At 38.0% G+C, this 144,179-nt stretch overlaps 1 non-coding gene across 1 annotated transcript; it reads right to left on the reverse strand.

Moving 5' to 3' along the window:
- Window positions 1–104,796: 104,796 nt before the first annotated feature.
- Window positions 104,797–104,899, reverse strand: LOC120364751 (U6 spliceosomal RNA). Its single transcript, XR_005579898.1, has one exon. It is a non-coding gene; the product is annotated as a U6 spliceosomal RNA (small nuclear RNA).
- Between the last annotated feature and the right edge of the window lie 39,280 nt (window positions 104,900–144,179).

Genomic DNA, 144,179 nt, shown 5'->3' on the forward strand with positions numbered 1-144,179 from the left:
ATTTCAATGCCCCAGATGCAATTGCTTCAGGACCTACTGAATGAATGAAAATGAATTTGCAAAAGTGGAATTCATCTGCTCCTCAGTGAAGACCAAAGAATATCAAAGTGTTCTGAAGAAATGATGGGCTCTCATAATTTCCATAAAAAGATGCACTGAGGGGACAGAGTCATTGCCTAGCAATGAGAGCAGAGGCAGACTCAACACAAAAGTAAGTGCATGACCAGGTGCGGTGGCTCACGCCTTTAATACCAGCACTTTGGGAGGCCAAAGTGGGAGGATCACCTGAGGTATTGAGTTCGAGACCAGACTGGTTAAGATAGTGAAACATCTTCTCTACTAAAAATACAAAAAACTAGCTGGGTGTGATGGTGGGCACCTGTAATCTCAACTACTTGGGAGGCTGAGGCAGGAGAATCGCTTGAACCCGAGTTGGAGGGAGGAGGTGGAGGTTGCAGTGAGCCAAGATCATGCCATTGCACTCCAGCCCAGGCAACAAGAGTAGAACTCTGTCTCAAAAAATAATAATAATAAATTAAGTGGATAACAACCCTGGGATAACAATATGTACATCTGGAGTATTGGAGAGATTACCTTTTTATCAAACTTTCATAGGTCACTTTTTAATGGTGATAATTACAATATTAAGTTTTTAGTTTTGTTTGTATTTGAATTGCAAATTAGGTTTGCTCTACTGCATAAGGAGTTTATGCCTAGCTTTATGGTTACATATGTTTAAGAAACATTAAAATTTTAAAAACTGAAGTCAACAGAGGGCTTCTAATTGTTTGTCTCTAAAAAGACATCTATATACTATTCAAGTTGAAGAAATACTGCTTTATATGATTATGTATGTTTTTCTGGGGCAACTATACCCAATTTACCCCTCCAAGGGCTAGCTGTCCAAAAAAGTCACCATTTTCTAATTTTAGTAACTTGTGGGGCCAAAGTAGAGTTGACCATAATTGAGAAGAAGAAAACTAGATGCTCTTTCATGTTCACTTTTCTTTGGAGGATGTTCTGACCATATCACTCAAGTGACATTTTCTACGGACCTCTCTGAGAAACTGTCCACAAATTTTGTGGTCTAAGAAAAACACACCAATTGCATAAGCTCTTCCTAGATACTTCCTCCTGTCCTTCAATGAAAGGAAGGGGCTCTGTATTTGTGGCCATGGATTTTAATAATAATCTGCCTCATAGAAGGTGTTCAGAAAGTTGAATAAAAGGATAAACTCAGATTAATTACACTTGAGATAGTTATGTATTATCAACCAGTTGGTTGATTAAAGAACTATAGAGAAGGATGGAAGACATCCTCCAGAGAAGTCTTTGGAAAGCTCTCGGATTCATAGACTTTAAATGGGGTTCTCAGGGGCCTGGTATATATTAAGCTCCCTCCTTCATTTTAGCAGAGCAGGAGAAATATAGTCCACTAGTCTCGTAGACAAATGCTTAACTGTTCTCTGATAGGAATCCCCTGACATGTCAGAGTAGATAGGTTTAGAGCAAGTGAGCCTTCTGGGGATTTATCTAGGCACTTGGAATGAAGTAATGAGCAGGAAGGTGCTTGAGAGAGTTGTTGAGAAAGAATCATGGCTGCAACTCAGAGGAGGGGAGGAAGAAGCAGATGGGGTAGGCCAGAGTCTGGGAAGGGTTGTGTTAACTCACCCCAATTGTATGCTCTGTCTTGGATCTCAGAGATAAGATAAAAAGAATTGGCTGGGCTTTGGTGGTTCAAACCTGTAATCTCAGCACTTTGGGAGGCCAAGGCAGGTGGATCATGAAGTCAGGAGTTCGAAACTAGCCTGGCCAACATAGTGAAACCCTGTCTTAACTAAAAATACGAAAAAATTAGCTGGATGTAGTGGTGAGTGCCTTTAATCCCAGCTACTTGGGAGGCTGAGGCAGGAAAATCCCTTGAACCCAAGAGGGAGAGGTTGCAGTGAGCCAAGATTGCACCACTAGCACTACCGCTGGGTGACAAAGTGAGAATTTGTCTCAAAAAAAAAAAAAAAAAAGAATTGGTTGCAACCATGATGCCAGGGATAGGCACACTCATCCGGGTTCTTCCTTGCTATCAAAAGTGACATGGTGTGAAGGATAACTCTCTTATTTTATTTTAAATAAGTGTCTTTGCTTCTACTGAATACTCGTCTCCAGGTGGGAGAGGACATCCACCCAGTGAGTCATAGCCAGTGGGTGGGTGCTGGGGGCACCTGAATGAAGAGGTTGCACTTGAGTTGCACTCAGATCTGACAGGAAGCAGATAGAGCGGTGTCTCTAACTTAAAAAATATCTTTGGACAACTCATTTTTCTTTTTAATGCCTCAATTTTTTAACCTGTAAAATAAAGGCAGAGATACTTCTTACTTTTGGAACTATTGTTGGGATATGTCTGTCCTCAAATTGCTTTCAGTTTATAAAAGAAAAGAACCCACGCAGTTCTCTCTTCACTAACCAGTTATGAACTATCTACATCCTGTTCTCTTTGGCTATTCCCCATCACATCATCTGCCTTTGGGAATAATATGAAACAAGTTTTCTTTTCTGTTATTTCACTGATACACTCAGAAATTTTCTTACTTCAAAGAACAATGGAATTGATGTTTAAAGAAGTGGAAAGTTAACTTCCTTTGTATCCCACACATCATAAGACTTTAGATTTATTACTTACTTTCATTGAGCTTCTATTTCACATCTATAAATTGGGACACTCTAAAGACCCTTACAGGGCTGTTGAGAGTAATAGGTGTAAATGCAGTGTGTGAACTGTAAATGTAAAGGGCCATTCAAATGCCAGGAACCAACATCTAGTAGTTAATTGAGCAAAGTATTACTCAAAACCATCAAATCAGGAAGCATTTGTATTATTAGGGTCTTTACGACATCATCTTTGCTGTTCCTTGCTTCTGTGTTTTCCATTAGATGGTGGACTTTTTGAAGAAGCCACATCCTACATGTCTTTGTATGAAATCTTGTCAGGAACGTAAAAATTGCTTAATAAATACTTGTTGAATAAAGAAACAGATTTATTCTCTGGTTTAGCAGAAGGAAGAACTAAGATTCACGAGTGGAGTGATTAGTGTGAAGAGCTAAGAGGCGGAACAGCTCAACTGTGGAGTGGGTGGTTTAACAAGGTGGGAAGCTCCCCAGTCATTGGAAGTGTTCAAGTAGAAATCGACTGCTAGAGTTGATGCAGGTGAGATTCCTAAATGGGCTAGGAGACTCTGAAGTTCTTTTTCATGAATCTGATTCTCTGGAAGTAGAAAAGAACACTGCTAAACACCTAGGTGACTATCCAGGTATGATTCCTTCCAATAACACCCAGATAATAGTCAAATCCTACAAAGCCTATCTTTCACAGGCTGTGAAAGTGCTAGGGCAGGGGGACGTTCTGAATCACTTACTGGTGTGTGGCTTTTGATTCATCCTTGTATGTATTATTTGAGCAAAGCTATTCTCATCAGGTCCAGTGTTTCAAAACAAAGGCAAAATAAATGTTAATGTATGAGTGCTGGATGGCATGGCCTTAATGTGGCAATGGTAATATCTGCGTGTAATGGAATCTTCCAACCCATGAACTTGGGTAAGTAGATGGGTTGAATATTTCCAAGGAGCATACAGAACTCACTGGGCATTTGAACAAGCTTTCTTGTTTATCGCTTCTATAAGTTGGCTGGGTACTCCTGTTCTACATTCTTCTGTGGAGTCAGCCTCAAATGTTGGTAAAATAGATGAGTGCCTATAGGATCAGACTTGAAAAGTAGAAATGGTTCATCTTGCCTTTATATACAGTCATATATTATGTAACAATGGGGATATATTCTGAGAAATTCATCTTTAGGTGATTTTTTCAGTGTGAACATCAGAGTATTCTTAAGCAAACCTAGATTATACAGCAGACTACACACCTGAACTATATGGTATAGACTATTGTGCTCCTAAGCCACAAACATGTACAGCATGTTTTTGTAGTGCGTATTGCAGGCAATTGTAACACAATGGTATTTGTGTCTCTGAGCATATCAAAATATGGAAAAGGTAAATTAAAAATAAGATATTGTTATCTTATGAGATCACCATCATATAGACTTTTGTTCACCATTGTTGAATGAAAGGTCATTATGTAGCATATGCTGTGTCTCCTTTGCCAGTTTTCTAGGAGCATCTATGAGAGATGATCTCTTACAAAATAGATTATCTGTATTATAATGCATTTGTTCAGTTCTTTTCTGTTTACTACATTCTCTCACATGCACTATCTGTGCTACCCAAGCCATCCTTGGCTGTTTTCATTTCCATGAATGCCCACGCTTTTGGTAACCACAGAGGCTTATGTGTTCTTTTCCTTGTTGGCGAATGCACCCTTCCAAGCATTGATATTTCTCCTGCATAGCAATCGTTATACTTGTTGATTATCTGTTCTTCCTGTAGGCTTTAAGTTCCAAGTTGGCTTTGTTATCTGCTGTGCTGTGAAGCCTGATACAGTTTCTGGCACAAAATAGGCACTGCCTAAAGGTTTGTTAAATAAATATATGAGTATTGATGGTCTTTCTTCAACCTTATTGATATTTTACAGGTAAGTTCAGAAAAATTAAGTAGTTTACCCAAAAGTTTACAAATTAGACACTCAAAATACAGTTTCCCAACCGCAGATTATTAGCTTCCCCCTCTGTATCCTCTCTGTATCACAGCTATTTCTACTGGTAGCATATGCCTGTGTTCCTTGGGACATTAATAATCTTGATGCTGATGCTCTGAATATGCTTGTCTCCTTTGTAACTTAGGATGGAGATGGATTTGAAAGAAGAGAAACATTTCTAGATGACAAAAAAAAGAAAATATTGTCATTTGGCCTGTGCACACTGCAAAATTCATTTTTCTGGAAATGCTATGAGGCAGAATGGGATGGCTTCCTGTGGGGTTTTGACACAGACCTACTTGTAGTCAAGGCTAATGCAAAGTTTGTTCCATAAGCTTACAGGAATGAGTGGTGTAGGCATTGCTGCTCTAGAGGATTGCATCTGAGATCTGCATACATGTCTTCTACATAATTAAGCCAATTGACAATTAGACCCTTGGAATATAAGATTGTATATGTAGGTATAGGGATTCAGGACAAGGAGGAGAGTAGGAAGGAGGATAGAGAAGGTGCCACCACTCATGGGCAAAAGAGTATGACAATCTGCCTGGGCCATGTGGCTGACAACCCTCCTGACGCTTGTTTTGACTTTTCCCTAACTGCACAACCGGTATATGCAGATGACTTTACATCTCATAGCAAAATGTGCGACAGCAACGTGCTAAGCAAATGCAAACAAAAATATGCTTCCCCCACTCCAAACAAATCTCTCACACATCGCAACTCTGCCATGGCATGGCGAGAGACAGGCGTCAGAGACCACCAGGAACCAGATCTGCTCATTGTTTAAACCACTCTCCAGGATCTATATATATGCACTGGAAGATCACCTTCAGTTGCATTGGATTGCTTGCTATGATTTAGACATAACATGTACTATGATTTCACTCATCCATGCAAGCTTGAAAGCATTATCCATTCAATTCATTCAACATTTATTGCACACCTACTGTCATCCAGGAATACATAAGCACTAAAGAAGGTACCATAAGGATACAGAGCTAAGCCATATGAGAAGGCCATCTTCTAGTTCATTGTTTCTCTGCATTTGCTCATGCCTGTCTTTCATCTCTGGATGCTACTTCACCCTACTTTCTGCCTGTGGAAATCCTTCCTACAGCTTAAGGGCCAGCCCAACAGCATTTCTTTTTCCTTCTTTACCACTCCTCCCCATGGTAAGAATTAATTGTTCTTTTGTCCCGTGCTTCAACAGCACAATGTCTCTACTCCAAAGTTGCACAGTTGGTACTTGATAAAAGGGCCTGCTGCTACCTTATTGCTCCTGCTTTTTTTCCCCCTACCTTCCCAAAGCTTGTAGGGTAAGTTCTTCTTGAGTTCCGTGAAAATTCTAACAGGTGTAGGAAGTGTATTAGTGGCCTAAACCTCAAAAAAGGAGGGCTTATAATTAAGTTTATAATTTTTGCATTAAGAGTCTTGTGGCCGAAACATAGCTGCAGGGCTCCAATTTGCCTCCTCAAAACTCCTTACGAAACTAGAATAATGATAAGAAATTATGCTGTGTTCTTCTCCAGGATAGCATAGCATGGTGGCAAAACAGGGTGAAATTTGAAGTCTAGATTTGGCTGGGTTCAAATCCTGACTCTGCCATGTACTGAATATGTCCCTTTTGAGAAGTGACTTAACATATTTGTGTCTAGGTTTTCCCATCTTTACAATGAGGATAATAATAGAACATGTTTTATAGGATTGATATAAGGATAAGGTAATACTTGCACTTACTTGGAATACTATATGGCACTTAATACATGTTCAAGAGATGCTAGTTATCAATATTAGTTATTATTCTCCAAATGAATTAATTCATAGCTAGAGTTGACTATGGTGGCATACTATTGATGGTTCTTTATAATTAGAGTTAGATTCAAAATATTTTGAGGCTCAGTTTTGAAAAGGAAATAGATTCTTCAAATTCTCATACTATTTATGAAGAGTAAGTCATTTAGAATGAAACCTTGGAACTTGAATTTCAATATTTTTACCACTATTAGGTGGTGTCTTACCTGAGAGAACTTACACAACCTCCCTAATCTTCTAGTTTCTCAACTTAAAAAGGAGAGGCAATCTGCCACTCCCCACATCAGGGTTCTGTGATGATTGAACGAATGTTGTGAGAATGAATTAAGTAAATAACACGTGGAAGTGTCTCGCATCATGCATGACAGTCTTAATAAATGTTTGCTTCATTCTTTAATTTAAAAAAGATAAAGAAGCTCTTCATGGCCACTGAATCTGGAATCTGGTACACCTGAGATGACCCTGGGCATTTTGATAGTGTCAAACAACAGTAACTTACAGAGTGGCTTCCAGTGTTCCGGGCAGGATCCGCTGCCCCCATCTCCCTGCCACCACCCAGATCTAGATCTAGCTATCATATCATTCAGTCCTTGCAACAGCCCTGTGGGATAGTACTATTATGATTCTTTCCAAGGTGAGGAAGCAGATGAGGACTGCTTCTTAGGCAGGGCTATGGTTTGGGGCCTGTTCCTCAGTCTTTCTATGCACCTATTCTGGCAGCAGTTCCATTTTCCCCAAGGATCTGCTCTTGCCCCAAAGCCCAGCAGAAACAGGGCTCAGCTGCTTGTCTTACTCCCCACAGCATTCCTTTCTCTGGGGTAGTTGAAGTGTGTTGAACATTTGTGTTGAACAGACTGAGCTCATGGCCCCATCCTTTGTCCTCTCTTTTTTTTTTCAAATTTCCACTGGGTTGTCTCTGAGTGCTAAGAATTGCTTTGTAGGAGGAGAAATGTGTGATATCTTTCCTTACCCATCATAGGGGTCACAACCAACATTTTTATAATGGAAAATAAGTTAACAAGAGAAAATATAACAATTTTCTGAAATTTTATGAAATGAAGACCCAAGACCTGGGGAAACTATTTTTATGCTTAGGCTTAGTGAAGAATGAATGACCGTGTAGAAATGTGACCCCCTTCAAAAAAAAAAACCACCAACAACAACAACTGTGTTCTAATGGTAAAAGACTGATTGGGGAAAGCCAGCAAGACCTGTCTGTTCAGATTCTTCTTGGTCTTTCTGTGTAGCATTCTTACCTCCTGGATATCTGGCAGGACACCTCTGGAATGAGGGTCTTCAAAGGAGAAGGGAGAGAATGACCTTCACAGATTTTATGGCTTGCTTTGGGGAGGAGAAGTTCTAATTATTATGACCTGCGTTGAGGAAGAGGAATTCTGGTTTGTAGGACTTGCTTTGGTGGAGAAAGAGGGGCAAGAGACAGGAGGGCAGGAGAAGATCGGAGAGTTTGCTTCTGAGATCTTCCAGCCTCCTTTAGTTTGAAGTATTCAGTGTGTCAAAGCACCAGACTTTGGGGTATTGTTTTCTGAGCCCCAACAGCTTGAATCATGCCCTTTGTACTGCCTGGGGCAGTCTGGCTACCTTCAGTAGAGTCTGCCTCCACTGTCAGGTTGGTTCCCCATCTTGTTTCCTGTTTCCTGCTCCAAAATACATGCTTTTCTCCCAGACTGGACCTTCCCAGCCTTTGAGACTCATGTTGCTTGCTTAGATCTCAGCATGTTGCAAGCCATGTGGGATCACTGATTAAACGTCTGCATTATCTCTTTCAGGCTCTAGGAGAATTAAGTGACCAAAATCATCTGAAAGTCCTTAATGAATAAAACTACACTCAAGAGGAAATTATCATGTAAAGGAGAGGTGCATTATGTTTGGGGAACAAATGCCCATGGAAATACTGAGTACAGGAAGTTATTGAGCTTTGCATCTGGGTTGTCTAGTAGGGTTTGCAAATGGGCTTGCCCTACAGATGGAGAATATGGGAGCATCATGCTGTGATGCCACCTCTTGGCTAATGCGTGTGGATTGTCAGGCGACAGAGGGAACTCTGATCAACCAACATTGACTTTTGGTACAGAATCCTCATGGAAATCACCCAAGGGAAAGCAGATGACTAGTGTGCCTTATGGGGAAGCATTTTCTATATTTAGTGACCAAACTTTCATTGCCTTTGGAGAATGAAATCCATGCTTCTTTTTTAGAGTGGTTGTTTTGAGTGATAGTCAACATGGGGAAGAGATGGTGTTACTTTCTAAACAGAGTAAAAGATGAGCAAGATAAGCAACTTTCACCACATGGCAGCAGGTATGAAGGCAAGAGGTGCCTGTTTCCAGCAATCAGCGAAACAGCCTTTTGCCAAGAACCTCACCTTTGGCCTGTGTAGAGCCCCTTTCACTGGGTCAGAGCGGAGGTCAACACCCAGACCCAATGACCCCATGGCATCTTGGCCAACCAAGGAGTGCTAATTAGGTTCAATTGTGATGAAGACAGAGGGAAGATTTCCCCATTCCACTGAGCCCTGGAGTGATTTCCTTGTCTTAGAGACCACAAGGATGGGGTAATATTCTTCACCTCATCTATCCATGGCCAGCTGGGTATGTAGCTATTGATTCAGTTCTTAGCCTCATATCCTTCAGTCCTCCACATCTAAGGGATTGACACTTCCCTTGTGCCTCCTCTAAATATAGGAAATTTCTCAATTTATAATTCAGAATGTAGATGCTTCAGGGTAGGGGAAGAAAACAAAAGTATAAATACCAGCTATTGGTCCAATGTCCTCTGTGTTTTGGAAGCCACATTGATATTGGCAAAGTGTGGCAATGTTAGCCCCACTGCCCACCACCCACCTACCTTTTCTCTTATGGATACAATGCCTTAATTCATAAGAGACATTTCAGATAAATGCTGAATTCTACTTTGTCAGGGTTCTTCCAGGGCTTCCAGCTATAATAGTTTTAAATCCAACAAATTTGCTACATGCAAAGGCCCCCAGACTACCCTAAGACATATTCCCAAATTTCCAGAGCTTAAAAATCAATGTGCTTTAAAAAAATAAAAATAAAAACAGAAAATGCCAGCTGCCTTTGCAAACAAGGACGTTGGGAAACAAATATAATTGCATTCTCTCCTTCTATGTCCGGGAACTTCAACTGCTACTGTGCTACATCAGGTATGCAGTGAAAGACAAACAACCAGGACTCCAAACAGAAGAGGGGAGCTTGAGTAACTGTAGTTTTTATGTTAGGGAGCGCCTGCGAGAGAAAGGAGCATTGTATCTCGGATTAACAGAACTGCAGGATTTCATTAATGACAGCCCAGCTTTTTAGCAAAAGGAAGATAGTTAGGGCCGTAAAAGAGAACATGACTAGAATGTGCTCTGCTAATTGGAAATGTATATTATCTTCAGGCGATGTGTGTGTGGAGGAGAGGGGGTTGGGGAGGATGAGAAGAGACACACACTGAGAGAGGCCTGCAGGAGAAAACTGGACCCAGGACTCAGATTTGGCCACACCAGCAGGGCAGTTAAAGGGTCTTTTCTTGCTGGTATGAACATCTAGTGCCCGGACCCCACCTTCCCCCACTCCCTTTTAATTCAATGGCTACGTAGGGGCTTCTTTGATGGAGGCTTTGAAGTCGGTGGCTTTGAGATTACTCTTCCTCTGTGACCTTGACCACCAGCCATGAGGTTAGGGGGGAAGGGGAGGGGAGGAGGAAGGCGCTGGAGTTGGAAAAAGGAAAGGAAGGAGAGGGGAGGGGAAGGAAGGCCGCCCTAAGACATTTCTGCAGCATTCCATGACTTTTCTGATCACTCTGCAAAGTTGAAATATGATTGCAGCCTTTGCACCGGGAAGGAAAGAAACCATTTAAATGAAAAATTAGCTGCCTTAGCAGGTCAAGCACATAGTTACATTAATGTCGTGTAGAACAATAAATCAACTTCGATCTCCAATTGAAAAAATGCTAATTTAGCTCAGCGATTCACTGATTGTACTTTCCTCTGATAGAAATCTTTTCTTTTATTTAATGCGGAGCGGTGATTTGACAGCCTCCTCTAATGGTGCTTGCAGACTCTCAGCATTTCAGTGGAATTCTGATCATGGTTTTAATATTCCGTGCAGCTCTGCCCCCTCTGATTTCACGCTCACACATTAACGAGAGCTGACACTGGAGATTAGACGCAGACAGCTGGAATGCCAGGTCTTTGTTGCAGCATGGACATGAGCCAACGTCGTTCAACCACAGCCAAGAGGGACCTGGGAAAGTCTTCTTAAGAAGGAGGGGAAGGCGGGGTGCGGGGCTTGAGGGAGGGTGGGAGCGGGAGATGAGAGCAGAAAGAAAGGCAAGGTAGTTTCTGAAGGGCATATGAAAATAGATGTTTTCAGAAAGCCCTTTCGTCTCTGAAATTCACGTTGGAATCAATTCTGGTTTATTTAGAGGAAGTGGTTCATTATAGGGAAATCCCAAATTGGTGGCAGTATTTTTCTGTAAACTCTGAAAATACAAGTGTGATGCACGAAAATGGAATGGCTCCCTGCTTCAGCTGCTCACTAGTTCGTCTGAGAAACAATGGTGATTACGAGCTGGAGGAAGAGTGCTTACATAAGGAAATGTGTTCTCCCCTTTGCCTTAAAAAAATCACTTAGTTCCAGGTGAATAGATGGGGAAATAAAACTAGATTTATGAGCCAGGGCTGCCTGTGCGACTAGCAACTACCTCGGCAAGAAAGGAAGTCGCGTAGCCTAACTGCCTTGATCCTAATAAATTGTTTCCTGATACCAGAAATCAAATAAAGATCCATAGTTTCATCTAAACCATGAAGCAACTTGGGCTCAGCTAGTGCCCATATTGCAAAGGGGAAGGCAGGGTGCTGCCTGAGACACTGGCTCAACTTTGTCCAAAAGAAAATGACAGATGATCAAAGTTGCAAAGACGGCACATTAATACTACGTCAAAAAAAAATTGTTTCTGCTCCCGGGGGAAACCAATTGAGTAGAAATAACAAATGTCCTTCTTGCTAACTGTATCATTAATAATAATCGTACTTTGCATTTTTATGGGATACCAGGATTCCAGAGCCCTTTATAAATATTCATGGGAGAAGGCTGGGGAAGGGAGGTGAATGTACCCATTCCTGATGCCTGGTCGGAGTGACTGAGACTCGGGGCCCTGCAGGGGCTTACCCGGAGCGAAATAGCAAGCAAATCACAAAGTGGGCCTCTGATGCCCACTGCTCTCTCCCATGAACAGGGAACATGGCTTTAGTTTGGGAATTAGATGAGCTGAACCATCTTGTATCACTTTTGCTAGTTATTCTTATTTGCCTTGATTGGACCACTGTCACTGACATAAGTGTATCCATTCTACTAGCATTTAATGAACACTGAATTAGGCAGTTTTGATTAAAAAGAAGTATAAGTCAGGATATATAAATATATTTAATAAAAATCTAACAGTCACATCACAGTAGTTAAGAGCCTAGCTTACCACAAGCATAAATCAGAGTAATTATGAGGAAGTCAGATACATTTGCATACAAATCTTAGTTCCCCTCTTACTGGCTTTGTGATCTTAGCAAAGTGCTTTGCTTTTCTCTAAACCTCAGGGTTTTTTTGTCTGTAAAATGGGGTTAAAACGAAATAATCCTCAACACAGTGCCTGACCCATCATTGGCACTTAGTAAATGCCAAAAACAACTATTGTTGTTGTTGTTTTCATATAATTGTTGGGAGGGTTCAGTGAGAATACAAACACACAAACATTGCCTGATAGAGTTGGTTCATGGTAAACAGTTAATAAGTGCTGGTTATTGTTACGTAGCACATCAGAATGTCTAATGTCTAAAGCAGCACTATCGCCTGCCAAGTAGTCCTCTCAGTAGATTTTTGCTGATTCCCAAGATGCTGAGAAATTGCTCAAAGCATTTTTGGAACTCTTCTGGAAAGTTATGCATGGACACTGTTGGTACTTTCTTAAATATCTTGAAATGCGGTACATCTTCATCCTTGGATAACTGATTTGCTGGAAGCTATTATTAAAAGTTGCCCCAAAGCTATGACCAATGAAATATGATGGGCGATCAAGTTGGGGAACATTGCTTTGGAAATACACTTGCCTATAAGGAAATTAGATTGTTTTAATTGTGTGGGTATATAAACTGAACCTGATCACAATTCCAAAAAAAGCTTATTAAGCAAACAAAGCCATTTCAGAATACATGCACTGCCTCTCAAGGAGATTCTGATACATTTGTCGGGGGCAGGGGGATGAAGCTTATTGTTTCATGGTCACTGCTTGTAATAACCTTCCCTGAATAGCTTACAGTCCCAGCTAGAAGAAAAGGACATGCCCATGAATGCTTCAGATTATGCACAATCTGAGGTCCACTTCCCTTGAGTTTGCCCTCTTGGCTTATGTGCAGCTTTAGTGCAGGGTCAGTTTGCTCATTTTTTCAGAACTGTGCAAACTGACCCTGCACTTACTGGGTTTCTGATAGTTACTAAGGATTAAAACTGACTAAGTCATGATCTCTGCCCTCAAAGGCCTCACAGTCTAATAGGGAAGACAAACAAATAGTTGCAATACAGAGAGGTAAGTGCTGTAGGAGAGGGGCCCATTAGGAGTAGGGCAGATCCCAGAGGCCCTATATGTACATTCTGCTCAAGTGTGTGGACTTTTTCTTAGAGTTAGATAGGAAGCCATTGGCCTTTACAGCGGAGATCAAACATACTCCAATTTGACTTGCCCTTTCATTCTATCTATCCCTATTCCTGGCTTCCATGTCTTGACCAAATCCTATACTCCCTGCATTATTATCCCTGAGCACAGCTGAAGTGCAAGTTGTCTTTTTTTTTTTTTTCACTCCCTTATTAAGGAGCTCTTTGGCAGAGAAAGAAAACAAGAAGAGACTTTTCCCAAGTCTTCTCCAGGAAAATTCAAGAGGTGGGATTTATTATAATTTTAATAATTATAATAAATATAAATATAAAACTCTTTAAGCCAAACCCAAACCTTTTATAATTATAATAAATTACAATATTTATTACAATATTTAAATTACAATAAATATTGTAATTTATTATAATTACAAAAGGTTTGGGTTTGGGTTTGGCTTAAAGAGTTTTCACTTACAATGTCTGAGTCTGTTCCAAGGGCTGTAAACCATGGCGGGTTTCCAGTGGCCCCAGGTAGCATCCCCATAGTCACATTACTTACAATTGATAATAAATGGCTTTGACCAGAGGGGAGAGTAGATTAGCTGAATAGAATGCTTAAGTGCCTAAACGCATGGGAGACTGCTTCTAGTGGTTAGATAGAATTGATCCTATCAGTGGCAATATGGCACATACACAATGCTATGCCTCTGTGACCTGCAGGTAGGAGTGCCATTTCTGCTAACACACTGTCATTGAAATAGATTCATTTGTTCATAAGCATGCAGAGAAAATGTGTCCTGACTTTGTGCATTCACTCTAGGTGGAGCACCTAGAAAAACATCTAAGATGTTGAAGATTGTGATTGTCTACTTGGATTTGAATGCCCAGTGGCTTCAGAGTGCTTTAACTATTCTGAATGGTCATGATAAAAGCATATCTTAGAACAGGGGTCCCCAACCTTTTTGACACCAGAGACCTGTTTTGTGGAGCACAGCTTTTCCATGAACGGTGAGGGGTGTGGGGATGGTTTCAGGATGAAAGGGATGAAACTGTTCCACCTCAGATCATCACACATTAGATTCTCACGAGGAGCGTGCACCCTAGATCCCTCGCATGTGCAGTTCACAATAGGGTTGACGCTCCTATGAGATTCTAATGCTGCTGCTGATCTGAGAAGAGGCTGAGTTCAAGCAGTAATGCTCACCTGCTCACTGGCTGGTCACCTCCTGCTGTGCGGCCCTATTCCTAATAGGCCACCAACCATTACCAATCCACAGCCTGGGGGCTGGGGATCCCTGTCGTAGAAGAGTGATTCTCAACCTCAATATTGTACCACACACAAGTTCCAAGTATGTTATAAGCATAATATTGGTGTATGATTTGTTAAAGTTCGTAGATAATTGAAATGGGGGAAAAAATGGGATGATTACCTCTATAATGTCACCCTTCCAATAGGCTTTCTAGAGTAGGAGAGAAAGAAATGCCTATCTGGAATTAGAGAAATCTCTGAATAGCCTTCAGGGAGTGTGCCATGAAAGTACAAAAAGGGAATTTCAATATGAATTTTCAATGGAAAAAAAGTTGAGAACTCCTATGCTGAAAATGCCATTTGATGGAAACATGGCCATATTATGTATGCAACTCCAACGGAGTTTAGTTATTGTGAGATGAGAAAAGACTACATAATGATGTAGTATTTATCTAACTGAGTTTTAAGGTATATTCCTTGAGACTAGTGTCTGCAGTTAAATCCCAACATGGTAGTCTATTTATTTGTCACATTTTTGTGCCATTATTGTTTAATCCTAGTTACTCTTCAGTAGTGGGTTTTCCCATTGCTCCAGTTCATCTCTGAGCACTTCCTGGGACTATTAGGAACTGTAGTGGAGGTCATGAGGATCATGGATGTAGGGAATTATCATTTGTCGAATACTTATTGTGTGCTGATAGCATGCCTAGCACATGTATATATAATATGTATATGATTATATAGAATTTAATGTATTATATATTTCACACCATTGTAAGTATATAAACTATAATTAATATACATATATAATTTGGCCCTTACAATATGCCTATGAAGGTCTTTCCCATTTTACAAATTAGGATTTTGAGACAAAAAGAAATCTAAATAATTGGCCTCCTGAGGTCAAACACCTAGTTAATAATAGAGGGCTAATTTGAAAACAGATTTTTTTTTTTGGAATACCCAAACCTTATTTCTTTCCTGAGTGTGTGCCTGTGAAGGGATACTAGACAGGGTAAGAGTATATGTGTTCTCAGTGTTGCCCCAGTGGTATATAAGGGTGGGAACTGAACACAGTCTAAAATTCAAAGTCTTGGGACCAATGTAAAGAATCAGAGCCAAGAAGAGATCACCCATGACAGCATCTAATGAAATGTATGGGTCAAACCATGTAAAATTGTCAACAGTTGATCATTTTCTATCTCTAAAAATAGAAATTTCATATGGTTCAACCTAACTAAAATAGGATAATCAGTGCCAAGGCACACTTAATAGGTTTTTCTTACACACAGATTGAAATCTTGCCTTTAAAATGGAAATAGGATAGAGTCATTTACTTCACCTCCCAATATTTCACACATCCTATGGCTCCAAGAAAACTGAATGGGAAAGTATAGCTCAAGACTTGCAGCATCTGTAAATCAAGCACTTTATGGTGAGAAAGAAGGGGGGGCAAGGTAACTTCCAGCCCTCTGATTCTCCCACCAGCTATGGAATGTGAGGCACAGGCTCTCTGCAACTAAAATCATTCTTTGTCTCAGCCCTATGACCCTGTAAGCTCCAAAGAAGCCCAGTTACCCGTTATGAATTGAATTGTGTTCCCCAAAAGATATGTTGAAGTCTTAAACCCTAATACATCAGAATGTGACCCTATTCAGAAATAGGATTGTTGCAGATGTAATTAGTTGAGATGGGGTTATACTGGAGTAGGTCAGTTTCTTTAATCAGTGATTGGTGTCCATGAAAAAGAGGAGAGACACAGAGACAAAGACAGGGAGAAGACGGCCGTGTGATGACAAAGGAAGAGGTTAGAGTCAGGCACTGTATTTGTCCATTCTCATATTGCCATAGAGAAATACTTGAGATTCAGTGATTTATAAAGAAAAGAGGTGTAATTGGCTAACAGTTCTGCAAATGGTACACAAAGCATGGTGCTGGCATGTGCTCAGCTTCTGGGGAAGCCTCAGGTAACTTACAACCATAGCAGAAGGCAAAGTAAGAGAGAGGTGTCTAATATAGTGGGAATAGGAGCAAGAGAGAGGTGGGGGGAAGTGCTACATGCTTTGCTTTTTTTTTGCAACCAAATCTCATGAGACTCATGATAGCAGGGACAGCACTAAAAGGTGGAGGGGGGCTCTAAACCATTCATGAGGGACCACCCCCATGATCCAATCACCTCCCACCAGGCCCCACCTCCAACAATGGGTATTATAATTCAGCATGAGATTTGGGCAGGGACACAGATCCAAACAATATAAGGCATCTGTAAGGCAAGGCTTGCCAGCCATCACAAAAGGTAGCAAGAGGCAAGAAAGGATTACCCCTATGGGCCTCAGAGAGAGCAGGGTCCTGGTGACACCTCGATCTCTGACTTCCGGGCCTCCAGAACCATGAGACCAGAAATCTCTGTTGTTTTAAGCCATCCAATTTATAGTACTTTATTACGGCAGCACTAGGAAACTGATGTACCTACTTTTCAGGTTCCATGTCTATTTTTTTCTCTTGCACTCAGTCAAGATAAAAAAGAAAATAAAACTGTCATGTAAAAAGACAAATCCTACATTTCAGGAAACATGACTTACTAGACTGATTCACTTCCAAGATGTTCTGAAGAGTTTCTTTTTTTTTTTTTTTCTGAACTTTAAATTTGGGGACTACATATGCAGACTGGTCTCCCTTAAGTAGGAGATTTTCATTTGATTTATGATGGTCAACCTCCTTGTTCGATTTACCCTGAGCCTAAGTTACAGTCTAATGAATTTTGAACAAATGGGCTGCCTTCCAGTGAACATCAAGGTAAGGAATGACAATGAGGTCCTCCCTTGTGGCCGTGACTGGTCTTCATGCCATTAGCAATGAATTCGAATTATGTTAAATTGTGAATGTTACTGGAGAGGCACAATATTTTACATTATTATTATCATTGGTGACTGATCCAGGATTTATTTATCAGGTTAGCCAATCATTAGTAGAAGCCAGATGTAAGTTGGCCACAAATAGATTCACCCAGTATTTATGAGTGTCTGACATACAGTCACACACGGGTCCCAAGTCTTTGCATGATCTCACTGACTCTGCCCTATGAGTCTAACACATAGTTATCTCCACTTAGAAATGACAAAAGTGAGACTAGAAAAGGTTAAGTAACCTGCTAAGAGTCATGCCGCTAGTAAGAGGGTGAATGTGAGCTCTGGAGCCAGCTTTTTTTTTTTTTTTTTTTTTTTTTTTTTTTTTGACGCTAAAATCACGGACGAGAAGGACAAAGGGAAGTTTCCAATAAGGTGCCACACTGGGAGGGTTTGCGAAAAAGAAGGATCACTGACAGTACTGGGTCCTGGGAAGTGGTATTCAAACACAGTTGGGCATGAAGGAAGACTTCCAGGGTAGAGCCTACATAGTTGTGGTCATCAGAGGTCTGAACGTGGGGTCAGAAGAGTCACTGTTCGGCTCTATCATCTACTGACCTGTATCCATGGGCTAGAAACTGAACCTTCTGAGCCTCATCCTCCTAAACTGCAAGACAGACATAACTATACCTTCCTCCTTGAGCTGTTCTGCGGCTTGCCCACGATAATGAATGTACTAGCATCTAACATTGGCAGATGTTAGATAAGCAGTACATTCTAGCTTTCTGTCTTTTTACCCGATATATTTTGGGCTGGCCCTGAGTTAAAGCCATATCCTTCTGAGTAACCCCACCACTGTGAAGATTATGTGATGTGTCATCACAAACTTAATTTTTAAAAACAGTCATTTAATTTTTTTAAAATGATGAATAAAACATTTTCACGATTGCAGTGATTCATCCATTTAGTCATCAGATATTAAGATTCTACCTATACCAATCATGGTTGAATCAGTCCCAAAGAATTAGAAGACACTGCCTGCTCTTGAGAAACACTTAGTTTTTGTCACTTCATTGAATTCCTATAAGGATTTATACCTTTTAGTAGTCTTTTCTGATATATATATATGTGTGTGTGTGTGTGTGTATATATATATATAAAATACACACCAATGCATATATAATCAAAGAAAACATACATTTTGTGCCTTAATTTTTGATCATTTATTAAATACTTTTATATAATATAAATATATATCAGTAATATATAAATATATTATATATATTTTGTAAACATATATATATACCTATGCATACATAATCATAAGAAATATACATTTTGTGTCTTAATTTTTTTCATTATTTTGTAAACACTTTTTCTTAACCTGTGTGGTGGAAAATCACGTTTCAGCCCCAGGGCCTTTGCAATATCGCTTCCCTCATGGTTTTGTTTGTGGCTTTACTGAAGTCTCTAATCAAATGTCAGCTCATCAGAGAGGCTGTCCTGACCACCTTATCTGAAATAGCCCCTGTCCTCACATCACTCCTTGTCTTTCTCTTTTGTTACTATGCAAATTGACTTTGATCATTACCTAATGTCATGTCATAGGCTTATTTACTTGTGTTTCATCAGCTTTCGCCATATCCACTCTCCCCAACACCCCTCTCTGGCCAGGAGAATGTAGGCAGCATGAAGATCAAAAGATTGTTTTGTTCTCGGACACATCCCTAAGACCTAGAACAGTGCCTGGCATAGGTGATCAGCAAATGTTCATTTCTGATGGAATGGTTCCATGTTGAACATTTCAATCAACTGTATAATAAATCATGTAGCTTTCCTATGTTTCCAGAGCCACTTTTGCTAATGAAGCTCATCAAACTTTACTCCTTTCACATTCCTCACGGTCTTCAGCCAACATCTGGGCAAATTCTACATATTTTGGGCAGGATTTCTCTGTCTTTCCTCCCTTCCCTCACCTCTCCAAGCATGCCTTCTTTATATGCGGGGTATTCATTCCATGGCATCTCCTTGAGGATAGACATTATTTCTCCCACCTAAACCTCCAGTTCCCAGGTGCATCCGCAGAGAACCTAAAGTCTGTTTCACTGGCGCTTGTGTTTGCAATGCTTCTGCGTTCTTCACTAATGACTATAAATGTGCCAAAGAAGGAAATGCAAAAAGTTCAATATGCAATGAATCCAAATTGAGCTGGTCTACGCTGGTATCCTTCCCTGCCATGCACCTGAGACCTCCTCACCTTACCATCATTATCTCTCATTAGAAGTGACTTGGAAGCATCAGGTAAGCAGTTCCAGGATGCTGACTAGATTTGCAGGGCTATGTTGTTAACAAGCCACATCCCTCTCGTTCTGTCTGCCTCTCTCTCTCTAACTGGCTGTGTAGCAGAACCTTTCAGGAGAAATTTTCAGAGGTTAGCAAGAAAGTAATTAGGGCCAGAATTGCACATCAGCAACACTCCTCTAGCCATTTTCAAATGGCTAGCACTGTGGATTTTTAAATTCAAAACTTGGTGCTAAATTCTATCAGATTTCTTCACTTCTTTGTTTTAGGCTTTTTGTTTGTTTCTCTTTTTTTATTGCATGATTTTTATTTATTTTTTTATTTTCCCATACTACTACGGTGCCATAATGCTGCTGGAGGCAATCACTATTACTATTTTTATCTGCCTCTTTCCAGGAATATTCTATGTATAAAAAAGCATATATGTGCACTATTTCTTTTGCTCTACAAATGGTATCATCCACATTATTCCTCATATTGCTTTTTGCTCTACAATTTATCCTGAAGATCGTTCTTCAGGGTATACAGAGAGGTGACCCACTTTAAGACCATACTTCATATTCAATTCAGTGAATGTGCCATATTTTACTTTACCAAGCCCCTATGAAGTAATATTTAATTTGTTTCAACTTTTTGCAGTTATAAACAGTATAATAAATCATTTCACACGTGCAAATATATCACCAGGAAAGATTCCTAGGGATGGAATTTCTAGGTCAAAGGATGCTGGCTATTTACATCTTCATAGATCGTTAGAGATTCCCCACTGTAGACAATTGCACAGCATACATTCCCATACAGTTTGACAACAAAACACAAGAGTGGCTGCTTCCTTGCACCCTGGCCACCATTTACAACTTTGACAATCTAATTCGCAAATCTATTACTTCATGGTTTCTACTGGTATTTCTCTTATATATTTAAATGCTATTTATATTTCTGAAAATTGTCAGTTCATGACTTTAGACTGTAGTTTTTCTGAGTTATTGTTCATAACATTCTGTATGTATAAAAAACATTAACTTTTTGGAACATGGGAATACCTTCCCCAGTTTTTATTAATGTTTCCATTTTATTGATATTTTACTTATTATGAAAAAAATGTAGTTCAATTAATCACTTCTCCATTCAGAGATTATTTTAATTTCTTAGCTTAGATATTTTCCTTTTTGCAATTTAATTTACTTTTTTTTTTTTTTTTTTTTTTAGACAATCTTGCTCTGTTGCCCAGGCTGGAGTGCAGTGGTGTGATCTCAGCTCACTGCAACCAACACCTCCAGGGTTCAAGTGAACCTTGTGCCTCAGCCTCTCAGTAGCTGGGATTAAAGGTGTGTACCACCACTAAGCTACTTTTTGTATTTTTAGTAGAGATGGGGTGTCACCACATTGTCCAGGCTGGTCATCAACTCGTGGTCTTAAGTGATCTGCCCACCTCACCTCAACCTCCCAAAGTGTTGGGATTAACAGGTGTGAGCCACTGTACCCGGCCTCCCTGTTGCAATTTTAAATAGGATATTTTCTTGAATTACATTTTCTTCTAAAAGCTCCATTGTGAAATGACTTTTAAAAGACCTAAGGAATAACAAAACAAACGTCCATGTGCCCACCACTTGACTTTCTTCAAAACATCAGTGATAAAGTTGAAATCCCCATCTATCTCTTCTTATCACATTCTTCTCATTCACTTCTAGAAATAATCATTATCCACATTCAGTGTGTATTATTCCTACACATTTCTGAAAGTACTTCGATGACATGGGTATGCATTCTTAAGTAGCATGTGGAATTGTTTTCAGTGTTTTTAAACTTCACGGAAATGTGCTCTTCTTCAGCTTGCTTTTGCTGCTCAATATATTTGTGAGAATTTACCCATACTTACATATATGTTCCCAGTTTATTCATTCTGTTGAGGGAGCACTTCTCAATTTATTTACCCATGATCCTGGAAACAGACATTTAGGGTATCTCTTTTCTCTTTTTCCTATTAGAAACAATGATGGCCAGAATGTTCTTGTTCATATCTCCTGATACAGGAGAGAGAGTTTCTCTGAGAGTAGAATTAAAGGATTGTGAAAAAATCCACCATCCAACTTACAAAATAGTATCAAATTGTTTTGAAGGTAAAATACTCCCTCCAGCTATGCCTACGAATTTCCTGTCTCTCGTCCTGACTTTCACCTGTACTGTGAAATTTTACTGTTTTTTTCATTCCGAGGGTGTGTAAAAGATTATCTCATTTAATTTAAATATTCCTAATTATTAATGAGTTTGGGTATCTTTCATATATTTATTAACCATCTAAGTTTCCTTTTTTTTTGTTTTGTTTTGTTTTGTTCAAGCAATTCTCCTGCCTCAGCTTCCTGAGTAGCTGGGATTACAGGTGCCCGCCATGATGCCCAGCTAATTTTTTTTTTTAGTAGAGATGGGTTTCACCATGTTGGTTAGGCTGGTCTTGAACTCCTGACCTCAGGTGATCTGCCCACCTCGACCTCCCAAAGTGCTGGGATTACAGGCACTAGGTCACCTTTCTTTAAAAAAAAAAGAACAGTTTGTTGGTGTCTTTTATGCATTTTTATTATTTATTTTTCTTTTTAATCTCGTATTTTAAGTACCTTGTATAAGAATGCTATTATATTAATTTTGTCTATGAATTATGTTTCATATACCATGTTGGTATATGATATGGTACCAGGATGGTATTACATTCTTTAATACTTTTCATTTCAACAGGTGGAGCTGAATTCCCCTTCCCTCTGGTGTGGGCTCGCCTTAGAATCTGAATGCTAAAACAAGAGTGATGTGTGCCACTTCATAAATGAGGTCATAAAAGGCATTTTGGCTTCCTGCTTATTTGTACTTTCTCTTGAATCACTTGTTTGTGAGTAAGCTGGCTGCTATGTCGTGAGGACACTCAGGCAGCCCTGTGGAAAAGCCCATGTGGCAAAGAACTGAGGCCAACAGTCAGGGAGAAACTGAGGCCTCCTGCCAATAGTCATGTGAGTGCGCCATCTTGGATATGAATCCTCCAGCCCCTATCAAGACTTCAGATGTCTGTGCCCTTGGCCAACAGACTCATGAGGGACCCTGAGCCAGACAACCCAGCTAAACTGATCCTGGATTTCTACCCTCATAAGCTGTGTAAAATGATAAATATTTCCTGTTTTAATCTGCTGTCTTAGTCTGTTCAGGCTGCTATAACAGAATACCATAGTTTGGGTGGATTATAAACAACAGAAATTTATTTCTCACAGTCTAGAGGCTGAGAAGTGCAAGATCAAAAGCACTGGCAGATTCAGTGTCTGGTGAGGGCTCACTTCCTGGCTCATAGATGCCACTTTCTCACTGTGTCCTCACATAGGGGTTGGGGACAAGGCATCTCTCTAAGGCCTCTTTATAAGGGCACTAATCTCATTCGTGAGGTCTCTACCCTCATGACCTCATGACCTACTAAAGACTTCATCTTGGAACATTATCACACTGGGGATTAGGTTTCAACATATGACTTTTGAGGGAACACAAATATTCAGTCTTTATAGAAGATGCTAAATTTTGGGACAATAGCTATTATAGATTTTAGTCTTCAGTAGCTGCTAATATCCAATTTGGGGATAATTTGTCAAGCCACAATTTACATCTAATACATGTACCTTACTGAATTATCTTATTGCTTGTATAGTTTTCTTCAATTGATTCTCTTGCATTTCTTAGGATTGCAATATTGTTTAAGAATAATAATAATGGTCCTGATTTAACAAAAAATCATTTTATTGTTTCCTCATCAAGCCCGCTGCTAGATTTGAGTTGAAATTTATAAATTTTATTATAATGTTGAGAAAACCTTTTCATTTATCTGCATTTTATTAATAACTTTTTAAAAATCAAGAATGATGTTGAACTTTGTCAAATGCCTTTTTGATACTTGAGAGAATTTTAACTATCTTACGATTTTTCTTTTGAATTATTTTAATAGAGTTCCATTTCTCTATTGCTATTCATAAGGAAAATAATCTTAGTTTGCTGTTGCTTGTGAAGTATCTGTCAAGTCTGGAGTCTTTTGCAACCTGTTTCATAATCTTTCTAATCTTTGTTAATCTGGTGCCATAAAGAGAAATGAAAGATTTTCTCATTTTCTCTATGTCCTAGAGCAGTAGAAATCAAGGTTAAAAAAAATCAGGAAAAAAATTTACTAACATTTTATTTACAGGTCCAGATAGTAAATATTTTAGGTTTTGTGGGTTACTATATGGTCACTGTAGGTTTTTTTTTTTTTTTTTTTTTTTTTTTAGACTGAGTCTTGCTCCGGCGCCCAGGCTGGAGTGCAGAGTACAGTGGCATGATCTTGGCTCACTACAACCACCGTGTTCCAGGTTCAAGCGATTCTCCTGTCTCAGCCTCCCAAGTAGCTGAAATTATAGGCACCTGCTATCATGCCTGTCTAATTTTTTTGTATTTTCACATGTTGGCCAGGCTGGTCCTGAACTTCTGACCTCAGGTGATCCACCCACCTCAGCCTTCCAAAGTGCTGTGATTACAGGCATGAGCCACCGCACCTGGCCATGGTCATGGTCTTAACTATCCAACTCTACTGGTATAGTGGGAAAGCAGCCATAAACAATATGCAAACAAATGAGTATGACCATGGTCCAATAAAACTTTATTTAAGAAGAGAAGTGGTGAGCTAGATTTCGCCCACAGACCATAGTTTGCCAAGCCCTGGTATAAATCAGCTGTCTCAAACTTTAATGTGCATACAGTTGCAGTCTCCTAGAAATCTTAACACTAGATTTTCCTTTAGTAGATTTGAGGTGTAGCCTAGGACTCTGCATTTCTCACGAGCTCCCAGGTGCTTCCCACATACTGGTCCTCAATCACTCTTTGAGTAGCAAGGATTTAAATGATGTTGAAATTGTCTGGTTTTTTGTTTGTTTGTTTAACGTCTTGCCTAGTTCTTTTGAATTTTTCTGAATTTCTTTTATGGATATTTGTTGTTTGAAACTTTTGATCTCTTCTGAACTTAGTTTTTAGCAGCTTATCATTTCTTAGAAAAGCATCTATTTCAACTTGTTTCTCAAATTTATGTGCAAAGAGTTGAGCAAAGTAGTTTTTAAAGATTCTTTCCTTTTCCATCTGTGGTTATTTTTCCATTCTTATTTTTTATTTGTGCTGTAATCAGCTAATGTTTTATGTAATCCACCTTTTTAAAGATCTACTTCCTACAAATTTTTATTTATTCTGTCATTTTGGATTTTATTATTACTTCCTGCTTTTATTATTATTCTGTTTTCTTTTGGATGACTTTTTCTCCTGACTTCTTGAGTTTCATACTTAATTCAATTATTTTAATCTTTCTGTTTATTTATATAAACAGTATTCAGAACCATAAATTTTCCACTGAGCCTTCCTTTTACTGTACCATGTAGAGTCCGATATTATTTTCTACATGGGGACCAGTTCTCTCTGATTTTCTCCTTGACCCAAGAATTAGTTTAAAGTTTCTAAATGTCTAGATGATAGGTTAGTTTTGTTTCTAGTTTTAGTCTTATTGCATTTTGATCAGAGAATGTTGCCTGTCATATAATCTTTTGATATACCACTAGCTGAGAGTGGTCTAATAAGTTCCTTTCTACTGATAAGTTCTTATGTAAGTTTCTTGTTATTTCTGGAGGTTTTGCTCCCTGAAGTTTGAAACTGATATTTAGCCCACAGAAAGTCATGAGAGTTCTTCATTGTCAGCTGCAGCTTTTTTCACTTTGGTGTGCTTTTTTTGACTTGTTTACAGCTTTTGAGTAACTGTCAATCTGTGATCATTTCCTCTGTCCTGACATTTCTCAGCTCTGTTTGGCTATATCCATTATTGAGAAGGCCTATCTATAGGTTCTAGGCAATTCTGGCTTCTGAAAAAAGTTAATAATAGTCCTCAGCTCTGACAGATATTTTCCAACTTGACCTAGTTCCTGGTGTGGCAAGGCAGACAGAGTATTTCTTAATATTTATTCCCACTTCCCCATTCTAAGCATCACCATTGTCCCAGACAATATAACTATCCTTCTGCCTTGATTTTCCATCATTTCCAACTTAGCTCCAAGTTTGACCCTGCCTGAAACTACATCTGCTTGGTTAGAGCTCCTGCATCTCAACACCTTGTTGCATCAGCCTGGCCTGTTAGACTGACTTCTTGCAATGACAATATTGCCACTAAAATTTTGAGAATTGTCTCGATTTCTTCTTGGGCCAGTATTGCCTGTTAAGACGGACTGCTCTTTCTCACCCATGTGGTACCTTCATGACCCATGTTTAACCTGTCCATGCCTTATGAATACATTGGATCCACCAGTTGCTCTTTCTGGGACCAGTTGTGTCAGCCGAGTCAGCCTTACCAGGCTCTAGCTTTTACCTTCAACTTTCTTACCACATTACTGAAGCTTTGCACTTTATGATAGCAGCTGCCTCAAGAGGAAAATCTAAGTGGCAGAGATGTCTAAGTGATTATCTTTTTCCTAGTTTCTGATGTAAACCTCATAGACTCTTGCATCTGGCAAATATGTTTTGGATTATGGTTTCTTATAGTTTCCCACAGAGTTTCACCTATCACAGTAAAATCTTCCCATGGGTCCTGTAGATAACTGCTGCCATGAGCCTTAGTAAATGACTTTTTTAACTCTAATTAATTACAATCTTTAGTCCTATCTTATCTCTAACATTATTTCTCTAGTTTCAAAAATACAGTCAACTGGAGACTAGCAAAAATAAATTTCCCTCCTGAAAATAACATGAATTACAACAATTATAATAATAATGGCTAATATTTTTCAAGCACTTACTTTGTGAAGTTTCTGTGTATTTGATATATATTATCTCAATTAATCTTCACTGTAATTTTAGGTAAATACTATAATTGTTGTTATTATAATTATTATTGTCATAATCCCAATGCATACGTTAGGAAACTGAGACAAATAAGTTGCATGAGAAATGTAAGGTTATAAAAGTTGTAAGTGATGGAACAGATAGGATCTCAGGTCTAACCCCAAAGACTACATATACCCTTATTCATTATGCTGATTTTCCCTAAGGCCATGCAGATTATATATGTTCCATTGATTAATAATTTTATGCTTTATCATGGATTCTATATCATAATTAATATAGAAGCATACATTACTGATCTATTTCCCATAGTACACTTCAAGAATCAGCATAAGGCTAGCAACTCATCGATCAAAGGGTACAGGTATTAAATAAATGTTTTCCAAGTTTACTCTTAATTTCTTCGAAAGTCTTTAGATAAATATAATCTTATTAATCAATGTTTAGAACATCCTAAAGACTTAACATTGTTTAATTGATTACCTTTGAACCATCTCCCTTAAAAGACAGTGAATTCGTTAGAATAAGTGTGGCAGCTGCTATAATAAACAACCCCTCAAGCCCCAGTAAGCAATCAAAGGCTATTTTTGCTCATATTTATTCTGTTACTGAAATGCCAGGGGTTCAGTCTAGGTCATGTGGCTTGTAGCACAGAAAGCCAATCACCAAGACAATGAGTATCCGTAGGGAAGAAGACTTTAACTGAGTGCTGCAACTGAGGATAAGTATAGATCAGCCTCAAATCCATCTCTCAACCAACTAAAAAATTGAGGAGTTTATATAGCAGGGAAGGAATATAAAACAGGAATTGGGGAGGGGTAGGGAAGAAACCATGAGGAATTGAGGGGTCTGGTATCTCCATGTCTGGATGCCATAATCTGGTGAGTTTCAGTCCCCTCCCTGAGGGTCAGTTTCCTGAGGGAGGAACTCAGATGAGACAAATGTAAATTTCAAGTTTTAAAACCAGGAGGATCAACTTCTATGTTTATTCAAAAAAACCATAAATATAACTTCTATGAGACAATTGGGCCTTTTAAAATTCAAATCAGACATTTCTGCTCAGGCTAACTTCCAGTTGCAAATTTGGGAACTAGTACTCATGTCTTTAATGTCTCTAGCCTTTTCTAGGTCCTTAAGTTTTCTCCAATTAGTATGTCCTCTCAGTAGATTAAAAAAAGAAAGAGTGTGGAAGTTTTTACAGGGCAGGCCTAGGGAGGATCAACACCTCTTCTGCCCGTATTTCACTGGCTGGAACTCAGTCTTACAGTCTCTGCAAAGGCGGTGGGGAAATGAAGTCTAGAATTAAAAAAGAATATTTTCCATGAACACAGTGGTCTCACCCAGACAGTTTTGAATCTCACCAGTATCTTATTCAGAATGGATAACACAGTTTGTTCAGACTCTATTGTCTCCTTTTCATCTAAGATATTTCATAGCATGACCACCGCTAGGCTATTTCTCTAATTGAATCCTTTCTTTCCATACATGTGGTGGTTTTGAAAATATGTCTATGACTTCTTTGATTCTCTTTTCCTCATGAGGTGGAGAATAATTTCCCTACCCTTGAAGGTAGGCTGCACTTAGTGATTCACTTCTGGTGAGTAGAATAGAATAGACATGATGGGATGTCACTTACAATATTCACTTTTGTGTTGGGTGCAGTCTTTCTTTCTTCTTCTTCTTTTTCTCTCTCTCTCTCTTTCCACTCACTCTGAAAGGAGCCAGTTGCCGTGTCATGAGCAGCCTGGGAAGAGGAGGATCAGTTACTTTGGTGTAAGGACACTCAGGCAACCTATAGAGAGAAGAGCTACAAGGCCAGACAGAAAGCACATGACTGATGTTGGAAGACCCTTCCCTAGTTGAGTTTAGAGAAAACTGCAATCCTAGTCAGTGACTTTAATTCAATCTTGTGAGAAACCCTGAACCAAATGTTTCCAGCTAAACTATCCTATATTCCTGAGCAACAAAAACTGAGCTATTAAACTGAGCTATTAAAAATGTATTCGCTTTACTTGGTTTTAATTTGCTGTCATTTTGATGCATTTTTGCCAGGCTCAAAATGCCTCCTCTAAAAAAAATTTGACTTTTTTTTAGTGGCCATAGAGATACACCACTGAGACCTTGGTGCAAGAGAACAGCATGGACCTCTGAGTTTAGACTTCTTGGTTACACAGCAGTAGATTACTGATATCATGCATTTAAAAAATTGTTATATTTTGACTGCCATGCTGTTATGCAGGTCTCTGGGCATTCTTTTCAAAAAAGTATAATGGCTCTTAAACTTTCTTGTAATATGTCTTGGCAAAACTCTCAGAGCTGATGTTCACTATTGACTCCTGGCTCCAGAATAGTGTGAACTGTCCCTGGAACCACGTGTTAGTGCAGCTGTCAGATATATATGAAGAATATTTCTCTGCCTTCTGTGTACAAAGCCAACTTTCCCTTTTTTGAGAGGTGCATTGTCCTGGAGGAAAGTGGCATTGATTTTCAATTTTAAGCATATATATTCTCCAGGAGTTTATTGCACACCTACAAAACACCATTCACATCTGCTTGGTTATGCCTGTGCCTCCCATGGCTCTTTCAAAGCCCAATTCATTTATCCTTCTAAATTGTAAAGAATGACACAGAGATGTGACAACCCATATTGATTCCGGTATTTGTGTATGGAAGGGAACTGCCATTTTTTGGATTGCATCATATTTGTAGGCAACTTGTGTCAGTTATCACATTTAGATCACATAACAGCCATGTGAGGCCCATATTTATTGAGCCTATTTTATAGATAGGAAAAGGTAGAGAGAGATGAAGTAGGGTAAGCAGAATCACCTCGATCACAGATGATGACTACAAATCTCATGCTCTATTATGAATTCACCTAGAATTTGATGGGCATAAGCCCCATTTTCTCCTAGTGGTGAGAAGAAAAGGAATTTTTCCAATCAAAACTCAAATGGCCATATCTGTATGTCCATACAGGTAGAGAGAACAAACTTTTGTAAAGCTGTTGATGAGGCTGAACAATCTGAACTTTGCGTTTTTTGACTCTTGCACAATCATCTTCTAAAGCTTATTTATAAGTCTCTTGGAGTTTTTATCTTACAAGAGACTTCAAAGATTATGACATATACTCCCTTAATTTATATATATGTTCATTACTTGGCTAACTTTGTAATTAAAAAGGCATCTTTTTCCCAACCCCTGTAGCCCCAGGCTGTCCTCTTTCTCCTGAAAGGCAAACTGAGGTGCAGACATGGGCTGTTTAAAGTGGGCCAGATGGGGCTGTCTATAGACATATATGCCACATTTCATTTTTTCAAGTCCTGCTTACCTCAGAATGGCATTGTCCAAATATTACTCTTGCTTATAGTTTACCAAAGTTCTTGCTCAATGCACATCTCAATTTTCATTGGCATTAGAAGGGCACATGACTGCTTAGTCTGCAGGAAATTAGTCCATCAAGAGCTGTGCCAAGAGTTATACTAAGGCATTCAATACAGAGCCTTCTGAATCTTAATTTTGTGAATGAAACCTGAGCTTGAGCAAACAGCTCATGCCTGGAAATGGGGCATTAGCGTAATCTGAACCTCAATTTGTTCATCATTTCTACTCATTTGCATGCAGAATACACTTACAACAGTTTTAAGCTGAGAATAAAAAGAACCAATACATATTTAATGAAGTTCAATAACACTAAATATATTAGTACTATATTGATCTTTGAGGAAAACATCGATTGACACAGATTTCCATTCCCTTGAACAGTATTGGCTGCCAGCTCCAGCAAGTTTCCTTGTCCTAGATAGATGAGTTCCAAAATCCTCAGCTCAGAATAAGACCCTGAAGTATTTCTTTTAAATGAGAATTCTGTTGAAGTCAGAGAGTGCTGGAAGAGTCCAACAGAGGGGTAGAGAAAGAGAAAGGCATCAACTTTGAATGCAGGTATCAGACACAAGAAATAATCTCTAGAGGACAGAGCCCTGAGCAGTAATTTGATGCACAGAAGTGAACACAGTGTCTCCTTGTGTTTAAGCAACAATGTCAGGTTCAGTGCTAGACCATGGACTGTGCCTCCAGGAAATCTGCTGTGTGTGGGGTGATGTGAAGGAATTCCATGAACAGTGTTCCGAAAAAGGATTGAAGGGAGAAGCAACAGTGTGATGGACTGCCCTAGATGACCACAGGGATTGGGTGTGTGATCCAGTAGCCTCTTCTCCTTTCTGTGATGGTGAGATGAACCAAAAACAAATTCCTAACAAATCAGAATCCCTGCCATGTACCTAAGTCAGCTAGACTCGTGCACAAATCCACTAGCCAGAGAGGTAAATCATGAATAACCTTTGAGGTCTTTAGGAATTGCCTTATCATACACTTTCATTTGTTTACTTGGTTTTAATCTGCTCTCATTTTGATGCATTTTTCCCTGGCTCAGAATGCCTCCTCTGACAAAATTTGACTTTTGTAGTTGCCATAGAGATATGCCACTCAGACCCTCCTGCAAGAGAACTGCTGGGGTATGTGATCGGCTGACAACCTTCAGGTGCTGTCCATTCAGACCTGCCTGTGCTGAGACCACAGGTTCTCCAGGGTGCTCCGAGCCAATGGCTGATCATGGAAAGCACTAGGGCTGGTCTGTTTCTGCCCATAGCAGGACTTCCTTAACAAAGATGTACTCCAGGGCTCCCCATCAGCTGGCTCAGATTTTCTCAGAGCTCTGCTGCCACCTGAGGTTTTTCCTAGCCAGCCCTTCTTTCTCTTCTTTCTCCTTTTACAGACATCGAACCAATATTGCGGTCTGTGGACCTTCCTCGCCTACTCTTGTTCCCCCTTCCCCTTATCCTTTGCAGGTGTTTCCTCCACTCAGTTTCCTGCAGGTTTAATTCTGGTTGGCATCTGCTTCTTGGAGGGTTCATACTGGCACAACTCCTTTCTCTGGCCCCTGCCCTCTGTGTCCTTCCTCTGTTTTCTCAGGCATCTGACAAGCCTTACCTCTCAGTCATCCCTATGGCTAACCCTTCGTTAGGGTATCTTCTCCATTTCAGCTCCGGGCCTCTGGAGCTCCACATTGAGGGGCAAGATAGTCCACCCCCAGCAGGTGAAAGAAATAAATACCTAAGGAATTTGGCATGCTAAAAATACTAGCACACTTCATTAATGCTAGTATCACCTCTATGGAAGCTTGTACCCACAATGATTTGCCAAAACCCTCCTAGAAAGTTGTGTTTCAGAAGTTTAAAATTTTTGAAAGATAATACGTTTCATATATTGAATATTATTTAACACTCCCAGTGGGGTTTATGGCAGCAAAGGTAGTGATAATTCTAAGTTGCATAAATGAAGTAAAAAACAACTTCCTTAAAAGATAAGTAATACAAAGTTAGCCTCAGGTTTATTTAGTTTGGGTTTTGTGATTAAATAAATTATTTGTCTTTTTGATTTTTAGAGCTTTTCATAGTTCTGAATTGAAGAAGGATGATTGTGAACCTCCTGTAATAGAATTCCTATTTATTGAGCATTTGCTTTGTATCAAGCACTGCACTGAGCCTGACTACTCTACGGGAATCATTTTACTTAATTTTCTCTCCAGTATCATAGGTAGACATACTGAAACAATTTTCCAGGTGAGAAAACTGAGTTTCTATTGAAAATGTATCCAGGGTCACTAGCATGCATAAAAGAAAATATTTGAACACCAAGGCGGCTTGAGTAATTAGGTATCCCTTCCAGAATTACTGTTCCCAACCACTATATCACATTGCTTGCCCATGTAAGGGATCATCTGCTCTGACTGTGCACAACATGATATAAAGGAACAAATCAGGTCTAGAAGTTAGAGGGTCAGGGGGTTAGCACAGATTCTATTCTCTGGTAGTTTGACCTCTTTGAACCTCCATATTCCCACATATAAGTGAGGATAGCCATACCTAAATCATGAGTAGTTTAAATCAGGATCAAAGTATAACTTCGCGGTGGAAACATGTTGTGATTGCACTGTAAAATGCCAAATAAGATGATATGATGACGGTGGTGGTGATGATGATACAAGCCATTATTATTGCTTCTGCTTCAGAAAACTCTCAGGGCTATAAGTAATTACTTCCTTGGCAAAGAGCTGGGTGGATAGCTCATCTTCCTTGAGCAGCTTTGCACTTGAGCACCAAGGAAGATCTGGGGCATTTAGATGATAGAGGAAAATGAGCGAATTTGCAGAAGCTGGAATACACCATTTGAACTTAGGAAGCAAGAGCTGTCAGTTCTGCATGGTAATTGCTTCTCTAAAGATTCCATTTCCATGTTCAAATAAATAATTACACTCTCTCTCTCTCTCTCTCTCTCTCTCTCTCTCTCTCTCACACACACACACACACACACACACATACACACACACACACACACTCAACAGAAAGAACAGACTTTGAAGCCGTAAAAGTTGAATGATTGTGATCTTTGGAAATAAAGTCACTGCCTCTGGGAGAAAGTTGTTGACAATTCTTGGTCAATGTGGCTTTTCCTCAAAACGTCTGGTTTCTGATTGATCATTAACACTGCCACATACTCCTTCTCATCAGTTTCTTTGTCTGGGCCAGTAAGGGGCATCTGAAGAATAAGGAGGATAAGAAATGGTTTCGCAGTGGGGATGGTGGATGGCACAGAATACAGGACAGAGGCTTTATCGCAAAGAGTAAGGCTTTGTAGAAACAGAGGCAATGTGATTCCATGAATACAGAATATGAGGCTGAACTCAACATCTTTGATTTCAGGTCAAACTGGAAAGACAGGCAAAAAGCAGAGGTTAATTGAGGTAGGGCAGTTAGTAGACTGAAGTCAGTGATGGGAGATTCTAGATCACACTAAAAGGTTCAGACAATCTAAATCTATAAGCAGTGGATGGTGTCCAGGGTGGGAACTCAGCACAAAGAGAAGAGAAAGACACAACAGATCTATCAATGGGAAACAGTATACCAAGGACTTGCACACAGAGCAAGACCATTCTGCCCCAAATATACATATGTGAATACTAAGCAAAGCATGGTGTTTGCTTGACTTAGTTTTGCAACTTAGCTCTGTCACTTAAGTAGTTGTGTAACATTGAATAAGTTATCCAACTAACAAAATTTCCATGTGTTCATGTAAAATATGCAGATAATATTTCCTATATTATAGGGTGATTGTGAAATATACAACACATATAAAGATATACTTAGAATGTGATACATGCTTCATAAATGTGGATGATGATAAAGAACTGTTATCCTAAACTCTAAAATCTGTGAAAGGGGCTGTCTGCCCTAGCTACCATCCCCCCTCATGGTATGGTAAAATAGGGTAGCTATAGGATGACTTCAGAGATAGGCATAGTTCATAGGGATGTGTCTCTTGCATTGGCAGTGTTCTACTAAATCCAGAACTGACTGATTATTTTACATCTGAAGATGGTTTGGCTTGTTCAGTTGTTAGAAATGAGCACAACATAAACCTACACAATGCATGAAGAATCCTCTCAAAACCACATGAGAGAAGAATGCAGTTGACTTTTTATTATTTCCCTCCCCGTTTCCCAGAGCCTTTAAGAGAATGGCAAGAAATAAATCACATTCAAATGCATTCACTAATTTGTGTTTGGGCCATACTTGGGAGACCACAAGTCAAATCAACACTTACCCCACCCCACTTTTCCCCATATAATGTTCTGTTTAAGAGAATTATGAGTCTTGGCTCTGGGGAAGTGCTTTGGGAAGAGAGAGGGTATACTTCCATCTCAACCAGGCACTTGGTTAGATAAAAATTAGAGAAAACACTTAGGGGTAGAAAGGACAGGCACCTGGGTGTGTCCAGCATTTTGCATGAGCTACAGCAAGTCAGGCATTGAGGTATATTTTTATGCATGACCCTGGTTTCTTCCATGAAGCAAAAACCTGCTTCTTCCCCTTGAGTTCTCTGATATAGACTGCCTGTTCTATTATATACTTGCTGTGTAATCTTAGGGAAGTTCTTTATTTCCACTGAAGTTTTTAGTTTTCTTATCGATAATACGAGATGCTGATAAACACCTTATCACTTATTTACACTGAAGAGGATTAAATGAAACATATTAAATAAAACAACTAGTATGGTGACTGGCACAAGAGAAATACTTTATATATGACAGCTGCCAGCAATCTGCTGGTGGCAATAGGAGCAGCAATCGTGGTGGTGGTGGTAGAAGAAACAGTACTGGTGGTAATGGTAGTATGATTAGTGGAAAGAGATTTGGAAACCAAATAAACCACTTTGCTTTTTTAAACAGAATGGCAGACCAATACATCTGTACTTAGGAAACTAAGTTCTTGTTAATACAAATGACATTTACTCACTAATTTCATTTTATTCCTCTTTACCATTTAATACAGTTTTATTTGAAAATTGGAAACTATTCCAGCTGCTTCAAGAGGAGTAAAATAAAGGAAGCTGTATGTTTCCCTGGACTAGAGCCTAAAGTCTGAATGGTAAATGTTAGACTTGAGCAGGGTGATGTTAGCAGGAGCCCAAAAAGAAAACAAAATTACATCTTCCTGTTACTACTTGAATTGTGTCCCCTGAAAGTGTACGTTGAATTCCTAACAGTCGGTACCTGATAATGTGATCTTATTTAAAAATACGGTCTTTGCAAACGTAATCAAGCTAAGCTAAGGTTATTAGGGTAGGCCCTAAGCTATTATGACTGGTGAGAAGAGGAGAGACCCAGAGACAGCAAGAGAAAATGTGATGTGATGAAAGAGACAGGTGGGTGGTGTGGGCTGCTGTAAGCCAAGGAGTGCCTGGGGCTACCAGAACCTAGAATAGGCAAGGAAGAACCTCCCCTAGAGGATTCAAAAAGAGCGTGGCCCTTTGGAACTGCAATAACCACCTCCGAAGCTATGCAAGAATGTTTCTCTTGTTTTAAGCTATCCATTGATGGTAATTACCCTGGGAAACTAATCCACTTTCCAGTGGGGACTCTCCCATTTCAAACTCTTTGGAACTCCCCAAAGACCACAGGATAAAACTTTTACTCCTAAGCATGGTGAGAACAAGCATCTTCAGTAGCTGGCCATGCCTACTGCCCTTGATTCAACTCTCAGTCTCCCTGCCTCTGTCTAGTTGGGAAACCAGGCTGTTTAAGATCCTGATGCCTTTATTCAGGCAGAATCTCAAGCCTGTGTACATGATGAATACCAGCTCATCCTTCATGATGTGTCTCGTGCCAACTAGTTTTGAACATTTCCTAAACATACCTGTCCTTAGTGGTGCTGGCCATCTCCTACTTGGTTCCAAATATTGAATATTTCTATCCTAGCATCTGAAAAGTTTAATGCAATTTTTTTTTTTTTTTTTTTTTTGAGACGGAGTTTCTCTCTTGTTACCCAGGCTGGAGTGCAATGGCGCGATCTCGGCTCACCGCAACCTCCGCCTCCTGGGTTCAAGCAATTCTCCTGCCCCAGCCTCCTGAGTAGCTGGGATTACAGGCACGCACCACCATGCCCAGCTAATTTTTTGTATTTTTAGTAGAGACGGGGTTTCACCATGTTGACCAGGATGGTCTCGATCTCTCGACCTTGTGATCCACCGGCCTCGGCCTCCCAAAGTGCTGGGATTACAGGCTTGAGCCACCGCGCCCGGCCAGTTTAATGCAATTTTTATCTCTTTCTGTGAAATTCCTTGAGGTCAGGAACTATGTCTTACTTATATTTATGTTCTACACAAACAATTTTCATAACTAATGCTTTGTGAATGAATGAGGAATAGCAGGGATAAGTGAATAGATGGATGAATAAATGAACGAATGAATGAATGAGTGAATGAATGAATAATGAGTAAAGATACAAGTAAAAAAATAATCCTGAAATACCCTGAAGAGAAACTGGCACGGTTAGTCTCCCTATACTCCTTACTCCAACTCTTCACTGCTCAGAGCTTGGACGTCTCTGGAGATAAGAATCCCTGTTTTCTACTTCTCAGTGCTCATAGTTTTAACATGAATTAAGGTTTTTCTGACTCTGAAATACCCAGTGATGTTTGTTTCCCTTCCACCCTGAGTTCTCCCTAGACTGCTCAATCCATGGTTTTAACAAAACCAACCAAAAAATTCAGCAAGAACTTCTCAAGATTTTTATGTATCTTGTTCTTTCTATCTTGGAATCAGTTACTGGTATGGGGAAATGGATTACGATTTGGGTTTTAGTCCTACTGGTTCTGAGATGCTAGGAAAACATCCACGTGAAAATGTCAAGAAGACAAACAGGATTATGGTACAAGAGCTCAGATGAGAGGCCAGAATAGAGGGTGCAGTTTTGGGAGCTATCTGAAGCAGTGGCGGTGCACAATCAAAGAACAAGAAAGCATGAGGCTGCCGAGGGGAAATGGGGGAAGGGAGAGCAAGTAAGATCAGGGCCAAGGTAGGACCCTGGGGAATAAAAATACAGCAAACAGGAAAAAGTTATAAACAAAGGAGTAGGAGCCTTTGTCCTAGAATCCAGAAGAAAGAGGTTCTTAAGAAGAGAAGCGTTAACAATGCCCACACAACGAAAGCAGTAGGATGAGGGCTGGAATGAGGCCATTGGATTCTGCAATTTAGTAAGAGATTGTAGTGGAAGCTGTTACTTGGTGTCAATACATGAGTGCATGTGATGGAAAAGTGACGGAAAGGAGTGTAGACCCTTTTTAAAATTGTCTTTCTTACAAAATAAAGGAGACAAAATATGATACTTGCATGGACCAGAAAAAGAGAAACTTGATCTGAGGAAGGGTGGACGGGAAGGGATTGAGCTATAAAAAAGTGGAGATATGTAATGCAATAGGGTCCTACAGACTGTGGATGAGGATCAAATAGCACAGCAAGAGGGAAGAGAGGACACGGTGTCTGTAAAGGAGCAAGAAGAAGAAAAAAGATGAAGATATGGAGATCCTCCTAATCCATGGATAATCAGGCCCATTATTCCAGAAACATTTTAAATGTACTAATTTTACTTACATTTAAAATTTACTAAGTAGTGGCAGAGCTCAGCTACAGTCTTTTGGAAAAGAGGAGCTTCTTTGTAAAGTTCCAAATTTAGATCAATCGTTATGGAAAGGAAATCGTTACAAAATTATTACAGCTATTGTTCAAAAATATCAAACCAGCGTTTTTGTTCATCAATTCAGATTTAAAATTTAATTTCATGGTACAATGAACCCACACATAGTTATATCTATTAAGGTCACCCACCCCCAGTCCATCAGCTTACTCTGGGCATTGATGACTATAAAACTCTTTAGGAGATAAGAATCACTGTATCCTACTTCTCAGTGCTTACCGTTTTAATGTGAGTTAAGGTTTTTCTGACTCTGAAATATGGGATGAAGTTTATTCCCCTGCTACTCCTGAGCTGTCGCTAGACTGCTTCACCCATGGTTTTAACAAAACAAACAGAAAAAATTGGGAAGAGCTTCTCAAAGTTTTGAGGCAGAGAGGTCAATAAGAACTTTTAATGAATTCTTTCATTGTTTCAAAAGAAGACACATGCAATTTGTGTGAATTATTTTCTTAGTTTCTTATTTCCTTTTTAAATCATCAGTTTCTTCTTTTTGATACTCAAAATGTGAAGGCCAGAATCCATTCAGTTTTTATGGTGTTTCTTATTATTGTAATAATGTGTGGTTAATGCATTAATTTTTTTGTGTCTTGCACACAGTAGGAATCTAGACTTTTCCTTTAGGGCAACATGGTAATTAGAAGATTGGGTTTGAATTGACTTGATAACATATTCACATCCAAGATTAAATGAACATAGACACACACAAACACACATACAATATTATCTATAATATATGTGTGTACATGTATATATATATACCCTAACATATATAAAATATGTATTTGTGTTTGTATGTGTGTGTATATATACACATACATATGTATACACACATACACATACCTGATGTGTATAAAGATAGATAGGGAGAGAGCATTTATATGTGAAAAGTTATTTTTAAAAAACCCAAAAAACAACTGCCTGGTCTTTCTTATGCCTCCCCTTAGAAGCTATGCCTTCAGTTCAATTATCTAAAATTTAGCACTTTCAGAGACTTAAATTGGGTTAGCAAGAAGGTCTAGAGATGTAGGGGGAAAAATAAATCCTGGAAAAATTATGAAAGCGTAATTAACATGGAGTAGAGCCGACCTATGAAACTGTGGAGCACTCACTGCCTCCCCTATCTAGACTATCTCCACATTGTCTGAATACTCTGGGTAATTGGCAGTCTCTCTTCTCTTTCTGCTTTCATTTCAGCAACAGTATTTTTTAATTACTAATTTGAAAAAATGCCAACTCTGATATATTTTATTATAAATGAAACTTGAATCCCTATCTCCCCAATCTAGAATATATATTTTCTCTCTATGGATATAGTAAGGACATAGTAAATATCTACGTAGCATAGATCCAGTAGATATATGGTAATGACTATTAAATGTCACTCAGCCCTGCATGGATTTAACCATTTATTCAACCAGTGAATGGTGATTGAAGGTCTCTTATCTGGCACTGAGACAGAAACAAAGACAAAGGAAGGCCTGTTTGCTGCCCTCAAATAGGACAAAATCTATTGGAGGAGATTATGCTGAATATAAATAATTGTACCATGAGATAAACGTGAATGGAAATATGTGTACAGCCACATGGAAACACTGGAGATGAAGCATGTAATTGCACGGGGACCACAGAGCCTTCCAGCAGAACCTCAAAGGCACCTGGTGGACTGAGGGGATCAAGGCATCCAGTGGGTAAGGACAGCATTTGCAAAGGAATCCAAACAGGCCATGTTTGGGGAATTACATGTGGCTTGGTGTTGAGGGAGAGAGATTAAAATACGTGAGGGTGAGGGAGAAAAAGCTAGTTATGACATGCCAAAAAATGTTTAATGTTTTCCTAATACTAAAGCAAGTAGGATTTCAAAATGACTTTTCTTTTCAGCTAGAAATAAGATAGAAACATTGAAGTTGTCTAGTTGCAAAGGAAAGGACTGTCAGTGGAAAGCGTCGGTGCCTGGGGGAAATGTTGGACTCTTTGGCTTTGAATCTTTCATTTTCTTGAAGAAATATATCTTGTCCCAATGGCCGGACATTGTGGTCTAATTCGGTAGATTTCAATGTGGTGATGATAATGCAGGCTGTAGTTGGAAGACTTTTTTATTGAATCCAACAGAGAGAAGGAGTCTGAGCTGAGACCTCACTGTACTGCAAAAGGATGAACACATTTTCTTCGTTTGAGGCGTAGACTACAGGCAGTTTCCCTATTTGGGAAGGAAAATATGATTTCAAGTGCTTAAAGCATCAAGTGATTCTTTCAAACTGTATTTTGATGAGGTAAGTATGAATAAATGAGAAACGTATGGATTTCATTTTCCTGATGATCCATACAGATTTAAAATTAAGGAGCAAGAAGCTTGAGGCAAATCATGCTTTGGATTTAATCCAAACACAAACGTTTGAGAAATCATTTGGAATTTTCGTGAATCTGCATGGAAATCCAGTTATGCATCTTTCCATCATGTGCTTTGTGAATTTTTCTCAAAATCCAACTTTTGGTGAACACAGAGTCATCTGTGGAGAAATAGTCCAAACAGGGTTGAGAAAACTTAGTGACTATGTTGGATACACAGTGACCTCATGTGCCTCAATAAAAATGTCAGCTCCGGAGACAAGCTTCCACAGACCATCTGAAGCAGGGATGTCCAATCTTTTGGCTTCCCTGGGCCACATTGGAAGAAGAGCTGTCTTAGGCCACACATAAAATATACGAACAGTAATGATAGCTGATGAGCTTTGAAAGCATGCAAAAGTATCTCATGATGTTTTAAGAAAGTTTATGGATTTGTGTTGGGCTGCATTCAAAGCTGTCCACGCACGACGGGTTGGACAAGCTTTATTTAAAGAGCCCCTTTTTATTCCTCTCACCTTAACATACAATCATATCCATTGCACTAACAGATTTCACTAAGTTATGCTGCAATAACAAGCAGTCCCTATATCTTAGTGGCTTATAGCAATGAAGGGTTTGTTTCTCATTCTTGTCACACTCCAATGGGCTGTGGGGAGGCTGAGGTCTCCTCCATGTAAGTAGGAAGCAGGTAGAAAAAGCAACCCCTGTCTGGGACACTCCATTTGTGAGGCAGAAGGAAAAAGTTGTTGGCAAAACCGCAGAGTGGTTCCTCAAACTTTTGTCTAGACAAGGAGGCATACATAACGTCCACTCTTGGCTCACTCGTCAAGGCAAGTCATATGTTCAAGCTCAATCACAGTGAGATAAGAATACGCTTCCCACAGGGAGGGGCAGCAGGGAGCTACCTTAGAGGGAATGAGACAGCAAAAATTTGAATACATGACATAATCTACTATATCTATTATCTTTTAGCATTATTACATTTTGCAACTGGATTTTCTGGTTTAATATTTGCCCCCTCAAATTGCAACCTGCATAAGGGCAAAGATCTTATCTTACGTTTATCACATAATAGGTGCCGGTGTTTAGGACATGCTACATAGATATTTGCTGGATAAATAAATGAAGTTTCTGCTTTTCCTTCTGAAAATTGGGCATGTGGATATCTGTTCTTTATAGGAATGATAAGAAGATCAAATGAGAAAATTAACCTTCCTTCCTTATTCTTAGGGCACAAGATTGCAGAAATTCTTTTTAGGACAAATCATGTGACTGCTTTCCAGACAGATGAGAAAAAGCTTGCACCCCAGAAAAGATACTGTTGCATGCAGTTCTCAGATTTTCTTCCAATTTCCAGCCTTTTCCCTGCCGTCTGCAGCATCAGTGAGCCCCACTGGCAGCAGAGATTGGTCTGTTCCTGTGTTTTCTCTCTGGGTGAACTTGTTCCAGGGAGATACAGAGGGACTTATCAAGGCTCCGGGCTTCTCTATTAACAGGATCAGGATAGTGTTTGCCTGGTCTTTAGATACCCAGGCCCCTGACAATAACTCATCTGTATTACTTAAAAATATCTCTTTGGGATCCTCCTCCAGTTCAAGTGGGTTGAGAATCCTGTTAGAACATCTGACTGATTGCTGGAGACTCAAGAGTTTGTTTTGTTTTAATAAATGTTTCAGATGGGCGAATCAAGAGCAACTCATATTGTTTTCTCGAATTTCCCAGGGAAACATATTTATTGTGGATTAGCCTTGAAAACAGAGAGCTGACAAAGATCCATAGTATAATAATAATCATGCTACTTTTTCCCTGTTCTGGAGCTTTAAAATGATATTCAGCATTAATCAATCATCTTACTTCTCACTGAGTTAATTCAACACAGTTAATAATTTGGAAGCTTGATATGCCTGTTATATTTCTGGACACTATCATTACAATTACACATTTTTGTCTTAATGTTTGTTTTTCTTGACAGATACAGATCCACATACTTGCTTCTCTAGTTCCCAAGTACAAAGTCTAGAGATTATTCTTAACCAATTAGCCTATTTGGGGGGGTCCTCATTGCATTGGAAGTTCTTTGGGAACCTGGACATTTAGTTCCAACCCCACTCCTGCTGCCTTAGGATTCCCAGGGACCCTCTGTCTTGGGAGCACAGATTGCTTTTCTCCAGATGCCACTTAATGAGCAGTATCTTCCCTTCACATTGTGGATGAGGACAAAAAAATCCATTCCGGGACTGTGGATGTGCCTAGATCCCACAGCTTCTGCTTTGACTTCACCAGGACCCTGAACAACCTGGAGGAGAATGAGTTATGCTTTGATGGCAGTGGCCAAGACATTGAGCTTTCTTGTTCTTTTCCCAGGAATAGCAAAGAGCAGTGTCCAGCTGCTGCCTGCCTAGGCAGACTGCACTACAGGAAGACAGCTCAGATGTGGGGAACAGAGGGCGTGAGTGAATTCCGCTTCTTTTGTGTCTTTAACGCTCCAAGCTGGAGAGAGGCTTTCAGAAATTACTCAGTATATTCCCCCTCATCCCTTAAGTGAATTCCTTCAGGCTCCCTTTTAACCTTCTTCTCCTTCTACCCAGGATCTTTGGGTGGCCTTAGGATTCAATTTGTCCCTGTATTTGGGTAACTTCAAAAGTTCAGCCCACATTCCCCCCGATCTCCAGGCTTCTATTCCAAGATTTAATGGACATCTTCACCTGGATGTCCTGTACGTACTTCAAATAGAACATGCCCCAAATGACAGTGCTTATTGCTCTCCTCAAACCTGTTTTTCTTCCTCTGTGCCCTTTTCTAGAGAACTGAGTGCTACCTCTTCCCTTATCCTGGGCTAGCTGCTTCTTAGCTACCACCCTGTAGTTTAGCAACCCCTGCTCTTTTGCCTCTCCTCTGATCACAAGATCTTTGGAAACAGTTGTGTTAACTATCATTATGGCCCTGAATAATGGAGCCTAGAAAGTATGAGTCAGTACATGTTTGTGTAAAAATTACTGAATCAAGTGAGTATTATCTTAACTCATAATGTAATCAAGTCTGGCATCATCAGTGTGAACAGAGTGGAGAAGGCTGGGAAGGGTCTGGACATGGGTCTAGACCAGTTAATTGCAGAGAATGGGGATCAAGAGAAGGTACAGTCCAGCAGCTAGGACACAAAATGTGGAGAATGTGGTGACAACAGGCCTCATATCAGGCAAGTAGAGGGTGCCAAGGTGATGTGACAGTGCAGTAGATAGAGTCCAGGGAGGAAACATTTAAGACCCAAACACAGATGGTACCAGGAATACACCCTGGAAAGCAGTGAGAGCTGGGCAGGGCGCCTGGGAGCCCACAGACAGGACTGGCAAAAAGCAAGGTCAAGGGAGTGAGTTGTTTTCCAAGCCAAGAAAGAGGCATAGTTCTTGCTTCAGGCATCCTGATGGAGGTTTAAGGGGAGCACTCCTCCCAGTGTGGATCTCCAGTGGGCACTTACTTAGACCTGGGACCCAAGGGCTGGCTGGGTTGTCCATAGGGACACTTGTGGCTGAGAGCCAGGATATGGTACTAGGTCTGCTAATGTTCCTCCTACACTGGTCAGCCTTATCCTAGAGTCAAAAAGGGATTAGGTTCTGAGTAAGCGGTAAGGACCCTGGCTTTGAGAAGAGGTGGTGCTGCAAATTAGATGGGCCTAACACATTTTAAATGTCTGTATTGGTCCTATTTAAAGCATTAGTCAGGCCAGGCGAGGTGCTTCATGCCTGTAATCCCAGCACTGCGGGAGGCTGAGGTGTGTGAATCACTTGAGGCCAGGAGTTCAAGACCAGCCTGACCAACATGGCTAAACCCCGTCTATACCAAAAATACAAAAATTAGCCGGGTTTGATGGTGGGTGCCTGTAATCCCAGCTACTCAGAAGGCTGAGGCAGGAGAATTGCTTGAACCTGGAAGGTGGAGGTTGCAGTGACCTGAAAATGCACCACTACACTCCAGCCTGGGGGACAGAATGAGACCCCATCTCATAAATAAATAAATAAGGAAGATTAAGTTAGCTTTCTCATGTATGAAAACATCTTCTGGAAACTAGGTGAAGGATATATGGAGACTCTGCACTATCTTTGTAGTTTTTCTATAAATCTAAAATTATTCCAAAATAAAATCCTGATTTAAAATATTTATTTAAAATAATTAATGTTTTATTTATAGTTTAACTCCTAACTGGATTTAGAATATTGAATTTAAATATGCGGGGACCTTCCATTGAAAAGAAATCTAATGGGTGATACCTAATTCCTTACTGGTATCAGGTGATGCCAAGCTAGCTAGGCGTGGTGTAGATGACAGAGAGACATTTACTCAGTAGATAACTTCCGTAGTCACAGAGGCTGTCCTGGGGTCCTTTCCATGGAGCACGTTCAGAAAACGGCAGTGCTTCTTACTCTAGTTCTTACACTCTGACCCGAGTACCAGGGTGAGATGAGAGATGACGGGCTCTGAAAAGAAGGAAAGTGTAGAGGGAAGGGGGGCCTATGGCATTACAGTGTCACAAAATTGAAGTCAACACTTTCTTTGCTGCTTCCTCTACTTTCAAACGCATCAGCCCCTGCCTGTCCTTAGATGACCTTGTTTCTTGGAGTTGCTGGTTGACAAGTAAGGTGGCCAGCGGAAGACAGTTGCTCTGTTCTGGTGCTGGAACTTACAACCTGTCATCCTTTGCTGTCTGCAGAGCAGAGAACACAGCCAAGCCGGCAGGGACAGTGTGTTGTATGAGTCCGGATGTCATTGGAATGATGCAATTTATTTACACATATCAAGGAACAGCCATAAATCTTTACCACTGCTCCCTGTCTCAGTCTCCCAGTGGTCAGGAAAAATTACAGCAGGGGTGGAGAGGAGATGGAAGGGACCTAAGACGGTGATAACTTTTCTCTGAGTCTAAACCTGGTACAAAGATGTGGATGCAGTGGTCATAACACCGGCATATTTATTAACCTGCACATCCAACGGCATTCTTAATATGGTGCCCTGACCTGTGTGAGAACCAAAGCTCCTAAATATATTTACAAGTAAGAGGAGGGAAGTTAATTGATTGAGAAGATTTCAAACAATCTCAGAGAGAGAGACAGAGAAAGAGAGAGAGAGAGAAGTGCAGTGAGTTCAATAACTAGAGAGAGAAAGCATGAAAGAGAAGACTCAACAAAATCGAGTACAAATTAAAAATCCCTCTTGAGTGTTATGTTATCAGTGTTGGAGTGAATGGTGGACAAATAATCATTGAGCTCAGCAAGAAAACCTGAATTATTTCTAAGCAGGCCAACCTGCCTCAGGAAGGGAAACTATGTAGCTGCCAGGAATCTTAGTGAACATTCTTTTAGACAGCTCCTAAATTACTTCCTTCTTATCTTCTCCTTCTGGGGGCTTCCCTTTGATTGGGCAATGTCCAAAAATTCCAGTCTGGGAGGCTTCTCAGATAGAATTAACTGAAGAGAGGGGCTGGAGACCCGCCAGGGCCGGACGATGCATCATCATTCAGGGCAGCCCTGGGGGAGTCATTGGCTCAAGAGGAAGGTCTTATTTACAGAGAACAGGAAGTCAATGGGTCTAGGTTACCAAGTCACTGAAGAGAGACCAATGAAAACAAGATTATCTGAAGAGAGAGGACAGAGTGTCAGGACAGAAATTAGGTCTCAAAGAAAATACCTAATTCCCAGAGAAAATGTGGAATTTTAAGAAGTTCCCTAGCTCAAGTGAAGTGAACAAGATCAAGTTCAAATATCCCTGTGTGCACCTTGTATGATCCTTGGTAAAACCCCTGGGCCAGTTTCCTCATATATAAAAAGAAAGCCTGTGATAGCAATCTTACAGTGGTGTCACAAGAATCAATTGCAATGACACATATATAAAAATTGTGGTTGCAATGTGGACCAGATAAGACACCTTTGACCTTGAACAGGACTGATTTTATCTATTTTCCCCACCTTCCCCCAACCTCACCTCATCAGTTGTGAGACTAAGTGCATTTTTATTGTATTTTTATTAGTTATATGCAAAGATCTTATTTCCTCTTTTTAATTTGCTCACATTACAGACAGGTAGTGTTTTTGATGACTAGACTGTTAGCATATTGTATTTACAGTGAAATCCCTGTTGATATTTTTCCATTGATTTATTTCCTCACATCCATCACGATTGCTTTAAAATACCTACAAATTGGTCAAAACTCTCTGCTTGACAGCCCTATTCACCCATAAGTCATTTCTTTCTGTATTTGGAAATAGGCCATGAGGGATTATCTACATATCTACGTATCTTTTGTGTTTAAATTTATGTACACAAAACCTGCCTCCATGGAATAATACCACGCCTTCTGGAAATACTGCACAATTAATTCTCTTGGCTGAACTTTAAACAAGGAAACACAAATAGGCATTTCCCCCATTTTATGGAGTAAAACAGAGGCCCAGCCACTCAGAATGAATATTATAACTGATTAGAGTCTATGTCTCTCAAAACCCAAGCCGCTTATCCCCCATAACATAGTCTTTCTCACTCACTTCAGACAGCTCCCTCTATTCTTCATTTGACTTTCTATGGAAAGCCACTACCTCTGTTTGGCCAACCAGGACAGTTTACTTTGGGTTGGGGAGATTGAGGGAGATAACACAAGGGCCTAACTCTGCTACAGGTCTACCCAGAATGCCTCTGGCTAACACCTTCCCAGTTGCCTTGTTTGCCTGGTAAATAGAGGTGATGCTGGTCATTCTCTGACTCTCCCTTCATCTGATTCTGCAATAGCTGTGACTCCACCAGTTGCTGTATAAAGCATTAAGTATTTGGCTATTCTATCAGGTACCTTCAAGGCATCACACATGAATCTTAAGGTGCTAGGCCAGAAGAATAGATTTTAAGAGCTCAGGGGAAGAGAAGTGTGCCTGCAACCTGCTTTCAGCCCAAGAGTCAGAGGTAGATGATTGGATGTCATTAAAAGAGAATTCCTAAGCCTGGGGACATAATTAACAGAACTGTGGCCACCTGCTGTCAGGTGCCAGCATTGGGGGTAATTAGTAAATCGGGTACCTGAGGACCACAGGGCTAAGAAGGAAAAGAAACAGAAAAAGAGCATTTAAAGAAGCAGACTAAAATCCCAGAAAAGACCTTGGGAGTTTAGAATAGCATTCTGGAAAAAAAAAAAAAATCAATGGGTTCCGTTATGAGTGGCTGAAGCAACAACAGCCCTGGCCTGGTGAAATATCACTGGACCCATGTGCCCAGGGTTGGAGGCTGACCTAATCATTGCCCAAAGCCAGCGTCATTGTGCTACAAGGTCTATCCTCAGCATCCTGTAAATAAAGAAAAGGGGAGCAATCGATATGGGACATGACGAAAGCTCAGGAAAGCCAAAGGGAGTTGGCAGGTCACGGGAGGAGAGAGGCAAGAGAAACAAAAAAGCCTGAGATGTCAGCCTCAGATTTCTCAAGCAACACAAAGGATGTTGGATTTCAATGCACACTGCTTGGCTCTGTTCGCAGTATAAAAGGGAACAAGGTGGTCAGTGTTAAAGGGGAGAGGAAAAAATGGCTGACGACAGTCTTGGAGCTGAATTAAAAAACATCAAATTAAAGGCATGTGTATTGAACTGAGGAGCTGAGTGGGGGTGCTCACCCCAAAACTCTACAATTACCAAGTCTGGTACCTGGGCTCCCAGGCACATATCAACCAATGAGAGGGGTCAGGGAGCCCAAAAATGTCGTAAACCACCTCTTCCCACAGAGTCTTTCCCACTTGCACATGAAGTCCTTTTACTTACTGCTTTGATTTTCACCAGCAGGCAAACATTCCTGAGGAGACATAACCTTCATATGAGTTTCAGCAATTTTCTCCAGAGCATGTTTGACAGTAGAAGTTACCATGTTTTTACCTTTAACGATTTTTTTTTTTTTTTTTGAGACAGAGTCTTGCTGTGTCCCCCAGGCTGGAATGCAGTGGTGCAATCTTGGCTCACTGCAACCTCCGCCTCCCGTGTTCAAGCGATTCTCCTACTTCAGCCTCCCAAGGAGCTGGGAGTACAGGCACACACCACCATTCCTGGCTAATTTTTCTGTATTTTTAGTAGAGATAAAGTTTCACCATGTTGGCCAGGCTGGTCTTGCACTCCTGACCTCAAGTGATCCACCCACCTTGACCTCCAAAAGTACTGGGATTATAGGTGTGAGCCACCATACCTGACTCAACTTTAACCTTTTAAAGACACTGTCAGCTTTCCAGTGTTGCTGGCCTGTTCATCACAGTAGACAACAAGAATGGTACTCCCTAGAGTTGTGCAAAATAGTGACTCTGCCCTCATCCGTTCCAAGCTAGTTTTTCCTTGAGATTCCTATCTAACTCAGTTTCCAGGACTTGTGGCTCCAAATTCTTTAGGTTTATTGCTGTGGCTACTTGTTTAATTTCTGATCTTCTTAGCCTCAGACTATATATGGATTCTGTGGATCTCTTGTTTCTAGATCCTTACATTTCTCTTAACTCCCAGCTTCCAGGACCCCCTGGGTCTCCCCTACTCCTACTGTGTCCTTACTTGATGTCTCCTGCCTCCTTCAGCCTTGACTTGTAACTGGTTTTTTGTGAGTATTCATTACTCGTAATCTTGGTGTGATCTGGATACATGAGGGAGGTGGTAAGGAGATCAGAAAAGAAGAAAAGGAAAAAGAGAAGTAAACACCTAAGCATAAACTACTCTCTGAACAAGACCTTCACCATTAGAAAACACCCTTTCAACAGCTGCCAATGAGATAATTTGTTGGGTAACTTTTAATACACTGTATACCCAGATCTTTGTTTTCAAATACTTTAAAATCAAAGCAATTACAACTATTCTGAAACATTACATTCAAAGAAAAAAATATATGTACATGGAAGAGATGGTGATTCCCACCAATTGTCATAATATTTGGATCTTTCAATAACTAAGATTCTTTACCCTGAGTGGACTTAAATTCTAGTCCTAGTTTTGTTATTAACAAAAGTACACAGCCTTATCTAACTCAAATCTATTTTCTCACATTGAAATTTAAAAAAAAATTACCCTTGATAGTTTATTACAGATGAAGCAAAGAAAGCTGTAGGTACCAGTAAAAGAATAAAGGGCTAGGAGCTGTCTATCTAAGTGCTATGGTTCTGTCAGTCAACTGTGGCCTTAACTGTCAAGACAGTTAAGTTGAATTTTCTGCAAAACTGAATCTAATATCTCTTCCAGCTTTTAAATGCCAAAGTCCTATGAGTCTAAGTGAATAGAGATAAAAGACTATTAGAAAAATTAAAATATTGAAGGATTTTTGCTTTAACTAATTGTACAGATTAATTTAGTTTTACTCTTTCATAATAGGCCTTTCTGTTTAAGATTATATACTTTGGCAATGGAGATTTCTTGGTTAGATGATGGGACTCTAGAACTCCCACATCTCAAGGTAGACACTGAGAACATTATAAGGTAATTTCTCATTGTACTATATGGAGAATCTATTTTTTAAGTTTGTTTAGGAGTTTAATACATTCTGTTTTAAATATGATTTTTCAAAATTAGAATATTTATTTTAACATGGCTATATAACTCAGCATCTTTTTTTCTCTTTCTTAGAATTCATACAAAGCGAAAACATTCTGAAATTAAATTTTAAATGAAATTAAAATAAAGATATAATATGCAGATTGAAAAAAGATGTAAGAGCTTCCAATAACTGTTGAGATTGCAATGAAGCTGTGAAGAGAAGTGTAGAAAGAGTGCTCAACAGTGGCAGATCTCAAAAATAGTAGCAATATACTTCTTGTAGGGATAGGACCCACTTCATTCTTTGCCAAAATATGGTCAGCAAACTGGATGGATAACATTGGTGGTTGAAGTCAATATGATAAAAATCAATAAACAAAAACCAAGAAAGTCTTTATAAAGAATAAAACAACAAACATATATTTTGGAAGCAATCTATATTTGTATCAGTTAGAAGACTATTCTATCCCCTCTCCCTCTATAAGAACCTCCTGCAAAGAACAGGTCCAGGAGAATTCAAGAATCACAATAAGGTTATAGGAAAAGCATTGATAGAATGATGCTATAATAAAAAGAGGAAAACATCAAAAGTTATAAACAAGACAACATGAATCTATTTATAAAAAAAAAAAAACTATATAAATGGAGATATGTGCCATGTTTGTGGATTGGAAGTTTCAAATTGGTTCGTCTCCCCATATTGAGCTGTAGATTGAACACAATCCCAATAACAATCCCAGCAGGATGTTTTGTAGAAATCAGCAAGCTAATTCTAAAATTAATATGAAAATGCAAGGGACAAAGAATAGCCATACAAATCTCAAAAATAAAGAAAAATGTTATAAGATGATAGTATTTGATTTAAGGCTTACTCCAGAGCTAGAGTAATCAGGACAGGCATAATAATAGATATAGAAGCCAATGTGACACAAAAGAGTCCAGAAAGAGATTCACACATATGCAATCAATTATTATTGCCTATGGCACTAAGGCCATTCAGTGGGGAAAAAAGTCCTCTTTTAACAAATAATATTGTTAAAATAGGGTAAACATATGCAAACTAAAACAAGAAAGAAACTGGAATACTACCTATACACAAAAATAAATTTGATGTGGATTATATTTCTAAGCAATAACAATAACAGCAAAAAAACACACCTTACTAATAGACAAAAAATACCAGAAAATTCTGCAATAGAACAGATGAAGAGTGTGATCATGAATTAAAAGAGATAAAATAATTTTTTTAAAAAAATGCTTCTAAAAGTTATACCCTAAAGCAGAATCACAAGAACCCAGAGAAAAGATGTTAAAACACAGGACAAGGTGGAACATGAGCTTAGCGAACTTAACAATATAGTGAAGGGGAAATTCTTATTGCAGAAACAAAATCAAAGTTTAAGAAGCCCAATGATAAATAGACACTACAGAAAACACAGAACAGATTATGAAACATAAAAATGAAATATGAACAAAAGTAAACTAATTAAACACCACAAATAAACAAGATAAACAGAAGGATAGAATTTCAAAAGGTAAAAGCAGACATTAGTGAATTAGGAAACAGAAAAACTAATGCACAAGAATGTTAATGATTTGAAATAAATCAGTGTATCAGATTAACTGCAATTTAACCTGATAAGTGAAAAAAGAGTGAAAGTGAAAAATAAGAATCATATAAGCAGAAAAAATTAAGATACTCTTAAGAAAAGGTTTTGTTCAGTTGTATGCAAGTTTGAAAGCTTGGACAAAAGAATTTTAGGACACTATGATTAACTAGCATTGACCCCAAAAGAAATAATATAACTAAATGAATAAATTGTCCCTGAAAAGATGTCCCCCTCCCTGACACACACAAAACGTTAAGGATATTTTATAGGATAATTTTATCAAAACTTTAGAGTATGTGATTCCAATTCTACGTAAGCTGTTTCAAAGAATAGTGAAAGAAGAGTATCTTGCAAGTTAGCTTATGAAGTTAAATAGTAACTTTCAAATTATTTTTTAAGCAAAAAACTCCAGACAAATTCTTTATTAAAAAATGATAAACCAGGCCAGGGACAGTGGCTCATGCTTGTAATCCCAGCACTTTGGGAGGCCAGATGAGTAGATCATGAGGTCAAGAGATCAAGACTGTCTTGGCAAACATGGTGAAGCCCCATGTCTTCTAAAAATACGAAAATTGGTTGGGTGTGGTGGAGTGCACCTGTAGTCCCAGCTATTTGGAGGCTGAGGAAGGAGAATCGCTTGAACCTGGAAGATGTAGGTTGTGGTGAGCCGAGATTGTGCCACTGCACTCCAGCCTAGTGACAGAGTGAGACTCTTCTCAAAACAAAACAAAAAAAGAACCAATGTCATTTTTAATATTTTTTCAAAAATCCTAAGCAAAATATTTATAAATAAAAACTGGTAGAAAAAAATGCATAGTGACCAAGTGGAATTTATTGAAGGAAGGTAACATTTATTCAGTATTAGGAAAATTTTTGACATATTTTATCCTATTAATAGATTTAAGGAGAACGAAATCACATAAACATGTTCATAGATGCTAAAAAAAAATACTTGGACAAAATACAGCAGAAAAACTGAGAATCTTCCCCTTACCTTGCACCATGAATTAGCACCAAGTAACATAGAATAGTGGTTTATCACTAGAAATAAGGTAAAAGCAAGGAAAGAAGACTACCCTATGACATACACACAGGGATGGTTGAAACCTATGCGTGGAATTGGACTGAGGAATACCCACCTACATGCCCTGCAAGAAAATAGAGATCCAGAGCTGGAGGAATTTGAAGACTGACACATACAGAGAATTATAATAGTAACTACAAAATTTAAACCCCATTCAATTAATGACAAGTTTGAAATAAAATCTGTCCAGAGACACACAAAAATGACCTAGCGGAAGGAAAGATAGAATGATTTCTGGACATAAATGTAATTTACCCTTATATTTATTGTTCTAAATTTATGGTCAACTGATTTTCTACAAAGGTATAAAGGCGATTCAGTGGAGAAATGACAACATTTTTAACAAATGTTTCTAAAATAATGAGACATCCTTATGGGAGCAATCAGGCAAAGAAACGTGAAAGACATGTCACCAAAGATATGCAGATGGCAAATAAATGCATGAAAAGATGTACAACATTGTCAGGACAACGCAAATTAAAACCTCATGAAATGCCACTACATACCTAAAACAGACAAGCAGAAAAGACTAACCATACAAAGTATTGGCGAGGATGTGCAGGAACTGCTAATCTCATACACTGCTCATGGAAATATAAAGTAATATAACCATTTTTTAAAACAACTTTATGAATCAATCAACAAAAATAGGATAAGTACTTCAGTACCTCAAACATTTTTCTTTTCCATAAAAGCAAAAAAAAAAAAAAAAGTGGCAGAAATTTCCAGACTCAATTTTTTCAGAACTTAAGCAATTACTGAGTTTTCTAGCAACCCAGGGAGCATTTATTGAAAAAAAAAAAATAGCAGAATCATGGTAATAACAGTGAATCTTATAGTATTTAAATCACATTATTTCCCCTCTCCTTTCTCCAACTCTGTGATAGCCTTGAAAAATAAAAACCTGCATTCTCAATGCAGCCTTCCAGACACTGGAAAGAGCAGAATGAAGCCAAGCCTCTTTCAAAACATCATGCACAAAGAATTGTCATTATTTAATCTGTCTGGTGGTTTCCTAGAAGACCCTGCTTACAAGGCTGCAGGTATTTTATTTAACTTGGAGCTCACCCAATATGAAAAGCCTTTTTCCTAGGGAGCACATGTTTAAAACAGTTCCTGGCTACTGTTTTAACCTTGTGGCTACCTAATATAAGGGATATTGATTAGCAATGAAAAATAGAGTAAACAAAAAGCTTAAAAGAAAAAGCTGGAGTATTAAGAGCTAGCTACTTAAGCAGAAAGTAAACGCTAAGAACTAGTTGTCAATTGTCTGACTGAGTGTTGAATGTCAGCCTCCGCACATGCACATGCACAGCCTCTTGGCAAAGACTAGATTGGTTCTTGGCTGTGGTATGCTGAATAATGGCCATCAACAATGCCCAGGTCCTAATCTTTGGAACCTGTGAATATTCTCTTATATGGCAAAATAAACTTATTGATGTCCTTAAGCTAAAGGATATCTATATGTGAAACAAAAGAACAAGGTAACATGAGGACTGACACAAGATGCTACACTGCTGGCCTTGAAGATGGAAGAAAAGAATGTCCCATCAACTAGGGAATGCAAAGAAGAAAAGTCTCAGAGCTGGAAATGGCCAGGAAGCAAATTCTCCCCTTGATCCTCTAGAGCATATGCAGTCCTGCCAACACCTTAATATCACTTCAGTGAATCTGATTTGAGATTTCTGACATCCAGAACTATGAAAAAATAAAAGTGTGTTTTTTAAGACACAAAGCTGTGGTAAAATTTTTTTAGAGCAGTAGAAAACTACTACACAAGCATTTAAGAAAACCTTATTTAGTTGTTAACTAACTACTAAGCTAGAGACTTCAGTGGGCACACAGAATAAACAACACATACTTCACAGAATTAGTTTATAAAGTCAGTAAACAACAACAAAAACAAAAATCAACTAAAACAAGCAGAAACAAGAAACCATGGGGATCAGAGAGAATCTGATTTCCAGCACTGCCATATTCAATTATTTAAAATGTCTATTTTTTCCATACAAAATTATGAGATATGGAAAAAACAAGTTAAGTATGGCCCATACTCAGAGATAAATGCAGTCAGTAGAAACTGTCCCTGGAGAAGCCCAGACCTTGGACTTAACAGACGTAAATATAGATCAATATTTTAAAAATACTCAAAGAACAACAAATTTAAATAGCTAAAGGAAAATATAAAAATGATGTCTCATGAAATAGAGAATATCAAAAGATACAGAAATGATTTTAAAAATAAAAATTCTGAGGTTGAAAAATATAGTATTTGAAATTAAAAATTTACTAGAGGTAGTCAAGATAATGTTTGAGCAAGAAGAATTCTTGAACTTGAAGATAAGTCAGTTAACATTATCTAAGCTGTGATTTACATGAAAAAGAGTTCAGGAGGTTAGTTATTAAGCTAATCAGAGAGGCACGAGAGAAAGCAAAAGCTGAATTCGAGGAAATCCAAAAACAATACAAGAAGTGAAAGGAAACATTTTCAAGGAAATAGATAGCTTAAAGAAAAAAATCAAATTCAAGAAACTTTGGACACACTTTTAGAAATATAAAATGCTCTGGAAAATCACAACAATAGCATTGAACATGTAGAAGAAAGAAATTCAGAGCTCAAAGACAAGGTCTTCAAATTAACCCTTTCTAACTAAGACAAATAAAAATAAAAATAAGAAAATGTGAACAAATCCCAGGAGACTGCAAGGAGTCTGGGATTATGTTAAACAACCAAACCTAAGAATAATCAGTGTTCCTGAGAAAGAAGAGAATTCTAAAAGCTTGTAAAACGTATTTGAAAAAGTAATCGAGGAAAACTTCCCCAGCTTTGCTAGATACTTAGACATGCAAATACAAGAATCATAAAGAACACCTGGAAAATTTATTGCAAAAATATCATCATTTAGACACATTGTCATCAGATTATCTAAAGTTACGATGTAGCAAAGAATCTTAAGAGCTGTGACAGAAGCACCAGGTAGCCTATAAAGGAAAATCTGTCAGATTAACAGCAGATTTCTCAGCAAAAAACACTACATAGTAGAAGGAATTGGAGCCCTATCTTCAGCTTCCTCAAGCAAAACAATTATCAGCCAAGAATTTTGTATCCAGCAAAACTAAGCATCATATATGCTTAGGAAAGACACTGTCTTTTCAGACAAACACGTGCTGAGAGAATTCGCCATTAAACTGCTAAAAGGAGCTCTAAATCTTTAAACAAATCCTGGAAACACATCAAAACAGAACCTCTTTAGAGCATGAATCACATAAGACCTATAACACAAAAATACATCTTAAAGAGCAAAACAAAACAAAACCAAAAAAGGACACAGGCAGCAAAGAGCACAATGAATGCAATGGTACCTCACATTTTAATGCTGACACTGAATGTAAATAGCTTAAATGCCACACTTAAAAGGCACAGGACCACAGAATGAATAAGAACTAATCAATCAACTATCTGCTGCCTTCAGGAGACTCACCTAACACATAAGGACTCATATAAACTTAAAGTAAAGGGGTGGAAAAAGGCATTTCATGCAAATGAACACCAAAAGTGAGCAGGGGTAGTTAATCTTATATCAGACAAAACTGTAAAGCAACAGTAATTAAAAGAGACAAAGAGGGACATTTTATAATGGTAAAAGGCCTTGTCCAAAGGGCAAATATCACAGTCCTTCACATACATGCACCTAACACTGAAGCTCCCAAATTTATAAAATGATTACTAATAGACCTAAGAAATGAGATAGACAGCAACACAGGAATAGTGGGGGACTTCAATACTCCACTGACAGCATTAGACAGGTCATCAAGACAGAGAGCCAACAAAGAAACAGTGGATTAAAACTATACCTTGGAACAAATGGCCTCTGCTTCTTTTTTTTTTTTTTTTTTTTTTTTTTTCTTTTTGAGTTGGGAGTATCACTGTGTTGCCCAGAGTGGACTGGAACGTCTGTGCTAAAGCAATCATCCTGCTTCAGCCCCCCAAGTAGCTGGGACAACAGGTTCATGCCATCGTACCTGGCACTCTTGCCACTTCTATTCAATATTTTGTGGAGATTCTACTCAGGGAAATCAGACAAGAAAATGAAATAAAAGATGTCTGAATTATAAAAGATGCCAAAGTGTTTTTATTTGCAGATGACATGATCTTGTATACAGAAAATCCCAAGGAATCCACAAAAGATCTATTAGACCTGATAAATTCAGTGAGGTTTCAGGAAGTAAGATCAATACACAAAAATTCATTGTCTTTCTATACATTTTTAAGGAATAATCTAAAAATGAAATTAAGAAAATAATTCTATGACAGTATAAAAAAGAATAAAATGAGAATAAGTGTAACAAAATAAGTTTAAGGATTCCACACTGAAATCTATGAAACGTTGTTGAAAAAGTTAGACCAACTAAAGAAATGAAGCCATGTCATGCTCATGGATTGGAAGACTTAATATTGTTAACATGATAATACTCCCTAAATTAATCTTCAGCAATGTAAAGGGATGTAAATTGATGCAACAGGCAACACAGTCTATGGTCATATCATCTTGAATGTGCCAAATCTCATTTGATACATGAAACAACAGACTTATTTCAAAATAATGATATCATTGAGAAAAGCAGCATTTTATTAAAAAGTGCATACTGCATTGCTCCATTTATATAAAATTCTAGAAAACCCTTAGTGGCAGGAATCATGTTACTAGTTTCCCGAAGATGAGGGTCAGAGCAGATGTCTTAGAGGGGAATTTTAACAGGTCAAGAAAAAGAAACTTTTAGGGCAAGAGATATATTTATTATTTGATTTTTGTGATTTCATAGGTATATATAGTCAAAACTTATCAAATTGTATACTTTTAATAAGTGCAGATTAATATTTTCAACTGCAATTAAGTTACTAAAATAATTAGACAATAAATTTTCTAATTAAAAGATGGGCCAAAGATTTGAGCAGATACTTCATCAAAGAGGAGCTACAGGAGACCAACACATAAAAAGATGCTCAACCTTATTAGTCATTAGGAAAATGCAAATTAAAATCACAAATACTACTATACACTTATACAACTACAAAAAAAGGCAAAGCAAAGTGCTGACAAGAATACAGAGCAACTGTAAGTTTCACACATTGTTGATGTGGATGCAAAGTCGTACAGACACTTGGGAAAACAGTTTGGCAAATTCTTATAAAGTTATACATGCACTTACCATACAATTCAGATTTTCACTCCTAGATATTTATCCCAAAGAAATGGAAACTTCAGGCCACACAAACACATGTAGGTTATTTATAGCAAATTGAAACCTCGATTTATCCCAAATGTCTGTCAACTGGATGGTGGAGAAACAAACCATGGTATAGCCATACAACGGACTCCTCAACAATAAAAAGAAACAACTACTGATAAATACAACATGGGTGCATTCCAAAAGCATTTTGCTTAAAAAAAAAAAAAAAAAAAAAAAGAAGCAAGATACAAAAAGGTTACGTGTTGTATGATTCCATTCAATTTGGAAAAAACAAAACCATAGGTAAAAAAGGAGCAAATCCGTGGTCAACAGTGGTGGGGATGTTGGGAAAATTGGCTCTAAAGGGGCCATAGAAACATTTTGTGGTGATGAAAATACTGTATCTTAGATACATCTGTCAAAATCTCTGAGCCCTGTACCTAAAAAAGCTGAATTTTACCATGTGAAAATTATCCTTCAATAAACCTGGTATTTTTAAAAATCCATGTTATCCTTGATTTTTAAAAATGCAATAAAATAGGGTTAAATAGATAATTTCTTAACGTGATAAAATATGTATATGTGAGCACTAAATAGACTATCATTCTTTATTGCAAACCCACAGGGGAATTCCCCCTAAAATATAAAGAAGTTGCCCATAATCATCACTATTATTTAACATTACGTTACAAACAGAAAGAAGTAACTGTCCTATATTGAGGGGGGATCCAACATTTCAAAGATGTCAATTTCTCTAACCTAATTTATAAAATTAATATAATTGCAGTAAAATGATACTTTTTTTAAAAAGCTAAAAATAATTTTTTAAATTTAGGCAAAAATTAACAACAATATTTAGAGAAACTCTGAAAAATAAGAGTGAAGAAGAATCTACTTGATTTTAAACATACTATAAATCCTTAATAATGAAAAGTGCATGACACTAACTCATGAAGAAACCAATGTACTCATGGGGAAACAGAGAAAGTTTAGAATTAGAATTGAATATATACAACAAAAGTGGTATCTCAAATCAGAGAGAAAAAAAAAGAGTATACAATTAAAGTGTTGAAACAATTGGATCTACATACCATACCTCAAAGCAGGATAAATTCCAAATGGGTCAAGATTTAAATATAAAACATGAAGCAGTAAAAATACTGAAAGAAAACATGGAAAGATTCCATTTGAGCCTTGGATAGGAAAGCTTCCATTTGAGCATTGGATAGGAAAAAGCCAATCTAAATATAACTCAAAATTCAAAAATTTTTAAAAATGTTATACTTGACTACATAAAATTAAAAGAAAATTTTAGTATGAAGGCATACCATCAAACAAGAAAAATATAAATGTTAAACTGAATTTAAATACTTGCAACAAATAGCAAGAAAAGGAGCTTATGTCCCTAATATGTAAAGAACTCTTCGAGTTTGATAAAATCCAATATAAAAATGAGCAAAAGACATAAAAGGCAACTCAAAGTATTTTTTAAATATGTGAAACTACTCATAGGTGAAATGCAATTTAAAAGGGACATTAAGATACTATTTTTCACCTATCTGATTGTCATGTATTCAAAAGTATGATACAATCTGTTCCTGAGGCTGCAGGAAAAGAGTCACTTTCATACATTGCTGTTGAGAATGTCAATTGTTACAACCCTTAGGGAGGGCAATTTGGTAATATCTATTAAGATTACAAATGCATATACCCTTTGACCCAGCTATTTCACTTCTGGGAATGTATCCTAGAGTTATCCTAGGACACATGCAAAATGATATACAGGAATATCTATTGCAGCATTGTTAGTAATAGCAAAAGATTGGAAGCAACCCAAAACTTCCATCAATAGGTGGCAGATTTTTCATTTCATTAGCTTGCTTTTATGGCTTCACGGTGGGGAAAAAAAAATGAGCCTCTCCTTCTAAACCCAGACTGGAGCTGGCCTACGCCATCTATGCCATTACTCCTTCCCCTGGTTTACCCCTTTAGAGGTTCCAAGGCAGTGAAGTCCCCCCAAGTGGGAGATAGCCTTTGGCCATCTCTAGGACATAAATTTAAGACTCGGATTGACAGAAGGGGAAGCAATGCAAACCACTCTATGCCCTGCTAATTACTAAACCAAAGCTTCTCTTTACTGAAGTGACATTGAGGGAGAGAAGAGGGTAGTGGGTGAACTTTCCCTAGGTATAGAATGGACCAATACTAGTTGTTGTTTTAATCTTGATCATCTTTTAATTAATTATGAAAAGATATGAATAATACTGCATAAGACTTATCCTTGCCCATTTCAGTAAACTGGTCCCTTTTTCTAAAATTATACAACTAGGATGGTATTATCCCCAGATCCTAATGGTAATGAGCACTTTATGATACCACAAGCAAAGCAATAATATTTACCCTCTGATAGATACTTAATCTCAGACAAAATATCTAGAAGATATAGTTGCCTGTATCTTGTAGGTATAGGTGAAGTTGAATGAAGTTGTCCAAACTGAGATTATAAAATATGGAAAATGTTGAAGTTAGATGTTCTCCTCCATTTCTGCATTTGCCTACATTTCTTTTTAAGAACCACATGATTTTGGTCAAATGTGGTGTTGCTGATTTGGGGTTGTGGTTGTTTGTCTGTTTGCCTTGAGTTTGTTTTTTCGTAAATACAAATTATTCAAAAGTTATTCAGAGGAAAGAAGCAGAATCTTGCTAGACAGTAGACAGTAAGAATTCTGTGGGATGGTCCTGGTTTAAATAGAAGCCTCTTTGTGTAAAAAGGTTCATTTTAAGTGGGTCAATCTGTATTAGTTGCACCACTTGAAACACCGAAGATACATTTTAGTGTATCTTGTGTTTGGGGACCTTTTGGGAACACACTATATTTATATTCTATTAAACTAGGTCAGCTTCTTTGTTGGGACAATCCCAGAGGGAGCTATACATTTCACCTGAAGATAGCAAGAAAAGTTCTGGTATTTTTCTGATTTGTCTATCCTAACTCATGCTGCTGAAGTCAAATCTAGTAATGTCCTATGTCCCAGTGAATAAACAGTGACTCATTCATTTAAAAATATTTATTTAGTGTCTAGTATGGGTTATTCTTTGTGCTAGGTGTGGGAAACATCAATTTCTGCTGTCAAGGAGACTGCTCTCTAAAAGGATGGTAAGATACATTCATGCATGTCTGTAGAAAGAGCAGAGAGATGAGCTAGGCTTAAGCCTGCTGAGTTTGAGGTACCAGCACATTAAGAAAAAGTGTCCTGTATAGACAGTTAGAAAGTGAGACACTCTAGAGAGCTTACAGTACTAGATAGAACATTTTTTGGCTTTCAGTAGTAGCAGATGAAGCTCTTTTTAGAAAACAGGAGTCCTGATTCATACATAGATTTTTTTCTGATGAAAACAAATACATAAACAAGATGTGATTTTTTATATTTTCAGTACATTTTAACTTAAAATGATTTTTAAGTATTTGTATTGTTAATTATGAGAACATCAAAACTATAGTGATTAGCAAACATTTCCATGTAATAAGTTATGGCTGCAGATGAAGGAAGTTACACCCTGCTGTTTCATGTGGCATCTAGTCTCATACATCCAGGGAATAACACTGAATTCTGGTTTTGTATTCTAATTAGAGCACTAACAACATAGTATTCATTAAAAGAAGACAAAGTGTCTAAAAATCAGGCTATAAAAAGTACAGCTAGATTGGAAGAATAAATTCTGTTGTTTTATAGAAGTATCAAGTGACTATAATTAACAATTCATTATGTATTTTTAAATAGCTAGAAAAGAGAATTCAAATGTTACCAACACAAAAAAATGATAAATGTTTGAGGTGATGGATATGCTACTGATATGATCATTACACATTGTACACCTATGTCAAAATATCACACTGTACTCCATAAATATGTATGATTGTTATTAATATGTATCAACTCAAAATAAAAGAAAAAAATTGCCATTTAAGTTACTAAAAATTTTAAAAGAATGTCAATTCAAATGGGTTATTTACCTTTGAAAAGAGGTGACTATAGTTTATAATAACATATTGTATATTTCAAAATAGCTGAAAAACAATAATTGGAATGTTTTTAGCATAAAGAAAAGACAAACATTTATTGTGATGGATATCCCAATTACACTGATTCAGTCTTTACAAATCACATGAATGTATCAAATTATCACACGTACCTTCCCCTTCCCCCCACCACCAAAAAAAAAAGAAAGAAAAGAGAAGGCTTAGAACCAGTGATAGCTATCTTCAAATAGTTGTGGTAGATCAGCATTATTTATTGTTATTCCAGAGACCAGAAATAGGAAAATCATAGGTAAAAGTTCCAAGAAAGCAATTTTCAGCTTATTATGTGGAATGACTAACTGACAATTACAGCTGTCCAAGAACAGGAAAGGGCGTTTTGTTTATTTGTTAGCAATTGAATGGCGTTTGATTAGAGATGCTGAGATGCAATGCCTTTTAAACTTTAAGGTGCATTTGAGTCACCTGGGGTCTTATAAAATGCTGTCAGTAATAAAACATAGTCTGAGTACCAAATATATAAAGAATTTTCCTTTGCTATGTAGACAATTTCGGATAAGAGAAATTTTAAATTCCCCCTCATCTTAAAAAGTCTATTATATTCTATTGTTTGAGTCTCAGAGTGCAAGGTATTTGCTGGATTCTGTGGAAATAAATGAAAGTCAGGGTCCCTGAAATAATGTAGCATATTTCAGAAACAAAAGAAGGCATAGTACATTTGAAGAATATTGACTTGATTGAGAGAAATTTTTCTGGTAAGAAAAGTGTTGTAGAAACAGACTTAGAAGAGGCTTAGTTTCCATTGTGAATATAAATGGGGGTATCCTCGGGGTAAAGATATGCCAGTTCAGATTTGCCTTCTTCTATAAGTAATATACCCCCAGGATAGTGGTTTAAACACACAAATGTTTATTTTTCTATGTAAATAAAAGAAGTACAGAATTAAGCTGTTCAGGGTTGTATGACAACTCCATAAAGTCATCAAGGACTTGGTCTCTTTCTTTCTGTTCAGTCATCTTCATTGCTGTCTTCCATCCTCAAGATTATTTTAAGATTCAAGACATCTACTGGAGCTCTAGCAATTTGATCCCATTCCATCCCTGGGAAGTAAGATGGAGAAATTGCTTCCTTCTTTTGAAGAAAACAACTCAAAAGACAACTGCTGCTTACATCTCGCTGGCTAGAACTTGATCACATGACTGAGTATATCTGCACGGGAACCTGGGAAAGATTGTTGTCTCAGCTAAGTACATCGTCCAGGGTTCTGTTTTTAAGGAATAATAAGTGGATTGATGAATACTGGAAGTCACCTAGCAGCCTTTATCACAAATGGCAAGTCCATTGTTTCTGAATTGGAAGGGGACACTGGCAGAGGACTGTTTTTGAAAGATAAGTATGGAGGTAATACAAAGACAGGAAGTAAATGTTGAGACATGTAGTCAAGATGACTCATTTCTAGATATAAAGGAATTCTGAGGATGCTGGACTAAACAAGAATAGTAACAGATTAAGTGAAGAGAGGGAACTATAGAATGACTCTTACAAAGTTATGATTGACAAGACTTGGTGACTTGACCTTGGTAGAAAAAGACAGGGAGGAGCCTAGACCACCCAAGAGGTTTACAACCTGGGTGACTTGGAAAAATGTTGAAATCCATAGCAGAAAAATAAATGACAAAAAAAAAAAAAAAACGGCAACTTGTTGAGGAAGATGAGTTTTGTTTTAGACATACTGGGTTTGCTGTGAGGAGGGACCAACCCATGGGACAGGTAGGAATGTCTAAACACTTCATGGTTAAGACTATAGGGCAGAGTATACTGTTCAGGTGACATGTGCACCAAAATCTCACAAATCACCACTAAAGAACTTACTTATGTAACCAAACACTACTTGTTCCCCAATAATGTATGGAAATTAAAAAAAAGAAAAAAGAAAAAAAAGACTTTAGCTTAGGAGACAATTGAGTGTTGAGGGGATGGCTTTTGAGGTAATTCACATATTCCACACTTCCACATAAGTGTCTTTTAGTCATCTCACACTTTATGTTTCCAAATAGAACTCTCAGCCACCTTCACTTCACTCTAATTACTGAAGGCCCAGAGAATGCCAGTCTGTTTTAATAATAATCTCAACTAAAACAGATCTACAAGAAAAAACCAAACAAGCCTATTCAAAAATGGGCAAAGGATATGAACAGATACTTTACAAAAGAAGACATACAGGAGGCCAACAAACATATGAAAAAATGCTCATCATCACTGGTCATTAGAGAAATGCAAATCAAAACCACATTGAGAGACCATCTCACACCAGTTAGAATGGCGATCATTAAAAAAAATCTGGAAACAACAGATGCTGGAGAGGATGTGGAGAAATAGGAACACTTTTACACTGTTGGTGGGAGTGTAAATTAATTCAACCATTGTGGAAGACAGTGTGGCGATTCCTCAAGGACCTAAAAATAGAAATCCCATTTGACCCAGCAATCCCATTACTGGGTATATATCCAAAGGATTATAAATCATTCTACTACAAGGACACGTGCACACGAATGTTCATTGCAGCACTGTTTACAATAGCAAAGACCTGGAACCAACCCGAATGCCCAACGATGACAGACTGGATAGGGAAAATGTGGTACATATACACCATGGAATATTACACAGCCATCAAAAACGATGAGTTCACGTCCTTTGTAGGGACATGGATGAACCTGGAAACCATCATTCTCAGCAAACTGACACAAGAGCAGAAAATCAAACACCACATATTCTCACTCATAGGTGGGTGTTGAACAATGAGAACAGATGGACACAGGGAGGGGAGCACTACACACTGGATCCGTTGGGGGGAAATGGGGGAGGGATGGGGGGTGGGGAGGTGGGAAGAGATAGCATGGGGAGAAATGACAGATACAGGTGAGGGGACGGAAGGTAGCAAACCACACTGCCATTTGTGTACTTATGCAACAATCTTGCATGTTCTTCACATGTGCCCCAAAACCTAAAATGCAATTTAAAAAAAAGAGAGAAAAAAAAAATAATCTCAACCAAACACGAGTGCATAGGCAAATTCTGTACTGAAAATGAGTTAGGATAATACTCTAAAGCCAAATATAAATTATTTGACATCATCTACTCTTTGAGAACATTCCTCTCTGAATTTTGAGTTATTTCCTATAATCGTCTTTGGATGCCTTCAAGTTCAATTTAGCCATCTGCTTAAAGGGAATGATAACCTGTAAAACCAAGGTGTCCCAGTTCAGCCAGCTTCTATAGCACTCGCCCCATAGATAAACTCAATTTTCCAAATACCAATTCTATATGAATCTGTTAATTGGATTATAGACAAAGTTTCCTATCTTTTCTCTGGGCTAAGAATCTGATTTTCACTTGAATATATTCCTAATGCCAGAGGTCAAGGCTTTTATTAAGCCATTCTGAACTTGCCTTCAAGTGGTTAATGAAAGATCCCTAGAGCATAGCTTTGACCTTAGCCTGAGTTGCATTTTCTTTAATTGGATTGGATTTTGCTCCCTTCCTTTGTTTCTTTAGACTCCAACCAGAGAAGGAAGTCAATTGAACTCCTGGGGTATATTACTTACGTGTTTTTTTCTGCCATGTTTTGGTTTTCCATTATGTTTTTGTCATCTTTTTATTGTTCTATACAAAACATCACAGGGGCTAACTCTCTGGGAGTCTCTTATTTGCATTTAGTGAGAAGACAACCTACCCCAAGTGGGTGGGGGAATTCCTGTGATATCAAGTTGTAAGAATGGGGGTTCCCTGTCCACATTCATAAAGCCACCCTGAGCTCAGGACATTCCCCAGTCAAATGGGTAAATGCTAGACTATTTCCTGTGGGAGCCCTGGCCTTCTTGGAAGGAACTAAAATCTGCTGCTAAACAAGAAATCTAGAAATGTTTTGAAAAATCTAAATGTGATAAAAATGGAAGAGACCATTCTTATTAATAATGGCACACAGATACACAGACCTTTGTGGTTAACAAACAGTTCATACTTGATACTCCTAACTGTCCTTAAGATAGGCATGGTGAGTACTATATTCATGTTACAGAGGAGAGCATGATACTGACAGAGCTTGGCACCTTGCTCAAAGCCACACAGTCTATTCTGCAATAGAGCTGGGGCAAGTATTATACTATTGATACTGCTTTCTTTCCATTTATCTACGGTAAAATCATCAGCCAGACTTTGCTTACCTATCAGGTGGCACAGTGCAGACTGCTCTAAGCTGTGGTTGTCAAACATGTTAGATCCACAGAATTACACTGCTGCCTATGAATAGACACTTTTCAAAAGAAGACATACATGCAGCCAACAATCATGAAAAAAAAGCTCAACATCACTGATTATTAAAGAAATACAAATCAAAACCACAATGAGATACCATCTCACACAAGTTAGAAGGGCTTATGAAAAAATCAAAGAATAACAGGTGCTGGTGAGGTTGCAGAGAAAAATGAACATTTATACATTGTTGATAAGTATATAAATTAGTTGAACCATTGACGAAGATAGTGTAGCAATTCCCCAGAATAAATCGTTCTATCATGAAGATACATGTATACATATGTTTGTTGGAGCATTATTCACAATAGCAAAGACGTGGAATCAACCTAAGCTCCTAATCATAGCAGACTAGACAAAGAAATGTGGTACATACACGACATACTATACACCACGACAAACTATGTAGCTACAGAAAAAGAACAAGTTAATGTTCTTTTCAGGAATACGGATGAAGCTAGAGGCCATTATCCTTAGTAAACTAATGCAGGAACAGAAAACCAAATACAACATGTCCTCACTTAGAAGAAGGAGATAAATGATGATATCTCATGGACACATAGAGTGGAACAAAAAACATGGAGGCCTATTGGAGGGTGGAGGGAGGAGGGTGGGAAGAGTGAGAGAATCCGGAAAAATAATTAATGAGTACTACAGTTAAAACTTGGGTGATGAAATTTTCTGTACAACGAAACCCATGACACAAGTTTACCTTTATAACAAACCTGCACACGTACCTGAGAACTTAAAATAAAAGTTAAATTATTAAAAATTGCATATCTACATCCATTTTATTTCTTTCCCTCACTTACACAAACAGCGTTCCTTCCGTACCTCCAAAATCACTCTAGCACATATTGATACTTCACCAAACTACTCTTCACTCCACAAAAAGACCATGCCGTTTATATACGGCTACCATCTTATTCACATTGTTCTTTTCACTGGATTGCAACTCACATACCCTTCCTATCTGTCCTAAAGCCTCTTTTGCTTCTCTGTCTCTGTGCTTTACAGTTTGTTCCTCTTTCCTTAAAGCACTCATAGTATAATGTTTAATCATGAATTTATGTAATTGGGATAATGGATCTAAAAAGCTAGTACAGAGTCCAGGATATTGTGTGTGTACAGTAAGTGTTAGCCACGACAATGATGAATATAATGGTGATGATGATAAAGACAGGGATAATGATGTATTTTCTATCAGTCTCTTAACTAAAGGTTTTGTATTTAGCACAACACATGTCACATGGTAAGAAATTAGATGTTATTATTTAATTTTGGGATTATTTATGCAGGTAGTTTATAGAATGTAATAAAGGCAATCTTTATATTAGTCTGTAAAGGGGAATGACAGGGTAGATATAAATAAATGACAGTAGCAATGATAATTTCAAAGTAGTGTAGCTGAATCGCAAACAGATAGCATGTATGAATTTGAAGCAACCTTAGCATCTAGTGAGTGGTTTTTAAAGTGTGGGGCCCCAACTAGTAGCAGCACCTGGGAACTTGTTAGAGATGGAAACTCCAACCCCATTCAAGATTTACTTGAATCTGGGACTCTGGGAAAAGGATCTAGAAATATGTGTTTCTGCAAGCCCTCCAGGGGATTGTGATAAAGTTTGAGAATGACTGATCTAGTCCAGTCATCATCAAATGTAAGGCACAGAGGTCAAGTGAGTCTGCCAAAATCACATAGCTTATTAATGGCAGACATGAGGCTAGAGTTGTGATCACATGACTACATTACCTTTATATTTCTCCTCATTGGTTTTAAAATATTCTTCTTCATGTGTTTCTTTATTCAGTTAATGGCAATATAATTGTATTAAAAGTTTGTAGCCAGCAATACATGCTCTCATAGCAGAAAGCCTTAGTACCAGGACACCTGAATCTGTATTCTGACGTGCCCGATTACTGTCTGTACAGCTACCTGAGGCAGCCCTTCAGAAGAAAACCTGCTCTGCCGAGTGCAGTCAGTTGACAGCCTCAGCTGCAGCACATTTGGGATCTGCCTGAAGATGAGAACTAAAAACGTGGGCTCCCAGCCAGTGCCTGAGCACGGCAGGGCTCCTAGGGCCTGGCCGTGTCTATGCAATGTGAGACTCCTCCAACTGCTCATCTGTCCTTGGAAGCTCATGTTGGGCTAGCTGCAACTCTCAAGGCTGCTCAGACGCCTGAGGTTGGCTCTTCTTTTCCTCCATCCTTTCACATTGTCAGACCTGCAGCATGGTCTGAAGGCTTTCTGTGTCTTACGTTGCTCTCTCTTCTGTGTTTTTCAGAGGTGTTAGCCCTGTTAAATCTATTTTCTAACTGTACCATGGCATCCGATTCCAGGATGACCTGAAGTGACACACTCTTCTTGAACCTCAGTTTCTAGATGAGTAGAATGAGGTTTCAAGAGTTCGTTGCTAATACGACCTGGGAAATGATAAATGGTTGCTATATTATTAGTAGTAGCAAGAGTATCAGCATCAACGAAGTCATTATGGTGTTGGAAGACACTGGTGTAAGTGTATGTGGCAGAGACACCTATTGCTATTGGAACATCCAAGTGATCACCCATGCCTCCTGCCCAGGTGAGGCCGTGTGACAAATTCTGGCCAATGTTCTATGACCAAAAGTGATACATTGTCAATTTAGTCAAAAACACAAAAGAATAAATGTCTTCTAAGGCTGGCACAGCAAACCCCAAAGGCATGTGTTTAGGATGATGGAGACTTCATCAGCCTGTGATTTGTGAGATAATGAGGAACCCAGCTCACTCACATTGAAAATGTCACACAACATGAAATAAGCTTCAGTAAGCTTTAGTGTGTTAAGCACTGGGATTTCAGGATTAATTAGTTACCACAGCCTAAACTATCCTACCCTAACTAAAACAATATGTTTGGTAAAATATACAGCACAATAAAGAAATACATTTCCATTTTTAACTGTTTATTTTCAGGCATTCTTTTTGGTTGTACTTGGAAGAAAACATATCACCATAGAGAAAAAAATGAAGATATAATTCAGAGACAGAAGAACAATGAAACTTGACTTAGAAATACAATCTTAGATATGGTTTGCCTGTATAATTCAGAGAGAGAAGAACAATGGAACTTGACTTAGAAATACAATCGAAATCTCCTGTTGAAATGTAATCCCTAGTGTTAGAGGTGGGTCCTGGTGGAGGCATTTAAATCATGGGGATGAATCCTTTATAAATATTATCACCAACCCCTTGGCAGTGATTGACTTCATGCCAGGTCTGCTTGTTTAAAAGAGCATGTTACCTTCCCCATCTCTTGCTCCAGTTCTCCCTGTGGGATGCACCTGCTCTTCCTTTGCCTTCCATCGTGATCGAAAGCTTCCTGAGGCCCTCACCAGAAGCTGATGCCAGACTCATGCTTGTACAGCCTGCATAGCCATGAGCCAATTAAACATCTTTTCTTGATAAATTAACCAGCCTCAGGTATTTCTTTATAGTGATGCACAAACAGGTGAACACAATCCTCAATTTTAGGATAGAAAAATGTAGTCATTTTGAGGGGGATCTTATTTTGAAAATTCTTACTTGAAAAAAATCCTGGAGTTTTTCTTGAAGAAAATAAGAACTTGAATATAAGCTAGACAAGTCATATCCCTCCATGAACTACATAATCCAATTATATAGTGGAAGGTAGTTTTTTTTTACATTAATTTGCTTTAGGGTGATTAATTAGTATTATTCAGATTCCTTTTTTTTTTTAGTGCAATAAAACTAGAACAGAACATTTCTAAAGTGATGCTGCTATCTGTAAAGCGGCTTGTATTCACTGGGGATGGCTCAGTGTGCCGCTATAGAGAAGACCAGTTTGCTGGCCTTTTTGATAGTTGGAATGCTAGTCAGCTGCTGGTTTAACTCTTCCAGTCCTTAGAAGATGACCAGCCTCCAAGCGGGACTGGCAATGGCCAGCCAGTCAGCACAGGGGAGAGTGAAAAAGTTGAAACAGGTCTGTGTGAGGGCCAGATTTCAAGCCTGGATAACATTTGAAATTTCATTGCCATCAGACAAATGGCAAACAGCAGAATACATCCATGTGCTGCCTTTCCAGGGATATGATTTCAACCAGAAATATCCTGAAGGAAGCCAATATTTTGGATTTGGAAGTAGGAAAGGAATGCTTCTCTGACTCTTTCGACAGAGACAGAATCAAAACATAAAACTTGGAGCTTCCACCTGACACAACCTGAGAAAGTATTGTATACAGATATTATCTTTTTTTTTTCTTTTCTTTTCTTTTCTTTTCTTTTCTTTTCTTCGAGACAGAGTCTCGTTCCTTCACCAGTTGCCAGGCTGGAGTGCAGTGGCACGATCTCAGCTCACCGCAACGTTTGCCTCCCAGGTTCAAGCAACTGTCCTGCCTCAGCCTCCCGAGTAGCTAGGACTACAGGCACGCGCCACCATGCCCGGTTAATTTTTTGTATTTTTAGTAGAGACGGGGTTTCACTGTGTTGGTCAGGATGGTCTCCATCTGTTGACCTCGTGATCCACTCGCCTCGGCCTCCCAAAGTGCTGGGATTACAGGCGTGAACCACAGTGCCCGGCCTAGATATTACCTTTTAAATACTCTTGGGTGCTCATAACTTAACACTGGAGCAAGTGATACTAGGTCACTCACTTTTGGTTTGCCATAAATTAAGGAATGGTGCAGCTATCCTTACGGCAAAAGTAGAGAAGGGGTGAGTTCAAGGGCTCTGAAAGCAAACTGCACCCAATGAAGAAATTTCCAACTAAAACAGAGATGTAGGAAATTTTCACACAATAAAATGATAGTAGAATGGAGGTAATTGTAAGTCTCACAGTATTTTAAAGTTATAAGTCGATACTGAATCTAGTTTCCTTTCAGAGCAGCTCTATATAAAATGTGTAACATTTATCCAGAGACAAAATCTGGACACAGATTTGACATCATCTTACATCTTAGGAAATAATTTCTTCTACCTTTCTTCTCCCTTACTTCTTCCCTCCCTTTCTTTGACACTTATTTCCTTCCTGCTGTATTTATGAGTCTTCACAGAAGCACTGATGTGTTTCTGTACTAAAGTCACTAAATAATTTGGCCTACCTATGAAATTGAAAGAATAACATGACAGGAGGTTTTGCTATATTAGAAATAAAACAAAATAAAAAATTCAAATAAAAATAAAACTTAAGGATCAGTTATCGCTTTGTGTTTTTGTTTTTGTTTCATTTGGTACTATTGACTCTTACCCTTATAAGTTAGAAAACTGTGTCTAGCTCACAACTCATTCATGAACTTTCCGGGCAACTGGACTTTCAGATTCAGAGTTAACCAAAACTTATTTTGCACTTTCTAAATATGTGCCAGGCATGAATCTAGGTGCTTGGAAGCATGCCATTTTAATTCATTGTCATAAATTTACAAAGAGGTTAGGATAACTATACGTTCTGGTTTGCCTGGGGCAGTCCCAATGTCTATTTCCCACCATCCTATCCAGGTGGCACCTCTTTTCATTCTTGAAAGTCTCATAGTTTGGAAAATGAATCTCCTAGTCATCTTACATGGGGTAGGTATTACTGTAGCATTCTGTTTATAGGCCATTCTGGGTCTTCATTTTCTCACTGATAAAAATTGGATGCTTAAGTAAGACATTGGATGCTTAAGATATTGCTATCTATGATTTCTTGCACATTCATAGATTTCTTTGCATCGGTGTTTTCTATCTGCTTTAAATGTCTTGAAAGGCAAAGATTCTGTCCCAGCAACCTGTCAACACTGATAAAAAATCCACCACTTCGGTAGAAGAAATAGAATTTCTGGAGTGAAAAGGATAGTGAAAAGAATGCCTAATGAATGTACATATGTGAGTGATGCAAGACCATCTATTCAATCACCAACAGTTTATAAAAGGTATGCAGAGCAGGGGGAATATACCAAGAAAAATGGGGTGATACATTCTTAAAATAATTTGATGATACTTGTCTTGTAATAACATGGTAAGTTCTAGTATATTTCAATTTAGAATCATTGCAACAATTAGGCATTATGAACTGTTTCAGTTGTAGGTTATTCATCTTGTATTATAGGGTTTTAAAGAACACAGTTTTTACTTTACCCACAGGCAGCCTCCTAGGAAATATGGATTTTAAAATTAAAAAAGCATGGATTTTAAAATAAAACGTTTAAGTTTTAATCCTGGCCCTGCCAGAATTAAAATGTGTGCTTCTTACCCTTTCTTTGAGACTCAGTTTCTTTATTCAAAAAATAACAATCTGAATTTAGAGGATAATTCTGAAAATTCAGTGAGATAATGCTGGCACATTGCAAGCCCTGAGCATGTATTAATTCATTCCTTTTTCCCAACCTGCTCCCAAAGAGGTTCCCATAAGAAATGCATCAAATATGTACTGTATTGCAGGATAATCAGACACTGATAAGATATGCGTCAAATACGTATTGCAGAATAAATTGTGTCATTATAAACCTAAACCTCTCATGTTTCGACGGCTACGCAAATACCAGTAAGAGGGATTTCATCTGGCTTTATGATTAGCAGCAAGTAGTGGCTTGGTTTTCAGCTCCGCCTTACATTAAAGTTTTTGGAGTAAATTCTCTGCCTTCTACAAGGTTGTCCATAAGTCTGTTGACCTTCCAAGGTGGAACATAATATTCTGTTTTCAGAGGGTGCTTAATAAAGGCAATCTGTCACCAGTTCTTCAAGTTCAAAATATCTCCCCAGATGGAATTTACACACCTTTCGAGCTATGAGAAAGCTGGGATCAGATCTCACCTGTGGTATTGAGTTCTGTTCTGGATTCCATACTTTAAAAATGCCACATATGTAGTTTGGAGACTAATGGGCCTGAAATGATTAGAGGGTAAAATCTTGAGCAGCTGTAGCCAGAAAGAATGTTTAGAAGTGTTTTGGATAAATGTTTTTCTGATGGGAGCACATTTTTTAACCTAAAAATGGCCAATTCTGGCAGAAAATAAGGGGAATATTCCTCCCTTCTGGAAACACAATACAGATAGAACAGAGAGGCATCTGAGTGAGAGACAGAGAGACAGAGAGACAGAAAAATGCAGAGGCACTTAGGGAGAACAAACCGTTGCCAGAATAAAAGTAATTGGTAGCAGACACTTCATAATACATATCCAAAGAAGTATTTCTCTATGGCCACAACTAACATCTTGCTATTCAAGCAAGTGTTAAACAGTTGCATCACAGAGACTGAAACCTTTTTTCATAGTTTTTGTAATGTGTGAACATTGTAAACCCAATGAAGAATTACCTAGACCAAAAACAATAATGTCAGAAATCTGAGTAATAGTGGCTCCAATAGCTGTCTTGGTGAGACAGCTATTGGTGAGAGGATGGCCCTAAACTTTCCAGAATCTCTCTCACCTTCCGAAGCTACCCTAAATAAAAATAATCACTTATAATTTGGACAACCGGTTATCTCTTAATCTTAGGTGCTGTATGAGTAAAAGTATCTTTAGAAAACTTCTTTCACTCACACATCACCTAAGACAACTCACAGCATGGGAGAAAATATTTGCAAACTAGACATCCAACAAAGGACTAATATCCAGAATCTATAAGAAACTCAAATGAATCAGCAAGAAAAATAAATAATCCCCAATCAGTGGACCAATGACATAGGCAGTTCTCAAAAGAAGATATACAAATGGCCAAGAAACCTATGAAAAAATGCTCAGCATCACTATTAATAACTATCAGGGAAATACAAATCAAAGCCACAATGTGAAACCAACTTACTCCTACAAAAATGACCGTAAGTAAAAAATCAAATAATAAAGATGTTGGCTGGGGATTGGGAGGAAAAGGTGGGAGGAGATGAGGAGTAGAGGACTACACACTGGGTGCAGCGTACAGTTCTTAGGTGATGGGTGCACTGATCTCAGAAATCATCACGAAAGAACTTATGCATGTAACTGAACATTACCTATTTCCCAAAAGCTATTGAAGTAAAAATAATAACGAAAACCCCTCACTACCTTAACCCCTCACTACTCCTCACTACCTGAATTTGTCAGATTAAAATAGGTAAAAATATAGGCAACATTTTTAGCATTATATAGGCAAAAATAATTCCTATACAGAGTTCTAAGAGAAACTCTCTAGTTCCTCTTTCCAACATGATTGCCTCTCCCAATGCCCCTGTAGACTAAAACATCATCAAATCTCCTAGAAAATTCTTCCAGATGGTCATAGTATTCCCATGACTTTGCACCAATATTTAGTGGATAGGAAATTAAAAATTCATATAAAAATCTCTATTATTTGTTAACAAATATTTATTGGTTATTGTCTGTGTGCCAGACACTGACCTTGGTACTGCTTATCACTGCTTTATGGCAAATCAATATGTTCATTATCAAATTTACAGAAAATTAAATACTGTTTTATTCTATTATATTAAGTCAGTCCCATTTAATATCTCTTATATTTTTACTTTTCTAAAACCCCATTTACATTTAGAAAGTGTTAGAGATAGCCACTCATATTTATTTCTATATGGATTCTGATGCCAAGGGGTGGAAACACCTCTTCCAAAATGTTGCTCACTGTGTAACCCAAACACATAGTGAGATACCAACTAGCTGATAAAGGGATTTAAAACCATTTTCTATGATGAATGATGGAAAGAACAGGGGATATTTAGGCAATTGCTTCCTGGTTTCATGGAAGGTAATGAATTCAAGAATAGAGTTGGAAATTAGTAGAGAAAGTGTAGGCCTGGGCAGTAAATCTATCCCAGTTCAGCGAGTTAATGATTTTAATGAAATAAAATGAACATGAGAAGTAAGATAAAAACCAAGTTCTTTGAGTCACAGAAGATTGAAAAGTATATGATTTAGATAGGAAAGTTCGTGGAGCTTTAAAAAGATCTTCTGCTAGAGAAGAACAAAATCATGCAGAGATGACAAGGCCAATGTCCCTAGTGAATAATCTCCAAATGCGTTGGGATTGGGCAGCCAGGCGCTGACACTGTGTAGAAAACAAAGGTAATTTAATACTAAGAAAGAGACATATAGTGGGTCAAATAATATAAAATCTGAGCATATTAATTTTTCTGTCAATTTAACAAAGAATGTTATGGCATATGTGTCGCTGGGAGTGACAGAAGCTATTACTGAAATGAGATTAGAATATTTTTAAAATATCAACAGAAGCATTATAGTCAGTAACATTCCCATATAAAATAGATGATACTGATCCTACACAAACAACATACTAGGGGAATAGCATACAGAATCACGGAATAGATTATTTTCCTCTATACAGATTTTTTTTTTCTCTTTGGAGTTTTTGGTTAGCTGTCAACTCAGTTAGTTTTGCTTAGCCCCAAGTACAACATCAAATTTCTCTTGTTTTATAAACAGAGTGGAGTTAGTATGTTTGGGTTTCCTTTTATTCATTATAACCATCAGAGTGTGAATCAATTGGCTAAATAAATGGGTAAATTAACCTTAAAAATAATTCTCAGGCTAGGGGTGGAGGTACTTCTTCTGTCACCTTCACAGGACTGGTTAGGACTATCTTGCTCTTTGGCTAGGCCAATGCAATGTGAATTCTATGCTCCAAGTTTTACAAACCCCTTAAGAAGCAAAATATAAGGGCCGGGCGCGGTGGCTCAAGCCTGTAATCCCAGCACTTTGGGAGGCCGAGGCAGGTGGATCACGAGGTCAGGAGATCGAGACCATCCTGGTCAACATGGTGAAACCCCGTCTCTACTAAAAATACAAAAAAAAAAAATTAGCTGGGCATGGTGGCGCATGCCTGTAATCCCAGCTACTCAGGAGGCTGAGGCAGGAGAATTGCTTGAACCCAGGAGGCAGAGGTTGAGGTGAACCGAGATCGCGCCATTGCACTCCAGCCTGGGTAACAAGAGTGAAACGCCGTCTCAAAAAAAAAAAAAAAAAAAAAAAAAGCAAAATATATTAGGAGAATATTTTAATATTGAGGTCTTTGTACTCTCATCACCCCATTCTCTGATGATTCAAGCAGCATCAACAACTTGCTATAGTGCTATCTTCAAAGCAGAGCTGATAGCAAACAAAGAGTTAAATGCCTCACTTTGGAACTCCTCTGTATATTTGGGTAGATCTAAGCAGGAAAAATCGCCTTAAAAGCCATGTCTTTTATTGCAAGTACCAACTACTTGAAATAGAAACAGAATTATTTTACTTCCTTGGCTTTAAATGTGGAAGAGCCAAGGCCTGGAAGATTCAAAACACAGTATAGCAAAAACAGATGGGTAATGTAAGCAGAGATGAAAACTCTGAGAAGAGAATCAAAAGAAAATGCTAAGAATGATAAACATCGTAACAGAAATAAAAAATGCCTTTGATCAGTAGACTGGCTATGACCAAGGAAAAAGTCAGTGAGCTTGAAGATAGATCATAGAAATTCCCAATACTTAAATGCAGATGAAAAAAATGAAAAAGATGTAACAGAATACACTGGAACTGTGGGACAATTTAAAAAGCTACACTATATATGTAATAGGAATAACAAAAGGGGAAGAAAGAGAGAAATAAACGGAAGAAATATTTGAAGTAATACTGGCTGAGAACTTCCCAAAATTAGTAATAGGGGCCAAACCACAAATTTAAGAAATTCAGACAAACACCAACCTTGATAAGTACAAAAAAAGTTACACCTCAGCATATCATATTTAAACTGCAAAAATCAAAAACAAAAAGAAAATTTTGAGATAAACTAGGGGTTTAGGGACCCACCTTACCTATAGAGGAATAAGAATAAGAATTACATTAGAATTCTCTTCACAAACCAAGCAAGAAGCGAGTAGAATAAAATATGTAAAGTGTTAAAAGAAAGCAAAATACCCAACAAACAACAATTCTTTGTGCAATGAATTTATCCTTCAAAAGGCGAGTGAAAGATTTTCTTGGGCAAACAAAATTTAAGGGAACTTTTTGCCAGTAGATCTGACAGTTTCTTATAACTGTCTTATAAGAAAGTTAAAAGTTGTTCTTCAGGGATAAAGAAAATGATAAAGGTCAGAAACTCAGATCTACATAAAGAAGGAAGAACATCAGAGAAGGAATAAATTAGGGTAAACTAAAATCTTGCATTTTGCTTATTCTTAATTGATCTAACTGATAATAGTTTGTTCAAAATAATCATAGTGATAATAGGTTCAGAGTAGAGCTTGTGGATACGTGAAAAAAATGACAATAATATTGTAAGAGATGGGAGTTAGGTACTGTGAATTTCTGCTATGAGATACTTCAGTTACCCATGAGTAGTATAGTGCTTTTTTTAAATGAACTTGTATTAGTCATAAATGCATATTGCATACTCTGAAACAATCGCACAACTGAACCAAACCAAACACCCCACCATGTACACCGTAGGCCAGAAAGTCAGGAAGATGATGCAGTGGCACTAGAATTCATTAACTGAAAACAGAAGGGGGAAAATGTGAATTAATGGGGTGCTCTGTAGTCTCTGAGATGTAGCTCAGGTCCCAGCTGTGGTTGGAGATCATAGGAACACTAGAACCCCTGATAGAAATTCCAGATGATCTGTGAGCATTTCAAAATAGAATGTACCATTTTCTCTTTTGCACTGTGCAGTCTAGAAGACTGCAAGCCTCACAGAGAAACTCAAGGTCCAATATGGCATTTGGGTGGTAGAGCAGCAACTACTGGGGAAATCAACAGATGGGTCACAGGACAGCTTTGCGTCCCTCAAGCCACAACATGACATGAACAAAGCAGCAGAGTATTCAGAGACCTCCAAAAGGAGCCTCGGAGTTGGGATGAGGGACACAGGTGCACGGAATTTTTAACAGGGGTTCATCAAGAGATTGCCATCATAAGCAGCAAATGTGCCCTCATGGCTTCTGCTAGATTTTTCTGCTAAGCGTTTCTTCTACTAAATAATTTTCCATTTCTCAAAACTCCAGTATATGCCCTCATTCTACTTCGTGGAGTCTTTCTGTGACTCCTTTCAGAATTTGGCTCTCACTGTGAATAACCTAATCTTCTCCACAGTTCCCAAGCCTGACTGCAGAGTTGAGAGGATCTTATCAGATTAGCTTGTTCTTGAATAGAGATGTAGAGATTTCACAGGCCACTGGCGAGCCTGGACATTGGCTACTCTCAAGCCAGTTGGTTGCCCCGTGGCCTCATTTGGTAGGGCTAGAAGCAGGACTACTTGGTTGAGACTCCAGGGATACTCTTTTTAATCTCTCAGCAAGAGGTGCTACAAGGTGATTTCTCTGAGGAAAGGCTGTGGACATGACAAGCATGATAGTTGACCTTGACCTGCTTTATTATACATTGATGCATAGAGAAATATCAAAACAAAACTGTTCTATAATCAATAATATATGGTAAGCAGGAATCACAGATCTGAAAAATAATAATACTATAGGGGGTAGAGTCATGGTGATAGTACTTTTTCTTTTTTCTGTCATTCCTTAAGCAAGTCGTGTTAATATTAACAGTAATAAGAGCTAACATTTGTTAAATGCCTATTATATATTAACCTATTTATACAAAAATTAAATAAATTAATTAAATAATTGATTTAATTTCCATAATAATTCTGTGAGGTAAGTTCTGATATTTTTATCTCCAAGGAGAAAACTGAGAGTCTGAAAAATCTAGTAACTCATACACATAATTCTCTTGCTTATAGGAAGTAGCATCTGTACATAACATTTTCCTTGCAGAATATCCTTGATTGTACTTCAGATTTACTTGCACAGAGCAAATATAAAAGCATAATTTACAGATAAGAAAAGATAAAGAAATTAAAATAAGGTGAGGAGCTATCTAAATCTTACTCTAAATGTAGTAATTTTACTAAAACAAAACTCTACTGGCTTTGCAAAAACATGCAGAATCCTAGAAAGCGTTCACTGAAATTTAGGCCTCTATGAGATTTCTACAGTCTTGGTACTTAAAAGGAAGCAGCTCACCAGAAAACAGAAAACTGGGTTTTCCTTGATTTTGTGACTTATGTACTGCAGAATTTTAACCAAGTTCCATGACTTTTCTGACATCACAGTCACCACAATCAACAAGACCTCATCAAATGCTTTTAAAATGAACATGGACTACGAGATAGGAAGAAACTTGAAGATGCTTTGGATAAGCAAATCTGAGTACTTTTTCTAAAGACCAGAGAATAAGCATTATGTATGTCATGTGACAAGGATGCAAAAGTCCCAGTGGGTCCTCAAGGAACCCACTAATGAACATAATGGAGACATATACAATGATAAGACAATGTGTAGTGAACTATGTTTCTAGTCTTTAGGAAAGATTTATGAGAGCAAAATTAGTTCCCCTCCTCTTACATTGACCCATTGGTAAAGGCACAGTGATTGCCAACAGGATTCACTTTGCATGCCAGCTCCCATCAATTATTAGCAGCCCAGAGTCCTATGTGGAGAAATCTGTGACTTTGTCCAGGCCAGGCAGGAAAGAGTGCTAAGAGTTATTAAGAATGTCTGATATGGATATAGGTGGGAAAGCCCAGGGGCATGTGTGTAGAATAACTGCTCAAATGCATAGAAACATTTGAAGATACCAGGAACCAGGTTGGAGTTCTTGCTTTATCACTTAACCATGTGATCTTGGGCAGCCTAAACCTCAGCTTCTCTATGTATATAGCAAAGAATCTAGAGCCCATATTTTGCACTGATATGGGTATATTCTTATATAAAGCACCTAGCACAGTGTCTGACAGGTAGTAGTTATTCAATACATTTTAGTTTCTTTGACAGGCAATCCAACTTTTTCCATAGAATATACGGTAGACAGGCATTTTTTTAAATAGTGATCATTGTAAATATAGTTTACATGATCTAGAAATCACATATCTGTGAGGACTCTAGTCTCCTCTCAGCCTTGAAGACATCTCTCAATACTTACACTAAACTTTTAACATCCCATTTGCAAATTCACATCTTAGGTTTACTCATTTTCTTCTTATCTTTGCTTTTCCTCCCTCGGCCTCTTGAATTTCTTACATCTGTGAATGGCACCAACATTTATCTAGGGACTCAAGCCACCATTTTAATTAAAACGTTTTCTGAGTATGAAGTGATGAAGGAAAGACTGTCACAAGGTTGCCCTACTGGAGATGTGTTGTGTTCTCTGAAGCACCGTTATCCAGTCCCACTGCAGCAGAGTCCACCATCATAGTCTGGAGTAGTCATTTTGAAGGCCTTCACATACTCGCTTTACAGTTTAGCTCCATTGTATGACTAAACCTATGGAAACAACCACATGTTTCTTTCCCTTTCCTTGATATGTGAGTTTCCCTAGACCTCCTGGCCTCTTTGTGCCCTTTGCTGCATACATGAACAGAAACTGCCTCCAAGAGCAGATCTGCAAAGAATTTTTCTGGCTGAGGCAACCTGAGGTCAAGAAACCATACAGCTGTCAGCTCACAGTTACAGTCTAAGGGGAAGAAGCCTGAGGCATGGGTATCAGGCCCCCACACCATCAACCTCCTCACCAGCGTTTCAGCTGAACAATAACCACAATTGATCTAAGAAAGAACAAAGCCACTTCCCAAATATTTCTTTCTTTCTTTTTCTGCCCAGTATGCAATGCTTCCTGTTTCTCTAGTAATGAAAATGTGTTCATCTGTCAAATGGAAAGCTGCCCCACTGTCTTAGGTGCAGAGAACTTCAATCACAGCAGCTGCTGCAACCAGACCGAGAGCCAAGCTCCTCATTTGTTTTGGCTAACACTGAAGAATCAGTTTAGGCATCCCCTAGAACAAAATGGTGCACGGGAACAGAGCCAAGCTATGGAAGAGAAGCAGCAAAGTTGCAACAGATTATTTGTCTGCTAAAGCAGAAGGAGAAAGATATCAAAACCTGGATTCATTTGAGTCCAGCCTCCCCAACATATTCTCTATTTGCAACACAGATGATTTCCTCTAATATCATTCAACAGGTGCTAAACTGTAGCTTTTCTGAAGATTAATCATTGCAGCCTTGGCAACTGAGAATTAGGAAGTAACAAGGTGGCTCCCAGAATTCTTAGACTATTTCTGCTGAGTACCCAGTACAGGGCACTATATAGATATATAGATACAGATATTAGATAGATAGATAGATAGATAGATAGATAGATAGATAGATAGATAGATATACACACACACATATATAGTGTACATATATATCTATACAGTGTATACTCAGGGCACTTACAAATACACTATACATAGTGTATATGTAGTGTATATATACTATACATAGCATATATATAGTGTGTGTGTGTAAATATATATATATATATATATATATATATATATATAAAATATACATAAAATACCTTTCCATTTGACAGATGAACACATTTTCGTTACTAGAGAAACAGGAAGCATTGCATACTGGGTAAAAAAAAAAGAAATACTTGGGAAGTGGCTTTGTTCTTTCTTATAAATAAATATATTCTATATGAAATGCCCTGTGCTGAGTATACACAAACCAACACACACACACACACACACACACACACATCGCTACAACATATATAGTGATATATAAAAATATATAGTATATATAGTGTGTATATGTGTGAGTGTATACATATATATATGCTTGTTAATTATAAGAAAAATATCATTGCTCTCTGTTCACAAAGCGCCCTTGCATGCCTATACCTTAGCATATATCACATTGGTAGGAAGTTTTATCTGCTTTTGCATCTCCTGCTTATGCTGCCAGCTCTTTACCATAGGTCTTTCTTTAATTTACTTCTTATTTTCAGAAACTAGTATATTATAGACACTCAATAAATGTATGTTGAATGATTTATTTGCTGAGCTAAACTACATAAATGCATAAATTGTCAATCTTTCCATGTCATTAAGGAGATTTGAGTAAGTATGGTCATTTTTTGTCAATTTACCAGCACTGATGATCCTTAAAATTCCGTTTCGATTTTTATTTTCACCCATTTGAGACAATGGCCAAGACCACATAGATGTAAATTATTTAGTTGGGTCATTAAACCAAGTCGATGTTGTGGTCCAGTTGGCCCAGCTAGCTGAGAAAAAACTAGAGCTTGGGAATATGATATGGCTTCACTTTTTTTCCAAATTTATCTAAAAATGCTATTTTTTTCCCACATTTAAAAAATTTTTTTTTATTGCATTTCATGTTTTGGGGTACATTTTATGTTTTGGCAGTGTGGTTTGCTGCCTTCCTCCCCTTCACCTGTATCTGACATTTCTCCCCATGCTATCTCTCCCCACCTCCCCACTCCCCCGTCCCTCCCCCATTTCCCCCCAACAGACCCCAGTGTGTAGTGCTCCCCTCCCTGTGTCCATGTGTTCTCATTGTTCAACACCCGCCTGTGAGTGAGAACATGCGGTGTTTGATTTTCTACTCTTGTGTCAGTTTGCTGAGAATGATGGTTTCCAGGTTCATCCATGTCCCTACAAAGGACACTAACTCATCATTTTTGATAGCTGCGTAATATTCCATGGTGTATATGTACCACATTTTCCCTGTCCAGTCTATCATCAATGGGCTGAAAATGCTATTTTTAACCTCCATTTGAATATTGTAGGCCTAATTGGAGAAGGGGAACAGTGAAGCCAAACTCCAAGAAGGACAAAAAGAGAATTACATAAAAACCTTAGAATACTGAAATGCCTCCACAACTTTGAGGAACTGTCTCAAGTCTGGCCAGCTTTTATTATAGAAGGTTCCTCTTATATGGCCAGCCTGTTTGTTCTGTATAGGCATATGTCCCAATAAATATCTAAGTTAATTGCTATTCTAGGTCAAGATAAGCCAGTACATGGTGGTAGTGGATTATAGATGTTGCAGTATGATCTACTGCCTGAATTTCCAAGTCTTAGAGGAAAGTAGTGACCTGGAGTGAATGAATGGATCATTTCCAATACTAAAGGTTGTCCAGTAGGAATAGAGTCATTGCCTAGGAAACTGTGGAATGGAGAATCCTCAGCTTTGTCTTGAGATTAGATCTTTGTGATGGTTAATACTGAGTATCAACTTGATGGGATTGAGGGATACAGAAGTATGAATCCTGGGCATGTCTGTGTGGGTGTTACCAAAGGAGATTAACATTTGAGTCAGTGGACTGGGTAAGGCAGATCCACCCTTAATCTGGTGGGCACAATCTGATCAGCTTCCAGTAAATATAAAGCAGACAGAAAAACAAAAACAACAACAAAAAAGAAAAACATGAAAATGCAAAATGGGTCTAGCCTCCCAACCTATGTCTTTCTCCCATGCTGGATGCTTCCTTCCCTCGAACATCAGATTCCAAGTTCTTCAGTTTTGGGACTCAGGCTGGCTATCCTTGCTCCTCATCTTGCAGACAGCCTATTGTGGGACCTTGTGATTGTATAAGTTAATACTTAATAAACTCCCTTTCTATATCCTGTTAGTTGTGTCCCTCTAAGAGAACCCTGACTAGTACAGATTTTGGTACCAGGAGTGGTTCTAGAGGAACAGAATATTAAGGATGGAGTTCTTTCATTGGTTTTAAGGTTTCTGGAGTTGACTTCTTATTATGCTTAGACCCAAAAATCCTAAGGACTCTGCTTCTAATAGTATGGAGAACACTGATAGTCCTTGGCATATACTCTTTAGAGAGTTATGCAAAATAAATGCACTTGATACACCTGATTTACCGCTCATGAGAGGCAAGGAGTTTAGTGACTCTATATATACCTTTGACCATATGTGGAGAACCAAGGAACATAATGAAACTGGTTGGTTTCTCCTAAGTTCAGTGGACAAAATGATGAAAGAAAATGATGAACTCAGGGATTCTGTCTCCCAGCTTCAGAAGCAGATACTGAGCCTCAAATCACTAAGACTGCCCTGAGTCTTATCTCCTATAGATAAAGAGCTGAAATTGTGGAAAAACAGACACAAGCTTTTATCATGTGAATGGTTGACCTGCAATGAAAGTTGCATGCACAGCCTCACCAGGTATCTACTGTTAAAGTGAAGGCATTGACGGGAAAATAATAAGACCCAGAAACTTGGAATGGGGATGTGTGGGAGGCTGATGAAGCTGGGGACCCTGAATTTTTAAAACATGATTAACCTTTTTTTGCCAGAAGGAACAACTTCCCCATCCCCAGTAATGGCAACATCCACTCCCTGACCCATGCTTCCATCAGCCTTTCCACTTTTGTCTGAGGAGATAAACCCTGTGCTGTCTGAGGCAATAGAGATGGCCTCCCCATTATTTTGCCAGGCAAAATAATGTTGATTCTCCTCAGGAGCCACCCCCAACACCGCTGTTTGCTTCTAGAAGTATGATAGACTAAAGTCCCAGCAGGCCCCTGGAGGTGAGGTTGAGAGTATAGCCAATGAGGAGGTGAACTACACTCAAAAAGAAATGTTTGAGGTCTCTATGTAAACAGCAATCTTGAAAACAGGCAAGAAAATGAATATTAGGTGTATGGGATAATGGTGGAAGGAACATAGAGTTGGATTGGGCTGAATTTATTGACTAAGGTCCACTAAGTAGGGACTCTGCCTTTAATGTTGCAGCTTACGGAGTTTAAAAGGGTTCTAATAATTTATTTGCTTGGTTAGCTGAAACATGAATTAAAACATGGCCCACTGTGAGTGAGCTGGAAATGTCTGATCTCCTTTGGTTTAATGTAGAGGTAGAGAACAAACAGCTTAGGAAGATTGAGATGGTGGAGTGGATTAGTCACTTTAGACCAACTCGTACCAACTGGGAAGGTCCAGAAAATATACCCTTGACCAATGCCTTGTGAAATATATTTGTGAGGGCAGCACCTGCATCTTTAAAGAGCCCTGTAATTGCTCTTCTCTGTATGTGAGATCTAATGGTGGGAACCACAGTCACTCAACTACAAGATATAAATACAATAGGAATAATCAGATCCCAAGTGACAGCACTTAACTGTCACAGACAAGGTGGGTGTTGCTACCATAATGAGCAGCAAAGGCAGCAGCAATCAGAATATTCTGAGTGTAGAGCTCTAGCATTGGCCAATTACTCTGTTCCTAGAAGTGAAATTGATAAGAAGCCTACTGCATTCCTACTTAAATTATAAAAACAGAAAACTTCTAGGTTGAATGGACAAAAGACTAATTTGAATTATAAAAACAGAGAATCACAGCCACTCAATCAATATTCAAACTTGAGCCAGGTTATAGACCCAGAACCCCCTGAATGAAGGGGTGGCTAGGTCCCCTTGAGGAAAGACCCCACTATACTACTGACTATTTATGCAGTGGATCTTTCTCCCATCATTCCTCAAGGAGACCTCCAGCCTTTTATCAGGCTAACTGTGTACTAGGGAAAGGGAAACGATCAAACATTTCAGGGACTACTGGACACTGGCTCTTAGCTGACATTGATTCCAAAGGACCACAACATCATTGAGATTCTCCAGTTAACATAGAGGCTTATGGAAGTTGGGTAATGAATGGAGTTTTAGCTCAAGTCCTACTTACAGTGGGTCCAGTGGGTCCCCGAACACATCCTGTGGTCATTTCCCTAGTGCCAGAATGCATAATTTGCAGACATACTTAGCAGCTGGCAGAACCCCCACATTGGCTCCCTGATTGTTAGAGTGAGAGATATTATGGTGGAAAAGGCCAAATGGAAGCCATTAAAACTATCACTACCTAGAAAAATAGTAAATCAAAGACAATATCTCATCCTTGACGGATTGCAGACATTAGTGCCACCATCAAGGACTTGAAAGATGCAGAGGTGGTGATTCCCACCACATCTCCATTCAACTCCCCCATTTGGCCTGTGCAGAATACAAATGGATCTTGGAGAATGACAGTGGATTATTGTAAGCTTAACCAAGTGATGACTCCAGTTACAGCTATTGTACCAGATGTGGATTCATTGCTTGAGCAAATTAACACATCTCCTGGTACCTGGTATGCAGCCATTGACTTAGCAAATGCCTTTTTCTCCATTCCTGTCCATAATGTCCACCAGAAGCAATTTGCCTTCAGCTGGCATGGCCAGCAATATATCTCTACTGTCCCACCTCAGGGGTATATCAACGCTCCAGTTTTGTGTCATAATCTTATTCAGAGAGACCTTGGTTGCTTTTTGCTTCTGCAAGATATCACACGGGTCTCTTACATTAATGACGTTATGCTGATTGGATCCACTGACCAAGAAGTAGCAAACACACTGGACTTATTGGTAAGACATTTGCATGCCAGTGAATGGGAAATAAATCTGACTAAAATTCAGGGACCTTCTAACTCAGTAAAATTTCTAAAGGTCCAGTGGTGTGGGGTCTATCAAGATATTCCTTCTAAGGTAAAGTGTACATTGCTTTACAGGCACAACTTCTAATGAGCCTATTTGGATTTTAGAGGCAACACATTCCTCATTTGGGTGTGTAACTGTGGCCCATTTTTTGAATGACCTGAAACGCTGCCAGTTTTGAGTGGGATCCAAACCAGAGAAGGCTCTGCAACAGGTCCAGGCTTCTATGCAAGCTGCTCTGTCACTTTGTCCATATGATCCAGCAGATTCTTTGGAGCTTGAGGTGTCAGTGGCAGATAGGGATGCTGTTTGGAGCCTTTGACAGGCTCCCATAGGTGAATCACAGCAGAGCCCGCTAGGATTTTGGATCAAGGCCCAGCCATCTTCTGCAGATAACTGCTCTCATTTTGAGAGACAGCTCTTGGCCTGTTACTGGGCTTTGTTGGAAATTGAATGTTTGACTATGAGTCATCAAGTCACCTTGTGACTCAAACTACCTATCATGAACTGGCTGCTTTCTGACCCATCTAGCCATAAAGTAGGTCATGCACAGCAGCATTTAATCATCAAATGGAAGTGGTATATACGTGATCAGGCTCAAACAGGTCCTGAAGGCACAATTAAGTTACATGAGGAAGTGGCTCAAATGCCCATGGTCTCCACTCCTGCCATCCTGCTTTCTCATCCCCAGCCTGCACCAATGGCCTCATGGGGAGTTTCTTATAATCAGTTGACAGAGAAAGAGAAGACTAGGGCCTGGTTTACAGATGGTTCTCCACGATATGCAGGCACCACCTGAAAGTGGACAGCTGGAACACTTCAGCTTTCTAAGACATCCCTGAAGGACAGCAGTAAAAATAAATCTTCCCAGTGGGCAGAACTTCAAGCAGTGCACCCAGTTGTGCTGTTGCATGGAAGGAGAAATGGCCAGATGTGCAATTATATACTGATTCATGGGCTGTAGCCAATGGTTTGGCTGGATGGTCTGGGACTTGCAAGAAGCATAATTGGAAAATTGGTGACAAAGAAATTTGGGGAAAAGGTATGTGGATGGACCTCTCCGAGTGGTCAAAACCTGTGAAGATATTTGTATCCCAGGTGAATGCTCACCAACAGGTGACCGCAGCAGAGATTATTTTAATAATCAAGTGAATAAGATTACTTGTTCTATGGACACCACTAAGCCTCTTTCCCCAGCCGCCCCTGTGATTGCCCAATAGGCCCATGAACAAAGTGGCCATGATGGCAGGGATGGAAGTTACCCATGGGCTCCACAACATGGACTTCCACTTACCAAGGCTGATCTGGCTATGGTTCCTACTGCATCCCCAATTTGCCAGCAATAGAGACCAACACTGAGACCTCAATACGGCACCTTTCCTTAGGGTGATCAGTCAGCCACTTGGTGGCAGGTTGATTATATTGGATCTCTTCCATCATGGAAAAGGCACAGGTTTGTCCTCACTGGAATAGACACTTACTTCAGATGTGGGCTTGCCTATCCTGCGCGCAATTCTTCTGCCAAGACTACCATCCATGGACTCACGGAATGCCTTATCCACCATCATGGTATTTCACACAGTGTTCATTGCTTCTGAACAAGTCACTCACTTTATGGCTAAAGAAGTGTGGCAGTGGGCTCATGCTCATGGAATTCACTGGTCTTACCGTGTTCTCCATCATCCTGAAGCGTCTGGATTGATAGAATGGTGAAATGGCCTTCTGAAGTCAAAATTACAATGCCAACTAGGTGACAATAATTTGCAGGGCTGGGGCAAAGTTCTCCAGAAGGCCATGTATGCTCTGAATCAGCATCCGATATATGGTACTGTTTCTCCCATAACCAGGATTTATGGGTCCAGGAATCAAAGAGTAGAAGTGAAAGTGGCACCACTCACTATCACCCCTAGTGAACAACTAGCAAAATTTTTGGTTCCTGTTCCCACAGTATTACATACTGCTGAACTAGAGGTCTTAGTTCCAGAGGGAGGAATGCTGCCACCAGGAGACACAACAATGATTCCATTAAACTAGAAGTTAAGATTGCCACCTGGACACTTTGGGCTCCTCCTACCTTTAAGTCAACAGGCTAAGAAGTGAGTTACAGTGTTGGCTGGGGTGATTGACCCGAACTATGAAGATGAAATCAGTGTACTACTCCACAATGGAGGTAAGGAAGAGTATGCATGGAATACAGGAGATCCATTAGTATTAATTAGCATTACCATGCCCTGTGATTAAGGTCAATGGGAAACTACAACAGCCCAATCCAGGCAGGACTACAAATGACTATATATATATATATATAATATCTCATCATATATATAATATCTCATCATATATATATAATATCTCATTATATATATTTCATTATATATATATCTCTCATTATAGATATATATATCTCATTTTATATATATATATATATATATAGAGAGAGAGAGAGAGAGAATTCTTGCTTGACATTTAGATAGACAGGTAGGTAGATAGATACTTGGATAGATAGATAGAGGATGCCTTGGATGCCTGTCTTCCAAATCCACAGTGCTTGCTGGAATGAAGGCATCACAGAGGCAGCCTCCTTTGTTGAGTCCCTGCTCACTGCTGGAGACAGCAAGCTCTGTCCAGACCATCCATAAACAGAAAGCAGAGAAGTCCTTTAATCTTCTTTGCCCCCTATATTTCATGCTTGTTTCCCCTATCTTCCTCTCACACTATTTCAGTAGTAAAATGGTCAGTGCTGCACACAATAATTGATCTGATAACATTTAGTTGAAATTATTAAATTTAGCAAAGTATTGGAGTGGGGTTATTTAGTTCTGTGATACTATGTGGCTGGATCAAAATGATTTTCATTTCATGTTGCTTAGTTCTGTTATTCTACAGTATCAGGTCACTTAACTCCATCTTGTCAAATATCAGATTTGGGAATGTCAGAATAATAAATGCAATTTTTATTATTGCAAGATAGATATTTGGCATTGTATAGTCATAGCTTATCTGAGATAATATTTTTAAGGATTAATATTGGAGCAGAAACAGAAGAATAATATTCAGCATACATGTGACATTTATGTCAACAAGCATGAATTGAAATAAACCAATTTAATTTCCAAAAGCCCATTGTACTTAGCAGAAAATTTTGCATACTGAATGCAAACCTGTCCCATTGCCCCATAAGCCAAACTCTTCAAATCACTACTGGAGATTTCAATTCAACCCAAAGAAATGTATGGTATATGTGTGCTTATATACTATGTGTAAAAATCTGAAGCCTCTGAGACATAAGTCTTAAGACAATACAGTAAGTGTCAATATTTTACCAAGATAACGGTGAGAACTCTAAATCAGAATGTTACATACTTAAAACCAATTTGTTTTAGTGGCATATACTCAAGTGTCATGTAGCAAATGCTTATTCAAAGCAAGACCACATACGTCAGGTTTGTGCAAGACTATTTCTGTTTGTTTTTCTTCCTTTAAGTATGCTCTTGTATCCCAAAGTATTTTCTTAAGGCTGAAATTTAGCCATCTGTGGTGCAGGAACACAGGATTGGGAAGAACTTGACCCAGTTCCTTCAGGGATTAGTTCTTGAACTCCTGAAAAGTGTATTTAAAGTGGCTTACAAATGGATAAGAATTCTTGCTTGACATTTTAAAACCTATGATGGGAATCAGTTTTGGCTTTGAAACCAGGACTTAAGAGTATTAACACTAGGTCACTCTTCTTAATCACAAGGCAAAAACCGCATATAAAGTTGGTACAGCAATGATCGGCCACTTAGAATAAAACTCAACATGTTGGAAAACATCAATTAGCCTTGAATACCATGTTAAGGGTAGAGTCTTGCTAAGTATATCCACCAATACTGAGCCCTGTAATAGTACCAAACTGTTAAAAGGTAGAGATGAGCGTTGTGCCCTCTTCCGTATAGGGAGCTCTGTTACTTTTGGGATGTGGCATATTATAGTGACCACTAGGTTTCCTTATCAGGAAACTTTGGTTGAAATTTGGCTTTGCTTATACTCGAATCTCAAGCAAGTTACCTTGAGGATGTCAACAACTCTGAGGCTTAATGAACTAAAACAGTGATTCTCACACTTTTCTGTCCGAGGATCCCTTTATACTCATAAACTTAGTGAGAACCCCAAAGAACCTTTGTTTATGTGCATTACGTCTATATTGATATTTACCATATTAGAAATTAAAACTGAATCTTTAAAAATATTTATTCATTAAAAATAACAGTAAACCCATCATCAACATAAAATATATTTTTGTGGAAAAATAACCATATTTCACAAATATTAGAGAGAATCATTGTTTCCCATTTTTGAAAATTTCTTTGGTGTTTAACAGAAGGCAGCGAGAGTTAAGGCTGCATTCAATCTGTAGTGATATCATACTTCATGTAGCCTCAGGTAAACACTCAATTTGAGAGAATGGAAGTGAAAAAGGCACTCAACATTTTAGTATCACTGTGAAAATTGTTTTCACCTCATGGACTGAAAAAGGGACCACCAGGGGTCCCCACTCCACACTTTGAGAATTACTTTCCTTAGAAATAATACCAAATAACAATAATAATCATCATAGCTAATATTACTCAAATGCTTGTCCTGCGCTTGTCCCTATTTTAAATATTTTTCATTATTATTTCACTTAATCCTTCTAGCAACTGAATGTGGTAGATATTACATAACACTATCTTTATTTTCCAGGTGGGAAAACTGAGGCAGATGAATTCCCAAGGTCACATAGATAATAAATGATACAGCCAGGATAGGAGCAGGTACACCAGGCATAGTGTTGTCATAAAGATCGACAGTAGTGAACAACAGTGTGGTGGCGGCAGAGGTGATGGCGGTGATCATAACAGAGATACAGTGTGGTATCTAACATTTAGGAAACACAGGCTATGTAAAATGCTGGGTGCCTTCCATTCATCACCTCATTTTGTCCTCACAACAGATCTATGATGTACTTTTATTATCATCATCATTTGACAGATAAGGAAACTGAGTCTTCCCTAAGATTACATTTAGTATATAGGAATTATTATATAAACTCTTTAACTATAAAGTTTTGTTACTACTATAATTAAACATAAACCTATGCTAAGGGCCAGGTGCAGTGGCTCATACCTGCAATCTGAGCACTTTGGGAGGCCTAGGCGGGAGGATAACTTGAGGTCAGGAGTTCAAGACCAGCCTGGTCGACATGGTAAAACCCTGTCTCTACTGAAAGTACAAAAAATTACCCAAGGGTGGTGGTGGATGTCTGTAATTCCAACTACTCGCGAGGCTGAGGCACGATAATCGCTTGAATGTGGGAAGCGGAGGTTGCAGTGAGCCAAGATCGTGCCACTGCACTCCAGCCTGGGTGATAGAGCAAGACTCAGTCTCAAAAAACCAAACAAATGAAAATTTTGCTAAGATTAGACGATGTGACCTTATACCTCATTTAACTGGCATCATAAGATCCAGTTGTCTCTGCAGATGTTAATTTTCCAGTATAGTTCATTTTTACTACTTTGTGGCCCAATTGTTTAAGGTATAACCATACTGATGGAAGAAATCATTATGAGCATCAATTTGGATTCTATGCCTTCCCGTGGAGATGCACTGGAGGCTATTGAGATGGGAAGGCCTCAATTTCTTGATCAAATAATTCAAGGATACTCTTTATGCTGTGACAGTGTTTTCTTTTAAGGGTTTGCATACGTTCCTGTTTTTACTATCTCCTCTTTATAAATTCAGTAGTTGTTGTTGTTTCTTGTTTTTCAGATTTAACTCTTGTGCCTGATTTTAGCCCACTCTCTTTTTGCATGCTTGGAAATTACTGCTTCTATTTTGTCCTCTTAGGGAACTAGGCAACCAGTTTGCCTGTATTTATTGTGTGTAAAATAAAGGCAAAGCCTATCTGAGTCTATGGACTCTGAATATTTGTTTAGATTGCTTCAAATTCTTCCTCTGCTCAATTCCACTTGATCGGCCTTACTCACACAAATGCAGTTGCTACATAAGCACTTTTGCATCAGTGAGATTTTACCAAGCCATCACAACTTCTGAAAGTTGGCAGGTTTTAATGCCATTTACTAGGAAAGCAATTTGCATATGGGCTTTCTTTTCCTGTATTTTTACATTTCAGAGCTCTGCTATTAACTACACTTTTTAAAAATCCTTCAGAGGAAACCAAATATGCCTTGTTCCAATTCCAATAAGGTTGCTTTGAATATTTTGAACTTGTAGTCACGGTTGAGATGACTTAATTTAAAACACATTTGGAAGCGCAACTGAGCCTAACCTATGTAGGTTGCTTCATTATTTTCTTGGATGATTTCACTTTGTGTTGTTTTGTTTTTGTCTAAATTCATGGCCCAGTGTTATTTATGTTCTTCTATATCTGAGATGTATCTCTAGTAAAAATAAAATAAAAGGAAAGCCACTAATGTCAGATTAGAAAGAAGTGGTAAAAACAAAAAGAAAGAACAGGAGAAGCCAAAGTCTAAGAAGAAAAGAAACCAGTCATTGTTGTACTAGATTCAAATCAATTCAACAAACAATTACATGTACTAAGGACTGGCCCAAGGGATAAACTAGCAAAGTCTTCTGGTTATACCCATAATAAAGCTCAAAGGCTAGGATTGGCACCTATATACCTATCTAGGCTCCCACTCCTCCTGGTCTTACAAGTTACGTAGAAAACACTACAGAAAACAGGATGAAGCTGCCTCAAAAAGTTAAAAATAGAATTACCATCTGATAAAACAATTCTGGTCCTGGACATGTACCCAAAAGAATTGAAAGCAAGGTTCATCTACCCATATTCATACCCATGTTCATAGCAGCATTATTCACAACAGCCAACAAGTGGAGGCAACTCATGTGTCCATCGATGTATGAATAGATAAACAAAATGTGGCATATATATGTAATGGAATATTATTCAGCCTTTCAAAAGAAGGAATTTCGGCTGGCTGAGGTGGCTTATACCTATAATCCCAGCACTTTTGGAGGCCGAGGTGAGTGGATCAGTTGAGGTCAGGAGTTCAAGACCAGCCTGATCAACATGGTGAAAACCTGTCTCTACTAAAAATACAAAAATTAGCTGGGGGAGCTGGGGGTGGTAGCAGGTACCTGTAATCCCAGCTATTCGTGAGGCTGAGGCAGGAGAATCACTTGGCCCTGGGACACAGAGGTTGCCCTGAGCCAAGACTGTGCCACTGCACTCCAGCCAGGGCAGTAGAGGGAGAATCCGTCTTGGAAAAGAAAAAGAAGGAAATTCTGATACATGTCACAACATGGATGAATGTCAATGACATACTAAGTGGTATGACCCAGTCACAAACGACAAATACTGTATAATTCCATTTATGTGAGGTAGCTAAAGTAGTCAAATTCCTAGAGACAGAAAGCAGAAAGATGGTTCCAGAGACTGGAAGGAGAAGGTGATTGGGAATGTTTAATCTGTACAGAGTTTCAGTTTTGCAAGATGAAATGGTGTTGGAGATGGATGATTTCACAACACTGTGAATATATTTAGTGCTGCAGACCTGTACACTTAAAGACGACCAAAATGGTAAATTTTATGTTATGTGTATTTTGCCACAATTTTAGAAAAGTTTTTAAAAACAAACTAGCACACACATACTTGCTGTTGTCATTCTATTGCTTACATATTACCTTATAGGCTGGATGCCTGAACACACTGACCTTGGTAAACTATCTTACTTCAGTTTAATCATGCTAAGTAAGGCAGAAAGAGAGCAATTGACTTGCCACCAACACGCTGGAGGGTCGCTGACAAAGCTCCACACAAAACCCAAGCAATTGGCAACTGGTTCCTGGCTCTGTCCAAACCCCTCTACGACCCCACCGAGGCTTTACCATTTCCCAGTGAATTTGTCACCATAAGCCTGAGAAAGTAAATAGACACTGGGAAGGGGGCTGAACTGGTTGCATTGCTGATCACGGACCAGCCCCAGAGAGAAGACACCTGTGATGTGACTTGGCCATTGCGTCTCCTCCACTGACTGCTGAGCTCCTGCACTTCCATGCTTGTTAAAAGTTATAATTCTGGAGATGAAACAGGGATAAACTCATCTGGCTGTAATTCAGGACTGAGAAGAAAGCCTCACCTTCACCCTACCCGGCAAGCCTCCTTCCGCCTTCTTTCTCCACCCAAGAAATACAACAAACTATTCTGTCAGGGATTTCTTTCCTCCCCATGACCATTCTCTAATGAAGTGCAGGTGCGTGTACAGCCCATGGAGAATATGAGAGGATGGGGCACCAGGAGAGGTGAAGAATTTCCTGAGAAATTCAAGTCCTTAAATTGCTTCTCTTTCAGTAGCTAAAGAAAGTTTTTGGTTATATCAGGATGTTGGCAAAGTTTTTCTGTAAAGGTCCAGATATTAAATAGTTTAGACTTTGTAGTTCCATTTCAAGTATTCAATTTTGCATTTATGGGGCAAAAGTGGCCTAAATAATATATAAAATATGAATGTTTGTGTTTCAATGAAACTTTACGGACACTAAAATTTGAATTTCACTATAATTTTCATGTGTCTCAAGGTATTATTTTTAATTTTTTCTAGATCATTAAAAATTGTGAAAACCATTCTTAGCTCGCAGGTCATACAAAAAAAAACAGATGGTAGGCCAGATTTGGACTATGGGCTATTGTTTGTTCACCTCTGGTTTAAATATTTATGATCTACCTAGTTTTAAAAACCTAATATAGCTCACATGTTCTTGAGAGGAAGGCAACAATATTTATGGATAATTTGTTCAACGTAATTTAGCATAGCATGATGATGAGAACATAGCTTCTGGGAGCAGAACAGTTGGGTTTAAATTCCAGCCCTGCCACTCACAAGCTGTGTGACCTTAAGTAAATTACTTAAACTCTCTGAACCTGTGTCTCCTCATCTGCAAACAAGCTGACTCCAACAAAACCCACTCAACAGAGTTTTATGGATTAAATGAAATAGTATGCATTGAGTGCTCAGACTGCTGCTTTATAACTGTCAGATGCTATGTGCTATATGACAGCATTAGCACATTAAATCTTGCCAAATGGATATTATCGCCATGTGATACATACAAATAATAAATTTCAAGTCATTTAGGTAGCTTGCTTGTTGGGGCTCAGAAAACATTACCCCAAAGCCCTTTGAGCTGAAGAAGATCGAGAGAGCCTAGGAAGCAAGGTCACTCTGACTTTCCCCCACATTTCTGTGTGAGAGCCAAACATAAAGGAATTCTCTGTCTTACCCTTCCTGCGAGTAGATCAGAAGCCCCTCATGTGAGAGATGACCTGCCCTATATCTGGAGGAAAGAAATGCTACACAGAGAGACCAAGAAGAGTCTGAACAAATACGTCTTGCTGAGCAACATGCTCCCACCCCACACAGTTTATTACCATTAGGCCCTGCCCCTTCATGTGGTCCAATCACATTTCTTTGCACTTCTTTCATCAGACTTACCATAAAAACAGTTTTCCCTGAGTCTTTGGGTTTTTTACTTCTAAAGCCTCCTGAGTCACATAGAATTTTAAAAATAAATTTGTTACACTTTTATCTTGTTAATCTGTCTTTTATTATAGGAGTGTCCACCATGTCCCTTGCAATAAGTCAAAAAAAAGTTGTTATTTTTTCTCCTCTCTGTGCTCAAGCTTCAAACAGAAGGATGGTTGTAACACAGGCTATCTGCTGTGGTCCAGGCTTTTTCCTCCATTCAAACCAGACTGCCTCACTGTTCTTGTTGAGACTATTTCTGTAGCTTTTCATGTTGTTAATCACGTGTTTACTGACGCATCTCCTTTCTCTCTTGGTTCCATGATTCTTCTTCTATCAAATCTTCTCTTCTGTTGCCTTCAAGGGTTCCACTTCCTCTATCTCTAAAACTTCCCATTACTGAGGTCCAGAATGTCCACTTTTTTGTCCTCTGCAATATTCCTCTGTCTCCTCCAGCTTTGATGAGAAACAACCACCTTTTGCAAATGTGTCCCACAGCTCCATTTCTACAGATGCTGCACAATTAGATGCTTCTAGAGGGCAACATGCTAGACGGGCTGCAACACTGAGCAGACCTGGCTTCACATCTCAGCACTGCCTCTCATTTACTGGGGGATATTGGGAGAATTACATAACCTCTCTGAGTCTTGGTTAAGGTATCAGTAAAATTGTGATAATAAGAAGAACCTCCAACTAAGGTTGTTATAAAGATGAAATGAAACGATGGACATTATCCAGATAGGAGTGTTATTTATTCTTTCTTTTGTTTATTTATTTGTTCAACAAACATCTATGGTGCCCTTTGTATGTCCCTCTAAGTCCATACTCAGTAGGTGATATTGGGAAAACCCTGAGTCTTTTCACCTCAGCACATCTAAATGTGCACTTCTCTATTTTTGCCTTTTGCTCATCTTCCAGTCTCCCAGGTTAAAGCCATAATTCTTGGTGATGCTACCTTCTCTCAGCTCCTGTATTCCAACCGTCAAGTCTTGTTGGACTTGCTCATTTTTTCCCTCTTTATTCCCACTGTTACCATCCTAGGACTAAGCCCAGATCAGCTTAAACCTGGATCCTTTCTTCATGTCAATCCTCAAGTTTTGACTTTATTTCAGTTGGAAATTAGCATCCAGGAAAGTGTTTGAATAGGTAACGAAAAGGATCAAAGTGGTGCTTTTGGAAGTTTAATTTGTGCTCCACATGAGTTGAAGTGGAAAGTGGCCAGCAGCAAGGAGACAGGTAAAAAGTTTTAACCATTTAAATATAAATTGATAAAGACTTAAAGTAAGGTGATGCTATTAGGCATGGAACAGAGAAAGAGGAGGCTGCAAGAGGCATTTTGAAGGAGCCTGTGTGGGAGTGATTTAAGTTTGGGGTTTGAAGATAACTTCACAATTTAGAGTCTTGGTAACTAGGAGACTAATGATACCTTTTTCACAGCTTCTGCAGCACTTTGTCCTGCTCACATGTATCTTTTCACCTGCCATCTGATGTAGGTTATTTCCTTTACATGAATCATTGTCTTTCTCTACAAATTGGTTATGAACTCCATAAAGCATGATCTATGTGTGTCTTAGTCCATTTTCTGTTGCTTGTAACAGAATACTTATAACTGGGCAATTTATAAAGAAAAGAAATTTATTTCTTACAGCTCTGGAGGCTAAGTCCAAGGTCAGGGGACCACATCTAGTGAGGACTTTCTTCCTGAGGGTGACCCTGCAGAGTCCTGAGGTGGTGCTGGACATTACATGGCAATGGGGCTGAGTGTGCTAGCTCAGGTCTCTCTTCCTCTTTTGTAAAGCCACCAATCCCACTGTCATGATAACCCATTCATCCATTAATCCACTGTTACAAGTAGAATTTTTATGCTGCAAAAGAAGTAGCACTTCCGAATATAAATTTCCTCGGCAAGGCAATTTGCTTCTATAGAAGGGTGTAGCTCACAGATGGAACATGGCTAGTGCACACCTGGACAAGGAGGGGAAGAGGTACTTATGCCTGATGGAAGTCACCCCTACTGCCGTGTCATTCCCCTGTTGGCTAGGGTTAGACTGCACAGTCTAGTATAATTCCAATTGGTTACTTTAAGGGGAGCAGGGATACGAGCCCAAGTGGTGTGGTGGCTAATTTGGCAGAAAGGACAGTTTCAGGCAGGTCAGAGCAGGTAAGCAGGGGTCAAAGCAGGTGACCAGAGCAGGTGACTGGAGCAGGTGGCTGGGATGAGTCAGGATGGGGCAGGGGACTGAGAGAACAGATGTGAACTGATTATAACTGGTGGAAAATGTTGTTTACTGAAACTACAAGGAAGTTAAACTTTAAAATAGAGAATTAAAGAATAAGAGAGCTGAACATACCGATGTACTGATTCTTTGAAGAAAAACTTTGGGTTCACTATATGTAACATCAATAACCCATTAATTCATGAATAGATTAATACATTCATAAGGGTAGAACCCTTAAGACCCAGTCACCTCTTAAAGGCCCCACCTTTCAATACTACTACATTGGGGAATAAATTTCAACATGACTTTTAGAGGAGACAAATGTTCAAACCATAACAATGTCCCAACATGCTTTTCTTTTTATTTCAAAATTTGCTTACACTGAGTCTAGGCTGTGTAGTAAGTGTTGCTAATTGGTTCATTCTTGTTGTGTGTACTTAAAAGATGTTGCAGGAATGGAAAGTGGGGTAGCAAATTTTTTCATTTTTTTTCCCTAGAGAATCAGAGTTAGGTCAGTATTGTTAGATTATTGCTAAGTCTATTCTATAAAGAAACATAAGCATTCAGATTGTGCACAAAATTTATTTTCATTAGTGAAATAAAACTCCCATGAAAGCTCCCACATAATCTCAGTAGGCTGGTGGTACAGTGCCTAAGAAAGAAGAATCAGGAGTGACATTCAAGACCCAGCATCCCCAGAAAACCCTCTATCTTGATGGAAAGGGCTACTTCTTTTCTGTCTCCTCTTCCTCGCATGTACATTCCATCTGCCTAATGCTTTTCTCTCTTAACTGAAACACAAACAGACACAACACACACACAAAAAGCACTTCTTGCCCCATTTCTTAGAAAGCAAGGTCAACTCATGCCACATTTAGGCAGTGTGGTAGGTGCAGGCAAATGTTCTTGTGATTTCTTGAAGCACAGCTTTTAAACAGTGTGGGGCAGATATGAAGTCCTGCAGACAGCAGCTGCAGGCAGAGTGGGCTGGTATGCAGCAAGGGAATGCCTGTGAGGACTTTCTAAGCAATCTTTGAGCAGATGGTGAGTCTAGGCATCCGGGTGCAAGTCACTCCAGTCACATCTGAAAGCCAAACAAGATTCTTTAAAACTGTAAGTTTGGACAATGTTATTCATTCTACGGTGATATCAGAGAAGGGGCTTCACATCTCTCTTTCTGAGTAGACAAAAATAAAAAATAAAAAATCCAGAGCAATAGCAGGAGTCAAGAGGTCCAAGGCTAAGCAAAAGGAGTAACATTGGCTGGAGGCTGGGGTCCTCGAAAAGGAAAGGCAAAAGTCTACAAAAATAAAAATAGTGCTCATTAAGCTGAGGATTATGTAAGGGATAGAGCTGGGAAAAATCATAGAACAAATAACAGAGCGGTTAGGGAAATGATTTTAGACTTGCTAGCATCTCTCTTGTTCTTGGATTGGCATCTATTCAATATACAGAAAAAAAAGACTTCCTAGAATAATATAACAGAAAGATCAGTAGCTCTCTTAAGAGATGGGCTTAGGTTTAAACCCCACATTCTGTGAGTGATCTTGGTAAGTCATTTCGCTTTACTGGGACCCTTTCATGCCCTCATCTGTGAAAGGGGTAGGATGGTATCTACTCCTAGGGTGTTAGGAGGATTAAATGAGATAATGTATGAGAATCTCAGCTCAGCCCAGCATGGTTTGGCAAACAGAGGACATTCAATAAATATGTGCTCTTTCTCTCTCTTCTCTCTTCCCCTTTTCTCATAGGAGTCAGGGTTCGCATAAATCTATAAAGGCAGAACTCTTTCATATGCTGCCTTTAGGCAGAGAGAACAGAGTTTGGTCAAGAACTGTGAAGGGCCTGAAACTTCATACTACTTTTAAACTCACAAGATAGCCTGACAGATTCATGGATGCTGGCAGAAGACACAAGATTCCTGGGTCAGAGACAATGGACTTTACTCACAGCACAGCAAGCAATATGAATATCAGCATAGTCATTTTGACTCTCCAAGCCCCAATTCCCACAGAACAATGTGAAAATAACCAGGTGATACCTGAACACACTGTGGGGTGGCTTGTGAGAGAGAAGCTCTGAGTATAGAAAGCCCAAATTTTGTATAATGAACCCTAAGTGCACCTGCCCTATGCTCCAGCCCAGCTCCATTTTTCCATGTATGTTTCCACTATGGAAGCATCCTTAAAAAGAGAGCCCAGCATAAGGACTATCAGCACCTGCCAGATGTAAAAATGTAAGATACATGGAAACTTGTCTCCCAAAAGGCAGAACAGAAATAATCCCTTTGCTTTCTGACCTCTTACTGGGTTCATTAGCAGTGGCAGGTTTTCTACACATACCTTTTCTCTATGAACATGGAGTCTCACACATCCCACACTTGCCATGTTTCCCTCTTTTCTCTTCTCCCCATAATGTAAGTGCTCAAGCACTTCATCAGAACTTTCTATCCCTATTTTGAGAAGTGCCAGAGCCCACAGATGGGGAGGCTGCTGGCCTAACCAAAGGACAGGGCTTCTCTCTGGGAGTCTAGTTTAATATGGTTTTATGAAAAGCCTAAGATGGGAATAAGGGAGGAGGTCAAGGGAGAGAATGAGACATCTCTCCTTAACTCTCTGCACTTGGGGAATATTTGATCCCAGCTTGGAGGTGAAAACTGAGCCAAACTGGTGTCACTGAAATGAAGCAGGAAGTGTTTCGAGTCTCAGATATCACCCTTCAGGTGCATGGGCCCAGAGCCAGCTGGATGTTTGGAGAGAGCAAGAGGCCACCCACATGGAGCTATTTGAGTGACACCAAAACATCTTCCTGCACCTGATATTTCCATTATGGTCTCTTCTCCAGCAAAGGCATGATCTAAAAAGGACACTGTTCCAATATAAATATGCCATCTGGGAGAAACAATTTCCACTCTTTATAAATGCTTCCAGAGGTGGCCCACTCATTTAACGCCCTTATTTTGAGTACCAGCTACGTGCTAGACCTTGTGTTAGCTACTGGGCTTCCAGGGGGTTCAATCATACGTCTTGCCCTCAGGAGACTCTAGTAAGAAGCAGGAAGTATACCGGGAATTAGGATGCAAGTGACAAACTTTATGATAAGTGAATTGAGAGAATGACATAGGAACATAGAGGAGGGGCACTTAATCTTATTTTGGAAGATCAAGAGATGTTTTTCAGTGGAAGTTAAATGTAAGCTGAGACCCTGTATGTTGAGTCTTTCTTAGCTGTATCTTAGAGGTGAAGAAATGGAAGTTTAAAAAGTCTAAGTGTCTTACTCAATGTGAGGTGGCCTGTGAAGGACAAAGCGAACACTTAAACACAGTAGATAGTAATACTGGTTTTATCAGGTTTTCCCATATGTATTAACATATTGGTTTATCTAGGCAGCTAGGGCCTTAGGAGACAAGACCTATAAGAGAGGAGTCCTTGTGGTGATGGGAGGTGCAGGAGTGTGGAGGGGTTTGGGGTGGAGATGATTGTGTGGGATAGGGGTAGAGAGAGAATGACGCTTGGGAAAGTCTGCCTGGGGTGGGGTGCTGGTGTAGTGGGGGATTTTGGAGGAGCAACAGATGAGGCCTGAAAACAGTGGAGAGTGTGAAGTTTCTTAGGGAGAAAAAAAGGAGGAAGAAGCAGGTGGGGAGAAGAGGAGGAGGAGGGAGGAAGCAAGAAGATCAGGAGGAAGGAGAGGTAGAGGAAAAGGAGAAGCGGAAAAACGAGAAGAAAAGGATAATTACGTAAGAACAAGATCACAACTTTCGCAGGAGCCTGGATGGAGCTGGAGGCTATTATTCCCTGGAAAACGAACACAGGAACAGAAAACCAAATACTGCCTGTTCTCACTTATAACTGAGAGCTAAATTCTTGATGAAAACTCATGAGCACAAAGAAGAGAGCAGCAGACATTGGGGCCTGCTTGAGCGGGGAAGGTGGGAGGAGGCAGAGGGGTAGAACAAAATATCAATTGGGTACAAGGCTTATTTCCTGTATCATGAAATAATCCGTAAACAAACTTCCATGACACAAGTTTACCAGTATAACAAACCTGCCTGTGTACCCGGAACTGAATACAAATTTAAATTAAAAGGATGATTATTTAAGAAGTTGTGATAGAAAATTTTTGATGTGAGCAGGAAAATGTAATTTTCTCTGTTTTATAATGATATCCAGTGCTGTATAAGTTACTCACAGCCACTAATCCAGGAAGCAGGAGGTCAATACCTTCTCTATAAAGAGGGAGTATTCAATCAGAGCCACAACACAAAGCCCACTGCTGATTGGGTTCTTCACGGGAGCCTCAATCAGTAGTTCTTCTAGTCTTTTTCAAACGCAACTACCCTACCCCATCTTGTCAAGGTTTGCTGTGTTCTAGAGAGAATTAAAAGAACAGGTGATGAGAACCAGCTTTTCCACTCGACTTTGACCGTACAGGCACCTGAAGTTTCCTAGGAATGACCTTAGCATTTGGAATGAGCATAGTATCCTGCAGAGAGCAAGGTCAGTGCATTTCTGAAACGCCAAAAAAAGGAAAAAGCGTTTTGAGTCGAACCAGAGCTTATCTCATGTGCTATGGTTCAAAGCTTTCCTCCTAATCTTAAAGGCAGCCAACCTCATTTGGGTTTCAAATATCATTATTTAGCAGTCCATTGGCCTGGGCCTCCTTCTCTTGACCAAACTTTCATACAACCTAGGCAACATTTGGATTCAATTTGATAGAAAATGTAGGTGAACCGCTTGCCAAATTCTTATGAATCTGTGTCAAACACAGTGATGTAGGCTAAGATTTGGGGTGTGGCTGAGTCCGCAGAGGAATTCTGTGGTTGCATAATCCACAGAAAGTGAAGCAAAGGGTATTTTCAAAACTCCAAGGAAGTGGACTCTGTAGAATCTCAGTCTACGGGGACTAAGATTTTGGAGACGTCACTACAGAATTTAAGTATTTTCACAGTACATAATTTTCTTTTAGGGATGTTTAATGACCTGTTCATTTTTATCCCCCATCACTCCATCATATAGGTTATTATCCATCTGAACCAAAGGAAGTCAGTACATAGGAATGCTACATTACTTAACTCAAGGTCAAGAGGTAAGAAAATGGCTGGACTAGGTGATAGGCCTGGCTCAATAAATTCTATTGTACAGAGGCTGCCAAAATCTTGATCTCTGACCCCTTCAAAGACTGCAGTTTTTTTCTTTCATTACAAGACAGGTTACTACAGCAACGACATAGAAGCCACAAAAAATACAGGGTGACAAGACTGTTTCCTGGGAAATCGACTCTGAGGTGGAAATTTGCATGCAGTGAGTCATCAGGAGTGCTCTCAGGAATGATACTCGTGAGAGAGTGAAGGAAGCAGGACTGGGCAAAGTGGGAAGCTGGACAGTGGGGCATCCACAAGAGAGGGCTACCCAGATTCCCTGGGGCACTCTTGAGCTCTAACAGCCATTCATAGTTGTCTAACATTGTGGCAAAGAGTCTGGACAGACATTAGTTAAGAGCTACCTCTGGAGAGTAGACATGACCTTGCACTAGGAAGTTCTCTTTGGCAGAGAGCAGTTTTCACAGAAGGCTCAGCTGTGTGGGGTTAGCAGCCATTTTTCCTGACAGCTGGAATGCCTTGGTCTTCAAAGAAGTGGTGCCCCACAGCATGTACTACGGAAGAGAAATCGAATTGTATGCTAAGAAGCCAGAGTACCGTGGCCAATTTCATAGAGGTCATGTCCCTAGTGATGTGAAATTGCTCATAGGAGCCAGACTGGGGCCTAGAGATATCTAAGGCTCCAGAGACTAAGGAGACAGTGACTCAGCAAATGGTAAGGGTGTTTAGGGGTAAACCATTATGACTTCTGCATTTTTATACAGGGGGTAAAATCAGGTTTGATAGAGTAAAAGATAATGGGGAAAGAGGAGATGTCAAAGAAGAAATCAAGGAGAGACAAGAAAGTCTGCAAGGGAAAAGGAATGTGATTTAGCTAAGATGAGTGTGGAAACTTCCAGAACTAATTGAAGACACATAATCCTTGAGTTATATTTTGTAAACATCCTGGAATCCCTACTTTCTTCCCAGAAGCTGCTCTAAGGCTTCCCAGAAGCTTGGCCTTGATGCTAACGTCACACCCCAAAGCTGACCTAGCTAGCAGCTGATCACTGGGGTAGGAGTTAGGAGCCCTGAGTTTTCAGGTATCCAGTTGAGCAATAGGGCGGCCTTGGTCTAATAAGTTTGTTTTTGTTACCTATTCTTTTTCCCTCCTTCCAGCACTAAAATTATTGAAAAATGTGCCCATTGTTTTATACCAGATTACTAGGTAGGAGCATTTAAATTTTCTAAAACATGTAAAAACATGGGGGGTTTTAAAAATGGTTTCCTTCTCTCTTCCTTTATCTATCTCATTTCTGTCCCCAACTCTGATTTTTTATAACAAGCCTATGATGCTATTTTGCTTTTTTGTTTTTACTGTTTTCATTTTTGCTGACGCTCTGTTCTCCTTAAGCAGATTCTCTTTTCAGATCAACTTGAGGTTCTCTGAACATATCTGATGTGCTCTTAACTTTACCTGCTAGAGGTATTCCCACCACCTGGAATCCCATCCCATTCACATCAGAGCTCTCAACAAAATGGTATCTAGTTGTTAAGGCCCGTGTCAATAGCAGTGTGTACTTGGTTCCTTACTCACATCATACACAGGACATTGAAATCACTCACTGACTTGCATTCATTCATTCATTACCCTTTCTGAAATCTTTTGGTTTTGGTTCCCATCCTGATGTGATTTGACCCTGCCCTGCCATTTCTTATATCTACCTGTCACATTCTGCCTTACTTTATAGTCCTGTGGTTTCTCATTCTATTCTGTTCTGTTCTATTCTGTTCTATTAATCTGGTTTCTATTTTAAACTGAAAAATCCTGAAAGCAGAGATTATATCTAAATATTATAAGATTTTTTTCTTGCAACACAATATCATGATATAGATATATATACACACACATATACACACACACATATATATTATACATATATACACATGAGCAGCTTAGGAGAGCTCATAAATATTTGTTTGATTGAATTTACTTTCTAAAAGCAATGAGGGGAAACTAGGAAAATATTCAAATAATGAAAAACTTGATACCCCTTAACTTCTGACTCTTTTTTAAAAAAATATGGAATGCTTAACGAATTTGCATGTCATCCTTGCGCAGGGTCCATGCTAATCTTCTCTGTGTCATTCCAATTTTAGTATGTGCTGCTGAAGCAAGCACAACTTCTGACTCTTAGTTATCCAAACTGAGTGAGATAGTCTTGAGCTCAAAGTTAGCTTCTCACAGCGACTAGCTTTGTGAACTTCAATTAATAATGAACCTGTAGGAGCCTTTGTTTTCTCATCTGTAAAATATGAATGCTAATTGTAACTACCATGGTAGATGGAACAGTAGTACATAGTCTGGCATTATATGAATCTTTACATGTTCAGATGAAGAAGGTTGTAAGATGGAGCTGGAGCATTGAGATCTCTTGGCCCCAGCAACAGATCCTGACTCCTTCACATAGTGCCAGGGTCAGTGCCACTGGGCTGTGAGAAGTCAAGAACCCTGAGGTCATTTGTTTTTGATACCAAAGTTTTCTTTGATACCAGTTTTAACTCTTCTGAAGAGGATAACTAGTGCTTTTTTTTTTTTTTTTTTTTTTAATGTGGACCAAAAAAATGGCCACACGAATTTATAAAACTGAATTACATTCTGGTTAGCCCTTGATTATTCATAGGAGCATTTTCCACTTTTAGATTATCAGTGGAATTCTTTCGCCTTAGATTTCGGGCTGTTCTCCCTGCCACCCAGCATGCGGCTGGGCCACATCCCCAGTGTGGGCTTAGGGAATGCAAACTCATTTTAACTTTTTTCTGTGCAGAACATCACTTGGAAGGAAAATATCAACCCCCCAAAAGTCATACAAAGCATTCCAAAGTAAAATATAAGAAACGTTTTGATTGTTTTTCTGTTTTGGATTATCTGTGCCACTATTCATTTCCCTTTTTTGTGGATAATCAAGAACTGGATGTATTATGGTTAACAAGACTTGAAAATTGCTGAGAAAACTCTGCAGGGCATTAAAGCATTTTAAAGGTAAAATTCATAATCCTCAACATTTACACTTGATAGCCCATGCTACGTTGGAGGAGGGAAGTAGAGTAGGCAGATAGCTGCAATGGTTGAAGGTTTCTATTTTTTTTTCCAGGGAATTTTAGCTTCAGCTGTTTCAAATCATATCTGGCCAATAATGATTAAAATCAGATAAGGCTCCCAAGACAGGGAGAAAAGGAAAATGAAACTCTGTCTTTCACTGCAAAGATTTCTTTTTTTTTTTTTTACATCAACTTAAATTTTTAAGAAAAGAAAGATTGTTTTCATTTTTAGCCAAGGAATTTCTTCATTGCATTTAGCCAAATATAGGTTCCACACCCTTTTCTAACTCCAGCCATCTGAATGTCCTGATAAGCACATGGCAAAACATAAGCTAAGTGAAATATTCATATTGCCTCATGATCTCTAGACATCTCTTGATGTCTATGTCATCAAGGCACTCATCCAAATATTGCAAGTGGGTTATCCTGAACTTCAGTTTTGAGGGACCCAGGGCCACCTACTCAAATGGAGGGCATCTGGGATCCAGAGGGAGCTTATAATAAAAATCAAGATTTGAGCTGGAAGTCAGAGCACTTGAGCCCTTTCCATGGTTGTGTACTCCCAGGTCAGCTCTGACCAGACCCTAAAAGAGTTAGAAAATCACACCCGTTACTTTTTTCTTCATAGGATTCAATTTCATGTGAACAATGCAATTTCATTTGTCTAATTTTAAAACGTAGGAGATACAAGCGACTGGGATACAGGATCCAAAGCTGAATGCAATGTAGTTCCTCCCCTCAGAGAGTTCACAGCCTAATGTAAGAGACAGATTATTACTGTTATTGCACAGAGAGGTTTGCCCACTCTCTCTTAACACAGTTGGGCTTCACTGATTGCTAAGAGTGCAGTAGAAACACATAGTAGGTGTTCTGAATGGCATTTTAGGGCAGCCCAAAAAGGCTCCATGAAAAGTTGATATTTAAACTGGGCCATGAAGAATAAATAGGATTTTGATAGATACAGGAAACAGAGTGAGACTTTCAAGCCATCAGCTGCTTTTTCTAAGAGGAAGCTCTGGCCAAGGGACACTAAGAGGTAATACTGGACACAGTCAGTAAAGTACTGATAAAAGGATCTTCAAATGGTGATAGGAAGAGGTTAGCGATCAACAAGTACAAGGCTTACAACTGTAAGTCTTAACCACCACCCTGTGGTGCCTCTACCTCAGGTACAGTCCCATCTCTCCTTCCATGAATTCCTTTCTCTAGAGGAAACTGACAGTCCTCAGGAGAAGTCCTGATTCCCTCAACCCCCAACAACCTTTGCTTCCTCTGAAATTACTATTATTATTTTACATAACAAAAATGACAACAGTGCAAATTACTCTGCCTTATCTAACAATGATAAGAATAATAATAGCTATCATTATTTAGCATTTATTATATGTTAGGCGTTTGTGCTTAGCATTTTACATGTAAAATCTCACTCAATCTTTGCAATCCCTTTGAGTTACGTACTTTTATTAATACACTATACTTCACAGCTGAGGAAACTTAGACTTGCTCGTGGTCACTCAGCTCGTAGAATTGAAACTCAGGTTTCTCTAATAATTTCAAAGCCCAAGTTTTTAATCTGTACATCATCTGGTCTCTCCAGGAATTTCATTGTACCACAATAATAATATCATAGTTTTATACAGTGCTACAAATGCATACAAATTTTATTCCTTTTTATTTGTTCATTTAACTACAATGGCCTTGTGTTGTTATTTTAATGTTTCATTTAAAATAATTAATTTCTTTTTAATTGACAAAACTTGTATTTTTTGTTGTTCTCTCCTTGAGAATGGAGATGTTTAGTAAATATGAATTAAAGGGAAGAAAGGAACAGGAAGAACGTTTGGAAAAGCGGAGGAAGGAAGAAAGGAGAGGATAAAGGAAGAGAAAGAACGGGAAGAAAGAAAAAAAGAAAGAAAGCATAGAGGAGAAAAAGAATCATCTCACTTTACCCATTACAAGGTTAATGGCTGATACCGTTATAACCAAAGACAGATTAACAACGGAAAAGCATAACAAATGTATTTAATCCATGTTTTATGTGACACAGGAGTCTTCAAAAATGAAGACCCAACAATGAAGGGGAAACTGTATTTTTACACTTAGGTTTGATGATGAATGTAGAGGCATGATTGGACAAAACGGGAGTGTGACTTCAAGCTAAACTGGAGGATGGTTGGCAAGGGCTGATTCTTTAGATTCTTCTTAGCCTCTCTGTGGAACATTCCTTCTTTCTGGATGTAGGGCAGGACACCTGTCACATGAGGGTCTTCAGAGAGGTCAGAAAGACCTTTCTGCTTCTGCAGTTTTCTCTGTTTCTTTCAGCTTAAAATACTCAGCATGCCAAGGTGCCATATTCTGGGGGTAGAGTTTCCTGCACTCCATCAAAAAAGAAGGAGGGAAAGAAGAGAGAAAGGAAAGAGAGGAGAAGAGAATGAAAGAAAGAGAAAAGAAAAGAAGAAAGGAGGGAAAGATAGGAAGAAGGAGGAAAGAGGCAAGAGAGAGAGGAAGGACAATTTTCTGATGAATAAATTGAAGATCAGAGAGCTGAAACAACCAGACTGGTGTTGTGATAAGTCAATTACAATACCAGGATCAGAATCCAGCCTACGGACTCCTGACATGACCAACTTTTCATTGGGTTGTTGACTTTGGTGATAAAGGTCTAATATATATATATATGAGATATAAACGCAGGTGGAGACAGATTTTTTAAAGTTTGGTTTTTATCTTTTGTTATCAAAAACAGTATCATAATGAGGCAAAAGCGTTAGCTTTAGGACAAAAAGAAATTCTCTGCAGGAAAAATGGTGTCAGACCTTACAAATTAAAGTCACATGACTTAAGGCCTATTATTACACAGCAACAGTCACATACCAAGCATTACACAAACAGATGGAGGGGGTGAAAGACGGCTTAATGAGAAATGTATGAGAGGAATGTGAGACATGCATGAAGATGGAACATTAAATACCTAGGATAACAGCTATGGCAAAGCTACTGTGAGTTGGGATAAAATAGGATAGGCTAATAAAGGAGTCAAGAATGAAGAATTCATGCTGCACACCAAGGGGAAGAAACTTCGTGGTTGACCCTTAGTCTGGGACCTTCTCAAAGAATATTTCTCATCCTGCCTCAATACTTATCCCCTAGAATTCTTTGTGAAATTCTTTTATAAACAGGTTTATAATGATCAAAAGGATATTGTGACATCAATTTTAAGGGAAAAAAAATCACCCATGCATGATGGGAAGGTGAAATAGAAGTTGCATTAATAGTAAGTTGGAAAAAAGTAAGGACAGGTGGGCAGAAAAGGATTTACTCTATGGGGGAGAATTAAGCAATTGGCTGAGCAGATGTGGTTATGCCTGGATCATCCACTCTCATCAAGCCTCAGTCAAATAGCAAATCTAATCCTGTCACCTCCACACAGTATCCACAGCCTAACGCAAGTTTTCCTGGATGTGAAACGACTCTGACTCTTCTTTACTGAGGTCTTATCCCTGAAAATTCACTTAACTCTGAAATATTAGTAAGGTAAATGTTACCAATGAAAAAATTCCCTGAACTCGTTCTATTCTCTGTACATTCTTCTCATGTAGGTCCACTTCACTGTTGTATGTTTCAGATTATAAAATTGCTGGGTAGAACAATAATGTAATCTACTCTCTATGAACGCGTCCCAGCTATGAAACATAAACCTTTAGGCAGTTCATATAAATGAACTGTCTAATAAGTTCATTTACAATAAGGATGAAGACGGAGATGACAATGGCAACAACCAGGAGAGGGGACAATGAGATTTCATAAGCCATGGGACGAATGGCTGGAATTTGGCTACCTTGTGTATTAATAACTTAAGGCAGCATGGTATAGAGAATAAAGCCTGGCCTTTTGATTATGAAATAGATATGCTTTCTCATCCTATTTCTCTTTATCATGTGACCACAATATAGGGTTTATTCCATGGATTTACAAGGTTAAGATTCATTTCCAATAGATAGAAATTATATTCATGCCTCAACATTTAAACTATCGATAAATTTATAAACTTCACCTTGGAAAGTCTCAGACATATTCTCCATGCCAGCAAAAAGAAAAAAGCTAATGGCAGCCTACTTAAGGGAAAAATAGAACAAAACAATAACCTGGAGACAATATCTAGGAGGCAACAATTCTGAGAGAGCATTTATTTCCCCCGCACACCTGACTTCAGAGGGGTGGCAAGTACTCACTGGGAGGAATCACTTTAAGCCAGGTACAAAAACAGGCTCCAACTATGAAAAGTGAGTTTTCCTAACAAAAGTATTCTGAGCAACCTCCCTGTACATGTCACATTTTCTGAAAATCAATCAAGCCCTCTCATTCAGCTGAAGTCCAATCGTATTGTCTGTCCCTTCCTCCAGAAGCCGATTTCTGCCAGGTAGAAAATTAAGTTTCCTTTACTCTTCTTTCAGACACAATGCTTCAGCATCACAGAACTGTTGTTCTGTGTGGGAAACCGACTTCCTGTCTCAATAAACAAGCACACACAGGCTTTTCTGGACACATAATGGAGCCTTTTTTATTTTATACAAAAATCATTCCACACTTAACACATCAATGAAGCCACTTAAGCTCTACTGCATCTGAATTAAAGAGGAATTGTGTGATCAAAGGGTGTGAAAAGAACCACACAGGGTGTTCTTCAGATCCTCTACTTTTGTTACATTTGATACATAACAAACCCAATAAATATGCTTATCCCAGGAGCTAGTTCCATTATCTCATACCCTTAAGCCTGGTAAAAGTATGCCTGTACTACCCTTCCTTCCACGGTGTCCATTTTATACTGATAATTTTGGTGAAAAAGTAAAAAGTATTTGGCATGTGGGTGAGATTGGGGGAATAAAGTGGTTTTCCCTTTAGGTTTTGTTTGTTTCTGTTTCACTCACTATAAATGCGTATTTATATGTTTATATATGTGTATAAATATATATCTACATCTATCTACATACACGCCCAATAGACGAACTATACATATAAATATGTAATATATATATTACAGATATAAAATCATGTACATTTCTCAAGGTAATATTAGACATACAATGATAACATGGGAAATGTCTTTTTCTTACCAAATATTTGAATATAAAGCAAAAAAGACATGATGAAAATTTTTTAGTGCCTAGAATTAAATAGGTGAATACGACACTCTATAATCCTTTTACAGCTTTTCATGCTATGAACATAGCTTCTGTGAAGGTTACTAGGTATTTAACATTAACTGTATTTTTAGTATCATGCATTTGAGGAGATTTGGAAAATTCCTACAGAGTTCAGTCATCCTCTTAAGCCACATATCACAACTATGAATATATTGAAGTGTATTTTGTGAATAATAATTGAAATACTGTAAAAATATAGTCTTCAATGTAGCTGAAAAAAGGCATGAAATGCAAAATATGAAGCCAATGAATTAAAGTTGATTGAACACATTATGTCAATTTATTCAATCCAATCAATATTGAATTGAGATTGATTCCTTTAGCTATCATTTATATAGCTCTAGTGAATTGCTGAACAAGAACCCAAAATTGTTTAGATAGAAATCTTCTCAATTAAGAAGTTCAAATTGCAATTACTTCAAATATAATCTGTGGAATGCTGATTGTGAGTTAGTATTCTAGGTACAGAAGAGTCAAAGATTGAAAAGGCATGTCTCCTACTGTACTCATAGTCCAATAAGAGACAACTGCAGACTAAAGATCCCAATGCAAAGTGTGATGGTAACTTTCAGGAGGTGCCCTATTGGAGTGTAGTGGAAGAAACAACTAATTTAGTATAGAGAAGTCGGCAAAGACTTCCCCAAAGGAATTTATATTTGAGTGTGGTTTTGAAAATGGATGGGAAGATTCAAAGTTATCAGACAGAAAAATTGGAAAAAGAAAAAAAAAATCAGGTAGAATGCAAACGAGCCAAGACGTGCTTGAAAACATGAAAAAGCATCAAGTGCTCTTAAATTGGTGCATCGCCCATATGACTGGATTGTAGAATTTACAAAGTGAAGAGAAGTTGCAGATGAGGCTGGGATGACAGGCAGTGTCATTAAGGCATCCAAACTGTATTCTTACAAGCAACCAGGAACCAAGTAAGATCTTAACAGATCAGAATGACTCGAATTAGATTTCCTATTTTGTGTCTAGATACAGTGAGGTGTCTATACTAACCCACCGTTTGAAAAATTATTCAGATCTGGTTGTATTGCTCTAAGTAATTTAGCCAGTTGCATTTTTCTTTCTCAGTGCTTAGTTGTTTGGCATTGCATATCCCAGCCATGCAGATGATGGGCTGAAAGGTTTGGTTTACATGCAGATGTTTTCAGTGTTGCGTAGACAGTCACAAACATGGAGAGAGAAAATATCTCAACGGGGTGAAAGTCCCTTTACCATGCTTTCCGAATACATACATCATCATTGATGGTATCACTAATGGCAATTCAGCTTTGTTTAAACACAGTTATTAATATCAGATGACCATCTGTTTTCTGCTATGGTATACATCATGCAAACCTTTCCATGAAGGCTATGGACTGTTCTCTATTGCACAGACAAATAAAGCTCAATAAATAACCATAAAAATAACAACATATTGATGCAGTTGTACATTCTCTTCTTGATTAATTCTGTGTGTGTATATACCCCAGGTCCAGACATACACAATCTGGCTTTCTCTGTGAAAAAATAGACCAATAAGCATTTTTTTCCCCTTCACTAATCCTACCCTGAATTTCCTGTCAACTTCCACTTCCACTCACATAAAAAAGTGGTTTCATTTTGCTTTTGAATGAACGATATACAGAGTCCCCCTTTTCCTTATTTTTATTTGGGATCTGTTTGTCCTTGAATTGTATGGCCCCACTTGATTTCATGATTTAAATGTGGTCTAAGGCAAGATCTTTCACTCAACGGTCCATAAGAATTTAAAAATAATGAGAATGGAATTTTCTAGTAAACAAATGCTGACAAACATGCCACTTAGATGTGATAAGCACACACAAAAAAAATCTCATTTGTTGGCTATGAGGGAGTGAGCTCATGAAATAAAAGAAAATTTGTTCACTGTTCATTTAAAAAATAACATGATTCCACTATAAATTTTTTAGTATCTGAACATGAAGAGGCCTGTACAATCATTCTAATTAACACATTTAAAGGATGGAGTGACAAGGGTTTTCAGAGGAAAACAATCAAGAAAGTAGAGGTATTAGAAGCTATATCATATGAGGAGAAGTAGAAGGATCCAGGAAACTTTCACCTAGAGAAAAGCATCAATCATGGAAATCTCCACAGATGGGTACCTAAACTCACCAAGTTATGTGGAATAAAAGGATTTCACTTACTGCGCATATCTCTAAAAGGAAGGAAGCATGGCTGGAAGAAACACAGAGATAAATATTGATCCAATACAAGGAGAAACCTTCTAACAGTCAGAGTCATCTGTATAATAGGCAAGCCGAGGAAGTAAAGGGTTTTGTATATATGGAAGTGTTCAAGCAGATGTTGGAGCACTGTGTAGGAGGAATGCAGTAATTCAAGAATTAGGTTTCTAGAGATCCCCAGTTGTAATTCGAACTCATCAAAATCTACTGATTTTCCTTTGGTTCAGCCCGTTATGAACTACAGCGCTTTCTCTCCTGCTATGGTTTAATGTTTGTGTCCCCTCCAAAATTCCTATTCTGGAACTTAAGCCCTAAGGTGACAATATTAAGAAGTGGAACCGGCCAGGTGCGGTGGCTCTTGCCTGTAATCCCAGCACTTTTGGAGGCCAAGGAGGGTGGATCACAAGGTCGAGAGATCGAGACCATCCTGGCCAACATGGTGAAACCCCATCTCTACTAAAAATACAAAAATTAGCTAGGCGTGGTGGCATGTGCCTGTAGTCCCAGCTACTTAGGAGGCTGAGGCAGGAGAATCAGTTGAACCCAGAGGGCGGAGGTTGCAGTGAGCCAAGACGGTGCCATTGCACTCCAACCTGGCAACAGAGCAAGACTCCATCTCAAAAATAATAATAATAATAATAATAATAATAATAATAATAATAAGTGAGACCTTCAGGAGGTAATTAGGTCATGAGAGCTCTGTCTTCATGAATGGGATTTACAACTTTATAAAAGGGCCAGAGGAAATTAGCTAGACTCTTTTCTTCTTTCTATCCCTTCTGCCTTGTGAGTAAACAGTGTTGGTCCTCAAAGGATGTGGCATTCAAGGCACCAGGACTTCACCAGACAGCAAACCTGTGGTACCTGGTCTTGGACTTCCTAGTCTCCGGAATTGTGAGAAACAAATTTCTATTATTTACAAATTGCCTACTCTCAGGTATTTTGTGATAGCAGCACGAGCAAACTAAGGTATCTCTCCAGCATGAGTCTGATCGCTGCCACTCCCGACTTAGTCAAGCCTGAGTCAGATGTCAGTTCTAAACATCACAGTTATTTTTAAAGTATCAGCCTTTTCATAGATGGTGATATCTGGTTGGGTTTTTTTTTTGTTTTGACTTGTTTTTTTCAGTCATACCTAGTAATCTGACACGAACTTCTGATTGATGTTCTCGTTCAAAGATTTGATTTTAGCATTCTTAATCTTGAACTCTATCATAGAGAGAAACAAAAAGGAATACCTCAACCCTTCCTTGTACAGGGTCATTTCAGGACATTAAAAGATTGGCATCAAAAAGAGTTATAGAGATGAATGGTGGTGGTGTTTGCACAACATTATGAATGTATTTAGTACAACTGAACGGTACATTTACAAATGGTTGGGGTGATCAATTTTATGTTACGTGTATTTTACCACAATACAAAAATTAGAAGAGGAAATGAAAAGTTTAACATGGATTTTTACATAGGCAATAATGCAATTTACAATTTGAATTGATCCATTCTTATTACTTTTCAAAATGACCACTATTTTACTTAAGTGTTTTTCTTTCTAAAAATCCTTGAGCCATTTTTACACATTTTAGCCTCATGTCATAAATCTGAAGCCAACCAAGACCATATGAAGAATTGGGGAAGCCTTCAAAGTTCTGGTGTTACTCATTGATCTTTTGGGAAATTCAGTCAATTAATCAGTGGGCCATTTCATCTGCAGACTGTTACTCCCCTCAAGGCTCCTCAATTGCTAACCAGCACTGGAAAAAAGGTTTTGAGGCCAGCTTACATGCCTCTCTGACTTGACTGCTTTGGAATTTCCCTGTAAGTCTCTAGATTTTAGTATATGAGTTATCTCCTAAAAACAAACTTCCTTGTGAAGAAAAGGAAGAAGCTTAAACAGGCATCAAACACATTCATGAAACTCAGCAGTTTGATGAATGAAAAGTAAATGAATCATAGGCTTATGAATTACATGACTTTCTATGTACTCACATGTCTCAACAGGAAGGGGTGACAAGTCAGAAGCTTCATTCTTGATTCTTGAAAACCAAACTTATCTAAACATGCTATTTGAGCCTGTTTAAAGTTAAAGTGTCCTTATTTCTAATGCTGACTACTACCTTTTGTGGCCTTTAATTACTACAATCTTTTCCAACTTCTAGGAAATTCACACTGGGGCTGATAGGGGTGAAAAATAAATGAACTCTGAATCTCCTTTCAAGTCCACCAATCTATTACTCTTTTAGTTGAGTAAGCCATACTGATTCTATAGAACAAGTCTGCTATATCGTAGCCTTACTACATGCGAGGGGAAAGTTCATTTCATCTATTAGAAAAAGAAAAATAAATCAAGCAAAGAGTTCTTTTTATTTGGAGACTGGACAATACTGATTCCCTTAGCATGCATTTATTGAAGAACTAATGTGTGCCAAGCACTCAAGCTACAGTCGTTCCTCTAAAGGAGCTCCTAGTGTGGTGGGAAAAGGCAACAGGGAGCCAGTTATGTTAATATAGTATGAGATACTATAACAGGAATACACACAGAATACTCTGGGAAGACAGGGGAGGGGAATCTAACTCCAAGGATGTGTGGGAGAAGGCTGGGAAATACTCCTAGTGGCATTGATGCTCAGGTTAAAGATGGAAGGATAAGTAAGGCAGGAAGAGAAGGGTGCTGGAGATGCTGGGAGTTGGGAGAGAATTTAGTATGAATGTTACTTAGGGTTTCAGTTTCCAGTAGAGAATTCGGTGGGCAAGCCAAGGCTGGCAAACCAGGCTGGGGCTGGCTCATAAAAGGCCTTGCATGCCAGGTTAAGAAGAGCAGATTAGGTACTAGCTTTAGTTCACATTTGGTTTCTGCTGTTATTGCCGTATATGAGCTTGAATGCTGTTAGCATCTGGGTTCACCACATATCCTCAAAGAGCGTGTTTTCCTTTCACCTGCGTGTTTCTCTTAAAAATAATTTATCCTACTGGAAATAGGAGGAGGAGAGGGAGTAGGCGGGGATTTACTACTTAGTCTTAAGCCCTGGTGGAAACATTTTGACGTTTTATTCCACAGTTCTCGCTCAATGTCGGTTCAGCCCTCTACATTCCTGGGCCTCGGTTTCTCATCTGGCAAGTGAGATCCCTGTGATCTGTCTCAGATGTGCTGTGCGTCATTTGGAGAAAAGTTATTTGACTATAAATGCTCTCAAGTTCCTAATCAGATTGTATGAATAATTCACAAACAGCATCATCCAGGGCTAGATTATATTTGGAATTTTTATGTTGACCAATTCTCAAGCCGCATTGCTGTGATTCATAACAACCTTTGGTGACATTTTCTAAGAGGTAAAGAAAAGTAAACACAAAGAGTTCTTTTTAAAGATGAGGAAACAATTAAGGAATAAAACAGTAGCAGGAAGCTAGAGGGACAGACCAAAAATACAGTGGGGGAGTTTACATGTTTAAGGGTCATTAATTAAAAAAAAAAAAAGTCTAAATCATAGATACAGAGCAAGATTTTTTTAACAGCCCCCAAGCCAGTCCCTGGTTACCATAATTTCTATTCTCTGTATCTGTGATTTTAACTCTTCTAGATTCCATATATAAATGAGCACATGTGGTATGTGTCTTTCTGTGGCTGGATTATTTCACTTAGAATTATGTCCTCTAGGTTCATCTACATTGTTACAAATGACCGACTTTCCTTCTTTATGAAGGTTGGATAGTATTCCATTGTGTATATGTACCACATTTTCTTTATCCATTCATCCATTAATGGACACTTAAGTTGATGCCATAGCCTGGCTATTGTGAATAATGCTGTAGTAAATATGTGAGTGCAGCTATCTCTTTCAGATACTGATTTCACTTCCTTTGGATATATATCCAAAAGCAAAAGTGCTGGATCATATGGTGGTTTTATTTTTAATTTTCTGAGGAACCTCCATATTGTTTTCCACAATGGCTATACTAATTTGCATTTCCACCAACAAGAGGAAGATTTTTATTTGGGATCTGATACCACTAAATTTTAAACACTAAACTTGAACAGATTTAGTAACATGGGCAAGGATGCATAGCTGGTACACGGTTGAGCTGGGATTCATAACTACATCTCTCTGGCTTCAGAGTTGTTCAGTACTCTGCCTTGGTGCCTCTACTCATTGCCTCAGTGACTGTTTCTCAAATAAGGACATGGTTTGGGATATGGGTACAAAGACTTTACCATACATGAGATTTCATAAAGGTATCTGAGAAGTGAAGTCAGTAATTCTGGGGAAATCACAACTTTCCCAGGCCTTTCCACAGGGAATAAAAGCCACTAGTTTAGTAAGATGTCCTGATCATTGGTGACACATATGTCATGAGTCTTAGCATAGTTTCCTGCTAAATCCAGCTCAGTCCTGCAGTCACTTTCCATGGGCCCTAAATCTGACTCATAGCAGCACTTCTTGTAATACATTCTGGCTTTCCAATTAAATTTTCATTCTTAATTTCTTGAGTGTGGAAGCAGACAAAGAAAAGGAGAGATGAGTCTTATTCAGCTGATATTTAGGAGAAGGTCCAATTATACCTGGAAAGAAGCACTTGCATAATAAGAAGGATTATTCCCATTTTACAGAAGAGAAACCTGAAGCAGTTAAATCAAGGACTTGTGTTTAACTATTTAATCAGACCTGTTATCAGAGACAAAAGAAAAATTGAAGGGCTGTTTAGATGGTGAGGAAGTGTGCACACAGAAAAGCCTAAGGGTTCTTTTCTTCTCTTTTTTATTTATTTATTTATTTATTTATTTATTTATTTATTTATTTATTTATTTTAAATATATATTTTATTGCATTTTAGGTTCTGGGGTACATGTAAAGAACATGCAGGATTTTTGCACAGGTACATACATGGCAATGTGGTTTGCTGCCTCCATCCTGATCACCTATATCTGGCATTTCTCCCCATGTTATCTCTCCTCAACTCCCTACTCCCCACTGTCCCTCCCCTAGTCTCCCTCCAAAGACCTCAGTGTGTGATGCTCCCCTCCCCGTGTCCATGTGTTCTCATTGTTCAACACCCGCCTATGAGTGAGAACAAGTGGTGTTTGATTTTCTGTTCTTGTGTCAGTTTGCTGAGAATGATGGTTTCCAGATTCATCCATGTCCCTACAAAGGACATGAACTCATTGTTTTTTATGGCTGCATAATATTCCATGGTGTATATGTGCCACATTTTCCCTGTCCAGTCTATCATCGATGGGCATTTGGGTTGGTTCCAGGTCTTTGCTGTTGTAAACAGTACTGCAATGAACATACATGTGCATGTATCCTTATAATAGAATGATTTATAATCCTTTGGATATATACCCAGTAATGGGATTGCTGGGTCAAATGGAATTTATATTTCTAGGTCCTTGAGGAATCACCACACTGTCTTTCACAATGGTTGAACTATTTCACACTCCCACCAACAGTGTAAAAGTGTTCCTATTTCTCCACATCCTCTCCAGCATCTGTTGTCTCTTGATTTTTTAATGATCCCCATTCTAACTGGCATGAGATGGTATCTTAATGTAGTTTTGATTTGCATTTCTCTAATGACCAGTGATGATGAGCATTTTTTCATGTGTTTCTTGGCCTCATATATGTCTTCTTTTGAAAAGTGTTCATATTCTTTGCCTACTTTTGAATGGGTTTATTTGTTTGTTTCTTGTAAATCTGTTTTAGTACTTTGTAGATTTTGGATATCGGCCCTCTGTCAGATGGATAGATTGCAAAATTTTTTTCCCATTCTGTTGGTTGCCAGTTCACTCTAATGATTGTTTCTTTTGCTGTGCAGGAGCTCTGGAGTTTAATTAAATTCCATTTGTCTATTTTGACTTTTGTTGCCAATGCTTTTGGTGTTTTAGTCATGAAGTCCTTGCCTATGCCTATGTCCTGAATGGTTTTCCCTAGGTTTTCTTCTAAGGTTTTTATGGTGTTAGGTCTTATGTTTAAGACTTTAATCCATCTAGAGTTAATTTATTTTATTTATGTTTTTGTTTTTGAGACAGAGTCTCACTCTGTTGCCCAGGCTGGAGTGAAGTGGTGTGATCTAAGCTCTGCCCAGCTCAGCCTCCCACAGTGCTGGGATTGCAGGTGTGAGCCAGCCACCACGCCAGGCCCCTTTCCTTTTTATAAAAATTATGGTAAAATACACATAGCATAAAATTTACCATCACAACCATTTTTAAGTGAATGGTTCAGTAGCATTAAGTACATTCTTATTGTTGTGCAACCAACATCACCATTCAACCCCAGAACTCTTTCCATTTTGCAAAACTGAAACTCAGTCCCCATGAAACACTAACTCCCCATTCTTTCCATCTGCAGTCCCTGAAACCCCCCTTCGTACCTTGTGTCTTTGTGAATTTGTCCACTGTAAGTACCTCCTATAAGTGGACTCATACAGCATTTGTCTTTTTTGTAACTGGCTTATTTCACTTAGCATAATATCTTCAAGATTCATGCATGTTGTAGCATATGTCAGAATTTCCTTCCTTTTAAAGGCTGAATGATATTCCACTGTATGTATAGACTACATTTCATTTGTCCATTCATGCATTTCTTCTTTGTTGTAGTTCATTTGAAAAATCCTGACAATCTGCATCTGAGTATTTGGACATCAGATGGGCTTGAAGAAATAGAGGTGACAGAGAAGCCATCCCTGTGTTTTCCAAGTTTGTTTCTTTGCCCTTATACTTATCTGACAGCCATGGCAGAGAACTTCATCTACAAAAGTATGAGTCAAGCTTCCTATCAGGCCTGATGATGAAAAACCCTGTTCCCTGTATGGATCTCAAAACTTCCCTTGTCAATTCTGCCACCCAATTTAGTATTTAACTGAGTTAATATGTAGCCACATGATACTGGCCATTTGCTTTTTAGACATTATGCTCAAGCATCAGATTCTGCTAAGGCTTACGGACAGGTGGGAGGGAAGAGGAAGCCCAGACCACAGCATTCAGACTGTTGGGTCTTGCAAGACAGTGAAGGAGCATTTGCTGCTTTCATTACCCTTACTCCAACCCATGCAGCTGTTTCAGTGACCTCCTGTCATTCTTCTCTCCAGACTCTCACTCCTCTCTCTCAGTGAACCCAGTAAAATGTATGTTTTAGCTTTTGTCCTTCTCTTACATTCAAAGTAACTATTAGAAATAAATTTGACTTTTCTACACCAAGATGAATTGCCTGCAAGTTCCTAAAAACAGTTGGTTTTCTTCACCTCTGGTGAAAAATACAAGAACAGAGTCGATTTCACCAAAGTTATGGTACATTGTTCCAATAGATGTTCCTCCTGTATGTTCAAACAATTCTCTTTATTAATTTTAATTTTTCATTTTTATGGGTACATAACAGGTATATGTATATTTATGGGTTACCTGAGATATTTTGAAACAGGCATGCAATGCATAATAATCACATCAGGGCAAATGGGGTATTCATCACATCAAGCATTTATCCTTTGTGTTACAAACAATCCAACTATACTCTTTCAGTTACTTTAAAATGTACTATTAAATTATATTTGACTATAGTTACCCTGTTGTGCTAGCAAATACTAGGTCTTATTCATTCTTTCTAACATTTTTTGTAACTATTAATCCTCCCCACTTCCTCCCGCACCTCAAACACGCACACACACACACACACACACACACACACACACACACACACTTCCCATTACCCTTCCTAGCCCCTCTGGTAACCATTCTTCTACTCTCTATCTCCATGAGTTCAATTGTTTTAATTTTTAACATCCACAAATAAGTGAGAACATGCAAAGCTTGCCTTTATGTGCTTGGCTTATTTTGCTTAGTATTAATGATTTCCAGTTCCAACCATGTTGTTGCAAGTAACAGGATCTCATTCTTTTATGTGGCTCAGTAATACTTTCAGGTATATGTACCACATTTTCTTTATCCATTCATCAGTTGATGGACATTTAGGTTGCTTCTAAACCTTGGGTATTATGAATAGCACTGCAATAAGCATAGAAGTGCAGATATCAGTACAATATACTAATTTTCTTTCTTTGGGGTTATATACCCAGCAGTGGGATTTCTGGATTATTAGGGAGCTCTATTTTTAGTTTTTGGAGGAACCTCCAAACTGTCTTCCATAGTGGTTGTACTAATTTACATTCCCATCAGTAGTGGATGAGAATTCTCTTATCTCCACGTCCTCACCAGCATTTGTTATTGTTGTCTTTTAGATATAAGCAATTTTAACTAGGGTAAGATGATATATTATTGTAGTTTTGATTTGTGTTTCTCTGATGATTATGATGTTGAACAAATTTTTATATGCCTGTTTGCCATTTTAATGTCTTCTTTGCAGAAATGTCTATTCAAATCTTTGGCCCATTTTTTAATCATGTTGTTATATTTTTTTCAGTAGGGCTGTTTGAACTCTTTATATATTCTGGCTATTAATCCTTGCTCAGCTGGGTAGTTTGCAAATATTTTCTCCCATTCTGTGGGTTGTCTTTTCATTTCGTTGACATTTTCCTGTGCTGTGCAGAAGCTTTTTAACATGATGTGATCTCATTTGTCCATTTTTGCTTTGGTCACTTGTGTTTGTGTTATTCAAGAAATCTTTGCACAGCCCATTGTCTTGAAGAGTTTTTTCCAGTATTTTATTTTAGTAGTTTCATGGTTTGAACTCTTAGATTTAAAACTTTAATTCATTTTGATTTTATTTTACATATGGCAAGAGATAGAGGTCTAGTTTCATTCTTTTGCATATGGATGTCCAGTTTTTCTAGCACCATTTATTAAAGAGACTGTCCCCTCTCCAATGCATGTTCTTGGCACCTTTGTCAGAAAGAAGTCCACTGTATGCACTTATCTCTGGGTTGTCTATTTTGTTCCACTGATCTATGTGTCAGTTTTAAGACAGTACCATGCTGTTTTGGTTACTATAGCTCTGTAGTATATTTTAAAGTCAGGTAATGTGATTCCTCCAGTTTTATTATTTTTGCTTAGGATAGCTTTGACTATTCTGAGTCTTTTGTGGTTCCATATAAATTTTAGGATTGTTTTTCTATTTCTGTGAAGAATGTCATTTATATTTTGATAGGTATTGCATTGAATTTGTACACTGCTTTGTGTAGTATGGACATCTTAATAATATTGATTTTTCAATCTATAAGCATGAAATATTTTTCCATTTTTTGTGTGTCTTCTTAAATTTTTTTGTAATTTCTTAAATTTTTTATGTGATTTCTTAAATCAATGTTTTATAGTTTTCATTGTAGATGTCTGAAACAGTTCTCTGTAAAGTCTACCTTGAAAGTCTAATTACTCATTAAGCCTATTATAAAACAATATTTTAAAATTCATATTATAATATTAATAAAACCCTAAGACATAAGAAGAAATACTTGTTTAGGAAAACACATTATTTTTATATATTCAATTTGCATGTGTTAATCAAACCTATGTTTTACAATTAACTAAGACTCAGTTTCCTCATCTACGAAATGAGATGAAATTTAACACCTACCTCAAAGAATTGTCATGACAATTAAATAAAAGAGCCAATGTGCTTAGCCTCATACCTGACATTTAAGACTTCAATAAATGTTAGTTGTACTTGTATTAGCCACTTAAGTCAGTGTCTGTCATTTAGGGGGATGACCTGTCCTGATTTGCCTGGGACACTTCCCATTTTAGAACTGCAAGCCTCATATTCCAGGAAACCTCTCAGTCCCAGAAAATCAGGACAATTAGTTACCCTCCATTATACATGAAGATCCACAAATACTAATGATAGTCATTACTTCTTTAACACCATTAGAAAGCTCCTAAAAATAAAAATGTAAACATTTATTAAAAACTATTGCTTAAAGATACTATTTGTATGATAGGGGTTAAATAAAAAAATATGAGTATACTTGGACAATATTTGTCACAAGTTGAGGATTAAAATGAAAGGGGCCTAAAACAATCACTTCTTCTTGTTCATAGTTTTCAAGTAGGCTGAAGATAGATACTAAATAGGTTAGTTTGTAATTTAACATATGTAATATTATTTTAAAATTAAAGCATATTATCAAAATATGTTGATATTTTAAAAATACTAAAATAGTGAACAAATTAAATGTGATTGAACACACACAGTGTATCTTTTTTGTATGTTTATGAATATCTTTAGCATGAATCTCATAATGCTAAGCTCAGGTGATTTTTAAACAAAATCTGATTAATAATTTTATGTTAGTATGCTTTTTAACCTGCTTTTTCTTCTGATTTCATAGAAACTAGTTTTGTTTTATTTTTCTCTGTTATTCTGAAGAAAATATCCCTTCTGTTATTTTTATTTTTAAATTCCTAAGTAGACCTTACCAACTGAGAGTCTCTGTGGAACTCCATGGATCTCTGAGAAACTTTCCTCCTTGCACTAAACTGAAATAATTCTGTTGTTAGCTGTCTTTTCAAGACTAAAAAATTGTGGTGATATTATTCTGCTTTAACTGATTTCAAATAAAGTTCTTATGCTGGAGCTGGATAAATGACAACACTTAAGAATCCAGAATTTTTTAAATATAAAATTAACATATATTACATACAAAGTTAATCATTTAACAATTACAAGCAAATACATTTCTTCAAAATGTCTGTATCATGTCAACACAATTGGTCACATTTTTAAAAAGCCAGCCAAATAAAATTTCGTGAATGAAACTGATTACTAAAACCTTTTACTTTTTGATAAGGTGCATTTCCTTCATTTCAATATGACGTAGTCTGAACATTTGAAACTTCATGAGTAAAAAAATATTTAACAGCATTTAAAAATCCTTACATTTATATTTGTGTGTGTGTGTGTGTCTGTGGGTGTGTGTCTGTGTGTGTGCAGTCATTGTTAATTATATACACACATCCTCAGATAGCAAAGGTTTATTTCAGGAGAAAGAAAAGAATATGCAATACATAGTGTATCTATATTTGTTAAATACACTTATAGTTGTTATATTTAAAATGTCTGAGTGCAACTTCTCATCAAAAATGTTAAATTCCAAGGACACAACTATATTTTCTGGTAAGATGCTATCTATTAAAAGTGTCATGCAGGACAGATATAAAAGTAGCAGGACCAAGTCCGAATTCTAACTAATCTCAGGTGAAGGAAGACGTTTGCTATTGATAAAGCTAGTTAATCTCCAGAGTACAACTTGGGCTTTATGTATTTTTAGATGAGAATCACAAAAATTGATCTGCACTTGCTTCTCATACAAGCTTCAAGTGCCAGCTGCAGTAAAATCTATGACTATGATTCAAAGTATACTTCCAGTCTGCATGAAGAGACTCCAATGCTGCTAAAAATGAATTATCTTCTTTCTACAATTTTGAAATGCCTTAGAAAAATTAACTAACAAGCGCATCTGATGAGAAATTCTGTAGACTATCACTCAGAGATCTTCTATTGTATGTGATGTAATACATTACCAAGTACAATGGAAAATTAACTTAGGTCTTAACAGTAATTCTTAGAAACTATGTAAAAACTGAGATTGATTCCACGTAGCATTAGAAAAAAGATTCCTGAGTAGCAAACTCCTTCATCCATTACTTAGGCCAAGGAAATTATGACCTAAAAACATAATAAAACAAAACAAAAAAGAACCACAAATTAAAAAAAGAAAAAACCTAATCTACAGCATTTACTTGCAGCTAAGATTGATCTTAAGGTTAGCAGGTATAAAATGTAGCAACGGCTACTACCAACACTGCTTTAATTTTATGAAAAAGGAAATTCTCATTGGCTATGTGATTTTTTGTGTGTAGGTGATGAGTGACGGCTTTGATGTTCTTTAAACAGGAGGTTAGGAAGATGAGTTTTCAAATTCTTGGTTTATGTAGTGTGTAAATAGTAAAAATAGTTATTTATATTTACATCTTGATAAGACATAGATGTTTTCTAAAACACATTCTATAATGTACCTAAAATCATGTTTTTTTTCCAGCACCTAATGCAGTACCTGGTACTCAAAATGCATCTGTTGAGGTAGTAGAAACATGAATGACACCCAATAAATATTCATATTTATATTATTACAGAAGTCTATATATTTGAGACCTTGGTTTTGATCATGTCTACCAGGGTGTTACTAAGAGCTCCACATGTACAAAGTCTAATTACAATATGTGCTAGAGGAACTCCTAAGACAACCTGCCAAGCATATCTGCGCTATAGAAATCAAGTTCAAAATAGTACCGGATAACATTTGGTTTAAATTTATGAACACATTTTTATTCCAGTTGTTTACAAGCTAATGTACATAAATTTTTACTAATCGTATAGGAATACATGTGAATCATAGACCCATTTTTGTTCCATTGACTTGAACAGTTCATTTGATATCTCACAAATACTGTGAACAATGTTCTTTCTGAATCAACAATATGAATACAGAGAAAAAATCTACTTTTACATTACAGTTCATGTAAAGTCTGTCAAGTCTATTAGGCTGTAATTGTCTCTAATTAACTGTCTCACCAACAGAATTACTATCTACCTTGAGTGAATAACACTCTAAAAAGTAATGTAGTTTAGAATTAAAAGAAAATTTTAAAAGTGTGCTTTCATTCTGGTTCTTCTAGCTACAGTTCTCCCAGGGCTAAGTAAGATCCAAACTAGGAAAACTGACATAAAACATAAAACTGACAAGGAGTTTGCATGAATAAAAGTACATGATTACTATCTTATGTGATTACTGAAGTATCATTATGTTTACACACACACATTTATATACCATACATTAAAACTAACTTACCTATGTACAACAAACTTACTAGAGTACAATTACTAAGGTATATCTCTGATTATAAATAAAAGCATCCAGACCTATTCTTCAAAGAACTTGTCAACTAAAATGTTTTGCACTAAAATACCTGCTTACCAATGATGACAGAGTAACTGATACACAACTAATTTTCCTGTCATAAATAACTATAAAATTGGACAAAGTATATGAAATAATCATTTTAAGATGTTTTACAATAGGCAATGAAAAATAGTGATTACTCTGTGAAGGAAACTAAAAAAAGTTAGCTCCACAATCTCCCTGGCTTTCTGTTTGGAGGCATTTTCTGAACTGTAGTGCAGGAAGAGGAAACCCAGAGCACGATGGTTGTTTTTTGGGCTAAGGGGAAAGAGAACAGAATTTGGAGCTCCAATGTTTGCTAGAATATCTGAGTCAGGGAGATGTATGGAGCAGGAGCTTCAGAAATCTCTATTGAGGACCCTTGAGTGTTGACTGGGAACACAGCTTCTCATGTGCAGGCCAAGAAAACATGAGGTCCAGCATAGAACAACTACTGAGCAAAGACAGCTACTAGAGGAAGAAAAACTACTGAGGAGCTGTGAATAGAACAAGAACTAGCACCTGCACAGGCTGAGAGTCATTTAAGTTCCAACCAATTAGAGAGCAGAGACCTCTTTAAACATCCATAGTGCTTACTACAGAGTCCAGAAAGGTCATGCCTTAGAAGAACAAATTTATCTCTGGAGTATAGGCTACACTAGGCCTGCTCTAACAAAATTTTACTAAGACTCAAAGGAATCGAGATGGCTTAATTTAACTGCTTTTTGGAATAAAATTTAACACTTGATTAAGAAGGAAGTTAAAATCAGACACTCACCATAGAAACTATAATGTTAAGCATAACATCAGGAATTACTCCATGTATAAAGACCACAGCAGAAGAAAATCAGTCAATAGAAACAAACCCAGAAAAGATAGAGATAATGGAATTAACAGAAAATCACTTTAAAACAACTATTATTAATATGTTAAAGATTTAAGGGAAAATATGAATAAAGTGAGGTAACAAGTAGAAAAACACGATAGAGAATGGAAATTTTATAGAAGAGCATAAAAGAAAAAAGAAATCCCCAGTTGGGTGTGATGGCTCACAACTATAATCCCAGCATTTTGGGAGGCCAAACTGGGAGGATCACTTGAGGCCAGGAGTTTTAGACCAAACTAGTCAATATAGCAAGATGTCATCTCTAAAAACAACATAAAATAGAAGAAAACAGAAATTGTATAACTTTGTCCCCTTCCCCACAAAAAATACATGAAATGAAAATTTCCCTGGATGAGCTTAAAAGCAAAAGAAAAAAATCAGTGAATGTGAACAGAAAAATAGAAATGATCCAAACTGAAGCAGAGAATGGAGTGGACTGAAAAATGAACTGAGCCTCAGTGACATGTGACAATATCTAACTACATGCGTAGAAATGGCATACTAGAGGGAGAGACAAAAGAAGGAGAGCAGAAAATTGTTTGAAGCAATGGTGGTTGAAGATTTTCTAAATTTGATAAAAACTATACACTCAGAGATCCAAAAAGCTTAATAAATTTTAAGGATGATAAATCTATTGGAAATAACTCAAAGCATATCGTCACTCATTAGCTGAAAATCAATGATAAAAAGAAAAATATTAAAAGAAGACAGAAAATGAACACATTACACACAGCAAAACAATCATAAAAGAAACTACTGATGTCTCATTAAGAACAATGCAGGCAAAGAGACAATAGAAGGACAATTTTTAAGTGCTAGAAGGAAACTGTCAACAATCAATATCCAGTGAAAACTCCTCCTCCAAAATGAATAGAAAATAAAACTGCTTTTTTTCTGCATTCTTCATTTACTTTTCTCAGTAAGATAACATATGATTGGAGCTTAGATAGCTTACTTTGAATATTAGCTAGAAAAATTTGACATATTTAGTGCCTGAGTCTTCATGATACATTATTTTGTGACCAAAACAATTAATAAAAAGCTAAAAATTTGTCACTAGCTGGCCTGAATTACAAGAAATGCCAAAGGAAGCTTTAAAGGTTGAAGGAAAATTATTTCAGATGGAAATTCAGTTCATAAAGGAATGAAAAGCACTAGGAATGGCCACTATATAAGTAAATATATATGTTTTTGTTTTTTAATTTTTTTAAAGATTGTTTAAGAAGTTTTAAAGGTTTATTTTTTAAAGATTTTTTTTAAAGATCATTTAAAGAAAAAATAGTATCAATAAATTGTGAGGTTTCTTTAAACATGTGGAAGTTAAATGTGTGACAAAAATAGAAAACAAAAAATCTAGGAGAGGAAACTTTTAATTTCTTTGTGTTTTACACGCAGTGGGCTAACATTAATGCAAGGTAGACTATGATAAATAAAAGATTTATATGGTAAGTCCTATAACAACCATTAAAAATAACATTAAAAAACAAACATAGTGAGGTATATATAATAAACCAATAGGAGATGAAAAGTGGAATGGTAAAAAATAATCTAAAATTAGTCAGAAAAGAAGGAAAAAAACAAAGTACATATGGGAAAAATATAAAACAAATAGCAATATGGAAGCCTTAAGTCTAACTCTTTTAATAAATACATTTAATATAAATGAACCAAATATTTTATTAAAAGGTGAAACTGTGAGACCTTATTAAAAAGCATCACCTAATATATGCTGTTTACAAGAGACTCAAACATAATGTAAAGACACATTTAGCTTAGAAATGAAAATGATTGGAGAAAGGTATACTATGAAAACACTAATCCTAAAAATGATGGAGTGGCTATAATTATATTAGACAAAGCAGACTTCCAAAAAATCAGTTTTACCAGAGATAAAGAGGGGTATTTAATAATGATAGAAGTGTCAAATTATAAAGAAGCCACAGGAATTATAACAGGACATGATCTAATAACAGAGCATCAAAAATCATGAAGCATAAATAAATAGAACAAAAAAAAGAAATAGACAAATTCGACATTATAGTTGGAGATTTCCACACACGTATCTCAGTTAACAGAATAACTATACATAAAATTAATAATCATATGGAATATTTGAATCATCCTATCAATAAACACAATCTAAGTATGTTTATAAAACACTCTTCCCAACAATCAGAAAACCAACGTTCTTTTCAAGTGCTTATAAAACATTCACCAAGATAAACCTTATGCTAGGCCATAAGACAAATCTCAATACATTTAAAATAATTTAAATCATTTAGAGAATGTTCTCTGACCACAACTGGATTAAATTAAGAATCAATTGAAAAGGGCATTTGAAAAATCTTTCAATATTTGGAATTAATTTAAATGCTTATTAGGACATAGGTTGAATACAAAATTAAAAGGAAATTAGAAAATATTTTGAACTAAATGAAATAAAAATATGACATATCAAAATTTGTAAGATGAAGTTAAAGCAGAAATAGAAAAACGATTTTAAATATTTTCATTAGAAAATAAGAATGATTTAAAAACAGTGATCTAAGATTCTGCCATGAGGAATTAGAAAAATCAGAACAAATCAATCCAAAGTAAGAATGAAGAAATAATAAGGATAACAGCAGATATTTATTAAATAGAAAATTGACAAATAATAGAAAAAATAATAAAACTAAAAATGATTTCTTTAAAACGATAGTAAAATTGATACCTCCTGGCTACACTCATCAAGAAAAAAGAGAAAATATAAATTATCAACATTACAAATGAAAGAGACAATATTACTATAGATTATTCAAACCAGCAACACAGTAAGTGAATACTATTAACAACTTTCTGAGTAAAAATTTGGCAATTTACATTAAAAGAATAAGTTTCTTGAAGCATACAAATTACTAAAGTTAACACAAGAAGAAATAAAAAAGCAGAATAGCCTTATATCTATTAACAAATTGATTGATAATTTTAAAATCTTTCCACAAGAAAACTCCGAACTTAGATGGCACTGGTAAAGCCTATCAAACTATAAAGAAAGAAATAATATAAATGTATTTAAACTCTTGCAAAACTATAAAAGAAGGGAACACTTCCCAATTCGTTTTATGAGGTGAGTGTTACCTTGACACCAAGTCATTTACATGTTACAAAAAAGAGAAAATTACAGATTAATACATTTAATTAACACAGATACAAAAATATGATCACCCCAAATCCAGCAAGACATAAAAAGGCTAGTACATCATGACCTAGTCGGGTTATACCAGAAATGCAAAGTTGTTTTAACACTCAAAATAAAATCAATGTTTTAAACACATTGGCAGAATAAAATAGAGAAAAAATATCACTTGATTATCTCAATAGTTAAAGAAAAAACATTTGACTAAATTCAATGCCGAACTATAATAATAGCAGTAATAATAATAATAACTACCAGAAAATTAGATATAAAATAAAATTTTCTCCATCTGATAAAGGTCACTTATTTTTTAAAAAATAGAAATAATATATATTTAATTATACACTTATTTTTTATTTTTTAAAAATTAGAAATAATATATATTTAATTATAAAACACTGACTGTTTCCCTGAGATAGGAAACAAAGCAAGGATGTCCATTCTTAGTACTCTTATTCATTCTTGTACTGGAGGGGTCCAGCCAGTGTAATAAGACAATATAAATAAATAAAATGCCTAAGAACTGGAAAGAAAAGAGCAAAACTATTTTGAATTACTGCTGACATGATATATAGAAAATTCTAAGTAGTCTTTTTTTAAAAATCCTAATAAGTTGGTTTAGTATTATCACAGAATACAATGTCTACATGCAAAAGTAAGTTGTTTTTCTATGTATTAGCAATCAAAACTTGAAAAATGAAACTATAAACATACCATCTACAATATCATTAAAACAAAAACAAGTATAGAAATTGGGAAAGTGTGATATTGGTGTAAAGATGAACAAACAGATTAATGGAACACAAAAATACACCTCAAATATCTACCAGCTGTTGAGTTCACCCACATCTACCTGTGGATTATCAGTCAACCACTTCTGGTAATACTCTTTCTGTCTTATTTCAGATACCATACCTCTTCCACCTCACAAGAACTGAGAGTAGAAAATAGATCTACACTTACCTGATCTATTAATTCTGAACAACGTTTGGCCTCTAGAAGCTGAAAAGGGCAAGAAAATGAATTTCTCACTAGAGTTTCCAGAAGGAATGCAGCCATGTCAACAGCTTGACTTTAGCCCATGACAAAGATCCATGTCAGAATTCTGACCTCCAGAACTGTAAGATAATAAATTTCTGTTGTTTTAATCCAGTCAACTTCTGTTCATTTGTTTACTAGCAATAGGAAACTAATAAACCAGTTCACAAAATAGTATATTTATTAATTTATTTAGGTAATTTTCAGATAATATTATGATATACATCTATTTCATGCCTGGCACCGACCTAGGGAGATCTGGAATTAAAATGCATAGCTCTTAACTTGAAAATTGGGATTTGAAAGCAATGACAAATAATTCCTTCAAAATGTGACAAAAATTATGGGAAAGCTAAGCACAAAATGCTGTGAAAGCATGTATAAGAGGCATTTAACCAAACTGAGAAGGAAATAATGGCCCAGAAGACTTCCTGAAAGAAGTGATATATTAACCAAAGTCTAAATGATTAGCATAAATTAATCTGGCAAAGATGGGAAGTGAGAGTTTAATAAACAAAAGTAATATTGCGTTCCAAGAGCCATAAGAGAACTTGGTGCATCCAGGGAACTGAATAGTTTGGTACTCACCGAGGAGTAAAACGAAATACATAAGAAATCATTGGTCAATGTACCAATAAGACATAAACCTTAAGCAGAAAGAAATTGTTAATATTGATTTAATTATTGAGTTATTCATTTACTTGTTGCAAAATGTACAGAATTTAGAAGTTATAGTATGATTATATTTGGCTATTTGCTTATCTAACCTATATTCTAGCAAGATACAGTCAATTCTGCCATAATATGAAATAAGCATTCCTAAAAAAATCACCATTGCCACGTAAAATCATGCAATAAAAGTCACATCATAAGGTTTAGCAAAAAAATGAGACTGGGAAAAACATTCAAACACTTCATCAGTGACACATAAAAATAGGTAGGAGCCTAATAAAAACACTAGTGCAGTTTTACACATGTTAGGCAATTAGGAAGTTCATAAATGCTACAGTAAATATGGCACTTTACCTTGAAAAAGGCCTGAAGTTGGTTTGTGTGGAAGTGGACATCAGAAATGGTGCAGCTTGTGAGTTTTTGTGAGGTGGAAGGAAGGTTATCTGAAAGCAAAGTTGATCTTACAAAAACTTTAAAACATAGGCATTCAGCATCAAGCTTTTATAAGCATAAAAATGGGCAGAACTACAGTCACCAGACATATTGGTAATTGTTCTTACTTGAAACAAAGCTTGGCCCAAAGAAGAAAATAACTTTCTCTTGATTTTCTCATTGTCAAACTGAGAAAAATGGGTTCTTTGAAACTGTTTCTATTATATAATAAGGGATGGCCAAAGGAAAATAAACACAGGATAGAGGGATGTAAACAAGATGGCCTAATAATTAGAGGGGTCGGATCCCACCATGGCTTGTTTGTCTGAATGCTGTCTCAAAATAATTACTTTTTACAGGCTCAAAAGTAAGCAAGGTTTTGCAGGCACTTGACTGGGTCCTTCACATCCTAACTCCCAGTACAACTCTTTGGTCTTTCTTTTTTGGCACGTCTATCCCTGTGTTAGTATCTAATCTAAAGTCAAATATCAGTGTCTGTTCTAAGAAAGCTGCTTTTCCTTAGTTGAATAACACCTTTCAGATGAGACCTTATTTCGTATCCACAGGGATGGGGACAGATCATACAAAATAACAAAGGAACACTAATCTGGTAGTTAAGTAACCTAAATTCTTGCCCTGGTTTTCTCTCCAACTTAAATTCTGAAATCTCATCTGTGAAAATAAAGTGATTAACCTTGTCTGTCTTTAAGGTCTATTTAAGTTCTAAACTTCTATGACCATTATTAACAGACATTATTGAGATCCTTCTAGGTGTCAAGTGTTTATCAAACAATGAATCTATCCTCATTTTTCACAAGAAAGCTCAGAAAGGCCAAGTGACTTGCTAATGTCACACTTCCAGTAAATGGCAGAGCTCAGATTCACTTGCACATCTTGTTCACAGAACAAATGTCTTTGCAAATGCCGCACTGTTGTCTTTAAGAAAAACGGCTATCGTATCATAGAAAGAAAAAATAACATGTGATGGACATCTGGGTGCCCAGCACCTTCACCCATTCAAATGGTTTCCTTAGGAGTTGTCATATTTTATAAGATCTTGGCAGCTTAGCCTCTGTTGGTTAATTCAGAGTGAGACATGACCCAAATTAGGAAAGTAAGATTCTTTCAAAGAATTTGGGAATATGAAAGGGAATTAGTACATCTGAAATGATTGAAGCCATACAATAGAAAACTCAAAAGATATTAGCAGCAATGTTTCTTGCCAGGTGAAGAATGCTAGTTTCCAATGACAGACAGTAAAGCGAAGAGAAAAGAGGGTGATATGGTTTGGCTGTGTCCCCACCCAAATCTTATTTTGAATTGTAGTTCCCATAATCTCCACGTGTCTTCGTAGGGACCTGGTGGGAGGTAATTGAATCATGGGGGTTCAATACCCATGATTCAATTATACCCTCATGCTGCTGTTCTCGTGATAATGAGTGGGCTCCCACGATATCTGATGGTTTTATAAGGGACTTTTCCCCCTTTGGCTCAGCACTTCTCCTTGCTGCCACTACATGAAGAAGAATGTGTTTGCTTCCACTTTCATCATGACTGTAAGTTTCCAGAGGCCCCCAACTCTGCCACGCCCTGCAGACCTGTGAGTCAATTAAACCTCTTTATAAATTAGCTAGTCTCAGGTGTGTCTTTATTAGCAGTGTGAAAACAGACTAACACTGAGGCAGAGTTCTGGCAGAAATTGGACCTGAGTTCTGGTTGTTGATGATGTCCTACTGCACACTGACTTACAAACAGCTCAGTCATTCCTTCCTCCCTTGCATTCCATGTGCTAATAGGTCTCCTTTTTTTCTTGATTGCTGAAAGACCCCATATTAGCTTCCCAGCGCTATTGTAACCAATTACTACCAACTGCATGGCTTAAAACAATGGAAATATATTCTCTCACATTTCTGGAGTCCAGAAGTCCGAAATCAAGGTATTGGTGGGGTCGGTTCCTTCTGGAGTCCCTGGCAGAGGATTTGTTCTCTGTGTCTCTCAGCTTCTCATGGCTGCCGGCAACCTTTGGCATTCCTTGGATTGCAGACTCACCATTCCTGTCTCTGCCTCCATCTTTATATGGCCTCCTTAACTGTGTGTTTCTGTGTGTCTTCCGCCTTTATTTTCTCTTTCAAGGAATCTTGTTTGTGGACTTACAGTCCACTCTTATCCAGGATGATATCCTCTCAAGATCGTTAGCTTAACTGTATCTACAAAGACCTTTTTCCAATTAAGGTCACATTCACAGATTCTGGGAGCCTCTTTTGGGGGGCTACAATGGACCTCTAACAAAAGAGAATCGCAAATTGTAGCAGTGACTAGTTTCAAAGTTTACTGGTAGCCATCCCAGTGAAGTTTTTCATGTTTAATTACACCTTCCCTGCCGCTACCACTACCTATTTTTTTTTCCTGCAAGGTCATTTAAACATTTAACAAATACAGCACTATAATCTAAAGAATGAACTGTGTTGGCTAATATACAAATACATACATAAATATTTTAGATTTACCTTTTTGTGTTGCAAAAGCAAGCAAGATGACCAAATGATCTTAATTTGCTTAGTTCAGTGAAGTCAGTGGTAGATAACTGCAGATAAGAGAGATAAAACATCCTATTCCCTTACATCTTCCATGTACTGCTGAAAATTCATTTGTGCCTTTTTATTGCTTCAGGGCTGGTATTATAACACCTGGAAGAATAGTTACTAGAGAGTTCTGATGTCTAGACACCACATAGGTATGTTCTTGTTTGTTTTGTTTTTGAATAAATAACAAAAAAGAGGAAGTCTGTTGGTTGTTTGGTGTTTTTACCAATATAAATTGCCTTCTTTTTCAGGGAAATGTTTTCTATTATATAAAGTCAATTTCCAGGTAATCAGCTATTTGCTGGGGTAACAAATTTACCCCATCCTGGAATTTCAAATAAAAAATCTATTGTAATGCCATTATATGGCTGGTTTTATGTTGACTAGCAGCTGTCTTCACAGCTCCACTACTGTAGAGTAAAACTACTATACTGGTATTTAAAAAAAAAAAAAATCCCATAACAACAACAACAAAAATACAAAGACCCTGGTTTACGAGAGGTGTTTTACTGGGAAAATACTAAGAGAGGGATTCAATAAAAAAAACAAAACCATGCCTTCTGCTCAGTATAATCTTACAGATGCCGTTCATCTTCCTGATTCACTGCTGAGGTGTTGCTTTACCTTACAGAGGGCATCCAAAAGGTTTAAACCTTGTGTTTTCTGTATTCTGACAGTTTCACAAGGCAATTCCAAATGCATACTGTCTTTAGAAATAAAGTTTGAATTCAGACAGAGCTCATCTTGAATCTATCATACAGGCCTTGTATCTGATAATAACGTAGACTTCCAGAATAGATGCAATGATGCCTTTCTTAAGCCCCTTTACCTTGCTAGGTTGTAAACAGTCTCCTTTGTGTATTACAGCACCCTGTTGTAATACAGTCAAAAAGTTGCATGCCAAGCTTTTGCAATGTAAAATCTCTTAGAGTGCAACTAAAAATGAAGATAGAGCTTTCGAAGAGGGACAAAAATGCTATAAACATGTGATGGCTGATTTGTTTGGGGTAGAGTTAATTATTTCCTTGTTAATTCCTGATAGAATTTAGAAAGTTCTTTAACAACTCACTTTTGGCTGTTTATGTATCTTTTTCTTTAAAGAGCCATCGATTATTAAGTTTTTTTTAAAAGTCCATACTTTTCTTGTAGGTAACAGTTTTAGTTGACTTTATAATTTTCTGTCCTTAAACTGACTTCATCCTTTTTAATGATGTTCATGCTCTTAATCAGGACTATATAAACAATCCATATTACAAATTTCATAAAGACATATGTGAACATTTAACAGGCTTTGGGAGACATTTGCAGTGTAGAATATCTAGCTGGATTTTCTTCCTTGGAGATTATCCTGTACTAGTAACAAGCAAAGAAAATATTTCCCACGCCTGTGAGTATTTAGGAGTTCCTTTGTGTGCCTAGATCTTTTTTCCTCCATACAGGGGAAGTGGTGTGCACTGGGGGTAGGCAGAAGAAAAATGACAAGAAGCAAAAGCTTTGCTGCTGTGGGATCAAATTCCAAGCAGAATTCCTTCATACACTTCCATTTCTGTGAAAGTGCGGTGTGGTGTTCGTTTTCACTGTATCTGCTCGCTTAATTGTTTCTGCCTGTTCATTTCATTCTTCAGTGAAAACATTAGCCTAAGGGACATTTGAAAATCAAAAGGTAGGCTTGACGTTTAACAGGAAATGAACAGTGGTGTTGCTGCAATATTAAAGTAAAAGTTTAGAACCAATAAGAAATAGCCACAGTTCTAAACTCAACACGTCTTTTCTCCTTTTCGTTGTTTCGTTTTGCTCTCCCAAATGTCAAGATTAAAGAAAAACATTCCATGGTTTCTACATGTTTACATAGCAAGGGTGTATAAAGAATGCTGTGAGGTATGCATTAAAAGAACTTATCTTAGATACAGTAAAAATCAAGAGATTTTGGATTATTATGCAGGAATATATAAAACCCAGGACAGATTTCCAGACAGCTATAATTATTTAATTCTTTCAGAATTATCCCTTTCCACCCCCAAACCACCTCTTGCCAGAATGGTTGAGATAATTAAGGAAGTGGTGGGAAGGTTAGAATCTGAACCATTTCAAAACCCAAACTGACCAGATAATTGTCCTACGCTGTTTCACTTACAATGCAGGACCATGACTTCTGTGTCTGCATGTGTGTGCTAAAGTGTGACCTCTGGTAGGGAAATTGTCTTCAGACAGAATAGAACTTGAACTTCAGAAGTCCATTGATCCTCATTGTAGTTACCCATTTACATGCAATGTAGCATGCCTTAATTGCAACAAATATCAGTTATGCTAAATGCTGGAATTCTAACAACTCGAGGTGAAGTGTTCTTGTCCATCTTTTCTCTGATCACTAAGACGAAAGATCAAACACAGGTATTTTTAAAAACCACTCTCCAAGGATCTCAACTTAAAATGCTGTCTATTTAACAACCACATTCTCCATCTTAACAAGGAAATCAAACAATTCAAGGGGAGCAAAGCAAAGAAATCCACAGAGCAACGTTGTTTAAAATTGCCCACTGGATAAAGACATTGTAAAAGTTGAATAACGAAGTGGAAAAAATATCAGACTTTTTAAAAAATTAAAATAAACAAAAGTCTAGGTGTTTAAACATACAAAAGTTATTATACCATTTATTTTTGGAAATAATTTGGGTTAATCCAAATGGCCATGATGAAGAATAGTCGAATAGCATGTAATTACCTTTTCCTGCCTTTGAAGAACAATGGATTTGGGATGAATTCAAATTTGTAAAACGCAATCATGATTTTATATTCAATTATTTCGAGGAAAGATTTCTGTAGTTTTGCATCAGTTTGCTGATGCTATACTTCATAGGCAGTGCACACTTGGAGAAATAATTTAATCAAAAGTTATTAATGTATTCCATTATTCATTGATTATGTATGGCACTCATTAGTTTTAAGAATTGCAGGACAACAGAACTATTGATTAGAAAAAAACGTTTTTGAAAGGAAAACTGGCTTGCTTAGCTACCTTTGCAGTGGTCATTCTCCGTGGAGAATGTAATCATTTGGCTGTTTCTGTTGCTGGAGTGGAAGCGGTGTTTGTGGTGGTGGGTGGGAGCACGACACTAGGTATAGGTCTGAAATGGGGAAGCAAGGCAAATGAACAAATTGCAAGTTAAATAGTTTAGGAGGGAGGGGATGCATTTTTACAGGTATCAGTTATTGTCCTTACAAGTAATAAATAATGCTAAATAAAACATGTAACTAAACGGGCATTAAAGACCTTTTACATACATAGAAGACAAGAAACGCTTTTTTTCCTCCTATGCTGCAAACTGCAGGCATTTTCCTCTGCCTCTGTCAAGTGTAATTCTTTCTTGATGAATGACAAGGCAGGATAATAGGCTGTGGTCACCATGGCAACCAGACAGCAGCACTGTGTGCCTAGCATTTTTTCATCTGAAAATGAAACCAGAAGCAAAGAAAAGCTGAAAATGTAACCAACAGATTAACTGATACAAAAAAAGAAAAGAAAGAAAGGAAGAAAAAGGGAACAAAAAGGCAAGTTAGATTACAAGCAATTAAAATTACAGCACCTAGTCTTTCCCTCTCTCTCTCACACACACTGACAAGATATTTTTAAATACTATTTGATAAACATGAAGCAAACATGTTTTTATCTTTATTTTTTAAAATGCTTCATTTGTTTTTGAGCTCTAGGAAGAATTGATTTTTTTAAAGGGGCATTTAAATTCATTAATCACTGAAATTTATGAAGCTTTATGTATTGTGTTTGCGTTGGAATTTCTAAATTCCTTTTCTCTCTAGTGCCCATCCCTGAACTATCCAGGGACCAAGGGCTTAATGTGCAACAGTTTTATCTGGAGGCAGGGTTGGTTGGGTCGGGGGAGGAAGGCAAGGTGACTGGGAGCTGAGAAATAAGAGGACAATATTACATTAACACTCATGGATTCTACAGACTTCACCCACTGTATTTACTAAGTAATCAGAGTTGCTTTTCTGTTCAACTAAAAGAAGGCTGCAATTTTCTGCTATATCCCCACTCCTAAGCTTAAGAAGTTTCCTGAATCCTCATTCAACGTATTGTATATCCTGCCCATATAATTTCCTTTCATTTACTGATCTCAAAACTTGTATTGAAGCTTTCCTGCGAGATGCTCTCTGTCTCTCCTGAAGGCAAATAAAAGAAAACAGACATAAAGGCGTATTTTCTGAGAGCTGCAGTCCCTTCACACCGCAGGTTTGGTAGAGGCAAGGAACACTGAGCTAGAAGTTAGAGGACCCAAGTCCCGTGAGGGGTGCAGCTTTGCAGCTGCAGGCTGACAAGCACAGAAGAGCAAACCAAACAGGACTCAGAATCAACACGCTTGACTTTGAATCTTAGCTCCATCCTTCTGGTAATCATAGATATCATAATAGGTAATATGATAATGGGTGTCTGTTATAAACAAACCAGAGAGTTCTTAAACTCTGAGCGTCAGTAGTTTTCATCCTTAAAGCGGGCAAATCTTACCTACTTCGTGGGAATGAGAGGATGAGATCATCTGTTGAAAGTGTCTGGTATATAACAGGAGTCACTTTTTATTTCTTCTTCCTGGACTCAAAACACTCAGTTTTCTAATATGTGTAGTAGAAATGTATAGCGTGTGTGTGTGTGTGTGTGTGTGTGTGTGTGTGTGTGTGAGAGAGAGAGAGAGAGAGAGACAGAGAGAGAATGCATACATAACCACCTGTTTTCAGAATGATGTGAATCAAATACGTTACTCTACGAGAACTGATTTAAAGGTACAATGTGCTCATGGAAATGGAAGATGGTGTCACCAAGAGATGTTGACAAACTTCTTTTCCAGTAAGTAAAATCCTAAAGAAAAGTGCCTGATTCCATCCTGCCCTGAGGCAGAGAAAAAGATTGACCAGCTAAGCCAGGGCTCCTATTGCAGGAACTTTTCTCTTTATGACCAGAAGACTGAAATGTGAAAGAGGCCAACAGAGCAAATTCCGAGAAGGTGGTGGGCACACAGGGGCGTCTGAGCAGCCCAGGGCTGCCACAGGTCGAGAGAGCCTCGGCACAGAGCAAGCACTCCCGTCTTGCCTCTAACGTGCCCAGTGTCTGCGCTGGCCACCCACGGCAAGGCCTCATAAATCCTTCCTTTGTCCCCATTTCCCCAACACACACAAATGCAAAGTGAACAGTTGGATCAAAGCTTTTAATGTGCTTTGTACTGTTTTATTTGAAGAGATCAGGTCTGATATTTGAGAGGAAGAGTCCATCTGGCTGGGCTGAGCTAAAGGAGCCTCAGACAAATTGTAAACAAGACCGGGGCACAAGCTCCTCTCACAGCGCACAGCCTGCCACTGCCATTGCCAAAGTACTATCCCATGCTAGCCAGGTTTTCCCAACCATTTCTGCAAAAGGAGCTGAGTTACCAAAATGGGCCCTCTTACAAGTTTTCCTAAACTTTTCTAGCTCATATCTTACAAATTACCACTGTCTAAACTTCTGAAGGCCTAACACCACATCTGTATTTTTAAATTTTCTAATAGTAGATATTACAGTCTTTTACATACTGTTAAGACCCTCAGTTGTTCTAATAAACTCCATTAATAGAGTGAGAATATGAAGATTGAAGATTGGAAGGAAGGGAATAATTACTTTATTAAATGTGATGTACATTTCTAAAAAAAAAAAACAAAACTTACATTGTTTATTACCTTTGGAATACAAAGAAGGAAAATGTTAGTTGCATTTCTTCCATCTCAGCCATTTACCACACTTGATATCACCATTTACGTAGTTATCTGTTCTTGCTGGATTGTGAGCTCTTTATAGAGGGAGCCATGCCTAGCTTGCTTATTTGACACATCCCCAGGACCTAACAGTGTGTTTGGGTCATGGTAGGCACTTAATGAATATTTGTCAATCAAATGACTGAACTTTGAAGTCAGACACACCTATATTTGTACTATCATTTCACAACTCCCTAGTCGTGACCATAAGCACCTTTATTTCTCTGAGCTTGATTTCTTCTCTGTAAAATAAGGTGATAATTCTTCACATAATTGTCGTAATTTCTAAATAAGACACATAATATTTGAAAATGCTTAGTGCCTGGCACATAACATAGTAGATAGATATACAACCGCTTTTAGTTTTTCTTTTAAAAATTTAATCTGCTTTGATGAATTTTTGGTGAGTTGCTTGCCATTCCAAAAGATCTTCCCTGATAGTCTTTGGAAACTCATACAATGCTCGAAGAGGAGGTTTATAAAAGGTTCATCCCCCAAAAAGTGTGTATGTCACCCCAAAAGTATGTATGTGACATGTCACCATGTCTTATGCAAGCACAGAAGAGGAAATGTCATCTGTAATTAACTAGAACAGGGAAGGCTTGAACTTGAACAGGGAAGGCTTGAACTTGAACTTTCCTGAACTTGAACAGGAAAGACCATGATGGAAAGTGAATGTAGACCCCTGGGGTTGCAGAGGGTGAAGGACCAGACATAAATGCACAGCAGTAGAGCCATTAATCGAGGGATGACCACCTATGTTGGAGCATCTGGAGAACAAATCACAGATAGCAAAATGGGTCTGAGGCACAAGACAAGTGGGATGCACACAACATCAGTTGAAATCCAAGCTAGAACTAACATTCAGGCACATTTATTAAGCACCTACTGCATATGGGAAAATGAATAGGTGCATTCATATATGTGTATCCCTAAACTTAAGAGGCAGTTGCACAGCAGTAAAGCACATATTCAAAAGTCAAATGCCAGGGTTTCTGTCCAGGCTCTTCTACTTAATAGTATGACTGGTACATTACTTAAATTCTCATGTCACAATTTCCTCACCTGGAAAAGGGGATAACAATAGTACCTACCTCACAAAATTTTTGTGATCAAGTGATTCAATACACATAAAAAAACTTAGAACAGGATCTGCACATAGAAAGGAGTCAAAAAATTTTAAATGTTGTGTGTTGATGTATACTCATTCATTTTTTTAACTTTCATTACAACTATCAGAGATTGTCAATGTATGACAGAAAAGAGTGCTAGACCTGGGATCAGAAGACTTGGGTTTGAATATCAGTTCTGCCACCTACAAGTCTCGGTTTCCTCATCTGAAAATAGAAGGAACAGGACCTGGTTTGAAAGACATGCTAAGAGTTGTCTTTTTATTTAAAGAGACCAAGGTCAAGTGCGTCACTTGAGAACATGCAAATGATAAGCAGAGTTTTAAACTGCAGGTAATGAGTATCGGGGACACTTAGTACATGATTTCAGGCCAGAGCAGCAGAGGTTAGAGTCCCTGCCCTTGGACACTAAGGAACAGGGAATCAAACATCAGAGATGGGAGTCTTTAACATTAAGACAACAGCCAATTTATGAGACACAGTGATGCTAAATTACTTTTCCAAACTCACAATTCAGATGAGGTCACCATTCTCAAAGGCCTCCAATGAACCCACCCTGGCCTAAGAATAAAAATCTAAGCTCTTGTGACCAACATTCAATTTCTTCCAGGACCTGCTTTCCGTCTTCAGTTTCAGCACCATCTCCCTTTTGAGATCACTAAGATATTGACTGTTACGTGTACGTGCACATGGCATTCCACAGATAGAGATACAAGCTTTTGGTCTCCCTCTTGTTTCCATCTAGAGCACTGTTTCTTCCCATCCCCACCTGTCCAAGTTTCCCGTACCCATCAAGTCTCAGTTAAAGGCTGCCGCCTCTGTAAATCTTTCTCCGGTCCTCCAATCTCTAAGTGCTTTCTAGCTCTCTTGGGTACTGAACAGTTTCTATTTTGTATTAGAATCATGTATGTTTCTGTATCTGCCTGTTACCCTCTAAACAATTACAAGTTTCTTCAATGGGTAGAGTTTTTAGCTGTTTCACCCTTGTTTGCTTGAAAAGAGGTTTAAACAGCAATCATGAAATATATAATTTTTTTTATTTGTTTGATGGCTGAATGGAATATATGAATGAATTAGTGAGTAAAGGAAAGAGCAAATCTATAACCCCCTCATCTATCATCAAATGTGGTTTTTTAATTAAAAACAAGGCTAATCATAGATGTTAGTATTAGTAATAATAATAAGAAGAAATTATCTTCATTTTTTTCCTATTACGAGCTAGGCTTGAACTAAGAGGTGGAAATGCAGTGATGAGCAAACCATACACATCTCCCCTCTTTGGAGAAAACTCCTATGGGAGGAGCCTGCATTTATCAAATCATTGTTGAAATATATAATTACAAACCATGAATGGTATAAAGAAAAACATAACAGCAAGTTATGAGAACACAAACAAAGGGACAGGATCTAATTGGGGGAGGTCAAAGAAGCCTTTCTTGAGGAGTCGATATTTCTATTCAGATTTGAAATGATGATAGCAGTTGCTTATGGGCAGAGCAGTGACTTGACTGCAGGGGACTGAACAGAATGGCCATTAAAGGCATTTTTACCCTGCAATCAGATGTTTCTGGGATTGTGAAAGTGGGAAGTGGTCTAGCATCTGTGCTAATAATGTTCAGTGTGTGTGGAAAACAAAGTAGGCAGACAAGAAGGATGGTCTGGAGAAGAACATGATAAAGGAGGACAGAGATAAGGCCAGGGGGAGGGGAGGAAATAGCTCAACGAATAAATTCTAAACCCGAAGAAGTAAAGAAATAAACACAAGGCAAAATGGAGAAAATAGTGAGTGTACCACCAACATCAGTCCTGAGTAGCTCAAATAAAACCCATAAACCTTTCACTGAGAAGTATATCTTTGTTTGCAGTTAAACCGCATTTAGAATTTAAGAGAAGAATTTTGGCTATAAGGAAATTGTAAACTGGTTAAGGAAATTCCAACTTGGTCTTCCATTGAGGTAAAGGTTAGATGGAATTAAATGCCATGGATTGAGATTAGCCTCTCTGCAACTTTTGCTGTGGCTGGATATCTATTTGTAAACATAGGTGTAGTTGAACTTAGGAAAACAAATAGGATGGCTGAAGGTTGCACTGGAGAAGAAGAAGGCAGGTGGAGTTGTATAGATGACCTCTAAGCTCCATTCCAGTGATTAAAATTGTGAGCATCGAAAAAGCAAAGGGAGAAGGTGCATCCATAACTCTGAGACACTGTATTAATGATTTTATTGCCATGTGAACCTTATAGGATACAGACTGGTATTTTTGGGCTCTAAGGGACCTCATGTACAATCCTCAAAAGCAGCATGTTTTCTGGTCCTCCTGTGTGGATGGAATGAATGTCTCTAGCT

Source organism: Saimiri boliviensis, chromosome 6 (assembly GCF_048565385.1).
Source record: "Saimiri boliviensis isolate mSaiBol1 chromosome 6, mSaiBol1.pri, whole genome shotgun sequence".
In the NCBI taxonomy this organism is placed as follows: domain Eukaryota; kingdom Metazoa; phylum Chordata; class Mammalia; order Primates; family Cebidae; genus Saimiri; species Saimiri boliviensis.